We start from the raw sequence: 144,179 nt of genomic DNA on the forward strand, positions 1-144,179 counted from the left end.
GGTGTGGGGATTTCAAATCTGAAATTAGTTTTGCTTCTAAAGCTACAGATTCTTTTAATGATGTCTTTAATCGATTATTTGCTGAAATGTTTTTTATTTCCAATGAGCTGCACAATCGGTCTGACCGATGAGCAGACCTAGTGCGTTCTCCAGAGGTGGTATCCACTCTTTCAGGACCACCACAATGGGTGAAATACCGTTGGTCATGTTAATTTGGACGTCTAGTTTCTGCCACACTAGATGGCAGCACCGAGACTCTATTTGGATGCTAAAGTGCACTAGGAATTTAATTTTGCCGAAAATGCCAAGAGCCAATAAGGCACTTCAGAGATCTTTTACATGCCACATAATCATACGTCATGACCGCTGAGGATTATCTGCATCCCGAAAGTCCGGTGTCTGGGCCGGGGATCGAACCCGCAGACTTGGGCTCAGAAGGCCGACGACAAACCAACTGCGCCACCCAGCCACTATTTGCTGAAATGTACAAGTTTAAAAACGTCATATAAAACAGAGAATTGCTTAAACATTACAACAAACTTCCCGGAGGGTTAGGGTGCGTTATCTGGATTGCTGTAGTTGTTACATATGACCAAGGGAGCCGGCAGAATAATATAAAAGGGAGTGCAACCCTCTAACAAGCTACCCCCCCCCAAAAAAAACATTAAAATATTCTGTTATTACATTTTGTTTTGTTTTGTTACACATACTTTCATCTGTTGATTTTTTTCAGGATACATTTCTTCATTGTTAACAAGATATTTAAAAAAAAAATACGAATTTCTTGTAATTGCAAATTTTGCCACAAGAAAATGTATTGATATGCGATAGCATAGCAACTGAGTTTGAAACACAAATAACTACAAACAGGTTCGTATACTAACGTGTTTGTGCACGCTTAACATTGGTATTTATTGTGTTGATGAAGTTTTACGGTTGTGAAAAGTCAGTTTGTGTTATACACCTCTGTTAAACCAAATAACTAATAGAAAATATAATATTATTTATATTTTATTAAACGAAATTTAAAAATATAGCTTAGATATCTGCCAAGTTTGTGCTTGCTCAGTGTACATAAGAAAAGAATCAAAGATGACTCAGAATTCATTGAAAAAGTTATAAACAGATTTGGACAGCAAACAAGACGATTACAATTCTTGCTTGATTAAACAATTTTTTATTTGTTATGTATCAATAATTACTTAATTATTTGTTTTTGAATAAAAATATTTTTAATAAAAAATTTTTATAGCAAAATTGTTTTTCTGTCTCTTTTTAATTGTTTAAAAAAAAAGCCAGGGGGTGCAAGTGCGCCTCCTTGTACCCCGCTGTCGGCGCCTTTGCACGACACTCTTTTTTCATATTTTATAGCTGTTGCTGAACAGTGGACCCAGTTTTTGAGCTTACGACTACTAATGTTAAACTCCGTAGGCTTGTGAACCCANAATCAAAGATGACTCAGAATTCATTGAAAAAGTTATAAACAGATTTGGGACAGCAAACAAGACGATTACAATTCTTGCTTGATTAAACAATTTTTTATTTGTTATGTATCAATAATTACTTAATTATTTGTTTTTGAATAAAAATATTTTTAATAAAAAATTTTATAGCAAGATTGTTCTTCTGTCTCTTTTTAATTGTTTAAAAAAAAAGCCAGGGGGTGCAAGTGCACCTCCTTGCACCCCGCTGCCGGTGCCCTTGCATGACACTCTTTTTTCATATTTTATAGCTGTTGTTGAACGGTGTACCCAGTTTTTGAGTTTACGACTACTAATGTTCAACTCCGCAGCCTTGTAATTTTGAACCAATACAGAAGACAAAGAAACTCTTGGATCAGTAACCCCAGGGTTTTGATTTGTTATGTGAACTTTCGACTCTGCAGATTTAACGTGCATCAGTCACCATTTACTACACGGGGAGTTTTCGGCCTGCGTGAGATCGAACCTACGCACTCTTGGACATGGGCCCAATGCCCGACCTACCAGGATTACATATGACAATTGCCAACATCAGCATGCCTGTTTAAAAATCGAGAGAATTTTTAAGGCAGGGGATGTGCTTCTTTATAGTCAATGATTGGGGCATTGCATAGCAATCATTGGGGTCAGTGCAAGAAGTAAACAGGGGATAAAGCCTCCTACTACTATTTCAAAAAATTTCCTTAGTACGAAAGATTACTGCTACCAGGGCCTGACTTATACTAATTGGGGTCCGGGGCAAAAACTTCTTTGGGGGCCCCCTCTGCCTCAGTAATGAAGAACTGAACTTTATGGAGGTATGTTAATTTTTCACCTCATTATACATATATAACAAGAAAATTGACTAGAACCTAAAATAGCTATTAAGTCCCCCCCCCCCTCGTCTAATGGTCAAACGAAATATCGTTCTGTCCATTTCTTTGATTTTCTGACAATCCTATGTAAATCATACCGAATGCAGTTTTCTGATTGTTAACTTTGTCATCTAGTTGCGAAAAATTCATATCCTTGCTGACATTAGGGCGGTATTCAGCTAAATTTTCGCAATTACGATGACTCAATTGAGCCAATCAGAAGCCTGTATTTTTGTAAACATATTGTATTTTGCGATATGTAAAAATACAAGCTTTTAATTGGTCCAATTTGTCCATCGTAATTGCGAAAACATAGCTGTATTCCGCACTAAAAAGCCATGGATGTACGAAATTTAGATTTTTTTTTTTGTGTTCATATGATAGATTAATGAGGAAGCTAACATAAAACTGACGGATTTTACAGTGTACTGATATTTTGTTTAAAAAAAAGTTCATTGAAAAAGGAAGCCTAAAATAAACTTTCTATTCGATTTTGGGGCCCGGGGCAACTGCCCCATATGCTCCTGCCTTTATCAGGCTCTGACTGCTACTATCTCCTTTTAACACCAAATTAAAAATAACAAAAAAAAAAAATAAATAAATAAAAAGAATTATAAATTTTCTGTTTAAATTAAGATAAGCATTTAATTTGATTAACCATTTTAAAAAGGACTGTGTAATGAGAAATTTTCAAATTACAAAATAATTAAACAAATTGAAACATTGCATGCATAGGAATAATATGGCAATTTACATTTTTTTTTAAATTTCTGCAATGAAATTTTTTTTGTTGAAAAACAATTAACTACTATCAATATCAGAAACACGTGGTTTCATATAATGTTTAAAATACAAATTCGGTGACGTCATCAACATATTTCCCGAAATTATTGCGATAATTTTACTTTTGATAACCTAACATAGGAAACCAAAGATAAATTATAAGAACGTTTAATGAAAGTTATTTTTGATTGCTTTGAGCGGAAAGCTAACAATTTGCTCTTGTTATAAAATCTTTATCAAATCTTATAGAAAACTCTTTTTTTCGGACGTAGCATGTGATCCGGTGGTCGCTGAATTTTCATTAAACATATTTTTTATTCTTTTCCCATTATTTTGTATTAATTTAGATCAAAATAAATTAAAAATAATCATATATTAATAATTTATGGTTATGATACACATCATGGGACACCGGTGTTTCTAAGTTTAATGTAAAATCTTCCAAACACGGCTCACTTCCAAACAGAAATTTTTCTAAGTTGCACTTAAGAGAAACAATAATTCAGGATTGAAAATTTTTAATTAAAAAATTCAATTATAGATGAATGTTGGAATATGAATTTTAAAAAATTTCAAACTTCTTTTTTTTTCCTTCATATTTCAGTACAAATACAATTCCGATAATCTAAAATATTTTTAGTAACTATTAGACATCGTTTTATTATTAAAGAATACCAAAATATATTTTTACTTTAGCCTAATTAGAGAGCGAGAAAGATAGTTGTTGTAGTTGTAGTTAATTTACGTCGCACTAGAGCTGCACAATGGGCTATTGGCGACGGTCTGGGAAACATCCCTGAGGATGATCCGAAGACATGCCATCACAATTTTGATCCTCTGCGGAGGGGATGGCACCCCCGCTTCGGTAGCCCGACGACCTGCACGCGAAGTCGAGTACTTTACGGTAGAACATTTTAACGAGAACCAATACCGCACGCCCTCGGTCCCTACGCAGGCTGATCCAAGTGGTCACCCACCCGCACACTGACCGCAGTCAGTGTTGCTTGACTTCGGTGATCTGCTGGGAACCGTGTCTTAACAATCAGTCCTCTGCGGGACAGCGAGAAAGATATATAAAAGGGAAACCTGTGTCCCACCTGCGACAAATGGTCAAGAGCTGACATGTTCGCTGTGTCTTCGAACGTATGTACACCAAATTAGGTGTGGAACGGTAAGGAATTACAGATTTGTACAATGTACATACACATATACATATGAACATTCTGCTATGATAAAATACGAAGTAATACATGACAAGTAATTTGACTTATTAAAAGTCTATAATGTTAGCCTTAAATTGTATAACAGTTCATTGCTCGAGAAGAAGTGAAGTGATTATGTCTAATTATGTGATTTAACTCAGATTTAATTGGATACCTGCAAGTGGCGTCACACATGTGTCGATTCTGATTGGCTGTTGAATCGACAAAGGCCGCGATTTACCTACGATGACGTCACTTGCAGGTTCCAATTGGAAACAGTTTTTATCTCTCTGGAGACTTGACATTTTTTAAAAATTTGGATTTAAGTGTTTAAATTTTTATCTGGCAACATCTAATCTCCTTTCTCTTATTTTTTATTTTATCTAATCATTATTTTTTCTTCTGACATCAAGTCAAGTGCGAGCTATTAAAATGAAAATCTCAAGGGACATAAATTTTTCGACTACAATCGATAAATAATCATTATTTAAAACATAAAATTAAATAAAATTAATGAATTTTCAAAAAATTTTGAAAAACAAATTTTCTATGCTTTTGCACGTAAAAGCAAGTAAAATATTGCGTGTAAATCAAGTTGATATAGTCTAAGTTACTTTTCAAGATATTATGTTCATTTTATATAATGTTTTTCTTAAAATGTGTAACAAGAATTTCTCATAAAAGTTTTAAAAAAAGCAAACAAAAATTCGGCGGTTTACATGATGTTATTGTTATTCAAAAACTACCGACTTCTCATTTGCTTTCTTTAAAAATTTTATAATTTTTGAAACATTTATGAAATGATCTGCCTATGAAACGTCCTGTTGATGAAGTAAGTGACAGTCGCTGAAATGAACGCTGCCTAATTGGAGTTCTTCTTCTCTAAAATATAAGTTGACAGTGCCTAAGGTTTTCTGTTAAAATTAAAATAACGAATAGGAGCACAGAATAAGGAGATCACTGTGATCTTCCAAATATTTTTACTAATTAAGAATTTGTAAAACTTTGTCTCATTCGACAAATTTACATGACTGTCCGCGAACAAGAACTGTTGCTTAAAAAAACTAGAATTCTTTCTACAAAATTAAAATAGTAAAATATTACATTCGTTCAATTGTAAGAGCTGAAAAATTGAAGAGATAAACGTGATTTCCATACAAAAATAAATAAAATAAAATAAAACAATTATTATTTGATAATTTTGGAATTTCATATCAAAAATTAAGAATTTTTCTTTTTCCAAAAATATGATCTGGCATCGCCCCTAATAACGAAGCAGTAAAAAGGTTATTAAAACGATGATACTGATAAGCTTTACAGTAGAAAATGATGTTTTATAAGATTTGTTTCATAAAGTTATTTTTTAATTAAGAGTTATTTTCATATTTCAACCTCGCGAAATTTATATATCTTAGAACGAAAGGAAGGAAAAAACTTCTTTTTAACTCTTGCTTTAGATTTTTTTTTACAAAGTTAAAGTAATATATTATATTCGTTCAATTGTGAGAACTGAAAAACTGAAGAGAGAGACGTTGTTTACTTACAAACAAAAATAAAGTAAAATAGTTATTAATTGATAATTTTAGAATTTCATTTCAAAAATTAAGAACTTTTCCCCTTCCAAAAATATAATCTCGCACTGACCCTATTAACAAAGCAGTAAAAGGGTTAGCAATAAGATTATACTAATACGCTTTGCAGTAAAAAGTAACGGACAGAATTTAAGATTTTTTCTTTAAGTTGTTTTAATTATTCTATCTTACGAAGTTAAAATATCTCAGAATAAACGTAAGGGGGAAAAAAACTCATCTACGCCTACTTACGGAGTTGTCAAAAGAGGAAAATAACAAGCTGGATTATTACGTCATGTATTGCGTGTCAATATAGCTGAACACGAAGCAAGCACTTATAAAAAAAAATAATAAATACTTGATCATCGCTTCCTACTTTTTATGACGTCACAACAATAATCTGTGATACGGATTTGGCTTGAAAGACCTTGAAACGCAGCAATTTACAGATGGCCTTAGTCCTGTTTTGTTAAGTATCCTTTTTAACAAAACGTTTCAATATCAAATGTAACTCCGGCCGGTTGTAATTTTATTATTTTTATGACAAAATTGATTCCGGAGGTTCATATTGCCCCACATGTAGGACGAAAATCGATTTTGGTAATGTAATTAATGTTTTGGGAAAAATGAAGTCTGTTCTCAAATTTCTTTTAACAAGGATTTTTTTTTTTTTTTTTGTACTAAGTATGAAAATCTAAGGAATATGAAAGAGAACTTTCTTTTGCTTTTAAATAAATAATAAGCACTATAAAATTCAGATGAAGTCAAACTAAAAGAAAATACATTTTAAAACTGAGCTATGCTTATCTGATAAAATAAAAGTTAGTAATGAATATTTATATGAAAATTAAATAAAAAAATTTTACTACTGCTTTTTAGTATGGAAATGAAAAAGGGTTTTTTTTTTCATTATAAAATTTTGTAATTCTTTTTTTATTGGATTTTTTCACTGTTTTTTTTTTTTCTGCCATCATCCTATTCTATAATTTAGAAACTTTGGAACATGTTTATAAATTATAGAATCAAACCTTATCTTTTGGAAGAACTACAAAAAAAAGCCCCACATCGGCCAGTCGAATGAAAGTAATTTACATATTTTAGACATATGTATTAAGAGCAAAAACAATTAGTTGCTAATACTTACTAATTTGGCTAAAATATAAATTTTCATAATTTATACCAATTTTATGGGGAGCAATTTTTATTACTTTACATTTCATACAAGTGTCTATATTATTAGTAAAATTTACTAAAAAAGCTTATTCATTTTAAAACTAATATGTCATTAATATAAAATTTGCATTTAATTTTCTTAAAAAATTAATCGTAAACGTTTATTTTATTCTGATAAATATAGCTCAATTTACCAATATTTTTTTAGATTTACCTCATCTGTATTTTATGGCACTTATTATTTATTTAATAGCAAAATAAAATTCCCCATCATATTCCTCACATATTTTACTGCAAAAAAAAACATGTTAAAAATAACTCTTTAAAATATTTTTTTTCTATTTTTGTTTTTGACCTCGAAAATCGATTTTCGTCCGACTGTTTGCTCCAGAAAATTGCTAGATAAGGTGCACTTCTATTTTTGTTAATTAGATTTTTATGTTGCGAAACATATAAAAGAACATTTTGATGAAAATAAATCTTTAAAACAAAAATTTATTTTATTATTATTATTTAAATCTTTTTTAGTTGGTTTTTTTTTAACTTTTTTCGTTTACTTATAATTGTTTATTAATTTTAAATTTTTGAACTTGGTACAACTGTTATTAACGTTGTTATTAAAACTATTTTTGGGGAATAATGAAAATTCTATATTCTTCATGTTGCAGATGAAAATGGATAAGGAATGAGAGTTATTCTATTTTTAACCTGTGTTATAATGTTTCCTTAATAGTAAAACGTTCCGACAATTTTTATTGGTGGCTGGGATTCTATCAAATGATTTTTAGGTCTAGCTTGATAGATATGAATAATTATAGAAATTTGCTCATAAATAAGGTTATACAAACTGAACAAAAGAGAGAGAGAAGGAGCTATCATCTTGAATGTGTTTTACTGTAATTAGATTTTCTCGAACTTAGTGCCAGTCTTAATGGTTCAAACAGAGGACCTCTAAAATGTTAATTAATTAGTGCTAACTGTTAATTAGAGTAAGAACGTACTCTCTCCTAATAAGCACTTTTTTTTCTTTTTCGAAGAATTTGAACATTTGACAGTGATTATGATGGGGGGGGTGGAGATGGCTGCGCAATTTAGAAAATATTAGTTAAGTCAGGACAGCGGTTGAAAGTTTTAGCCCTTTAATGTAAATTTCTCTATTTGGTCATGTCTCTAAAACTAATTGAGCAATTCAAAACATTCCTGTAACCAATTATGAAAATCGTTTTCACGAAAAAAATCATCAATAATTATTTTTTAGTTTTTTTATTACCTAATTTATAATTACTCAAAAAAAGATTTAGAATGTAAAGCTTATAAATTTNGAATTGGTATTGAAAACGATCCAGTTTGAACTGTAGGTTAGAATTTCTGATTCTTATAAAATAAAATAAAATATGTTGTTGAGAATTTTAATAACTCTGCCAGTTAGTGCAGCTACAGTAGAACGTTCCTTTTCAACTTTTCGACGTCTCAAAACTTGGCTTAGAGCAACTCAAAATCAAGAACGATTAAATGGACTCGCATTATTAAACATTCATCGAGAAATTGATTTGGATGTTGAAAAAATCATTGACAGATTTGCCAAAGTTTTTAAAAAACGCATTACATTTATTATTTTAAGATTTTGAATACTTGAATTATTTTTGCATTGTTCTATTGTCATTGTGAAAAAAATAAATGAGAAGACTAGCTTTAAAAAACTAAGTTGTTTTTTTTTTTAGTATTTAAAATAAAAAAAATTTATAAAAAAATTTATTGTGGGGGAGGGGGGAATCTGAGTCTATGACCCCCCCCCCCCAGGAAAAATTTCTGGATCAGCCCCTACAGGGGGCAAGGAACTGACCTCCCGTGAGAGAGGTCCTGAGTTCGATTCCCGGAGAAGGACTGGGTGTTCCTTTATTCTCTGTACAATCTGTCCTTACTGGCAGCAACGTTGGCCCACCTAATATTATGGTGCCCCTGAAAGAGTGGCTAACAAATCTGACTACTGATACCTGAATGACGAGTCTAAATCGGGAGGGCATTGGAAGAAAAAAAAAATTTAAATGGCAAGATACAGAAATTGAACAAAATTTCAAAAGATTTTTCACTTACTAACTCGCCCATATTTTGATAATAAAATATCGAAATCCATCGATAAAAAGAATGTTTATTCAGAGAAAAAACATTTTTGTGCATAATTACTTAACTTAATTACTATTAAGCACTAATTAATTATCTTATTTGAAAATTATCCTTTAATATGTTATTAAGATTGAGTTTTCGTTTTAGTATTTGAAAATCCAATCATTGGGCAAAAAGTTATTCAGAGTGATATATTATTTTTCTTTCTTTTTTGCTTGCAGTTAACTTAAACTGTGAAATGTGCTTAGATAATGTCATAGTGCACAATTCTGTCATACTTCCTGTAAAAAATCATGCTGTCCTAGTAACCTACATTTGTTTTTTAAAGTGAAAAAGTAACTGGCAGTGAATGAAAATCCAGACATTTTCGTTAAGATTTCACCTTGAAACTTAAAACAACGTTTATATTTACAGATATACCACTTGGTTCTAATAAAAAGGAAAAAGAAGACGTTTAAAAGGTTTTAAAAGAAATAAAATATATTAGTGATAGCTGTAAATGCACTTCAACTTATAACCTTGAATATAAAAAAGGAAAAATAAAACATATTTATTGCGCATTCAAGTACCCTTGACAACTGATAGGCTAACAGTTACAACGCCATCTATCTTTGAAATTAATCAATTTTAATCATTAATGTAAAATCCCTTTTGTGAAACACAAAGGTTTTTAATCTGACTGTTGTGTTACAATATGAATAGTTTTAGATTATTTGCGATACTTCGTTTATGGTGTTAATCGGATTAAAATCATTGAATACACCTTTAAAAACAATTTTTATTATTAATTATTTGAGTATATCAATTAACAAACACTTTTAAATAAATAAATTATTATTTAAATGTGTTCTTTATTTTCTTTGAGTAGATATAATTTTGGTTCTTTTGGATATTTTTATGTGATTAAATGTATTTTTAATAAAAATTATAAATAATAACCTTAATATCTTGGCATACATGTTGAACTTATCGTTAAATCTAATGAAAGGTGGGCTAGTTTTGTACGCAAACGTATATCTAAACATTGATAATTTTTAACTGATAATTTTTGTAACTGATAAATTTAATTACTGATAATTTCTAAAGAAAATAGAAAAAAGTTGAGTGTAAATAATAATTTATTTATTTTTTTTTTTTTGATTGAGTGCGATATACCTACTGCATAAGGTAGTTAACTGATTGATTCTAAACAAAAATCCCTGAGACACTAGAGGTTTCAATGAAAAGATTGTAGTTTTTATTTGTGTTTGTTGTTCTTGTTGTTCATTAACGTCGCACTAGAGCTGCACGATGGGCTATTGGCGACGGTCTGAGAAACATCCCTGAGGATGATCCGAAGACATGCCATCACAATTTTGATCCTCTGCAGAGGGGATGGCACCCTCGCTTCGGTAGCCCGACGACCTGCACGCGAAGTCGAGCACTTTATGGTAGAACAGTTTAACGAGGACCAATACCTAAGCAGACTAATCCAAGTGGTCACCCACCCGCACACTGACCGCAACCAGTGATGCTTGACTTTGGTGGTGATCTGCTGGGAACCGTGTCTTAATGATCAGTCCACTGCGGGAGTTCTTATTTAAAAGCTCGATTATAAATGAAAACAGCATTCTTTGTAGCAGTACACCTGGATGTACCGCATCACGTGCAGGTCAGATTTGCAGGAGAATATTGTTGTTCCCTTCTGGGCAGCTCGAAAACTAAGGCTGAACAGCTCAAGATAGTCAGGATAAATTAATAAATAAAAAATAATGATCAATAAAATAAAAATAAATATATTAATTAAATGATTATTGTAAAGATTTTGCTGTTGAAAAAAATTCAAGAAATTTTTTTTTTTATGGGATTGGACTAGATTATTGATTCTTATTTGTCAGCAATGAAAAATTTACAGATTAAATTAATTTTAAGGCATGTATATTTAGAGGTCAAATGATACGATAGACAAAAGGACATTCAGTTTTCTTAAGCGTGGGCGTGTCTAATACATGTAGATATTCTAGATCCCCGGCTCTGTTTATTTTATAAAGTATTCTGTAATGGTCACCCTTATATTCATAATATACACCTTTAGAATTTTTATAAAGTAATTTTCAAAAGCTAAAACACGCATATTAGAGGTCAAAAATTATATTAAAGTAACAAAAACGTTTTCAAATTCTGAACAGTCCCTTTAAAGCTCAATAACAAAAATTTAATTAAATTCTTGTTATTGTTAGAAAAATTATTGATTAGAAAAATCAAAATAATTTAATTGATTTCTGTTGTTTTCAATCCCACCCTTGTATACTTGGAGTCTGCAAAATAATATTCCAACTATAAAATTTCAATTTTCAAAAAGTTTTTAAAAATGCATATTAAAGGTGTTTGTTAGGAAACACCCTGTAAAAATGAACATGAATTATGTGGAAATCATCTGTGAAAATTGAAATGGTAAGCAAGATGTAAGCAGGATATTAAATGTATAAGTTAAAATTGAAAAAATTAAATCAGAACTATATAAACGCACTTAAGGAAATAAAATGTTTAAAACCAGGATTTAAAAACAAATAACTGTTTTAACTCGGAATTCGCTCCCTTAAAATTATTCCTTTTTCTATTTCTCTGATGGTTGAGCTGTTTTCATTTAAAAGCAACATCTAGTACTCATATGACTTTAATACCAGACTTAAATATAGTATTACTTAATTTTGCTGATATTGAAAATGTCAAAAAAAGTTTTTCGTTTCTGTTATCTCTAGCTTATGAGCAGGAACCGATCAAGACAAATTCAGGTCCGAGGCCCAACAAATTTTCCGGGCCCCTTACAAAATATTTTGAAATTAAATTACTAAAGAGTAGTCCTAACAATAAAAAAGAATCCATTGAACTACATGATTGAAGAGAAACATTCTAAGAAATTTTGTAAGCAGACAATTGAAGATTATTTTTCTAAGATAAAGTTCACGAATCTATACATTAAAGCAAAATATAAAACAATAAAACAATGTTTAGTAAAAATAAAATTAGTTTGGTGACCACAAACAATTGATATCATTGATTTATGCTAAATGTCACTGATTAGCTCAATTATTTTTTATTGTAAGTAGTAATTATTTTTTATTTAGTACTTGAACCAATCTGAAAGTATATAAGAATAATAAGAGTTTTTTTTTTCTTCAGGAAAATTATGGAATGGAATGGGCTAGAAAAATTAATAATGTATTATATACTTTAAATATTATTTTAATTTGTTGTTGTGAAATTGAACAAAAAAGAATCGATTTTTATTTACAATATCTATTGTGAACTATATACAATAACAAAAAATTGAAGTTTTACTCAAAATAAATTTTTGAAAAAATTCAAGGGGTTCAGTAATTTTCGCTATGTATAAAATTGCAGGCATTAAATTTTTTATGTTTTGAAAATTTTAATCTTATTTTAATGTAACCCGAAAGAATTATTTGAATACTTAATGACGGATGAGCTTATAATAATACTTCATCATAAGGGATAAGTTTAATAACAGATGAGTTTCACCGTGGGCGCTGGGAGACATCTAGGAAATAAATTACAAAAGAAACATTTTTCAAATATTGGAATAAAAAATGAGAAATTTTAAATAAATAACACATTCTTAATCCAATTTTTTTCGATACAAATTTAAAGTTTCTGAAAACTTTTGCACTTTTTCTCTAAAACTATTAGATTTCTTATAGTTGGCATAAAAAATATAACTGCCAGACATTGAATACGGTGGTAAATATGTTCTGCACAACATTAACAGATTGCAGATTGCCCCAATTCCCTCATAGCTCACTTTTTTTTTCTTTTTTTTTTAATATAAAATATGTTTATAAAATATGTATATAAGTAAGTTATGAGGCTGATGAAGTTAGAATTGCATTGGTATAATCAGCAAACACTCAGCTTTGTATTGTCTATTTTCATTTTAAAAAAGGTTTTAATCATAAATTTATTGATTATGTGGTTAGTAGGAACTTTCAATATATTAATGGCATGAAGAACTGTAATGTTCTAGTGGCGCCATCTCTTAAAATCTTTATGAACTATAGCTGAATAGGAACACAAAATTTTTGCTCTAATGCTAATGAATTAATTATGCTAGATAAGCGTTATTAAATTCGTGATAAATGAGCGCGATAAGATAAATAGTTAAATTAGCATCAAAATTATTAACAAGAGTTTATAATGGTTATATTATATTTAATATAAAGTGCATTTTTGCAAAAAAATAATAATCATTTCATCCAAAAATTATTCAGTTTTAAGAAATCAAACTCAATCTAAATGTTAATAGTGTTTTTTCCTTGAGATTAATAGTAATAAATAAATATCAAATTTGTTACTTATTTTGAATGAATGACGCATTTCTTTAATTAATTTAAATAGAAAGCAGTACTTAAGTTTAATTAATCCGCTCTCTGAAACATACAGGATGAGGGCAGGAGTGCCAGAAGGCTCAGTTTTAAGCTCTCTCATCTTCTTCATTTTTATAAACATAGTCTACTTCTATTTCTTTAATAAGTTATCTTTAAGCGGTTTAGTTTTCTTAAATTATAGTCTATTTCTTTAATAAGCAATGTTCTCCTTTGTTTTCTAATTATTACTTGTTTTCTAATTAAGAGAGAAATTTGATTTTAATATCAAGTCAAAGGATAAGTGTCAAAATTTCTAAGAACGTTAAATCATATGCTAAGAAATATTTTAAATTTTTTTTTAAATTTATCTTTGTAACTCTATACAGTTAGTACAGGCGTCGCTACAATGAAGATGGAAATATGATATATGTGTCAAAATTAAAGTTAAAAAAATTTCTAAGTAGCTTCCATTTAATGTCTATTGTCTATTTCGGTTGTAGGAATTGCTTCCCTTTGTTTTCTAATAACTAAGAATAGCTACGCTTGAGGAGGTCATTTGGAGGACACTTTAATTATTTTTTATTAATTTTTTGTTATAAAAGAGAATTTTGCTTGTACTATCAAGTCAAAGGATAAGAGTCAAAATTTCTAAAAATAATATGGATGGTGTTTTCAAGATAAATGTAAACAATAACAATCTCAAGCTCAATACCTGCTTTAGTTCCAGTTAGAAAGTTTACAGCTGCTTTCTTCAGCTTATTCTGCGAGGCGATATTTTCAAACGGATAATTTTGTTTTCAATAAAGGAAGTAATTAGATAATTTCTGAGCTCAAATCTGGCCTTATTTTATGAGATGTTATTAGGTAATTCTGGTGAGTTTGAAGTGAAAATTTGTTTCAGGTATTTATTGATATGTGGAGGGAGGAGTTATCGACCATGACAACCTTCATCTATCAAAAAGTACCTCATGATTGAATCAAGTTACCAGTAATACAACATATACCAGTATACCAGTGAATTGATATTTAATAATCGTAGTGGTAGTTACGCCACAAAACTCCCCCACCATAATTTTATCAGGGATAGAATTCGATAAACGAATACCACTAGTTGCTGTACTTGTGAAAGACCGGGAGAGCTGTATTAAGGTCACCGGGTTTTTTGAGTGCTGAATGTGAGAGGGACGCCCGCTGGCTGAGTGGTAGCGCTTCGCTCTCCCGTGCCACAGGTCCTGGGTTCGATCCTTGGGTCGGACTAAGTTGACTCCGCCTTTCATCCCTTCAGTGGGTCGATAAATGAGTACTAATCATGCTTGGGAACTAAACACTGGGGGTTTCGCGTTCGGCTGACCACCTAACCGAAACAACTGCTCCTGCACCCCAGAGCCAAAGATCAAGAAAACTGAGATGGGCACAGTAAGCCTTGGACCTCTATGGGCTGTCGCGTCGCTGAGTTTAATTTAGTTTCTAAATGTGAGAGGTGTATTAACTTCACGGTCGTATTCGCTCCTGTGTTGCATTTAGCAATCGAGTGTTTGCAGGCTGACGTTGCGTATGATCGAGACGAGACTGAGTAGTAACAGCGTGAGGAGGCGGATAATGTCGCAGTCACAAGTAGCAAGTCAACTGTTCAATGTGGACCATCCAACGAAGTAGGCTTTACCAGATCGAAGTCGGTGTTCCTGTCAAGATAGGTGTGCTCGTATCACGTCCGGGTCACCAATGTGGGGGGGGAGGAGTTATCGACCATGTCAACCTTCATCCATCAAAAGGTACCTCATGAATGAATCAAGTTAGCATAACTTATATACCAGTGAATTGATGTTTATTAATTGTAGTGGTAGTTACGCCACAGATATATTGTTAAAAAAGGTGACATGGTCGCTAGATTTTGAATAACTCGCTTTTTAGTCAGTCCTGATTTGGCCTCTTTCCATTTGTTTATTACTGTTTAATCTTGTTGCGAGCTATGCACCATCTAACGTTAGTGTTAGCCCCTTAAGCATTGTAAACACAAGTATTGTTAGCATTGTAAACACAAGTAATAAGTAATCAAATACCACGTTTGCAAAAATCTCAAAACACAATGATCACGTTGTGAGCCAAATGGCTTTAAAATACAACGAAAACAGTAACCCGGAAGTATAGGCGGTATGGAGCTTGTAGCATTTCCTAGAGTAGAAAACACCATACATACATATCCTAAAAAAATTTACAAAACTTTTTATGAAAATTTTTATTTAGCCCTTGTCACTCCATATCGCTAAATTCGATGATGATGCAAAAATGATATGAGACGGGTAAAACAAATTCTGTGTAGCCAACAATTAATACTATTGTCTAGTTAATACTAATGTATGCTATTGTCTATTTCGGTTATGGGCTTTGTTTTCTCATTATTATCAACAACTGCGTTTGAGGAGGTCATTAGGCAGACATTTTTAATGAGTTTTTATATTTTTTTGATTCAAAAGAGAACTTTGATATTAATATCAAGTCAAAGTATAGGTGTCGCAATTTCTAAAAACATATACATATTCTAAAAAAAATATTAATAAAAATTTTTTTTAAGCGTTTTATACTGTCATTGTCACTTTTTATAGTTATCACAGGTGTCGCTAAAATCGAAGATAATGCAAATATGGCATGCTATGTGTTAAAAAATTCTGTGCAGTCTAGATTTAACATATACTACGGTCTATTTCGGTTATAGGCATTCTCTTTAGTTTTCTAATTATTATTAATAGCTGCGTTTGAGGGAGTCATTTCAAGACAATTTTCTGATTTTTCATAAATTTTGGTTCAAAATAGAAGTTTGATATTAATATCAATTCCAAGGGTAAGAGTCAAAATTTCTAAAAAATAATACATATAAAAATATTTACAAAACATTTTTATGAAATTTTTTATTTAATCCTTGTCACGCCATATAGCTAGCAAAGATATCACAAAATTCGATGACGATGCAAAAATGATATTAGACGGGTTAAACAAATTCTGTGCAACCTACAATTAATACTATTGTCTTACTTAATACTAATGTATACTATTGTCAATTTCGGTTTTGGGCTTTGCTCTCCTTTGTTTTCTAATTATTTCCTAAAGCTGCGCTTGAAGAGGTCATTTAGCAAGCACTTTAATGAGTTTTTATATTTTTTGATTTAAAAGAGAACTTTGATACTAATATCAAGTCAAAGTAAAGGTGTCACAATTTCTAAAAACATATACATGTGCTACAAAATTATTAATAAAATTTTTTTTAAATGTTTCATATTGTTATTGTCACTTTTTATAGTTATCACAGGTGGCGCTAATGCAAATATGACACGCAAATATGACACGCGATTGGTTAAAAAATTCTGTGTAGTTTAGATTTAATATGTACTACAGTCTATTTAGATTATAGGCCTTACTCTCTTTAGTTTCTTAATTACTATTAATAGCTGCTGTTGAGGGGGTAATTTCAAGACAATTTACTGATTTTTCATTAGTTTTTGGTTCAAAATTTCATGGTTCATTGGAATGATTCATTTGGTTCATTGGGATGAAGTAAGCAACGTGAACTTAAATAACTTCCCTTTAATTTATAAGGAATTGAAGATGAAACAAATATATTTTACCTTATTACACACAACTTTAACAGTATGCTCTCACGAAATCTAAAGTTATCGGTTGCAAGTTTGCTGGTAATGGAAAGGAAAAAAATTTTGAGAAATTGTTCTTCAAATTTTGGGAGCGTTCCGTTTTCGAATCATTTACCAATATTCTGGGTCATCCTTTCAAGTTCTTCTGCGTCTTTCTTAGGGAAATTTTGGTTCTGATTTAGTGCTGGAAAAAAACCCTCCTGTGATTCTGGTAGAACAAAATGAAAACTAAATGAGACATTATTATCAGGATTTTATTTACTAAGTTTTCATTTAGTTCTACCAGAATCCCCAGTACAACTGATGATCGTGCAGTTCTACTAGCACTCATTAGTCTCAAATAACAACGCCATCTATAAGTCTTTGCCTTCATGAATAAACGCCTCATGTTGATCGTCCTCATCTGAAATGAAGTGAATAGAAATAAATTTTCTTAACCAATCATCGAATTGCACTGATATTTAAAAACGTAACAATTAAATTTTTTGGGCTTTCAGTTTGTTTATAGACAATAATGAATTTAAGTGACGTTTTAATGAAATAATTTACAGAAGTTTGTGTCTATTATATTTCTTTCTATTATTGGGGTTACTCTATTTGCTGAAGGTAAACTAAGCAGTTTGAAATGTATATAAAGTTAATTTTTAACTTGTAATAATAATTTGACAATTAATGAATATATCTACAATTTGCTTACGTCGTTTCTTAGCTATAGTGTTTTCTTTGTTTGTAAGTCGCAGTGTTTATTGTGTAGGCAGTTCTTAAGCAAAATCCATTGAATTATATTTACATAGTTAATAATTAGTTGGTCTTTATTTACTGGTCTTTCATTTAATTATATTTAATATTTATCCTTTTTTTTGAGTACATGTTGAGTTTTTAATCAGGCTATTATGTTTTGACTAATTGGAGATATTACCGCATCGACATTTGTGGCAGAATAATCGCAAAGTGCTTGACAACTTGCGGCCCGCGAGAAACTAAAACATCACAGATAGGGTCCAACTCGAAGGATAAAATTCATAACCATCCCCTGGCAAACATCTATGTGTTTTTTTTTTTTTAAATTTCCAAGTTTCAAATCTATTTGGCACCTTGGAGATTATAGTTGGTGGGACAGATCACAATACGAAATATCCCTTTTAATATGCAAAAGGGATTAATTTTCAAGTGTTATTTTTCCACATTAGTTACACAACCTCTGGCTCTAGAACCAGAAAGATCCTTTAATTGACAATGTGTTACAATTTATATAATTTGCAATGTGTGTTATATGCAAATTATATCTTGAGTCCAATATATAATTTGCATATAAGAAACTCAAAAATTGTAGTATTGCAATTAGAAATGCAAAGATACAAACAAACAAAGATAAAATCTTTAGATTATTTTAAATTTTTTTTATATTGAATCACAGGGATTTTTATCACAACTACAGCAGTTATGATAATATATCCCGAATCACATATATGTAGTTTAAGGAAATGTTTAATATGGAGAGAGATGTATATATTTTAATATCCATAGAAACAAAAATTTGATTATTTTTAACAGGGAAAATTTAAGATATGCTGTAATGAAATTTATTAAAGACAAGAACATGCATTTTTTAAAATTTCCAAGATATGCTTTGAAAACTTTAGTAATCCTTTGTGCTTCCTTTTACTTTTTTAAAAAAATCAATATTGTTTCTAAAAACAATTATTTTAATTAATTCACATTAAAACTAAGTTCATGTTTATAAAAGTCCGCATATGTTTTTTTTTCTTGCTACCCTCTTTTAAAGAGAAAAGTTGTGCATATGTATTTCATATTCTGTTTATTTAAAGAAAATTTTGGGAAAACTTTCGTATTGTAATCTACGGCAGAATAATCTGTAAGTCTTAGCAACTTCCAGGCAGAGATCCACAAGAAACTAAAAAAAAAAAAACATAGAAAGGGACTAACTTAAAGGGCATACCCTGGGAAAACCTCTTCATCTTTTTTTTTTTAAATTGCAAGTTCAAAATTTATTCGGTGTCTTGGATTTGTAGTTGGCGCATAAAACAAGATATTTATAAGTTCCCAAATTTTTTTAGTTTCTCGAAAATTAAGGAGCACATTTATTGTAAAAGGATTTAGTTTCACAGTTAAATTTGAAAACTACGGATTCTAAGGACCCAGGAGTTCCAAATTTTGGTGTCCTTTTTACTAAAAGTTGGTCCCTTTGGAAAATAGTAAAAGTCTATGCTTTAAGGACATAAATAAATAATATTTAGGAAAAAGATGGGATTAGTAATTGATTCAGTCTAAAAAATAATACANAAGAACCATTTAAAAATGTATCTTTGAATTTTTGCTAACTTAGTAATTGATTAATTGCGTAATGTTATTTTAGAGTGAGTTAGTAGAAGTTTTCAACAAATAAATTTGAAGCGAGCGAATGATATTTGATGTGGCACAGAAAGAAATAGGCGACGTTTTTAATGAAAGAAATTCGAGCTTTGATGGAAATATCTCTGCAACCAAAATTAAAGAACTAAACAATTTATGTACAGTGCACGAAATGAAGCGAATACTCTGAATAACTTCTGATCTAATGATCATATTTTCACATTCTTAATAATGGTTTGAGGACTTATCCCAAAATGCGTAAATTAATTACTGCAGACGATATTTTGAGTTAGAAAATCCGACACTAAAGCACATTTTCTCTTAATAAACATACCTTTTTAAGATAGATTCGGATGCTGCACCCTTAAAATAAGAGGGACACTAATTTTAAGGGTGCAAAATATGATCAGAATAGTTTTTAAAGCTAGCTCTCGAAAGTGTGGATCGCATAATGTTAATTTCGCTATTTGTGAATTATCCCAAAACCTTTCTAAGAAACCATATCCCGAAAAATTTCTAATGGAATTAAAAAAAAATTTTCTCAGCCAATTATAAAATATGGCTATCATACCACGCAATAGTTAACTTTAATTAATTATTTATTATTTTTTTTAATAATAGACGATAAAGCCTGGAGTTGTAAGGTATGCAAATTTTTACATCATTTTGAAGAATGTAATTTTATATGGCAAAATACAAAATTGGTTTTTAAACTGTTTATAACTATAATCTAATTTAAATTATATTAATTTCCAAGCTATTTAATTCTTCCTTTCTAAATAGATGATAGTCAAAACAATTTCTAAATATAAAAAAATTAGTATTGTTGGTCCTTTTTTTTATATATATATATGTAAAAACTGGGTTTTGATGAGACATGTCAAAAACCTGTCGAAAACTGTCAAAATCTGACAAAACTGTCAGCAAGTTTCTTTTTTGTCATTGAGAACATGTTATTAGGCAAGATATTAAATCCTGCTCAATACTTGCATTATATACCACTATAATTAGGATTTATATTAGATGTCATGAATAAAAAAAATAGCCAAAATTATTGAAACCTTTTTTTTTTGTAAAATCATCGTACTCTTATTACTTTAAGCCCAATATTGCTATATTATATCTATCCAGTTTATATTACAGATAATAACTATGAGTTAATTATTTTCAATCTAAATATAGCTTGAATTTTAAGTTTTTGAATGAATTTTTTTTTATTTTATTAAGTAAGACTAAATTGGTCACCAATGATTGTCTGGTCTAAATTTTTAATGCTTTTCTTTTGATTCTCAATATTTATTGCTATTACTTGCGTGTAGGGAAGCTGAATATGTCAGATTGCAAGAACTAGGTTTTTGAGGGAATTCGGGCAGCCCTGTAAAAAAACTATAATATTTTTCTGATTAATAAACTGTATATAATTTATAAGAAATATAAATGTTTGTTTAAATAAGTTGTCAGTAATTTTGTCAGTTATAATTATTAGACTAAATTTCAAATTTACATGCTACTTTATGTTATAATAGTTTTAGTGTCTACTTTCTAATCCAGGCTGTTCAGTATTTGTCAAATAGTTTTGAATTTCGGTCTTATTCATACGAAAATGAAAAACTGATTTTTTTTTCTTTTTTCTAACAAATGCATAGGAGAAGAAATGAGTTAAAATGGGAGTAAATGAAAATTGATTTTACATATAATGAATGAGATGATTGTTAGTTTTTTAACAATTGTCAAAGGGATTTTTTAACATAGTGGCCAATTGTAGGAATATCTGTTTTTGCGAGCCATATTAATAGCAAGGTCAACAATTTTTTGCAATTGATGGTTTTAACTGTAAAGTAAAAAAAGGTATTTGACATGACTGTTAAAACTGTCAATTGTCAAAATCTAGTGATCCATTCCTAAAGTTGGGCAATTCCAAAGTTCAATGAAAGAAAATCAAAAATATTGAGTAAGCTGTATTCTGCTTGGGAAACCAGTCAAAATATTCATACTGAGTTTTGAAATAAGTTTTATACTTTGTTAATAAATGATATTGCTGACAGAACCATAAAACAATATTTTCTGTTGTTTACAGGCATCTGACAATTGTTTCTTGTCTCTGCGAATGGTGGTTGTTTTCAAAACACATTTATTTCTTTGTACTAAGAAGTGTTGTTAATGTGTTTAACTAGTTTTAAAACTTATTGCGAATAAATTTTCAGATTTTTTTTAAAAAATCTAATTACATTAAATCTAACAGTTCTGCTTTCATTTTTCTTTATTTGATTTTTTTACCATTAATTATTTTTTTGGACACTAGGTATGTTAGAAAATTTTGAACTAAGTTTAAATTTCTTTCTCCCCCTCTTCTTTTTTTTGAAACAAAGAAGCTCCAAAGTTTTGTAAGTGTTCAATATCTTTTTTATATGTTAATTATTCTATACAAAACAAGACTTTTTCATATCAAAATTGCTATGAACATATTTGATCAAAATAAGCGAACAACTGGAAAATTCCATCTGTTTGTAACTGATGTATTACTTATTTTAAAGAATCAATTGATACCATGTCTGTTATTTGATAATGTCAAACTATGTAGAATTTCATGTATTTTTGCCTTTACTTCGCAAATTAAATGTAGTTTAAATGCTATAATTCGCCATAATTTTTTTTTTTTTTTAGTTACAACAACTACAAAAAAGTTTGACAGATATTAAATTAATTGAAAAATCTATGGAAAAAGCAAAGTTGGGAAAAAGTTTTTCATTAGAAGTTCACAAGAGTAGACCATCAGATTTGATATCCTTTGATGAAAATTCTCCTAGATTTTGTGAAGACTTGACATTAGGCAAGGAAAATGATAAAAATGTGTTAAATGGTAAACTGAAACTTTACTTATATTATATAATTTCAAAATGTTTGATATACGTAAAAAAAAAAAAAAGACCACCCTGATTAACTATTTTTAACGTGAACTCTTTTTGATCTAAAGATTGGATTTTTAGGACTCAATGGTTCAAGGGGAATGACCACAAATATACTAATTAATAAGTGCAGACAATATTTTAAGTTGCAAAATCAGACACAAAAACATATTTTCTCTGAATAAACATACTTTTTTTCTCCGATTCGGATTTTTGACCCTCAAAATAACGGGGTTAGCCACAATCTGGGAAATATTGTTTCCATGGTTTGGTCAAGAGAGAGCTCCACAGTTTAAACCCTTTAATCCCAGTTTTACTTTTTGTGTTTTTCACTATATCTCAAACTGTTTAAGCTAATTGAAAATTTTTTACTCGCAATTATAAAATTTGTTTGTCCAAAGGTAATAATTTTTAGCAAATATTTAATTTAATTTAATAATGGTCGAAAAATTTTGAATTGCAAGGTATAAAATGTTTTGCATCATTTTAAAGAATATAATTTTATATGGCAAAATACAAAATTGGTCCAATAGTTTCTAAGAAATTATACACATTTTACAATTTTTAGTCTCCTTGACTAAACTATGGAGAACATATTTCCCAGATTGTAACTACCCCACATATTTTGGAAGATAGAAATCCAAATCAGTCAAAAAAAAGATATGTTTGTTCACAGAAAGTGCATTTTTTGTCTGATTTCATGCCTTCAAATATTGTCTGCACTTATTAATTAGCATATTTGAGGTCACCCCCTCAAACCATTAGGGTTGAGTCCTTAGAATATGAAGATGCGATCATTAGATTAAATGTTATTCAGGGTAGTCCTTTTTTTGCACTGTACATTTAACTTAATAAACTAAACTCAGTGGCGTGACAGCTCATCATGGGTGCAAGTCTTCCGTCCCCAGGAGGGATTTCCGTCTTTCGAAAATGTCCGCCGACGGAAACAAGACTGACTCAAAGATGGAAATCAGAATTTTTTTTTCTGTCCTAAAAATATTTTTTAGGTCTACGTTATTGGTCAATTTTCTTATGTCCTGTTGTTATTTTATCAAAAGACAGATGAATAAATATTTTTTGCATAGTATTTAAACTTGATGTATTATGGTAAAGCTTTCTTAGATAGTTTGCATATGTTGAGAGGGTATTGTGTATGTTAGGTATTTCAGTCAAAAAAATTTCAGTCTTGGCCTTTTTTCCAACTTGCACCCATGCAGCCCATAGAGGGCCAAGGCCTACTGTGCCCATCTCAGTTTTCTTGACCTTGGGCTCTGGGGTGCAGGAGCAGATGTTCCGGTCAGCCGAATACGGAACTCCCAGTGTTTAGTTCCCAAACATGCTTGGTACTCATTTATCGACCCACTGAAGGGATGAAAGGCTGAGACAACCTTGCCCGGCCCCAGGATCGAACCAGGGACCTGTGGCACGACAGCGCGAAACGCTACCGCTCAGCCACCGCATTTAACTTAATATGTAATATTAAATTTTACTAAAAACTAGAAACATTATTGCCTTTTTGCTCCGCTTACTTGAAATTACTCTTCCCAGTAGTCATTTACTTTGATCCATGTGAAATTTTTCGTTTCAAAATATCACCAAAACATAATTTTATAGTCTTCAAAACAATGTAGTTTAATTATATTTTTTTGCAGTTGGAAGCTTCAAAAGTAACATGCTTTGAATAAATTAAAATATTGTTAGTGTTCAATATGTGTATCTTTCTCTGCAAAATTTTCCATAAGTGATTGATTATTGATATATTATGTTATGATTGATTGTTATAATAACAAGGGTCCAGATAATTGCTGGTCTGTTAGTATGTGAGTTTTGGAATTTGACTCAAACCACCATTAAAATAATTATCGTATGTCCTCTGAACCAGCAATCAACGTAAACGGATGGTATATTGTTTTCGTATTTTTGTTTTTTGTTTTGGCCCATGTTAGCATATATCATTATAATTGTTAACACTACACCAGCAGCTAGATTTTCTTAATTTCTACTCCTTTATTAATGTAATTCATAATTCAAAGTATTAAAACTTAGTAAATCTGTGTGGATATATAAATATTTCATAAGAAATTAAGTATTTGTTTTTTCTTCTGTAAATGTTAATTTGTGTAAGAAGAGACTAGTTTAATTATTTTTTAGGCAAGTACATCCATCTATTCTTCCTGATTTAAGTTTTCTTTCAAGAAGATGAAGTCTACTTTGTTAATTTTCATTTGCATTGTTTTATCATCACTTGCTACCCACTTTTTTATCTGACTGTGTATATATTTTTTAAGACTTTCATTGTTTTGTTCCCACTGCTAAAAATCTAAAGCAAAGCAAAATATCTTAATCATTGATGTTTTAAACTGATTATTTTCTTTCGAGAAATTTTTTTTTAAAATCTCTAGTTTTAATAATTTAATTTAAATCATTGACGTAATTATACATGTTAGAATTTTTTTTTTTCATTGTTTACAATCTGTAAAAGTAATTTAATCTACTTTAATAATTATGTTAATTTTGTTTTTTATTAAACATGATTTACATTTTCATTAAATAAAAAAATCTAGAATTTTATGTAAATTGACTGGGAATATCAGGGAGAAATTTCTTCTTTTTAAATATGAACCTTGGAAAATATTGTCAATTATTTGGTATTGTAGATATTTTAGTTTAAAAAAAATATTTACTATAAATTATTTTTTATAAAGTTCACTTTTATTTCTTAACTTTTTAGAAAGTCTTTGCCATTCAAAAAGCTTAGAAGAAACACTGCAAGATAAAATAAAGAGCCAAGAAGCAATCATTAAAGATCTCAAATCAAAAGTGAATATTTAATACTTTGTTTTCTTTAAATTATAACATATTTTTATTTTAATAACATAAAAATTTTTTTCTTCCTTTTTTTAACCCCTAGCTTGAATTGCAATCTCACAGTGAAGATTATATGAATGTTAGTGCATTAGCTACTCCAGCTAAGACAAAGAAAGGTTTCTATTATTGTTTAATTCTTCCTTTTATTGATTACTGTTTTTTCTTTAAAGTTTTAAGACTTTATAATTAATTACTTCAAGAAATTATATTTTTCTAAATATGCTCTTAAAAAAAATTTATGTTTTAAAAATGATAAAAAATATTTTGAATGAGGGGTTTGGCAATACTGTAATAATTGCTGTAAAATTTTGAACTAAATTACCTTCATATTCAGATTTACAGTGACAATTATTGTCAAGTCAAGTTAGTCCTGAAGCTTAACATTTCTTTTAACTTTGTTTTGTAAAAAAATTGTCCATAGCAATATTAAACTCATATTATAAGATCAAAGACTTAATATCAGGACTACTTCCGGATTTTCAACACATCTTTTATGCAGCATGGGAAGTTTTATTTAGAACTTTTATAAATTGATCACTCATTCCGAGGATGTTTTTAATTATACTGTCATCCTCAATATTTAAAATGGTCATTTTTTAGGATCAAAATTCTGAACAGTCTTCATGAAGTTTATGCTGATTTATAAAATATGAATCTGTGTTGGGCTGCAGTGAATTAAAAAAGGGTGAAGTGGGTGGGAAAAGATTATGAAGACAAGTTTATCTGTTAAATGAAGACATTTTGATGTATTAAAACAAATTATGTGGATAAATTACTGCAAATTCTGAATTTTTCCACTTCTTTGCTCAATTTATATTGCCTTGTGTAAAATATTTGGTTGGGCTCCTTTGCATCATTTGTTTTCTCAGCTTAATTGTGATTGAATCTAGAGTTTAATGATGTAATAACTAGAAGTGGCTTTATGAACAAGATAAAATAGTGTTATAAATTAAGTCGAAGGCAAAAATGAAGGATAAATAATGATTGGAAGGAAAGAAAAAATAATTTGGTGTACTTCTAAATCTAGTTATTGTCAGTAGTTATTAATATAAATGTTTCTCAAGATTTTATTTTTAGCAATATATTTTATTTTTAATAATGTATTCTGTTTAGATACAAGCCTGTTCTCAGGAAGAGAAAACTTTAGCTTTTTTGACGGTTTTACCTCTACACCTGCTAAGAATAACAAAGAAAGAGTTTTGAAGCATCAAAGTGATGCTACAGTTGTCGATTCTGGGAATGACAAAGTAATTATGTCTTACCTTTAGTTTGTTACCTTTTTGCTTGTGCTCAGTCAAATTTGTGCAAAAAAATATATTCTTATTCAGTAATATTTCCTTTAAATAGCATGGAGAGAAATTGGTATGCTGTCTTAGAAAGAAAATATCTCTTGCCTTAAACTAAAATCAGTATTGAGATTTGTTGATGATTATTTTGTTAAATTGTACTGAAATGTAACTGGGTGTAAGCATTATGCAATTATGCCTCTTAATGTGACTGCTTTTAGCAATTTCATTCCTTCAAAATGTAGGAATTTTTGTATCATCTGCTTTGGTTTGACTCAAAAATTAAATCTTTACAAATATAATCAAATTAAAATTATTTGCATTTGATAACATTTTGAAGTCGATGGAGGTAACCCCTAAGAGCTACCAATCTCCAATAACGACCATTTTACTGTGGATCAGAGAGTGGTTGCGCTCGAAAGGTTTCACTGTATTGGAGCTATTAAATTTATAAAAGTACACTATTTAAAAATCTTTAACTATTATTATTTTTTGAACTTCGAAATCCTATTGAAAATATCATTGGGATTCTTTTTGCCATTTTAATTAAAGAATTTATTAATAGTAGTTGCCTCTGTGACAGAATCACTGCGACATTGTCGCAGAACATTACAGAGTTCTTCCAGATAAAATTTTCCTTTGAAACATAAAATTTTTTTGAAAAATAATAACGTAACATTTGAATAATGCATTAAGATAATCACTTTTTAACACGCTCAATTTACGCTGATAGTTTCCTAAATCGATGTAATGTTTCGATTGTATTTTCGGCAGATCGATTTTTAAGTACCTCGATATATTTCAAACAATATGGAAAATTCGAATCTTGCATTTGAGTATTTACTTTTCAGGCAATAATTCTATTGAATTTTTGGCAATTATTGCTTTTGATTTCTCCATAGTTTTTAATTCTATTTTTTATGCGACCTTATTTATTACAACAATTGAGAAGTCCGATTCGCGTAATTTCATTGTCTTTTTTCGGCAATACTAGTACAGATTTGGTAATTTTTAATTATTTTTTTATTGTGATTATTTGCAAAATGCGAAGGAAAGAATTTGTCCCCCTCCCCCGAACAAAATGTTAAAATATCACCTATAGAATAAAGAGTTATTACATGTTCAGTAAAAAAATTTGTAGTTTTCTTTTGTAAGCACAGCGCTTTTGTTATTTTAAATTAGTTACATATATTTTTGTTATTATTAAAAGTAACTTGCAGAAATATGTTAGTGCTTGAGAGTTTTTGTCGCTGATAGCTTGAAAAAATTCTGCTACAGGGGTAGTTACTTTGATTACATTATTTATTGCTAGAGTCTGTGCTAAATTTTTATTTTAATATGGTAGTTTGTTTCTTTTTCATTACTCTCAGATTCTGTGTTTTACAGTCCTTTGGTCAGGAACCAAGGAAAAGATTTAGTGAAAACCAAAAAGAAAAAAAAAAAAATTAATTGTTTTTCTTTCAGAACACTGCTTTAGAAAACCGTTTGAAACAACTTTGTCAGGAACTTGATTGTCAAAGGCACAATTTTGAAGCTACAAAAAATGCTATGGAATTGAAATTTAAAGAGAGTGAGAACATACTAAAAACAGATTTAAAGTTTCAAGTTCAAGGTATTTTTTTGCTTAAATTAAAAATTTAATAAGCTTGATACTTTGTTAATATATATTTGTAAAATATGTAGAAAAAGTTTTGTTTTATCGTAATGTCTTTTTTTTAAATTTATTTTTTATTTTTATTTTTTAAGCCTGTGCAAGTGTGGAGAAAGAACTTAATGAACTCAGAAATAAGTACCAACAAGAAACCTCACAGTCTTCAAAGAAATTGGATATGATTACACTACAACTAAATAAATCTGAACAGCTTAAAACGTGAGTATAATTTCTGAAAACTTTATGTTACTTACTTATAGTTTCTGAAAACTTACTTATACTTTAACTACCGCTGCTTAACTTTTAATGTAATGTCTTATGTTTGCCAGCTTGATTATAATAACAAAAATTGAAACTAGTACTTATTATTAGACTACCTTCATGTAATTATATATTACTCAATTTGTAAAAAGTTTCTGAGCCTCTAAAAGTCCCTGAGCATGTAACATTTCAGAGAAAGGAGAGCTTATATATCAATAAAATTTTATTATAACTATTCAAACAATATCTGAACAACATGTTAATGTTAATCTGTACATATAATAAAATATGGTGCTTATGTGTTGCTTTCTCTGTTTTGGGCTGTCAGAAACAGTAACATATTCAAAAGTAGAATCTTAAGTTTGCACCCACCAAATCCCAAGTGTTGAATATTTGATCAATTTTTTTAAAAATAATTATAAAATATTGCCTATTTTTATATTTCTGCACATCACAAATCATTATATTCCGATGAAATACTGTAAAAAAATACTTTCATTGCCTGTTATGCGTTTTTAGTATGATTAACAAAATATTTTTTGACATTACTTTCCGCTCTGTTTTTATATTACATATAAGAATCTATAACAGATATAAACTTGAAATTTTTATATGTATATTAGGATTCTTCCTTTCACGTTTAGTTACTATTTAATTTTTTGTTTAAGTAATAAGAATATAGTAAATACTATATTCTTATAACTTACTACATAGATGATTGTGCTCCGGATTTCCGGAATTTTCACTAACCGTGATCCGAAAGTTTCCTTAAATCCAGGGTCCAGAAGTTTCAAGAAATCATCCATCCCATTTATGCATAAAAATTCTTGAATATTTTATTTTAAAATATTAGAACTAAAATTTATATTTGGCATCTCTTTCATTTGTAACTATTTTTTCTGGTAGACTTAGTAAACTTATACATAATTAAATTATTCATTTAAATTATGCTGCTTAAATTTATTTAAATTTTCATGCTTTGAAAATATCAATGATTTAAATTTATAAAGACATTATTTTTTGAGATGCATCATTAAAGATTTTACTCAGGGAATTTTCAGGATTTTTGAATTGGGCTCACAATCACCCCTGTTATTAATATATATCTTATTATGCTATAATACAGTGCAGAACATCTTATCCGGAAATCAGAAAACCAGATAACCGGAATGAAATTCGGAACCAGAAATTAATTTTCTTCCGTTAAAAAATTTTTTTTCCCTGCAAGATTTTGAGCCCATTTTGTTATTTAGACCGTACAGCGTATCGAGTTGACGAAAGAACTGATTTAGAGGACGGATCAAAAGCCGTTTGTAGACGAATCTCACATAAGCACAAATAGCTTATGTATGTTATTAATGTTAATAATAACATATATAAGCCTCTATATAATTTTTATTTCATAATTTCTTTCCTTATTTAAAATTTAGTGTATTATTATTTATAATTTTTTATTTCTAAAACTATTTCAAAATAATTTTTTAGTTTCGTTTTATAAACATTAAAAAAACGGCATTTTGTAGTGATTCAGAAAACCGGAAAAATCCCGGAATCACGATGGTCCCGATCGTTCCGGATATTCGGTTCTCTACTGTATCTTATTATTTTTTATATCTTATTACTATAGTCTTATTTTGTTCTCCAATTACTTCTCAGAATATTTTGATGTTCAAGTGTGTTCTGTTTACAAATTTAGTCACATGTTTATTTCTGAAATACTTAATGTTAAAAGTTTTTTAAAGAAAAGTATTTTATCCTCTAAATAATAACTTTACCTGAATATTCATTATTTTTTAGAGCTTTACGATTTGCAGATTACCATTATTATATAACTTAGTTAAGTTAACATTAGAACTACTATAGTTAAAAAAAATAATTCTAAGAAACAGAAGTGGTAAGATATTTCCTGATTAAAACTTCATTTGTCTCAAAAATATACAGATAGAAAATAACAGTCGATATGTTTCAAGAGCTTCAAAAATAGGCCAGGTACGAATTTTCATATTTACGTTTGTTTCTTCACATAAACGTTTAGCAAGTTATGAAAATGAGTGCCAAGTTATATTAAGCTCTTGCTAAGTGTAAATGTATGATTCTCCAAAAGCATGACACTTTAATAAACTCTATAAGCTTATAAACATTTTTGAGTAGTAAATTTTTCTCTAGCACTTCTCAATTGTAGTGAAAGCATTGTTTTTCATTTCATATACGTTTTGTTTCATATATAGCAAGATAGAAAATACTTTTAAATATCCATTTATTAAAGTAATATTTTTTATATTTTGATGATTTTTGTTTCTGAATTACAATGTATTATAATTCTATTTCTGTATACATTAATTCTTTATTATGTAGAATATATCGATTTAGTTTAAAAAGAACTTGTTGCAAGAAAATAAATATATTGATCTGTCTATATTCTATTATTTTGATCTGTCTATTTCCGAAATCAAGAGAATTCAGGTTCTGAGATTTCTTACCATATGTATTCACAGAATCACTTAGTTTTTTTTTTTTTAAAATAATTTTGTATTGACTTGTTCTTGTCTTTAATTTTTTTTTTTTTTTAAATATTGAATGCCACACAAAAATAAATTTTCAAAGCAGTGAATGAAAATTTTTTTTTAGCCCATCACTTCCCTTACTTAAAAATAGTATGTGTTACATGAAATGTCCTGATTCTTTTGTAAAATGTTGTCCAGATTTTTTATTTTGTACAACTACAAAGCTTGATGTATAATAAAACAGTTGTTTGGAAAAATGATAGCAGAAACTGTTATACGCCTTAATTTCAAATTTCAAATAGGAGATAGAAACAGGTAAATTAGATATTCAAAGCTCTAAATCAACCAATAGAATGACGAAAATAAATAGTGTTGTTTGTGTGAGATTAAATGTTCTCTTTTTTCGTAAAATGAAATATTTCCTGGTTCAGGAGAGTGACTTGAATTCCTTTGGACAAACTTTCAAATAATTCACCTTGGTGAGTTAAGTAATTAAATTGAATTATAAGATATTATTTTACACATTCAAATATAGTTTGCTAATACTACTTTAAATATAAAATTTTAAATCCATGCATAGGCTAAGAGAGTGACTTTTAGGCAATTTTAAAAATAAAAAAATTAGGAATTTTAAGTAAATCATCTTTGTTATATCCATAGAAAAAACCATGCTTTAAAAGTAAAAACTCCGTCAGGCTAGTCTTTAAACGTTTTTGGAGAATCATCAAAATATGTTGTTTTTTTTTAATATTGTATCTATATTGACTTAATCAGTTTTATGACTATAATATAAATATATCTTTTAGTCAATATGAGCAAGAGATAAAGAGACTTGAAACAAAATTGAATGATTCAGAACAGATTTTGAGAAAAAAAGAAGAGGAATTTCAAGAACTACAGAAATTAAAAAATGTTGCTGATATGACATGTCAATCATTACAAGCACTGAAGTCTGATTTAGAAAAAAAATGCAACAGTTCTCTTAAAGAAAATATGATGTTGAATGATCAAATTAGTTCATCTAAGATTGAACTTGAAAAAAATGTTAATCTCTTGAAAGAAAAAGATTTATGCTTATGTAACATGAAAAAGGAGATGGATTCCATTTCACACTCTTGCAACAATTTGGAAGTAAGTAGTTTATTTTTTATTGTATGTCTTAAAGTTGTCATCTGCTAACTTAAATTTTTTCATTGTTAACACGTCGATAGTGAACACTTTTCTAAATAAGCAATTGATGTACTTGGTTAATTATTTTAATTTGTAATATTTAATGTGATAGAGACTAAAATTTTTTTAGTTATTTAGGAAATGTAGAAAATTACTACATATCGAACAATATTGGTGTCTATCTCTTGAGCTGCCAAATAACTGTTTTTTATTTTTTTTAATTCTCTTCTGTCTTCACATATTGTAACTGGGCCCTATATTTTCAATTCCATTTGATATTCTTTACTGAGTTTGAAGTATCAAACATACAGTAAAGTTTCAGATATTATTATTTTTTTTAAATTTTTATTTTTAATTTCTTAAATTAAATTGAAAAAAATTTTTTTTAAAGAAAGTTCAATTAAACATTAGCTACTATTGCAATCATAAAGTTTGTAAATGAAGGCATGCCTTGTTTTGCTAAATATAATTTTGTTGCTTCCTATATCTGATTTATTTACATTTTAGGGTAAAATAAAGGAATTAGATAACAAGTTAAGAGCTTCTGAGGCAGATTATGCTAATCTTACCAATAAATTTGAAAAGCTTGTGGACAGTGAGAATTCCTTAAAGTCTCTCTCTGAAAAGTTGGAGAAAGAAAGAGCTCAGCTCCAGAACAACTTGAAGGAAGAAAACAGTAAATCTCAACGACTCGAGTTAAATGCACAGAAACTAGAAAAAAATATTCAGACACTTCAAAATCAATTAGAAAATAAAGTTCTAGAATTAAATGGACTTAATGATGAGACGAAACTTGCAAAGGAGAAATATGAGGTAAGTTTGGATATTTTGCTTTCTTTGACGAATTTTCTGTTCTCTTTTGTGTAACATAAAGAGTTTCAGGTGTTAATTTTTTTTTTAATAATTATTTTTATGCGTAATTTCTTAAATTAATATAAATTTTTTTTTTTTTTTGAAAAAGAGTTAAATCAAACATTAGCTATTATTGCAAACATAAAGTTGATATATGAAGGAATTCCTTGTTTTGTTAAATATAATTTTGTTGATTCCTTTATCTGATTTATTCACATTTTAGGGTAAAATAAAGGAATTAGATAACAAGTTAAGAGCTTCTGTGACAGATTATGCTAATCTCACCAATAAATTCGATAAGCTCATGGCCAGTGAGAATTCCTTAAAGTCTCTCTCTGAAAAGTTGGAGAAGGAAAAAGCTCAGCTCCAGAACAACTTGAAGGAAGAAAACAGTAAGTCTCAACAACTCGAATTAAATGCACAGAAACTAGGAAAAGATATTCAGACACTTCAAAGTCAATTAGAAAATAAAGTTTTAGAATTAAATGGACTTAATGATGACACGAAACTTGCGAAGGAAAAATATGAGGTAAGTTTGCAAATTTTGATTTCTTTAAAAAAATTTCTGCTCTCTTTTGTATTACGTGAAGAGTTTAATGAAAGAAGATTCTGATACAGTAGAGTTTCGGGTATTAATTTTTTTAATAATTATTTTTATGCGTAATTTCTTCAATTAATATTAAGTTTTAAAAAAAAGTTAAATTAATCATTAGCTTCCATTACAAACATAAAGTTGGTATCCTTGTGGCAGAAATTTTTTGGACTTTCTGCGACATACCTCTCTAATACTAATATCTTTCTGCAAGATACATTTAAAAATAACAAATATACATGTTACTAAATTAAAGTAACAAAAGCATAAACTTCACAAAAAAAAATAAACTTTTTGGATCAAATAAAAAATTTTTTTTAATTAAATATGTAATATTTTTTATTCTAATATTATGGGCTATATTCTCGCATTTTGTTGGGGGGAAAACACACTAATTATTTTCGCATTTCGAAAAATCATTATCTAATTAAAAAGTATTTTTAAAAAGTCTTGAAATCCGTAGCAGTAAGTCGGACTCTTCAAAAAAGGGTTACTAAATGCACGTTTTCATTTCGATATTCAGTTGTTGTAATAAATAATATCATATTAAAAATATCGAATTTTAAAACTATGTGGAAATCAATAGTAATAACCGCATTAAAAAAAAAAAACGAAATTTTCTGCAGAAGAGAAACAAAATTTTTAGTACATTAATCTTTATCTTTGTTCTCAAATGAGAATAGATAAAGCATTTTTTTCACTCGGATGCTTGAAAAAGGCATCTTTTGAATATAATTCTGAAGAAAAATAAAATCTCTCTGCAACGTTCTGCGACAATGTCGCCGTGTCGCCACGATTCTGCCATGGGGGTTGGTATATGAAGAAATTCCTTGTTTTGTTAAATATAATTTTGTTGTTTCCTTTATCTGATTTATTCACATTTTAGGGTAAAATAAAGGAATTAGATAACAAGTTAAGAGCTTCTGAGACAGATTATGCTAATCTCACCAATAAATTCGATAAGCTTGTGACCAGTGAGAATTCCTTAAAGTCTCTCTCTGAAAAGTTGGAGAACGAAAAAGCTCAGCTCCAGAACAACTTGAAGGAAGAAAATAGTAAATCTCAACAACTCGAATTAAATGCACAGAAACTAGAAAAAGATATTCAGACACTTCAAAGTCAATTAGAAAATAAAGTTTTAGAATTAAATGGACTTAATGATGAGATGAAACTTACGAAGGAAAAGTATGATGTAAGTTTGCAATTTTGATTTCTTTAACAAAATTTCTGCTCTCCTTTGTATTACGTGAAGAGTTTTATGAAAGAAGATTGTAAGTAGTAGTTATGAAAATTTTATATTTTTCGAAAAATAATCTTATTTTTATTGAAACTATGCCTCATTAAATTATTCTTTCAAATCTTTATTTCACAGTTCTCCAGGTACTCAGAGATGCCAACTATTATTATTTATCCAGAATTATTATTCCATAGACAAGGTTATGGTTTTACGGTAGGCTAATAGAAATTATGGTTTTTCAGAACTTCTGCCATAATCTGTTTAAAATAAGTTTTATTCCTTTTACTACCTAAGTCATGAAATTTTATTGTGTATAACTAAATTATGATTTTTTTTTTGTGCTCCTTAACCACTTCTGTAAGCAATAAACAAAAGCAATTAGATACAAATAAGAAATATAATATAAACTGCTAGGAAATCTCATCTTTCCCTTTTCCAACAAACTTCTGAAATTTAATCTTCTCTCTTTATAAAAAAGCAAAAGAATACAAACTGAAATATGAAAGATTATCATCTTTGCAATAAGAGCTTGTTATAATTTAATCTAAATCAGATCATTGAGTCCAAATTATCAATTTGCTCTTCTTATAATGCAATTTAAAATTTCTGTGTTGTATAATTTTTAATTTAGCACCTTTATCTAAATCTTGATTTTTAAAAAAAAATTATTTGTAACTTCATGTCTATATTTTTTAAATATTGTATAGAATTAAGTAAAATAGTCACCTTAAAATTGAACTCATTTGAATTTTGTATCTGTTAACTGTATATATATTTCTGTGTTATTTCTGATTGTATAGCTAGTTTGGAAAGTTGTCTGTCAATTGGAAGATCACAAGCAAGAAATGAATGCAGGGCATAATATTTATTTTTAATTGTCAAAATATTATCTAAAAGTTAATTTATGCAAAATCACTAAAATGTCTCTTAAAAAATTTATCCACTCATGTCTTCATAAGTGATGTACCCTAACTACATCAATGGTTTTGTGATATGTATGAAATCTCTTCATGTGGTTATGGTCCACAAGTATCTTTTGGCTAATGCAAAATGAACAGGTATATCTTGCCATTTTTAGTGGCAATGAGGAATTATAGAATCTCTGTCAATATATAATAAAGCTATCATTATAAATATGTGCATAATTGCCTCAAAATATGCATAGTGCCAACTGCAAAACCTAGATTTTTTTGAAATTTAGTGCTTTTTTTATTAGTTAAATTCTGGCATTTTTATAAAATTCAAATATAGATTTTTTGTTAATGATAAAAAAGTTCCTTGAACACTTAATTTAATTAGTGTGCATAAATACTTTTGTACCTTTTTGTATAAATGCAGGTATCTGCAAGATAAAAAAAATATTTACACCTGACATACACAGCTGCATTTTCATTATATGTCATATCAGTCGAATGACATGCATGAAATGACCTCTACTCCAAAGAATCAAAGTTAAATAGTTGCAAGGGCGATTATTTTGATAAAAAAAATTATAGTTTATCTATGTTAAGAACTCCCCCTGCCATACAGCCTGAGACTGTCTGCTGCTATGAAAACAAGGATAGCGCATTTCAGGGAGGGCAGCTTCTCTTCACTTTAGGTCTAACACAGTGGTTCCCAACCTGGGGGCGATATAGATAATCCTTAGGGGGGGCGACGAGTATCAAAAGATAAAAATTGCTAATAATATTAATAATAAAAGCTATTTGAGATTGAAATAGAAAATATATATGAAACCTATGGTTCTGGCGTAGACAAAAAATTATGATAGTTAAAAATTAAAAAAAATTCAAGTGCAGCATCGTTTTCGTCATACGTTTCGGTATCGCAGGCGGAAATCTGATAAGTCACTCTGTTCCTCTGAGCAATAATACTATTTCCAGGCGTATTGATAAGATGGCCACCGACGTTGAATCAAAACTCATCAAATTTCTGAAAGAAGGTAAATTTGCGTTGCAGATTGATGAATCAACTGTGATAGATAACAAAGCTGCTTTAGCTTACTTGAGATTTATAAATGAGAGTGAGGAGCTTAACGAGGAAATGTTGTTTACAAGAAATTTGAACGCAGATACAAAAGGATCGACAATTTTTAAATTGGTCAAAGATTATTTTGAGGTAAAAGAAATTCCCCTCACAAATGTAAGTGCTTGTGCAACAGATGGTGCTCCAACTATGTCTGGTTGTCATACTGGATTTCTGGGTCACCTTAAAAAAGAAGTACCGGAAGTTATCTCACCATTCATTATGTCATTCATCGTCAACTTTTGGCGGTTAAAAATTGGTTATTTCCGGCATCAATAAAATAAAAGCTAATTCTCCTAATAACCGTTTGTTCCGAGAACTTTGCCATGAAAATGATGAGGATTTCGAATTCCTGCTCCTACATACAGCTGTGAGATGGCTTTCAAAAGGAAACTGAGCCGTTTCTTCGAATTACTGGATTCGGTTACTGAGTTTCTCGACGCCACTGATCCTGCTTTAAGTGAGAGTTTGAAGCAACTCAAGTTGGAAACTGCGTACCTCACTCATAGTTTTGAAAAAATGAAGGAAATCAACGTAAAATTTCAAGGAAATAAAATGAACATTATCAAGGCTTATCTTCATTCATCGCCAAGTTTGATACTACAAGTCAAACATTGGTCGCAAAGAGCTAATGCAATTTCCAACTCTTAAAAAGTGCTCAATGGCAGATATCGAGATTCTCGATAATAAAATCTTAATTTTTACTGATCACCTTGATCAGTTATGGAATCAATATTTAAAGATTTGATGAAATTAGAAATTCCGGATTGGATTTTCGATCCTTTCTCTTTTGAAGTTGTGGGTAAGCTCACTTCCTCTTTGTAGACTGAGATTTTAGATTTGAAGTATGACTGTGAGGCTAAAGTCGTCTTTAAAAAATACGGTTACGAGCTAGCTTTGGTAAAGCTTATGGACACTTATCCACAATTGTGGAAACAAACTGAGCTGCTTCTCATCTCGTTCCCGTCAACATATTTAGTGGAGAGAGGATTTAGTTCTGTCTTCCAGCTGCTCACAAAGCAAAGAGATAGGTTGGACATTTGCTTCAAAGAAGACCCGCGTTTAAATCTGACGAGCATAAAACCTGACATTCATGCTTTAACTTGTAATACATCAAGCACAGGACAGTCATTGAAGTGGTAAAAATGTACTTTCTCCCTCTTCATTTTTTTTTCTCAAATTTTAGTTGTTAACGTTTTAACTTTTTCTTGATTGCATTAAAATATGAATTTTAAAAAATGTACTTTTATTTTGATTATTCCGTTTTAAATATCATTTCTTTTTTAAAAATAAAAAAAAGATGCACAATTTTTTTTTAATTAATAAAAATGACAGGATAAATGTGCCTCCTTATTTGCATTACAATTTAAATTAAAATCAAATAACATAATTATATGNCTATACAAATGTACTCTACTTTGGTAGTTAATTGGATCAATCAATTGATAGAAAAGTAAGAATTGGTATTCTATATTCAAACTTGTAAAATAATTTCAAAATCACAAGTGGTATAGGGAAAACTAAGCTACATGAATAAAGCATAAAAATAAGCATACTTTAGTTTCTCTTCTATAAACAAAAACCTTTTATTGGTTTCGAAGTGCAAAATATAAATTCTTGTGTATGGAACTGATACTACAGTTTACCTTTTTTTGTGTTTTATTCACAAGTACCTCTAAGTATATCATTTGAATACTATAGATATACAGTGATCCCTCACTTATGTGCGCTCTCTTTTATACGCGTTTCTCACTTATGCGCGCTTTTCTAGCAGTCCTGGCCGGGGATATAGGAAAACAATGATAACTCTTTTTCATTTATGCACTGCTCTGAAGAACCACCTCTCACTTATGTGCGGCTCAAAAACTTTCTCACTTTGAAAAGCAGGGGTCTCAAAAGTGTAGCATATTGCTTATCATAAGAATTTCCATCCTTTTGACATGTTTTTCTTGGAATGCTCACGTTTTTCTTATCTTTGTGTGGTATCACATATTCAACCCTTGGATCTAAGCATCATCCGTTGTGTAAAAGTACACAGTAGAAAACTTTAACTCGTCGTCTTTTGGCTGCCATGGAAACAAAACTTCAGGCAAAAGACGAGCTAAAACAAATCACTGTCCTTGATGCAATGCACATGATGTGCTCATCATGGAGAAGCATCACAGACAAGTGTATTCAAAACTGCTTTAAAAAAGCGGGATTTCTGCTTCAAGAAGAATCTGAATGTGAAGAGCCAGAGCCCGAAAATGAAAACGGCATTAGTGAAGAGGATTGGAATACTGTGTCTGGTGGAATGGGTAATTGTACTTTTAAAGAATTCGTTGACGTAGATGAGCATTTAATTACGGCTCAAATACGAGATATTGGAGAAATTGCAGCTGAAATAAATGGTGGCGACAATGATGTAGAGATAGACGACATTGATGAAGAAGATATCACAAAAGTTCCCCCAACTCACACACCCGCTTTACACGCACTAGAAACTCTGCGTGATTATTTTCAATTTCATTCTGGAAGTGAAGGAACTTTTTCAAGTCTTGATGGACTTGAAAAGGCTCTTTTTGAAAACTCCCGAAAACAAAAACAAACCTCGATTGTAAATTATTTTGTGAAAAATTCATAATTGGAATAAAAAATTAAATTATGGTATGTAAGCATTTTAATTTTTTTTAACTTATTAATTTATAGTTAAATAGATTAAAATTTGAATCTCATCTTATTTAAATGTTCAGTCAAGTATACATAGTATTAATCCGAAATATAATGTTGTAAAATGTATTAATGTTCTATTTTTAAGATCTTTATTATGGCTTTTCACTTATACGCGTGTCTCACTTATATGCGCTTTTCGTGTGGCCCCTCGCTCCCTCGCATAAATGAGAGATCAATGTATATGGAAAAAGAAATTTTAAAATAAATGAAGCATTCTATTACTTCACAAATAAATATGTATATAATTATTTATTTGATGCAGATAATTTATAATTCAAGTTAATTAAAAAATATAGTTTTCAGAAAATTATTTTTTGTTTATTTACTATCAATGTTTAATTCTAAAGAAATTGTAGCATGAACTTTGATACTAAAGAGTTTCAAACTGATTAAAAAAGGTTTACTAGTTTTACACCAAATTATCAGTCCTTGTAGATTATTTGGATTTGGCTCAACCGAACTAACAATCAATAATGAGAAATATTAATTTCGCACTTAATCTGTTCCATTTTTTTCCTAATTATTTTGTTCTTAAATTGTTTTATATTCTAGGAAACTATAAAAGAAATGGAAGCTAAAATAGCAGATACTCAAGCTGAAGTATCAAATACATCAAAAGAAGTGGAGAGATTGACAAATGAAAAGTCATCACTTGAAAATTTGTTAGAGAATTTGGAAAAGAGAGAAAAGAATATTAATGATCAATTATTCACTGAAACTGAAAAAAATAAAGCTCTTTCCCTTGAAATTGATGAATTGAAGCGAAATGTTGAAGAGCTTAATAAAAATCTTACTATCAAACAGGAACAAACTCTAAAACTTAGTGAAAATTTAACTAAAGAATATGAGGTAATTGTTTTTTATCCTTAGATATATTTTTAATGTTTTATTCTTATTTTGTATTTGTTACTTTAATTCTAAACTTTTCTTTGGTTAGGCTTAGCATGGTTTGTAAAATAGTGTTTGACATCTATAAGATATAACTTTTTATAATGCAAGTTTAAAAATTGATTTTGTTCGTAGTTAAATACTCCTTTATTATAATTGCAGTGGTAATTTTATTCAATTTGAAATCTCACTAGAACTGCAATCTGGGAAACATCTCTGAGGATCATCTGAAAAAATGGCAGCAAAATTTTGGCTCTTTGCTGAGGGGAGGACTTCCCTACTTCGATAGTACAGCAACCCAGCAAAGGAGCATTTTGCATTAGAACTGTTTAACGAAGACAGTTGCTATGCACCCCTTTGAGGCAGATCAAAGTGATCACCCAATTGTAAAAGGACCGCATCGAATGATGCTTGATTTTGGTAATCTACTGGGAACAATATCTTATTAGTCCACTGTGGAACCAGTCATTTACATTCTAAATTTAATACTTAAAAGTAAAAATTATTTTATCCATAGAATTCCCTTCTTAAATCTTATGTAGGCTGCTTTAAGCTGTGTTTTATTTTTACTTCTGAATATTCTACCTATAAAATTAATTCTGACTCCCAATGGTAAACTTTGTAGCTTTGCAATTTTGAAGACTTGAATCAGTGAAAGTATTGAAACAATCTCTTACCCACATTTAGGAAAGATGTAAGCAGAGTAGAAACCTCTCTTGGTTAGCTTGACAAAATTAGTTACAACCAATTATACATCTTCCATATCTACTGGAGGCAGTATAGGTTTAAATACTAGCTCTGTTGAGTTTAAATTTGGTAGTGAATTATTCATACTTATATACCATGAATTGTGAGAATTCATTCCACTAGTTTGTTAGTGTTGAAGATAAAGCTATCTCCATTTTGAAAATATATATTTTTTTTTAAATTATGCGATGGTCTGGACTAGAGGTGCACAACCTTTTTGAATGAAGAGACCTTTGTACTATAAGTTGATTATACAGCTACATGTCCAAGTATTTAAACCTGTTGATTGCTTTTGTGGTACTAGTCAGCTTTATATTTGCTTAAAAAATTAAAATTCATTCAAAACTGATAAATGCCACATTTATTTTTTTAAATATTAGTTTTGATATTCATAAAATATTTTCTATATTAATTGTCAAAATTGCAAAAAAAAGTAGTTTTTGTGACATAATACAAGAGTTAATTTTAAGATAAAATCTAACGCTTAAGATTTTTATTGTTCATGGAGAAAAAAAAATGCTTTATTGAAATATAATTATAAATGAAATATTTTAATTTAAAAAAAATTGGGGATTAAAAGAATTTAAATTAAACAATTTTATTATAGCCCAAAATGAAATTCAACATTTTGTTGGAAAAATACTACAAATTCAGAACAATTATATTTAGTGAATTATCAGATGTTTTATTAATGTAAGATTATTAATGTATTAATGTTAATGTATTAATGTTTTATTAATGTAAGAACTGTTTATTGTAAAATACTGTAGTCTACAGAAAAAGTAAGGAGCAAAGTTACATGCAGGAAACCTTTAAAAATTCATGTATTCCCAAACTTACTGAATTTCGCTTTTCATAATAATATTGAGATTTTAAGTGGAACTGCTGTCGATAAAACTGACAAAAATCATTTAGATGTAGAATGAAAGGGACTGAAATACAGCGTATTAAAAAGCAACTTTTGAATTAGTAAGAAATTCATGTCTTGTTACATCTTATAAAAAAAAATATCTCATTTTTTCAAACCATGAAGAAATGTGTAACAATAACTGTCAAAAATATGATCGGAAAATTACCTTGAATAACACTGAAATCCGCACAGATGTAAAGTGATTGTTAAAATGAGGGATTCGAACGTCAGTCATAACATCGCGTTCAAAAGATTAGGAGTTTCTGTACCACCGGAAAATGCATTGCGGTCGCTGCCTAGGTTAAAAAAAAATGCTTCGGTTTATTTAACTTGGATCTATTTTAAACTCTGCTTTAATAAAATGTGTCAGTGATTATTTAAATGTGTATTTTAAAAACCGTAGGTTGTAATAATATATAAAAATATCAGTTTAAAAACTATTTAGAAATCTTTATAAAATAATTGCTGAAAAACTAATAGATTATAATGAAGTCAATGCAAATAAAGCGTTCTAAAATGTAATTACGGAAATTAAAAATTTGTGTTTTGTAATTGTATTAAAAATATTGAGATTTTTAAAATCTTGTTAAAATTTGTAGCAATAACCTCCAAAAAACCACTTGATTTATGATGGAATTGACGCAAGTGCTTTAGAAAGTCTTGACCCAAATGGGCGACTAAAAATATTATGATGATTTTTCTCACTATATTCAGGTTCTAGCTTAGGCTGCGCATCAGCTGCTAGTGTGCCACTTGTAGCCCACTAGTCTCTGCGTTTGCTCTCGTAGTCTATACAAATGCACTCTACTTCACAGTACTATTTTGCCACGGTAGAACATGTGTTTTGATTTCTCGAATATTTTACTTTTCATTTATGCAACTTTAAAGCAAATGAATGATTGCTTTATTTTTCAGATTGCTTCACAGGAGCTACAAAATAAAACCGAAGAATTGTCAGCAATGCAGAAAGAGATAAAAGATCTTGCTGAAATGCAATCATCCCTAGAGAAATCTTTAGCTTTGTTAGAGGCTGAGAAAACTGAGGTTTCTGAGAAACTTGCAGTAGAAGTTGAAAAAAATAAATCCATTTTAAGTGAAGGTGAAAATCTTCAGAGAAAGATTCTTAAACTAGAGGAAATCATTCTTCAAAAGACGAACAACATTCAGAAACTAGACGGGAATAATAAAAAATATGAGGTAACATTAATTCATTCATGTTTTTTTAAGCTTAACATTTTTTAGTTTTTTGGAATTTGTGTTTTCTGCTTTATTTTTAAAATATTAATTTTCTTTTTATATTTAGCTGCAAAGAAAGAAAAATCCTAACAATCTTGATTATTTTTGTTTTTACTATGTATTTATATAATGTACCTACCGATTTCAGAATATCATTCATTATACTTCTTTGAAATCTGTGAGGTTGTTCTATAATACATTTAGAGAAAAAAATTTGAAAAATACCATTTCTCTTTGGTGAGTTAACTTGCCACTTTATTTAATGAATTTACTTAAAAGCTATCTTTTTTTTAAATTATGCTAAATTGATTCATATTTACTGTTTATAATACATTTCGGTTTCTTACCTTCTCTTGTGCTCTTCATTTATATGATTGAACAAATAAGCCATATAAATAGATATATCTGATGCAATTAATGAGATAAATTCAGTAGGATTTGAGCTATTTATACTGAAATATCAAAAGTTATATTAATTGTAAAATTCTTGTTTAATTGAGACCTTTTATAAGAGAAAAATTTAAGGATAAAAGTGTTTCCTAGATTTTAAGTTGTAGTATACATCAAGTTATGATAAACCTCTTGTGTTGCTTGGTTTCTTTCTTCATTGCTTTTTAAATAAGCATATTTTAAAATAAGATAATTTTGTTAATAAAATCGAGGCTTTCACGAGTTAGGGATGGAATTATCAGCAAATTTTATTTTGTCTCTGAAAAACAGGGAAAATTGCAATTTTTTAAAAGAAAAACCCTGGAAAACTTCTACATTGTACCTGAAAAATAACCAGTCAGAATTTTCAGCAACAGTAATCAGTTATTGAGATTCAAGTTAAATAATTCTGACAACTGTAACAATTATCTATTGTAAATTTCACATTTTAATGAAACTTTCATGCTTCTATCCTCATTTAATGATATTTCTTTCACAAAATCTAATATTTGACATTAGAAGTAAAAGATCAATATTATCTGATGAAAAATTGCATGGAATAGATAAAATGTCTTTTTGATTTTCATAGAAATTTTCCTTATTATGCCTTGAAATGACATGAAATTTTTTTATTGAAATTGAGTGGGAACCTTATAAAATAAAATGGTTATAATTTTATGTAAGTACATTTTATTAAAATATTAATTGCAACAAAATGAGCAATTTTTCTAGATTTAGAAATAAATCAACTGCTCTTAAAAAATTATTTTATAAGGAAAACAAAATGTGTTACACAATACAGCTAAATAAATTAGACATTTTGCTCCTTAATGATATATTATACTTCATATCATGGCAGTTTAAATTGGAATTGGTCTTAATCTTTCTTGCTTCTATTGATATTTTTAATACATGTTTAACAATTAGCAATTTTAAAGCTATCAAATGATTTTTCTTCTTCCATTATACTTTTACATTTTTCTGTATACCTTTGTAATTTCAAGTTTATAAGTCTTAAAGTTTTCCTGCAACAAAACCAAAAGGAACAATAAGTTGAAAACCCAAAATAGCAGCACCTGTCACAAACCTAACACGAGGAAATCCTTAACAAAAAAATTTTTAAAAAAATTCGTTTTTGCAGTTTTGAGAGTTGTTACTAAAACTAAATGCAAAATTTATTATTTTCACAGGTAGAAATGGAAAATCTATCTGCTAAAAATTCAACTTTAGAAAAGAAAAATGAAGCATTATTTGAAAAGAATGAGCAACTTTCTTCTGATCTAGAAAGCCAGAAGAAAATAATTTCATCCCTTAATGAAGAAATACGAAATAAAGTGAATGAAATGAAAGACCTTGAAGAAAAATCCTCCACTGTCGATAAATATAAGGTATATAATCAATGATTCTATTTAAAATTGCTGTTATGAAAGTTTGAATATTGTTTGTTGGAAAGTTTTAAATTAATGATCTTTTTGATTCCACAGCATGAAGTTCAAAATCTTTCTGTGAAGTGTTCTACATTGGAGGAAGAGAAGAAAATGTTGTTAGAACAAAATGAAATGTTTTCAAATTCTCTAGAGGAACAGAGTAGCATAATTAGTTGCAAAGTGGATGAAATCAATGAATTAAAGGCTAAGAAATCTCTTGAGGAAAAATATGAAGTAGGGCTATTGTTGATAAAAATCAGTTGTTTTAATTATAGTTATTTTCTTCTATATTTTTAAGCAAATGTCTCTTATAAACTGTACATATTTTTAATAAAAAAATAGGTCTACTGATTTTTTCAAAATTTTTTTTTTTTTTGCAAGATTGAATGAGTTGTTACAGGTTACCTGTGATGTACTCTCAGAACTGTTTTTATATAAATTTGCTCATTTACCAAATTTTTAAACGGATTTCTATGTTTGCCATTTTCAAGGATATCCAAGATTTTTATTTAATCAGAAGTGTCATCTGTTACAATTTCTGTTATCATTACAATTTCGTTGTCAAGATTACGGTCTTAAATACAAAATGTGTAATAAAAATTTAATATTAAAAAATAGTAAAATTAATTTTAAACCTAATAATTTTACTTGGTTACCACTTACCTACATTCTATGGCCTAATTTTGAAATTCTTATTTACAAAAGTACATTCTTATTAAATAAAGTTTTAGCAAGAGTAGAAAAAGTTGTTTTCATGTCCACTTTCATTCTTAATATTGCTTTAGAATTTTATAAAGATATTTTGTATTCATTATTTCAATTGTCTGATTAATTAAAAGTTTTGCATTAAATTGCTTATAAAAGTAAATAAGTTTATTTGTAAAATTATAACTAGTAAATATTTTATCATTAAACTTTGCATAATAAGGTAATTTATAATGTAAGGACCAACGCTTAATTTTAAGCCTTTAATTTCTAGTAAAAATCTAATTAAAGCAAGTAATAAGATAATATTAAAATTAGGTCATTAAAAATATTAATTGTAAAAACTCTATAAATTTTAAGCCTTTAAAGTTCAGGGGTCTGTCCAGGCCGAATTTACTACCGTTTAGCGGTACCTTCACAAATTTAACTGTAGGAAAAACGGTAGTTTCACAAATTCAATTTTAGGAAAAACGGTNAGTAAATAAGTTTATTTGTAAAATTATAACTAGTAAATATTTTATCATTAAACTTTGCATAATAAGGTAATTTATAAAGTAAGGACCAACGCTTAATTTTAAGCCTTTAATTTCAAGTAAAAATCTAACTAAAGCAAGTAATAAGATAATATTAAAATTAGGTCATAAAAAATATTAATTGTGAAAACTCTATAAATTTTATGCCTTTAAAGTTCAAAAATGCAATAATTAAATAAAATTATATTTTGAATGAATGATAAATAGTTATTAAAGATAAATACCATTATAACTTTTAGAAATTTTTTGTAGGTGACAGACAAAGATAGCTAAATATTTTTTGTAAATTAAATATCATAGTTTTGATAATTCACTTAATTTCACTAAGATATTTTTCTAAATATTTCTACTTAATATCAAATCTGTTTAATAAAATATATTTTAATTTTTATTCATTGATAGCTTGATAATAAAAAACTTCAAGTTGAATTGTCCACCTTATCAGAAAGTATTGAAACCCTAAAGCTTCAAATTGAGAAGCAAACTTTAAAGGAAACTAGTTTGGGAGAACAACTGTCTCAAGTAATGAGTGAGAAGGAAGCCTTGGTCTTACAGTTACAACAGTTAAAAGAATCAAATATGTCTCTGAGCAATGAATTATCTTTTACAACTTTAAAGATTAATGATTTGAATGAAGGAAAGGAATCCTTGATTAATCAATATGAGGTATAGAAATTCTTTCATTAATTTATGTTCTATACAGAATTTATACCAAGTGCATCCAACATCCTATTAAAATGGTGATTCAAAAACTGAGATGCTTTTCACCCACTTTTTAGATGAAATGAAAAACTCGAACTACCACAATTTGTTACATGTAAATAAGCAGTGTTTTCATTACAGAAGAAAAACGGGAGAAAATTTCTCACCCTCTCTCAAAAACAGGGCGAGATTTCAAAAAGTTAAAAAAACACGAATGGACCTGGAAAAACATATCTTTAATTATAATACATTTTTAACATCTTCTAATTTCTGAACCATTGAATATTTTTGCAGCATCATCGCATGAAAAATGTTCTATATCTACTTTTTCATCAGTATTCTCATTAGGTCTCTCAAATGCTCATCAGTCAGTCTGTTACGATATTTTGTTTTAATTCGCTTTTGGGTGCTAAATATACTTGCAACAGATCCTGAACTATTCGGAATCGCAAATTAAATTTGTAGCATTGAGCACGCACTTTCCTATCCTTTACATCTGCCAGCATAGGCTTTTCAATTATTTCTGTTCTGGAATAGTTAAGTTTGTTGAAGTTATTTCCATGTTTATGCTTCTTGTTAGGTCTTCCAGCTTAGTTTTCCCAGACTTCAACTTTTACAAATTGCTGTAAATAGTCAATGAGGAAGTTTGGTAATTCATTAACAGCTAAAAATAGAGCTAACTTTAAACAACTTATTATAAAGGGGTTAATTTTTTTCTCAACGCTTGTTGTAGCTGTTTTCATTTTTTTTTTTTTTTTCCAAAATGGCGGAAGACTAAATTTTTTCCAAAATTCGAGAGATTTGTGCCTTTTAAAATTTATTAATAGAGTGCACGAACTTCTCGCGTTAATCATTTTTTAATGCGAGAAAGGAAAATAATATGCGAGATTCTCGTGCTGTAGTGAAAACACTGATATAAGTTATAATATTTAGTTCTTAAAATGGTAATGTTATTTTTAAATCAAAGTGAAATCTAAATATTAAATATTTTGTTTACCTTATATTGAATTAAAACTTGTATTTGTTTAAAGTAAATGGCTACCACATTTATATTTTTCATGGGACTCTTCCAACGAGTGTGAGTGTCCCAGAAATTACCGACAATTTAAAAGACCCATTAAAGAGAGGCAAAAGGAGATAGAAATGCATGGTTTGCTTCATTCTGCTTCAGAAACAATTTAATTTATTCCCCTCAAAATCAGTTACGCTATTGGTTAATAGATGATGCTAACCGGAAAAAAAATTCTGTAATACTATATTTTCTGTTATGTCTGACCATTCCAACTAGGCTATTTGAACTAGTTTTCTTTTTTTTTAGTTTTGCCCTCTGACAGCATGATGTTGCAACAAAGGGAGAGCTATTTTGAATTTTGCTTTGTTAGCAGTACTGTTTATGAAACTTAGTACAAATGAATTATCCAGTTTGTTTCCTATTTTCAAATTTTTAGTCCTTTTGATAATAACTTCCCATACGTATGCAGTGTAATCATTTATTTTTCTCAAATGATATGTTAAATGTTTTAAAAACAATCTCATTAGACTTGCTTATTTTCATAAACCTATATAATTTTTTTTTCCTTTTTAGACACGAATTCAAACCCTAGAGGCTGAATATGATAATGCCCAAAAAGAAATTAACAGTTTAAATTTTCAATTAAAAGAACTTGGTGATTCTGAATTATTACTGAAAGGTAGCATTGCTTCTCTTCAGCAAGAAAATTTATTGCTGTCTGAGACCCTGAACCAGAATGCTGGTGAAATTCAAAGCTTAATGTCTTTAAAAGAAGAAATTTCTAAGCAGTCTTCTGAAATTTGTCATCTAAAAGAGATTCTTATTGATGCTGAGAAAGATTACAAGGTAGTCTTATCAAAACATAAAAATTTATATTTTTAAGCAAAAAAAATATTGTCACAAGTACAAAATGTAAAATTGCTAAAGCCTAAGATCTAGCGAATTTAAATTGTCTTGTATTTGTACCCAACTTGTGCTAAAAGCTTAGGTTAAAAGTTTAATGTGCTCAAATTGAATGATCTTTTCAAAATAAAATATAACAAATTGTTTTTAAACTTGAATTATTTTGTTCACTAACTGGAAGAAATAAATTTTTTATCTCTCTCTTTTTTTTTTTTTATAAGGGAAAAAACTATCTAACTATAGTTTCATTTAAGATCTGTATCTTAAAATTTACATTAATTAACTACATTTAAATTAAAAGCCTATTAATTATTTTGAAATTAGCAATTTTTGTTTTTCAGTAATTTATAAGATAAATTTGGTATGAATGAATAGAAGTAAACAAACATTATTAAACCAGGGTACCTGCATTTAAAATCTTATTACTATGTAGTATGTATTTAAAAATTTCTTATACACAATTGGTGTTTTAATTACAAATCAATGAAATAGTACAAATTGTTTTGCAAGTTCGTTGAGTGTTTTATTACTAAGGAATAACCCAGTAAACTACCTAAACAAATTAGTATAATAATCCCACTGGAACTTGATGGGACAGTATTGAGAGATAGTGACATCTCTAAAAATTACTGAAGCTTAAAATAAAATAGGTCTTGGAGGTTAGTTTGTAAGAAAAGAAAAGTATACTTCTGCTACAGCCAAGAGTGTCAGTGTTGCTATCCAGATAGGCTGATACCTATCAATCTGATGCTGGGTGATCTTTGCACTGCATTAACCTCTCTGCCATAGTTGCTTGGTTTGTATTTATACTTTTTTACTGTTTTCATTCGCAACATAAGTTTGGCCCAACCTTATGATTTTAAACAGTTCAAATTTGTTCAAATTAATTTTAAAGTCTTTTCAAAAGATAATAAGATTAGTTACATTTAAAAAAAGATTTTTTTTTAGTGTAATGATTAAGAATTTTTTTTGTGTTTTAATTTAATATGTTTCTAATTTTAATAATTTAGTTCTTAGATTTTGTTGGTTAGTGCAAAGTTAATTGAAATACTGAATAATCCAACTTTTATTCCAAATGTTATTCAAAATTCACTGGTATAACTCATTTTAATTCTGTTATCTCTTTAGGCTAGTTTGGAAAATGCATTATCTGAAAAAATGTCTTTATCCTGCCAACTTGAAGAATCCTCTTTAATCATAAAAGAAAGTTTGGAGAAAAAAGGTTTCCTAGAGGAAGAGAAACTAACTTTGACTGATTTGTTAAAGAAAGAAGGCCAAAAGTGTGAAATGTTAGAAATAGAGGTAGCACAACTGAAACAGTCCATTTTCTGGATTGGAGAAGACTTGGCACAAATCAATATCAGTGCAGTTCAGGCTGAACTTCAATATCAAGTAATAGCTTTATTTCTTTCCTAGTGTATTTCAAAATTTAATTTTCTTTTTAATTATTGATTATCAAAAGAATTGTATTTCCTCAAAATTGTTTTTATTTTCAGAAGCACATAACATAAAATTAAATTAATATGTTCAAAAATTCCCTTTCTGCTAAAGTAACATCTCATTTCCTGATGCGTTTAATTTTTACTATGAAAAGTAAATTAATAATTTTTATTAATGACTTTGCAGTTTCCAAAAAATATTTACATTTATTTAGCATTTTCTTTAAATATGCTCTTCCTAGCTTTTTAAAATGTGGAGTATGTATTGAATAATGTTGTGACAAGAACTTTGAAAAGTGGTATTCATTTTCTGTTCTTCTCTGTCTCTGTTTCTAAATTTCAAATGTGTCTGTAATACTCCTGTGTCTAGTGGTAGTGCAAAAAGCTTAGGCTATCCTGACTTTTTTCATACCAGTTGAACACCAGCAGAATTAAATTTCTGTATTTAATATTTTTTTGTGTTTGTAACTAAACATAGATTTGTCAAGATCTTGTTTTTTAGAATTTATGTAAAATTTACTTACGATTATTTTAGGTTCAGAAAATTACAAGGTCTTTCTTTTAGTCAAGACTTTATTTTTGTAAATATGTAAAAATAAAATCTTGTTATTTTTTAAAGTCACAAAATTTTTTTAAACCCTTTGTCTTTAGGAAGTTATAATTTTTAAATTGTAAATTTATGAATGTACAATATCAGGGTTCTCACGGTACTTGAAAAACCGTGGAGTCCTTGAATTCTACGATAGGGTCCGTGAAAAGTTTTTGATTTTTTAAGAGTAATTTTTTAAATAGTTATAATTTTTCCTACTTAAAAGCGCAAAAAAAATTTCAAGCAAAATCATAGAGATTTTAATCGCTTCCTTTCCTTTTACTATTTTCTTTACTGTAAGAATAGTTCAAGGTCAGCAAAGTAGTCTTGGAATCTGATCCAAATTTAGAAAAAGACCCTGAGCCTTATTTACCTCTCTTGTGATTGGTTTACAAATTACAGACAGGGTGTAGGGAAACTAATAGCGAAAAGAAAATATTGAATGAAACCATATCTCGTATTAGCCTTGTTCTAACCATGTGTAGCATGCACTAATTATGGAACTTGCGGTTTTTTAAACTTTTTATTTTATTTGCTAACGTATGAAAATTAAAGCTTTATTCAAACTCGAAAAGAAGGAAAAGAGCATGCAAAAATTAAGATATTTTTTATTTTCCAATACTGAAAATCAGGTAATTTCTGATACATGCAATTTATAATGCTATCAAATATGAAATTTGATATTAATTTCTTAAAAATCATTGAAAAGTCCTTGATTTTTTTTTTTTTTTTTTTTTTTTTTTTTTTTTTTTTTTTTTTTTTTTTTTTTTNCTTTTTTTTTTTTTTTGTTTATTTATTTATTTTTTTTTGAAAATTGCGTGGGAACTCTGAATATCTAGCAATGAAAATTATGACATAAAACAAAAAATAAACATATTCAATACTTCCAAAAATAAATAACAATTGTTTCTATGCTAATTTAAAAGCATCAGTCAGTTAGAGAGCAGGGCTGCCAAATAAGTTTTCTGAGAAATATTTTTTTAGAGTTGTCAGGCATGAAAGTTTTCAGCTTTGAGAATTTTGGTTATTTTTGCCAACATTATAAAGGCCTCACGCACTAAAAACTGGAAGAATGTGCTTTTTGTATGAACTTTTGAATTATTCTTAATAACTTTAAATCAAATTTACTAATCAAAGGATCATTAATTAAAACAAAACTTTCTACGAGTCATAAAAATTTCCCTCAGTGCTTAGACAGCTGTCAGTCCTAAAAGACAGATCTTTAATAATTTCATTTAACATGATTTACAGTTCATTCTTTGTTCCTTTTACAAGCAGGTTATCCGCACACCTGGAAAGTCATGAAAAATCATGGAATGTCATGAATTTCGGTACTGAGCAAAATTTGTCATGAAATATCACGATTTTAACTATTTATTTAAGAAAATCATGGAAAGTCATGGATTTAGGTCGCTGAAAAATCTAATTTTTAAAATGGAATTTAAAAATTACCCCACCCCCCATTTCATGTTGTTCCAAATGTCTGAATTTGTAATAAAATCCCCACTCACAGTCATATTTTATTAAAATATAAAATGTTTTTATCATGTTCTTTAAAAGTTATGGTGTTCTTTCAAAAAATGAAAGAAAAAGCATCATTTCTGGAGCAAATTGTCTTTTAAACTTCTGTTATTTCAGAATTTTTGTTATTATTTTTATTTTATCAATTTAAAATTCTAGCTAAAGCAAGCCAGTCGTTGGCGAATTTTTTTTATTCCGAAATGAGGACATAAAAATCGGGAGTATTTCTTTCCTTTCGGATGAACAAGAATCTTTGGAATATAATTCTGCAGAAAAAAAAATTATATGCTTTTGTGTTTTTTTCAGCTCTTTTATTGCTTCAGCTCTTTCTTTACTCTGTTTCTTTAAATTTAAAATCTTTAAATATGAAGATACAGAGTATAACAGTTTTGGTTATACCTATCATTTCAATTTACATTATTATAATGCTTTTTTAAATTTCTTGTGTTTTTGTTAGAGAAAATAGTAACTGCGTTAAGTCATGAAAAATTCTAGGAATTAGTCATGGAAAGTCATGAATTTGAAAATCTAAAATGTAGCAGGTACCCTGTACAAGTAGAGCAACAAATCCTGTAATCGAGTTCCGTTTTTAAAATGAATTTTGTGCAAAATATATTTTTAAAACCAAAAATATTATAAAGTGCTCATTTTTACATTAAAATAAGTTTTGATGTGTCATTTGCTCAACCCTAATTTATTCTAAACAGATCCCTGACTAACATGGCTTTCCTTTTCTAGGATAAAATCAGAGGATTGGAAAGTTCTTTGCTTGAAACTCAAAATGATTTATCAATTCTGAGAACTGAATTGGAAAACAGTCAATTAAAAGAACTTCATTTGTCAAAGCTGCTTGATGAAGAAAGCAATAAAATTGAAAAATATTTGAAACTTGAAGAAAAATCAGAAGAATTGAAAAATAAAATCTCTTTGCATGAATCGAATCTGGCTGCAAAATCACAATCTCTTCATGAAGCTAATGAAAAGATTTCATTGATCACTTCTGAATATGAGGTAATCAAGGTTATATTTTTCAATATATTTACTAATTTGTTTCCTTTTGTTTGAACTTAAAATTCAGCAGTAGTAGTTCACAGAATTTTTATTATGTATTAACTGCATTTTAACTTCTCTGCCATAGTTGCTCGGTTTGTATTCATACTTATTTACTATTTTCTTACGCAGCATAAATGTGAACAAACCTTAGGATTTTAAACAGTTCTAATTTGTGAAAGTAATAAAGTCTTTTCAAAACATAACAAGCTTAGTAGCATTTCAAAAAAAAGAAAACAGGGAGAGATTTTTTTTTNCATTTTGGCTAATCTCATCCCTGGTTTTAACTAATTTGTTTCTAGTTTTAATAATTTAGTTCTTAGATTTTGTTAACTAGTGCAAAGTTAATTAAAATATTGACTAATCCAACTTTTATTTTAAATAGTATTAAAAAGTCACTCAAAATACTCATTTTATTTCTGTTAACTCTTTAGGCTAGTTTGGAAAATGCATTATCTGAAAAAATGTCTTTATCCTGTCAACTTGAAGAATCCTCTTTAATCATAAAAGAAAGTTTGGAGAAAGTAGGTATTCTAGAGGAAGAGAAACTAACTTTGACTGATTTGTTAAAGAAAGAGGGCCAAAAGTGTGAAATGTTAGAAATGGAGGTAGCACAACTAAAACAATCTATTTTCTGGATTGGAGAAGACTTGGCACAAATCAATATCAGTGCAGTTCAGGCCGAGCTTCAGTATCAAGTAATAGCTTTATTTTTTTTCCCTACAGTATTTCAAAATTTTATTTTATTTTCATTAATTGAGCACCAAAAGAATTCTATTTTCTCAAAATTGTTCTTATTTTCAAAAGCACATAACATAAAATTAAATTAGTGTGTTCAAAAATTCCCTTCCTGCTTATGTAACATCTTATTTCCTGATGTGTTTAAATTTTAGTATAAAAAGTAAATTAATGATTTTTACTAACCACTTTGCAGTTTCCAAAAATATTTAAATTTATTTAGTATTTTCTTTAAATATGCTCTTCCTAGCTTTTTAAAATGTGGAGTATCTATTGAATAATGTTGTGACAAGAACTTTGAAGAGTGATATTCATCTTGTCTCTGTTTCTAAGTTTCAAAAACGTCTGTAATGCTCCTGTGTCTAGTGGTAGTGCAAAAAGCTTACGCTATCCTGACTTTTTTCATATCAGTTGAACATACGCAGAATTAAATTTCTGTATTTAATATTTTTTTTGTTTGTAACTAAACACGCGTTTGCCAAGATCTTTTTTGTAAGATCTTGTTTTTTAGCATTTATGTAAAATTTACTTGTAATTTTGTGATCTAAAATAATCGTAAGATCTGTGTTTTAGTCAAGGCTTTATTTTTGTAAATATGTAAAAATAAAATAAACTCTGAACATCTGACACTAAAAATTATAAACTTAAAACACGAAAAAAACATGATCATTACTTCCAAAAATAAATAACAATTGTTTCTATGCTAATTTAGAAGCATCAGCAAGGCTACCAGCTAAGTTTTTTGAGAAATATTTTTTTTAGAGTTGTAGACGATCAAAAATTTAAGCTTTGAATATTTTGGTTGTTTTTGTCAACATTTTAAGAGCCTCACTCACTAAAAACTGGAAGAATGTGGCTTTATGAACTTTTGAATTATTCATAATAACTTTAATTCAAATTTACTAATCAAAAGATCATTAATTAAAATGCAAAATTTTCTACAAGTGAAAATTTCCCACAGTCCATAGACTGCTGTCAGCCCTAAAAGACAGCTCTTTAAGAATTTCATTTAACATAATTTACACGTTCTTTGCTCCTATTACATGTAGAGCAACAAATCCTATTATCGACTTACGTTTTAAAAATGAATTTTCTGCAAAATATATTTTTAAAACCAAAAATATTATCAAGTGCTCATTTATTTACATTAAAATAACTTTTGATGAGTCTGTTGCTCAACCCTAATTTATTCTAAACAGATCCCTGACTAACATGGATTTCCTTTTTAGGATAAAATCAGAGGATTGGAAACTTCTTTGCTTGAAACTCAAAATGACTTAACAGTTCTGAGAACTGAATTGGAAAATAGTCAATTAAAAGAACTTCATTTGTCAAAGCTGCTTGATGAAGAAAGCAATAAAAGTGAAAAATGTTTGAAACTTGAGGAAAAATCAGAAGAATTGAAAAATAAAATCTCTTTGCAGGAATCGAATCTGGTTGCAAAATCACAATCTCTTCATGAAGCTAATGAAAAGATTTCACTGATCACTTCTGAATATGAGGTAATCATATTTATATTTTTTCAATACATTTACAAATTTGTTTCTTTTTGTTTGAACTAAAAATTCAACAGTAGTAGTTGAAAATTTTTTTATTATGTCACATTATAATAAATGTTTAGATAGATGAACAGAAACAGTTTTTGTTTCATTGTCCATTCACTCTACTGATTCTCATGTCATAGCTGTCAACTTTACTGAATAGTCTGTTTTTCCTATTTTCCCAAATTCATCAAAACTTTTACTAGTTTTTGTTTTTCCTATTGATTGTTTACTAACTACTCAATCTCATGTTATAGCACATGTTGCGTAGCATTTTTAAAAAGTGCTTAAAGGTGCTTATTTTCCATTTTGGTTTCTTAAAAGCCCTTAAAAGAGCTTTTTCCACTGGGTGTGTTTAAAAAGTGTCTAAATTTTCCCTTTCCAAAAATGAGGTTTTTTTCCCTTTTTCATGTCAATTTTCGCCACATATTATGGAAAAGTGTACTTTTCACATTGTTTTATTCAACATTTTCACAATTCATTCAACCACTATCTATTTCAGCTTACCATCAGTCCATAGCGTATGAAAGCGCCAATCATTTTACATGTTTGATAAAATACTTGCGAGTCCGTATGTGTGTCTACTGAGCTGGATTCGGTTAGATTCTTGCACTCTCATGTGAAACTCTACTGCATTTTCCAAGATATTATCAATTTCTGTCTTCATTTTCCACCCTCTGGTATCGAACCAAAAAAAATCTTGATAATTTTATAATGGCTAATATAATCAAGAAAATTTTTTTGTCAGAACCTAGTTATTTTATTGTGATAATGTAAATTCTTTGAAAATTAATTTGCATTTTGTTAATGTATATAGTGCTTAGAAATAATTTTTGAGTTCTTAAAAAGTGCTTATTTTTTGTTGAAAGATTTGGCTACGCACCCTGTAGCAATCAACTTCGCTGAATTGCCTCTGTTTCTTCTGCTCTACCAATTTAATCAAAAATTCTGCTACTTGTTGTATATTTTAACAAATCTCCTGAAATTAAAATTTTTTATTAAAATTCAATGTCCAAGTTCTATTGAAATAAATTTTTTACTTTGCTTTACTCTATTGGGAATTTACTAATTTAGAAGTTTAAAACTTTTCTTGAATTTCATTATTTTTTTATTCAAAACTTTCCATTTTATAGTAATGAAATTTTTAAAAAATGTTGTTGACATGAAATTTTTTTTATTAATTGTTTCTTTTTACAATCTAATGCTTGCTTTGCAAACTATTCAATAGAACCCAATTATCTGACTTAAACCGAAATTTGTATTTTTCGCAATCTTGCTGTAAAATCTTACTCTCCCCCCTTCTAATTATCCAATTTTTTGTCTATTTGTAAACCTAATATTGTTTTAGTTTGCTCTGTCTGATAGATATATTTTATGGTTTAGGAAAAGATTGAGGCTTGTAAAAATAAACTCTCCTTGACTTTAGAGGAATACCAAGTTATGAAGAGTCTTTTAGAAGAATCATTGCTGAATGAAGATGCATTAAAAGAAAAAATAATAATTTTCCAGAATGAGAAAGCAGATCTTGAGAATAAGATTCTAGCTGAAGTTGAAAAAAATATTTCTCTTGAAGCAGAAGAAAAGAAAAACGCAGAAAAAATAGCTGAACTTGAAAACAAATTATATATTATTTCAATTGATTTAGAAAAAGAGAGAAAAGCACTACTTGAAAAAGAGGTAATGAATTTTTGAACTATTACTTTTATAATTACAAATCTATGTTTCTTTTTTTATCATGCTTTGATAGAACATTTAATTTATGTCAAGGTATTTTATTTAATTTTTTTTTCAACGAACATTCAAAATCCTAAATTATTAGCTAAGTACTTAAACACCTGCATGGTTCATTTTTCTATTTTTCTTGCATTTTTATTCACCACAGTGGGTGAATAGTTGTACTTTTTGTATTGTGAATTCTTACTTTATTTAGTCTATACATTGCTACAAAATGCAACACTTTGGCTGCTGATCCTAACAAAATGCTACACTTTTGCTGCTCACAACGTCACCAAGCCAAATGGATAAAATTTCTTGTTATACAAGTCTTAAAAGTTTTCATTGCATAAACCTCAATTATATATTCAAAAACTGAAAAAATATTTTTAAAATATCAAAATGAAAAGAATTATTTCAGGATTTTGTCCCATTAGTTTAATACTGAGTAATCCGGCCATAATTTGTTTTGAACAGTGTAAATTGATTATTTTGAAGAAAAAAATCAGCATATGAAATTTTATGGTTTACTCTAGATCTACTTGAACTAACTATTTCTGTCTTTTAAATTTCTTATGATGATATAGAATTTGCCATTAAGGGTTTTTCTAGCGGTATAAAGCATTTGAAGACTTTATACTTTTATTTATAGCAATAATAAATTAAAATTTTTTAATTGTTTAGGATAATTTTTTTAAAGAACAGTATTTTTGTAGCTTGAAATTTCTGAACTTGAAAGCAAGTTGGAGTCAACACAGTCAGAGCTTCAACAGTCTTTTGATCAGCTGCAAGAAACTATTTGCAATGAAAAAACTCTGAAAGAAAAGTTGTGTTTGGTTGAAAATGAACACTCTGAACTTGCTAAAAGCCTGGAGGCTCAATCCGATAAAATTAAAATGTTAGAAACTACCCTTTTAGAAATAAAAGAAAAGATGATGTTGCTTGATAATGACCTAATGGTTAAATCTTTGGAACTAGAAAAATGTCAAAAGCAGTTGACTACATCAGTTTGCAATGAGGTATTGAATAATTTAAAATTGTACTGCGTTTATATTTAAAAATATTTTTCTTATATATTTAAATATGTAGGTTATTTTATGTAAGTGAAAAAATTTTTGTGTTTTTTATAATTTATGTTTATATTCATGCAATATGAAATTTAGAGATATGATGAATAGTGATTTGACCGTATACTGAATATTTGGCAGTCAAAGAGGAAAAAAAAATTGAAAAAAATCATTTACAAATGTTATTTTTTATATGGAAATAAGTTCAGTCATTATTGAAAAATAATCAATCAAAACTTGGCTGTATTATTGGTATGGGGTAAAGAGAAAAAATTTTTAGGCTAATAAAGATAGTTAGAAATATTTAATATAAAAAATCTGACTAATAGCTATTTAAAAAAATTGAAGTTATAAGTTTGAAATAGAAAAAGGTGTACTCCTAATTCTTAAAACAAAGCTTTGATGCTAAAAATAATAATTAAATAAAAATAATCATGCATAAAAGACATAACGTTAATTCTGAAATGCTTTTATAAATGCAGCTCTATCATAAAAACGCCTATAAAAAACAAGGATTGTATACAAAGTAAAAACAGAAAAAATATAAATTGATCTAAAGCTTTGAAGGAATATTTTGAAATGAAATATTTCAGTATTTCAATTACTGTATTTTCTCAAGAAAAAGGTGAAGATTACACTGTAATAAAAATCCTCTTAATTGACGTGTTGTGTTAAAAACTTCTGTAAAGCATAAGCTTTTTAATTAGGAAAAAAGCTAGATAGAAACCAAAGCAAAAATAATTCTTAGTTTTTAAATAAAAGATTTAATGACAAAAATCTTAATTTAACTTTTTCCCAATGCTGTATTTTTAGAAAAAAAGTGACCATAAAAGAATAACGTTCATTAGAAATGCTCATTGAAAAATGCTGTCGTAATAAAAACGCTACTAAAAAGTAAAGTTAATTTTAGAAAACCAAAAGCAAAGCAGAAAAAAAATCTTAGTTCTGAAATATAACTTTAACTAGGAGGCTTCGCCCCCTGCTCGCTGGCCCTCACCAACCCCCGGAACTGCTTTCACAGTTCATTTCGGATTGCTTCGCAATCCAATGCTCGCTTTGCTCGCTCATTGGATACGTTCTTATCGTCTAGTTTTTGTATACTTTTTTGAATGCTGAAGCTCCGAAAACTTTTCACTGTGGAAAATTCTAAACCTGTGCATTTCAATATTAATTTGAAATTGAAAACAGTTCACATATTTTTCTTAATCACACTATTCTAAATTTCAGTTGTTGAGAAAAGTAACTGTTGTAAGTTTTGTTTTAAAGTCTTTCCCAACAGAGGGCTAAAGCCATGTGTTGTAAAACAATATGAAATAGTAGTCTGCCACTGAACGCCGGATGTAAAGCATCGGCTTTGATGAAGATAATTTTGTATTTTTAATTCTCTGAAGAGCGCCACTCTAATAATATGGAATTTGTAAAATAAATGTATATATTTTTGATTGTTGATGAAGCCCATCATTTTGTGTTTTCATCAGTGTTCANAAGCTAGATAGAAACCAAAGCAAAAATAATTCTTAGTTTTTAAATAAAAGATTTAATGACAAAAATCTTAATTTAACTTTTTCCCAATGCTGTATTTTTAGAAAAAAAGTGACCATAAAAGAATAACGTTCATTAGAAATGCTCTTTGAAAAATGCTGTCGTAATAAAAACGCTACTAAAAAGTAAAGTTAATTTTAAAAAACCAAAAGCAAAGCAGAAAAAAAAATCTTAGTTCTGAATGATAACTTTAATGTTGAGAATCACTATATTCTATGTTACTAGTTATCTATCTTACCATGTGAGAAAGAGTGACAATAAAAGAATAAAATCTATTAGAAATGTTCCATTAACATGCTTTGCTTTAGTTAAAACTGGAAAGCAAACACAAACAACAACTTATGTTAAGTGTTGAAAAAAACTATGAAATTGACTTGCCTGAATAAAATAAAAAATCAGCATTGCAAATCTCCTGGTTCAGTATTAAATAGTCTAGTTTCAATTATTCAAGTTTCGCTTTTCATATATCTTTCAGAACATAAATGAACAAGCTTTAGAACTTAACAAACATGTGTAAAAACTATTTCTAATAATGTATAGTAAAAAATATGAATTTAAATCATTCTTTATAAAATCTATTAATATTTCCCTCAAAAAAAACCTTTGTTGGAAACTAATGTTCCAAACAATATTTTGCCGAATATTCGGCAAAAGGGCCGAATGGTAGCCAAATATACAAATTTAATTTCTTAAATCTTGGCTGTTGTCCTTATTCTTGGAAATTGGCCTTTTTAGGTAACAATAAGTCTAGCTACTTTCAGGTATGCCAGTTGTCTTTTCGCTATTTCTTTCTTTAACAGTTGCTACATAGTTTGTTTAGCTTACCTAGTCGATCTTGTTTGTTACTGATTGATACTCTAAAATAACATTTAATAAAAAAACATTTTTATAAAAAAAGGCTAAAAAGAATAAAACCTGCTCAAACATTTTTTACAAAACTGGTTTCAGGCCGACTTAAATAAGGGGAAATACGTTTTGCAAACAAAGTTTCAATTAAAAAAAGCTTTATGCAAGCAATTTTTGGACTCTTTGTTATTACCTAATAACCCTATCATTATCACCTAATTTTGACAAAATTTATTTGAAATTCACAATTTTTTTTTTAAATATAAGTTTTTTAAAACTCTATATTGATCATTATGCATGCCAATATATCTCTTTAAATGTGTAACAGTTTTTTGAATATATACAAGTAGTTATTGACTTACCTTGTGTTACTTTATGCTTGGCTTTTTATATCAAAAGTCTAAGTCATTCAGAAAGATTTCATTGCTAATATTTGATAAATATTTCTATAAAAAATTATTCACTTCTACACTTAAATACTTTTACTATGTATAATGGTATAAAAATATTGATTGTTGGATAAAATAGGAAAGAATATAGACTGAAAAAGAATTTTTCTTTATTTTATTAAGTGATAATAAAAAGTTTTCCTTAATTGGATGAAAAATTTTCTGTAAACGGTGTTCCCAAATTTGTGCATATTATGCATATCTGGGTTCAGTTCATTTATTTCTACAATAAAAAATTAGAATTGATAATTTTTTAAAATCTCGTATTGATTAATTTTTTTATAATCTCGTATTGATTAATTTTCAATTCTGCGGAGAGAGAGAAAAAAATTCTAATTACAATTTTAGGTTTAAAAAATTGAGTTCCAAGCAACTAAAAAGTATACAACTGTCATTCCTAAAATACTAAGTTGCTACTCCAATAAAATTTACTCGTAAAACCTAATTATTACACTTACAAGTGAATGTTCTTAAAGTGTTTAAGTAAATTTTTGCTCTGATTAGTTCATTACTTCACTACCATTTAAAAAAAAAATTATTTGCAGGAAAATGAAGTAAGTTAAGTAAAGTAATGGTTATTTTACTTAAATATTGTTTTTCCCCCTTTGATATATTTAGACTTTAAGGAAAACTCCTAGACCTAAAATCTGAGGCTGTTTGCTGAATTGTTTTTTACAAAATGTAAATTTCATTTTTTTTTCTCTGTTAATCATACTTATTATTATTTGTACTAAACATACTATTTCCTTCAATTATAATATACACTCTTGGACAAAAAAAATTTGAGCACAAAGAAGGAGTCGTCATAATGAAACGAAGTTTTACTTATGTAATGGCTACTTTGATGTAAGTAAATGATTAGAAAATCAAAGATTATCGTTTTTCTTTGATTTTCTAATCATTTACTTAATTATTCAAAGTAGTCATTACGTATGTAAAATTTCGTTTCATTTTGACGACTCCTTCTTGGTGCACTGACTGTTTTGTGCATGAGTGTATTTTATTCCCCTTTCCTTGTAAAATGAGATTAAAATGTATGTTAATGTTTTCTGAACTTATTTAGGATTTAATTTTGGAAATGACAGACAAGTTGAAAGATTCTAGAGTACTTTATGAAACAATTCAAAATCGATTAAGTGAATCTTTGTCAAATGAAGCGTTTTACAAAACTGAGTTTGCATTGCTTGGTGATGAAAAAAATAAATTAACTTCTGCATTGGAGGATCAATTGGAAAAAGTCAGTGTTCTTGAGAAACACATTAAAGAATTAAAAGAGGATTTAACTGCAAAATCTTCAGAATTAGAGAACTATAAAGAACAACTTCTTTCGTCTCACTGGGAGGTAAAAACATTTTGTTAATTTATAAAGTCCTTTGTTTATTTTGTTTTTCAGTTGATACACCCATTGAATAACATTAAACAATAAATGTTTATTTATCTATCTGAATATCCGTTCTTCATAAGGAATGAAAAAGTAAATAACTAATTAATCGGTATTGATCAATCCAACGAATTCCTCTTCAAAACAGAACATATATGGACATAATTAATAAAGTTTGTTAAATTACATTTTTTATTTATTGTAATTCGTCATCCTTCCTGGTTGTTTTGTGTAACAAGCTTAAGCAAAACACTTTTTAGTAGTTCATTCCATCAAAAGAAATTTTCTGTGTTATGCTGTTGTTTAAGACCAACTCCAGATACCTAAAACAGCACCTATTACCATATTACAAGTTGGACATATTACCAAACTTGAGTATCATTTGCATCAATAATAGTATTGATCAATAATATTTTAAGTTCTCCTAAATAAATAAGTGCTTAATTATACTGAGTGACAATAGAACTGAAAATCAGAGAAATGTCAGGTAATCTAATTGACTAAAAAATCAGGGAGTATGAATCAATGAGTTACATTAAAGTTAAGATTTTTTTTCTAGATAGATAATGTACTTTTTTTTTACGTACTGCAGTTGTAATAACAAGTATAAATATTTTGTAATATATTTTATGTTTAAGAGCAATATATTTTATGAAAAATTAATGAGAAATTTTTTCACCTATTACAAAAATTAGGGAAATTCAATTAAATTATTCTGGAAAAGTAAAGAAATTTTGTCATTAGTTGAAATATTTTAAATCTCTAAGTATTTGAGGTCACCCTGTTATATTGTAAGAATAATACTTTTTTATTTCAGTTATTGTTTATTTTACTTAGTTTTATAGAAATGCATTTTCAAAGTCAAACTATAAACAAAATAAATGCATTTCAGTTAACTTTAGAAATACTAATTCAGTGATGTAGCCCACAAGCCATCCACATTGATCATAGAGCTTATCCGATATAATGAATAAAAGATAATTAAACATTGAGGAACTATGAGAAAAAGTAATTATTGCATTATTTGTTTTGAGCTATTTATTTAGTTATTTGCTAAGAGCTTGAAACTCAGAAGCAAAGTTATCCGAAAATGATTAATTTGTGACTAGTTCCTATGCAGCAAAAAAATTTAAAAAATTTCTGTAAATAATAAATACAAAAGTGTATTTTTAAGTATTTGTATCTAAAAATTATTTTAAAGCATTGTAAGATTGTTTTGTTCCAGACTAATATTGCCATATTTAGTAGGTAATTTTAAAGATATGTAAAATGATCTATGAACAAAAAAAATTTCATAAAATCAAAGCCCCTGGTTTCACGGTTTACGTTATAAAAATCTTATACTGCAATTTAAATTTTTAAACAGAATTTAGAATCACTGATTAATTTTTTTCTTGCTCCTGCTGAACAAATTTCAGGGCAACAACGCTTATGGTTCTGTAATAATAATAGACACTCATCTTATTCCCTCTTATCATTTCACTTTGCTTTTTTATTTTTCCAATTAAATCTGTGGAGTTGGTTAGCAACTTTTCTGAGAAATTTATACTTCCAATATATTAACATTTTCACTAAATCCTAGAAGACACAGAGTAACTATTTCAACTTCTAGTTTTAACAGATAGTCTTGATGAAATTATCGAACCAACATTTTTTTCTTTTTGCAATAGTTTGAAAGCTCAAGTGGTCAATAGTTGCAATTATTTTCTGTGTTCTTTATTAATTCACGCGAACTTAAACTCGAAAACGTTCAAATGAAATAAATATTGGGGATAAGTTAGGTTAAATAGATGTCATTATTTTCATAAGATCGGATACTTTTTTTTTTCTTTTCAAGTATAGGATATAATTTTTTTATAAAAATTAAAGTCAAGCAAGTCTTTCAGGCTCAAATTCCTGTAAATTTGTTTCTGACTTCACAGCAAAAGCTTTTAGACCTCTGATACTTTTAATCTCAATATATGGCTTCCTTACTGATTTTTCAAATTATTTATGTCTGAACTGTTATATTTCATTTGAAATATAACAGTATAGTTGGAAGCTCTATCCTGAACTTAGCTGTTATGGAAAAATTCTCTCATGGTTCATTATAGTTTTCTTATATTGTTTTGCTGATATACTTTAGCCTAGCATCCAACCTAGTAAATAATTATTTCAAAATAAGTAAAAATTTTAATTTTTCACAAAAACAACTAGCATGAAAAGAATTAAATGTCTCAGAATTTCTGTAAGAAATGTAGAAATTTTTTTTCTTTTGCTTACGACTTAATTGTTCTTTTTTTCTTTCAAGCAAGCCTTCCAGATTAAAGAAATGGTTGTAAGTTTCATAAACTGATTTTATAGTAATGATTAAAGTAATTTTCTTTAAACACCTTGTGTTGCCATTATATGCAGTATTTTCATATTTTATTAACCTTACAAAGAGTATGCCAGAATTTAATAAATTTAAATACTTGTGTATATCTTTAATATGTATATTTTGTTTAACTGTAATGTGTTCCCTTTCTTAAACGATAAAAAGTCATATCCTTTAAAAAATTTTAATCATAATTCATTTTTAAAAAAACTGAAGATGAAGAATTTTTTCTCCTTCTATTCTATTTTTAGGATAAAATGTCTAATCTAGAGATGAAGTTAGAATCTGTTCAGTTGCAGCTTGATCAAACTCTACTCCAGCTACAGGACTCAATTAACAATGAATGCACTTTAAAAGAAAGCCTGTCTTTGATGGAGGTTGAGAAAACAGATCTTACTTTAAGCCTGAAGACGCAATGTGAGAAAACAAAAGCTTTAGAAACCACTCTTAATGAAATGACTGAAAAAGTTAATTTAGTTAATGAGGAACAAATAGTTAAAGCTTCAGAGTTGGAAGAATGTAAAAAGCAGCTGACTCTCTCAATTCACAATGAGGTATTGAAACTTCTGGAGTTACGTTACAATTTATTTACATATTTATTATTCCTTTCTAAAACCCATTTCTTTTGATTCTCACTCTACTTCAATCTTATTACTCAGTGAGTATTATTTAATGTTATTTAGTTTATTTCACAGGGTTGCTATGCCACTTGAAAAACTGAAAAACACAGAAAATCTTATTGTAAAATTGGCTTAAAACATCAGGAAAACTCAATAAAATTTCATAAATTTTGGGAAAATATTTTATCTCTATAATTATTATTTTTACCTTCAATGTTCATAATTGCGGGGATAAAATTTCCTGTCTTATTTGTCCCCTTTTTGATCTGCATTTATTGATAGGTCATGATTACCTCCAGCAGCATCTCAATATAATCTGTATTGCAGCTTCCTCCCCTCTGTGTGTGTGGGGAGGGGAGGATTTCCAAAAATAGACATCTCATTGTATGCATCAAATTGAAACATATAGGCACTATGAATTTATTTTTTAAAATGTTCTTTAAAATTGCTTTCTAGTTTTTTAGGATATTATTTTACATTGATAATTTTCTTTTTTGAAATTTTGTGAATTCCAAGGGAATTTTTTTTTAATTAATCATTTTTCATTTAATGTGCAAATTCTAATTCATTATGTTAATGTTTGTAAATTATGTTGTTTGAAGTCTAGTTGACTAATTCTAAAAAAATTATACAAATACGCTCTTTTACCTGAGACAAAATGCCTTTTTAGCTAAGATTTTGATGGCTCGTTTCTATTTTTTGAGATGTACCAAAATTTCTTTAAATACTTGTCTGTCTTTATCATGTGTATTTTATAATGTATGTTGTAAAAATAATTTAGTACCATTTTTAGATGTTCTTAAAATTACAATAAACATCTGTACATTCATGCACAGCTAGAAGAGATTGTTCAGTTTTCATATCTAGAGGGTATTAAATAACATCCTAAGTATTTAAAATGCTAAGTCATGTTTAATTTCATCTATTAATTTGAACATTAGTAAATATTTATATTTGAATTTAAAAAATTTCTTTAATTTGTTTTGATTTTTTATTACTTAATTTAGGATTGTCTGAATACCAAACTACAATCATTAACTTCTTTATGTGAATCAACTCAATGTAAGCTGAGTGATTTGATTAAAAATGAGATAACGTTCAAAACTAAGATATCTTTGCTAGAAGAAGAAAAAATAAACCTTATTTCACAGTCCAACATTGAAACAGAAAAGGTATTGAATCTGGAAGGAGAAACGGCAGAACTAAAAGATCATATTACTACACTTAAGGAAGAGTTGAAGCTTAAAACTACTGAAATTGAGAAATTTGGAAATGAACATTTCATCATCCAACGACCTAAGGTACTATAAATCTATGTGTTTAAGTTTAAAATTAGTGGTCCTTTTTGAAAAAATTCTGAATAAATAAGTGTTTACAGTAATTTAGTTTCTGTACACTAATGCATCAAATATGCCAAAAGCCAGAAAACTAAGAAAAATATAAGTTATTGCAAGTCCACCGGGACACGTTAAGACCAGTGCAAAAAAAATGCTCTATTGGAAAAATTAATAACCAAATTTTGAGTATCTCACTAAAAAATTAATTTTTAATAATAACTAAACGAGAAAATAAGCATAATTTTGGACATCATATTGCATTGTTGCTTTTCCTTAATAATATGCAGGTGTTTGATAAGTCCTAATTAAAAGCATTGATTGTTCTAATATTCCTATTGAAAATTTTTAATGTTTAGCTGAATAACTGTATTTATATATCCTTTAAGAAAGTATGTGAACCTAAACAAACTTAGGCATTGATCAGACAATTGTTGTAAATGTTTACAATATTGTGTCTGAAAATCAGTTGTAAGAATTTAAGTTTAATTATCAGTTGTAAGTCTTAAAAGATAATACTTATATCTTGTAGTCACTATGAGAAATTGTTTATTGTTAAATGGTTTGAAAAAACTATCATATTTTACTATAGATATCTTGAGTGTCTCAACTATTTTAGAAAAGAAATATGAATGAGCTTCACCATATATATTTCTAATAGAATTTTAAGTTTCATTTTAATGGATGTTGTAAAATGGGAAATCCAATAATGGAATAATCCAAACCAATTCTGGATTATTCTATTTGGATGAATGAAAGTTGTCAAATATTTTTACTTAATGGAAGAAATAAAATTTGTTTTTGACATTTTAATTTATTCAGATTGAAATTTTGTCTGGAAGAAATCTATTTCAACTCTGGAAAAAACTTAAATTAAAATTGACCAATACATTTGCTNTGAGGTTCAGTACCACTGCCCGGGATACCCTACAACGATGTTTTTGTGAGGTTCAGTAAAACTGCCCGGTATACTCTACAACGATGTTTTTGTGAGGTTCAGTACCACTGTCCGGTATACTCTACAACGATGTTTTTGTGAGGTTCAGTACCACTGTCCGGTATGCCCTGCAATTTTTTTTAAGGTCAAGTGCCACTGATCAGTATGCATTTAACCGGTATTCCGAACACTGGTGTTTCTCTTAATCTCTCCTCAATAGATATTAAAATGTCGAATAAATATAATATCAGGGAATAAATTAATATCACTTTGGATATAACAAATATTTTGGACGTTCACCAAAGCGACTTTGTGATTATTGACATTCACTGGTGAAAGTCGACATTCTCTTGATTTTGGCCATTCATAATACAGTGAAACCCCGATTTTACGTTTTCGGTCGGACTAGCGATAAAAAACGCTTGAAGCGGAATAACGTAAAATCGGGATTAAGAAAAATCTATGCATATTTTTAAAAATTGACACCTACTAGTTAAATTAATGGAAAAGATTAGTAATCTTCACTTCCTCTTTGTTTTTAGCTACAATTTCATCTACAACTCGTTCAATACTAACATTTTATTGCAAATTTGCTTCTTGATTTACATTTGCAAATAAAAATTGTTTTAGAGTTTTTATGTTTGTTACCTACCCCCCTATTGACAAATGGAACAGAAAGAATGCAAGAATTGCTCCATACAGCTGAAAAGCAAGTTTTTCTTGTTCAAAAAATTAGAAAAAAGTTTGTGTGAGAGTTGTAGAATAAAAAAAAATTAATTTGACTTGCTGGTAGAAAAACGCATCAAGCAGGTTTTCATAAAAGGGATAACGCAAAATCCGGGATTTTTTAACATTATCGGTATAGGCAATTTTCACGGATCAGCAGAAAATGACGCAAGAAGCGGGATAATGTACGAAATGGACAACGTAAAATCGGGGTTCCACTGTACTTTTATGTTTTTTATTACAGAATATGTTTTGTACAGAATTTTAAAATCTATATAACTTAAAATAATTTATTTTCCTGAATAAATATGTATACTTGTATCTAGATGAAATATATGTACTTATTATTTTCATTTTACTGAATATTCTGTTTAAAGATAGGATTATCCAATTAGTTTATAAAATATTCAAAATTTATTCCTTTGCAAAAAAATTTTTGAATTAAATATTTTTTTAATTCTGTTTTTTTGCTTTATTTAGCAATTAAATATCTAGTTTTTCACTCCATAAATTTATAATTCCTAAATTACTAAGCTATCAATATATATATTTATAAACCTTAGCTATACCATTTATTTTTAAACTTGCAAGTTTTGATTTTTAGAAGGTAACTTGTCAGTTTGGATTTTATTTTCAGCTCAAAAAAAAAAAAAAAAATACTTTGAAACTGTTTACCACTTAATAAAATTTTTTAAAATTTTATAATATTAATCATTGATTTCAAAATGAAAACTCAGTTATTAGTAAATAAAAATATACAGTTTAAAATTCTTAATTTTTTTTATAAATTGATTTTATGATTAGTTAAGTAAAAATACAATTTGTATTAAAAAATATTTATTGATAAATGCCTTTAGCGTACTATGTTAGAATTGTTTCGTACATTCCTAACATTATTTGATTATGTAATTTAACGTGCTGTTTTGTAATTACATTGCATTGTATATTTTTGTTGTTACAATGTGTGATTTGTAGTATAATACAATAATTTGTTTTAAAATATTTTAAGATAGTTATATAATTATAAAGTTTACAGTGATTATGCTAGATTTTAGAAACTACAGGTCCTTAGGATGCAGGACATTCAAAACTGAAAAGTGGGTCCCTGTTTAAAATAGTATAAATCTCTCATTTATATTCATCAGTGGCAGTAATCTAACATATTCTTTTTAACTAATTTTAATATAGCGCCTTCCTCTGAATGTAACTTTTTTTTAAATTAAATGCTATTTTTTAATTGTAAATTGACGCATAATTTTATAAATATTTTATACCTTTATAAAATTAGGTAGTATATATTCCTTAAAATTGCACTCATTTAAATTTCCTAAATGCTAACTGAATATATTTCTGTGTCATTGTACTTCTGATTATTGATTGCTAGTTTGGTATGTTGGTCCCTCTAACTTTTAAACAACAAAGGAATCTTAACTTTCAGATTTATTAAATTAATAACCTTGAGAAATTTGTCTGCTTCTGGTAAATATATTTCCCATTACTCTAAAATATGTCGGTAATCTTTACTCTTTTTTCAATTAAAAATGTAGGGATTCTTCCCTTTTGCGTAGGAAACTAGGTATTTTATTTCCCAAATTTTAAAATTATAGCAAAGTTTATCAACAGATAGTGATGTCAATGGGAGAAACTATAAAACTATGTTTTCTGTTATCTGTCAAACCATTTTAATTAAAATATATGTCCAGGCATCTATTAATCTTTTACTTTCAGAATACTGTTTCTGAAAATAAGTTATTTTGAAAACAGTGTTTTATGTTCTCAACAGCATCATCTCTTGATAAACTAGTAACTAATTAATAAAGTTCAAAAGAATAAATATGTAGTTTCCTTAGCAGAGTGTAGAAACCATACATTTTTATCTCCTTCCGCTTTTATCTATTTAGATTTTCAAATTATCAGCTATTTTTAGGACACCCAGTATCTTGAGTCTGTAATATTTACATTTGGTACAGTCTAGCCAGTTCAGGAATTTTACTTTTACACCCTATATTTAACTCTTTAAATTGTTCCCTTTTTTTTTAAGGCCAACGAATTTGCTAATGGAGAACTGGTTGATGTTAAAATTTGGGCACTTAGTGATCTGAACTGCGTTCACTCATTGGAAAATAGTGTGATGACTAGTTTCAACAAGTATAAGGTAAATTTCAAATAATTTTATTTTAATTATTAACTTACTTACATATTTTTAAATGTCCTACTACTGGAAGAAAATATTTTTTGTTATAAATTTAATTGTTTTTAAGTGCTATTTTTAATCTTTCCATTGTATTTTAATGAGTTTGATCTTTATTCTTTGTAAATAAACAAAATGTAGAAAGCATGGTGATAAATTTAACAAATATTATAATTAAAATTTTAGACATGTAAACAGAATCCAAACTTTTAAAAGATGTTTATAAGTCCCTATTTAGCAACAAAAAAAAAAAGGAATTCTTTCATGTATACTTTTTGAACTATTATAATAAGAATTTTTATTTAGTAACTAATTTTTTGTTTTTACCTTTTATTACATTAAAAAGTGTTCTTTTGAACCTAGATACCCAATCTTAAGTCAGTATTTTTCAAAGAACTTTTTCAAATATCATGATAAAAAAAAGACAATTTCAATGGTCCTATTTAATGATAATGATCATTACATTCAACAAAACGCATTTAAATGCAATAAAAAGAAATCAGAAATATTAGTTACAAAATAAAGAAATCAGGGAAATTAAGTCAGAGTAAATATTTTCTGGTACATTCATTTAAAAACTTGTTACCTAAATTTTAAGCAGTTAGAGAATTGATTGAAAAGTTAAACTTATTTATTTTTCAATCATTAAATACATAGTTTATTTGAGCTTATCACTCCAAGATACTTGTGTGTTTTTATTTAGTGCTTTGGCATGTTATTGTTTAGTACAAGGCATGTACAGAAAGTAATTATTTTTGCTTGAAAGAACATTTTGGAAACTTTTTCTGCATATTTGCCACAACTTCACAAAAAGATTCTGCCACTAGAGACAGCTGCTGCTGAACATAATCTTTGTCATTGACTTGTGATAATCTTGTGCAAAACCAAAACTTTGTGGAAACCCATCACAAAGCATTAGTGTGAACTGTCTGCTTTCACGAATTTCTCATTCACTCTTGCAACTTAACCATTCTTAACTACAGAACCTTTGCCTACTCGGTGCTTTGTCATGAATATCGCTCCATTCATTGTAGAATTATCGAAACTAATTTCTCACTCTTCCATTACTCATTACATTTTCACCATAAATCTGTTATAAAGTTGATAATATATTTTTGGTGGCCCAACATTCTTTGTGTTCAGTAACCATCTTTGAGAAGGCACTTCATCTTCTACAATCATCTTAAAAAACTTTGAAGGCTCACTAATGAAGCATGTAAACAGGGGCAGATCCAGAAATTTTTCCTGGGGAGGGTGTCACGGACTCTGGTCCCCACACACACACACAACTGTTTTTTGTTTTGTTTTTTAAACTGGGGTTTTTAATGCTAGTCTTCTCATTTATTTTTTTCATAATGAACAATAGAACAATACATAAGTAATTCAAGTATTCAAAATCTTTAAGTAATAAATGTAATGTATTTTTTAGCTTTGGTTAAACCTGTTGAAGCATTACCTGAAACCTGTTAATCTTTTGGATTATGATTCTTGAAACAGTGAAGAACATTAGATACGGAAAAAATCGATTTTTTCGACCTACCTAGGTGTACATGCCCTCTTAAATAATTTTAAAATATTTTATTTCTTTTGTAAACTATTAAAAAATATTTTTTGTTTCAATTGGGGGGGGTGTCATGACCCCTATGACCCCCCTGCTGGATCTGCCACTGCATGTAAAAGCTACACAACCTGGCTGTAATGTCGTCAGTGGGTAGACAATCTGAGGTGTGTGTGCATGCAGGGAACTGTGATATAGTCCAGTGGCGTACGCAAGGGAGGGGTTTAGGGGTTTAAACACCCCCTTGAGCTCGGACAAAATGGCAAAAATAAAAATTTTAGTAGAAATTATGCGAGCTATTATTTTGTAAGACTATATATTTTTATGTGCCTTATGCCTACTTTTTTTTCTCATGGTATTTCTCAGAATACAGAAAAAACATTTACTGTAATAGGGTTGTACTTTTGAAACCAAAATCACGTGATATATATATATTTGCTGTTCTTGGATCTTTAGGATGTCAAAAGGCAAGAATTTAACAATTTTTAATTACTTTGAGAAAAAATCACGACCTGAACTTAGTGAGGTGACAGCATCTAGTACCAATGTAAGTTTTTCTGTTGTACAGAAATGTGATACTTCCGTTGAAGAAAACGTTTCTAGCATAACAAAATCTGATGAATGTGAAAGTGGCCCTCAAAGTGTTACTTCCCACCCATATGACATTGGACTTTTTTCAGAAGATATTACATTATGTTCTTAAACTTAAAAAATCAAATCAAAATTTAACTTAACAATGTTGGTTAAATGTTGTCAAAAAGTCGAAATTGTCCAGCTGTCCAAATTAGGGAAATAATAGTGCTTTATTACAGACTCAAATTTCTTTTAGTAGTTTCAAAAAATTATGAACACCCCCCTTGAAAAAAATTATGTGTACGCCCCTGATACAGTCCTTATGGGAGCAGCAGAGTAAAACAGTTTTTACTTTTAGAATGTGCCTCGTGATTTAGGAAATTTCCAAACATGCTGTTTGTTGTAAATCGAGATTTAAAATAAGTCAATATTGCAGATCTAGAATGTTCTGATTTATTTTTAAGTGATATTTTTTGTTTCTTCTACATAATTTGCTTTTCCAACGAACCTAAGAATATTTTCTTGTTTTCATATAATGATCTTTTTTGTAGGAGTGAGAATCAAAACAAAAAATTGAAAAATTCTGCATAGTTCTTCAGTTTTTATTTGGTGACTCATCAACTATATTTATGAAAGAGATAGAATCATTTTTCTTTCATTTTTAATGTTTTTTTTAACATTGTTATTTTATAAGTATTCTATTATGTGTTGTTTTTTTTTAAAACAAAATATTTTCTTTTCAGTTTTTATGGGCTTATCATCTCTTAAATGGCGAGGATTTAGAAAAATCTGAAATGAATGTCTCATCCTTAAATAGAATATTCCTTCTGCTGCAGGAGCAAAAAGCTATCTTGAATTTTATTCTCAGCATTTCAAAAATGAAATCAGTATCAGAGCAACTGAATTTCCTTTCCATTTCCTCACAGTCTAATTGCATTTCTGATATTCAGTTAGAAAGTATTGTTACTGATAATTTATTTAACAATATTTTAAAGATGTTGTGCGTAAATAGTGTACATATTTTGGAGTGCACAACCCAGAAAATTCAGAAATGTTTGCAAAATTTGGAACAGCCTGTCTCATTCTTAGAAAGCCAAGGTAACATAAACTCCAGTAATCATCACATTGCGATTACTTTCGATACAAAATATATTCTGTATGAATATAAAATTAGCAGCTATTTCTCAAAGAGAAACTCTAGTCCCACTTATCAAGAAAATCAATATTTCATGTGGGATTCAACTGATGAAAAGCAAATTAAAGATGTCTTACAAAAACTAAGTCTTAAAGAAGTTTCAAAAATTTTGGACTTTTATGCTATTTCAAATGATGATGCAGTTAATTTTTTTGACTCTGAGAACTTTAATCCTGAAGTTTTGCAATCAGTTACATTTTTACTTTTTCATAAATACAATCAAACTAGAGGAGTTGAAATTTTAAATGAACTCAAGCAATGGGCAAGCTTTAGAGATTTCCTAAATCATTGTCTCAAATCCTTATCTTGTATAAACATTAAAGAAAATCCTTGCCTTATAGGAATTGATTCAAAAAATTTTTGTATGAAACAGGTGGAAGTGGAAAATAATGCAAGTAAAAGCAAAGCATGCGTAAATACTTCGATTATTGAGAAAGAAAAAGATTCATTGGATCTGAAAGTAGAAAATACTGCATGTAAAAATGAATCATGCTTAAATTGTTCAGTTCTTAAAAAGGAAAAATCAGCTTTAGAGCTTGTTATAAGTAAAGAAAAAGAAAAACAAAAGTCATTAAATTCTACAATTGAAGAAATTGAGCAGGATCTAAGTGATACTTTCGTGCATAAATGTCAATTGCAGGATGCAATTATTGAAGTAGGAAAAATGTTTGATCATTTTATAAAAAAATCTATTGATTCAAGTTCTGAAAGGGTATTCAGTTCTGAATTTTTTTCGAAAACTTGCTTGTGTGAAAATTGTATTAAGCAGGATGGGGAAATTGCCCATTCAAATGATACAATACTTTCAGCTGAAACTTTTGCTTCATGGATTAATAAACTTATTGAGCAGTACGGTAAGATGAAGAATGAAAAACAAGAACTAATAAAGATAGTATTTCAAGAAACTGCTGGTTATAGTTCTGAAACTTCTTATCAAACAAATGATGAATTTCAGAAACTTGAAGCAGATGAGACTGAGTTTGCTGTTTTTGTTGAGCAGTATAAAGAAAAAGTGCAAGCTTTTGAAGTGCTTAAACTAGAGATAGCCTCCAAAGAAGAAAATATCAAAACATTACAGGAAACAATAAAAAGTCAAAAAGAAATTTTAGAAGACGCTCGTTTGCAATCTAAAGTTTATGAAAATGAAGTTGCAAAACTGGAAAGTAAAATAAGAAAGTATGAAATAACTGAATCCCATGAGCCTGTTTTAATTGGTGAAAAGGAAAAACTAATAATTGATTTGCAACAAAAATTAAAAGCTCTTGAAAAATCTAATGATGCTTTAAATTTAGATATTGAGAAAACAGAACAGCAGATCCAGACTCTTTCTGTTTCAAAACAAAAACTTGAGGATGAAGTTAACAAATTATCGTTAGAGTTGTCGAAGAAAAATCTGGATATAGAAACCTGGAAACATATGTATGAAACTGAAAAAATGTCCAAATCAGAACTTATGAGTAAAATACAGCAACTTGAACTTGAAAAAGTAGAATTAAAAGAAAAGTTTGTCCAATTTGAAATTCTAAACGATGATGCGGAACAGAATGAGACTGTTCTAAAAATTCAGCAAGAACTTCAGACTTGTCAACTTGCTGAATCAAACTGGAAAAATATGTATGAAGCTGAAAAAAAGCATACATCCGAAGTTTTGAGTAAGATCGAGCAACTTGAAATTGAAAAATTAGAATTGGAAGAAAAGTTAGTACAAATTGAGATCTTAAACAGTGATATGGAAGATGATTTGATTAATTTGAAGAAACTTCAGCAAGAACACCAAACTTGTCAATCGACTATATCAAACTGGAAAAATAAGTATGAAGCTGAGAAAAAATCTGCCTCGGAGCTTACAAGCAAGGTACAACAACTTGAAGTAGATTTAGAAGAAAAAGTTCAACAACTTCAGATTGTAAATGATGATTTAAAACAAGAGGTAAACAATCTGATAGCTTTACAACAAGAGCATGAAACTCAGAAGTTAAATGCATCAACATGGAAAGATATGTATGAAATTGAGAAAAAGTCCCTATCCGAGCTTATGAGCAATGTAGAACAACTTGAAATAGAAAAAATGGAACTGGAACAAAATTTTAAAAATCTCCAGATTGTAAATGAAGGTTTAGAACAAGACTTAGCCACTTTTAAAAATTTGCAGCAAGATCATGAAGTTCAAAAGTCAGATGCAATAACATATAAGGATTTGTATGAAAATGAGAAAAAATCCTCTTCACAGTTATCAAGTAAACTACTGCAGTTGGAAAAAGAGAAAACAGAATTTGAGGAGAAGCTGAAACAACTCCAGGTTGTAAATGATGCTTTGAAAAACGATGTGAATACGCTGAAAATCTTGCAACGAGAGCATGAGGACACACTTCTTGCAAAGAATCATAGTTTGAAAGAAAAAGATCATATTATACAGGTGCTTCAAGAAAGAAATAATGAAATTGAATCTAATAATGTGCATGATTCTGAAGAATTAAATGAGTTGCAGAACTTAAGGTCACATTCAAAAATAATGTCAGAAAATGTATCTTGCTTAGAAAAAAAAGTCCAGGATACTGCAAGTGAAAATATATTGCTACAAGACGCATTGAAAGAAGTAGGAAATGAAAGAGATGAATTGAAAAATAAAATTGATTCTCTAAAACTAGATGTTGTTAAACTAACTGAAGATTTAGAATTGCAAAACCAGGCCAATTCGGAATTGAATAAACAGTTAGAAATAAAAAAAATTGCATTGCTGAATGAGTCAGAGTTGCACAGATCTGCTGAAAATGCAATTCAAGTTCAAAAAGAAACAATTAGCAGCTTAAATTCATCTTTAGAAGAAAAAATATCTCAAATGGAACATCAAATGCAAATAATGAAAAATCAAACACAAGTAATGAAAAATCAAAATACGAAATTGCTAGAAAATGAATCAGTTAGTAAACAAGCAATTTTGGATTTGAAAGATCATATTCGCACTGCAACTTGTTCATTGAAAGAACTAGAATCAAAATATTCTAAATTATCTACTGAAAACAGTGCTCTTTTAGAAAAGAGGAGAGGAATGTCAATTATTTCTGAAAATGAAGAAATGAAACAAGTTTCACATAAAGTTAAATTTACCGAAAATATTTTCAATTTAATTGAAGAAATAGTTAAAGATTTTTCTGGTTCTAAATCAATTGAACAGATTGAAAATGACTTAAACTCTATAAAAAAACTCTTCAGTCAAAGTTCTGATTCTTCTAATATTGAAGAACTCTCTAAAAGTTTTTGTGATAATTTAAAATCATTCTTCAAAAATTATCTTTTGAACATAGAAGAGGTAAAACTCAAGATTTGCGCTATCTCTAATTCTGTTAACTATATGGGTCAATTTGTTGACTCTTTCTCCGACAGTGATAGTCCTAAAACCCTTCATTTTGCAGACAATATTGTCGATGTTACCTTCAATGAAACATTGAGGGAAAATCTAATAGAAAGAGCTGGAGTTTCACATGAGCAAGTTATTAAAGATCTGCAACAAACTCAAGAACTTTTAGAAAATTACTTCTCTGCTCTGAAAACAATTATTCTGAAGCAAGCAGATAATTGCAAGGATCTTAAATCCAAGTTGGATCAGGCATTATCAAAAGCATCTACCAGTGAATCTCAAGGGGTATATTTATTGATTTTATTAAAGCCATTGTTTTTCTTTTTATTACTTTTCGCTTTTAAACTTATGATGCTTTTAGAATGTTTCAGTTTACATTAGCAATTTTGGGATTTTAAATATTTATAAATTATATTTTCTTATTGAAAAAAAAAACTGCTTTTAGGACAAAATGTTTAAACATTGTTGTGGGATATTTAAGATGCCGTTTTGTATAGCCTCAAGGAATGATTTTCAAGCTTATGAGCAAATAAGAAGTTTGTAGAATTTGTATGACAATGTTTGCAACAAATTTAATTTTCTTATAAAATTACTATGATGTGAATATCCCTTAGTGCAATGGTCATCAAATTTTTGAAGTTTTTGAGCTACCATGCCGTTTTTAGTCCTTAATGTAGGCTATCAATAATGAAAAAATTTTATTTTTTTTAAAAAATTCTCTTTATCACTGAAACAATGATTTAAAGAATATTATATTTTACATTACTTTCTCATGCACTAAAGCATTTATCAGGTAATTAATTTATCTGAAATAAATGTTTTAAATTCTTAGTTTAGATTTAGTTTATTATATCTCTGTAATTAATATAAGATTTTGTCAAGGTTATTTGCTTTTTGCGCGCATAGATAAATTCTAATTTTTAAAGATTTCATTAAAGCTAATCAAAAAGCAATGTATGTGTCTCAAACAAGTTATTATTTTAAGCTTAAAATTGCAGCTTTAAGTGAATTAGAAAGTATATATATGTATATCGAGGCTCATATGCCCCTGGAAATACGTGAGAAATTGAAATTTGAACCAAAGGTCGAGGGGAAACGTAATTTTTCCTCAAAATCTAAACTATCCACAAAGTATGTTTTTTTTNTTTTTTTTTTTTTTTTTTTTTTTTTTTTTTTTTTTTTTTTTTTTTTTTTTTTTTTTTTGCAAAAAAATTTCTTAATTATTTGATAAACAAATATTGATCCCATTCACTAATAAATATTTAATTTTGAATTGGATGGGATATTTTTTAATCCAAATTTTTTTTTTTTTTTTTTTTNTTTTTTTTTTTTAATTTTTTTTTTTTTTTTTTTTTGTACTTAATGAATTTTCCAGATTTGTAATTTTTACATATTTTAGTCTATGTGATGATTGTATTGAATTAACAGTTCGAAACAAACTAAGTTTCCCTAAGTTTAAATTTTAAATGTAGTATTCTAAGAAAATATATCTACTTTTACAAACATCGTGTGTGCATTCTTATTAATATTAAATCATAATTTTTTTTGTAAATAAATAACTCTTTAAGTTTACTTAATGCGTAACACAATAAAAGTGATATATTACTAAGTTGTGTTATTTAAAATAAGCCATTGAAATTATTAAAAATGTGAGTGATTTTGTTTCCATTATTCTTTCGAAATGAATATTTGTATGTTGCATCTCTAATTTAATAGTAGCTATTGTTGAGCAGAATCTTGTATCTATTTACAATTAAAAAAACTCCTTGAAAAGGTTTTTAGCAATTTTTGCAATAACAGGACCCTATTTACACAAATTCACAAAAGCGGGACCCTGGTTGAAAGAATGTGACTTAATGCTTATTATTTTTTTATTCACAAAATGTATATATTTGTGTCCATAGTTAATGTACTAGTTAAGTTAATTTTTAATTAAATACTTAATCAAACTTTTTATTCTAGAATTTAACAATAATTTTTATTTTAGAACAGTGAAGATTTTGTTCCGAAATGGAAATTTAAGCTGGTAAGAGTTTCTGCTCATCGTTGGGAACAAGAAGCAATCAAAATACAGAAGTCCTTACAAGAGATTATTGATAATTTAGAAAAAAAACTCAAAGTTCATGCTGAAAAAATCGATTCATTAGAAAAAGAAAAAGTAAAATCAGAATTAGAACTCAATCAAAGAATCAGAACTCTTGAAGAGGAAAACAAAATGCTTGATGAAGAGGTATGATGACTCTTTATTTATAAATATTTTATTGCAATTGCACAAATCAATCAAGTGTACCTAACCAGATAGCTTTGTTAAGACAGCACAACAAAATTACGACAGTTGTAATAAATTGAAATTTATTATAGGTTTTTTTCAATACTTTTAAAGATAGGTTATTTGTCTGTAGATGGCNTTCATCCGAAATGAATATTCTGTGTTGAGCAGTATAGGCTAAATACCAAATATTTGTATGTTGCATCTCTAATTTAATAGTAGCAATTGTTGAGCAGAATCTTGTATCTATTTACAATTGAAAAACTCCTTGAAAAGATTTTTAGCAATTTTTGCAATAACAGGACCCTATTTACACAAATTCACAAAAGCAGGACCCTGGTTGGAAGAATGTGACTTAAGGCTTATTTTATATTCACAAAATATGACTAGTTTTTTCACAATTTTACAAAAACATGACCTTTCACAAAATGTCTGGACAGACCCCTGTATATATTTGTGTCCATAGTTAATGTACTAGTTAAGTTAATTTTTAATTAAATATTTTATCAACCTTTTTTATTCTAGAATTTATTTAACTATAATAGTTTCTATTTTATTTTATTTTAGAACAGTGAAGATTTTGTTCCGAAATGGAAATTTAAGCTTGTGAGAGTTTCTGCTCATCGTTGGGAACAAGAAGCAATCAAAATACAAAAGTCCTTACAAGAGATTATTGATGATTTAGAAAAAAAACTCAAAGTTCAAGCTGAAAAAATCAATTCATTAGAAAAAGAAAAAGTAAAATCAGAATTAGAACTCAATCAAAGAATCAGAACTCTTGAAGAGGAAAACAAAATGCTTGATGAAGAGGTATGATGATTCTTTATTTATAAATATTTTATTGCAATTGCACAAATCAATCAAGTGTACCTTCCCAGATAGCTTTGTTAACACAGCACAACAAAATTGCGACAGTCACATATACTCATTTGTGAAATCACATATAGTTTTTGAAGCATCAATGTGCAAGTCACAAAAGCTATGTTTGCCTTTGGGTACGTCACATATATGGTAATTTTTAATGGGAACACTTGACTTATTCTATTATTAATCTATGCATTTTGGAAAATGCATTGTTCAACATGCACCATTGAAGAGAGCATACCCCAGCCTCGCGTTTAAATTAGTCCACTTAATATATAAAACAAAAATAATCATTAGAACATTTTTTCAAACCAATACTAATCTTGTAAAAAAGAACAAAAATTATTTGTTAACCAATTTATTCTGGTTTCTTCTATAATTTAAATTTTATCCCCAACTAAAATGTTTTGTCATCTTAAGTAACTTTTAAGCTACTTCAAAACCATTCACAACCTTTTGCTAAAGAAAAAAAGGCAGTTGCTATTAACCAAATTCCAAAGATCAAAACTTCTTAAGAGTTCAAATGCTGTGACACTTCTCAAAATGTTCTATTTTCGGTGATATTGTTACTGCAACTATCATACGAGTTTTTCGTTTATTTATTCAAATGAACAATGTCAAAGAAGACCACTGTTTTTAAAGCTGTTGTATAGGTTAGTGACTAGTGCTTCGACTTTTTTTACCAAATAATACATTACAAATAAATAATTAAATATCACCAAAATCAACTAATGAAATTTAATGAAGAATTGCTAGAATAAAGCTTTTATAGAACAAAGCTATTCAACGCATTTAACAAATCAAAGAATTTTAATCTTTATACAGGAAACTATAAGTTCAATTTTAAGTGATAGCATCAATTCTGATTTTGAGCTACACCTTGAAAAGAATATGCTAGCTATTGTAAAATAAAAACTAAAAAAAACTTCCACTGCGTAAATTTTTTCCTTATTATAGGGATTAATTATTTTGAGTTTTCAAATTTAATAAGTTCATAATTTAAAATTCTTATATTTCTCCCTATTTCTTTATAAACATTACCTCCATGCATTTTGTTTTAGTTAAGTATTTTTACTTTCGTTTGTGTCAGTATTTCTGTGCATGAAACTTTAACTTTATTCCTATTCCTTTTTAATAAAAACACAAATTTTTAATGTCACTGATTGTTATTATGCCAGTTATAAAATTAGAAACCTAATACAAAAAAAAAAAATTATAGTTATTAGCACATAAACTTATGTTTTTACTGGGTAGCCCAAATATGTCAAGATAGAAACATAAGTTTCTGTGTTCAGCTTAAATCAGGATATTTGTCTCATCAAATTTAAAAAATTAGTTACAAAGTCAACTGAGCACACTGCTGATTGAAAAATAGTACAAAACAATGTTTCCACTGGCATTTTAATTTTGTCCTCCTCAAGTTTCAATATGTTGCAGCAAATCATGGTTTATTGTTTTGAGAACATTATTTAGTGAGTATGTTCAGTGACAATCTCTGGTGACAAGTTTTGTAATGATTTTTCGAACCATTGTTCATTTTTGGAACTCCTGGTGTTTCAAAGTTTTACTTGTATTAAAAAAGTTCTTTTTTTTTCAGGCTGAGGAGCTCAGTGAAGATTTTAAGAAGCTAGAGCTCTCCGAAAATAGAGATAAACTGAAGCTTTATGAAACTATAGATGCTTTGAAGGAAAAACTAGAGAAGACTGTAAAAGAATGCAATGAGTTGAAGGCTTGTGAGTTCCATTCTTATGAAATTCTATTATTCAGGGATGTTTTTCTGATTTTTTTTATTTTTCAAAAAAAGTTCCGTTTTTTTTTCGAATTCCTGAAAAAATTAATTTTTTATGCTTTTTCTTATTAATGTAAATTACATTCTTGCTATTTAAAATTAGACCGAGATTTGTATTAACGCGATTTTAAATCGCACATTGCGATTCATATTCTTACAATTTAAAATCGCACATAGTGATCTGTATGGGATTTAAAATTACTCATAGCTATTCATATTCACGTTATTTAAAAGTCATACATCGAGGATCGCATTTGCATGACATTCAAATCACTCATTAAGGTCAGCATTCATACAATATTGAAAAATTTGTACATTAAAATTTTTTACTGAAACGTTATATTATAAGGATATATGCTTCCTACTTACATTTGCTTTCTTGCTCAAATTTCAAGTATTTTTAGTGAAAGTGTATTTTGCACTTAACTTTTTAGATTTTATTATTTTTAGCATTAAAGTTTTGTTTTAAGAATTAAGATGATATTTTTTTGATAGCTGTTAGTCAATTTTTTATTTTTATATCTTAAATGTTTTTAAGTATCTTAATATCTAATTATCTTTATTATTCTAAATATTTTTGTTAAAGTTCTTTTCTCATTACCCTTTACCAACAATACAGCTAAGTTTTGTTTTTCAATAATGACTTAACTTATTTCTATTTAAAAAAATATTTATTGATTTTTTAAAAAAAAGAAAAAAATATTGCTATTCAGCTGTAAAATATTCAGTATTCAGACTTTTTTTTTTTTTTTTTTTTTTNTTTTTTTTTTTTTTTTTTTTTTTTTTTGCCAAATTACTATTCGTTGCATCCCTAATTATAATAAATAGTATAGATTTTAAAATTCAGCATAAAACTAAAATAGAACTATAAAAAGTTCAAATCAATCAAATATCTACCTTTTATCACAAGAAAAGTAATCATTGCTATTGTTGACAGATTCTTTCCACCTTATTAAACTAAACTAAGTTAATCATTTGTATAGAATGTTAAGTTGTGCAATTCTGTGATAAAAATACAATTTTTTTTATACATCTGTTGAATTATGCATTTTTACTTTAAAATGAGTATTTTTAAATTGGTATTTCTTAAAAGTATATATGGGAGTAACTTAAGCAATTATTTATTCACTAGGAAATTTTTCGTTTACTGTATTACTTCATGTTACCTTTTTGTATTTTCTTTTTTTCAGCAAGCATAGGCAAATAAATATGACGGCAGATGGTGAATAGAAGAAAGGCATATTTTAAGATATTGTGTGACTTGAAATATTTTGATACCTATTTCATGTAAAATAATTTTAACCGTGTGTCCAATCTGTTATTCTGAACGTGTAAATTTTTATTTTAAATTTTTTGTGTGTATATTAAGTATTTTTATATTTTGAACTCATCTTTTTAGATTTTTGTAATCTAGTTTGTTGTCTAGTTTGTAAATTTGCAACGTTTATTTTTATAAAATTGAATTTTTAAATTTGTGTAAAGAATTTTCATTTCTGAATCCATCTTATTAGAGTTGTTACAATATAGTACAACAAGAGTGCCCATACTTGAGGCCCCAGAATAGACAGTTTGTAACTCCCTATCCTCCTACTGAAAGATAATTGTTCATAACAAGCATTAAAAAAAAATTTGAACATTTTCAAACTAATTTCAATACATGTTATAATAATAATAAAAAGTCAAATGATTATCTTTTTGAATATTTTTACGAAAAAATTCCTTAAGCCAAGCATTATTAAAACAAATGTAGTTGTTAACTTTGTTTAAAATTCATAAAGTATACAGTTTATATACAGTAAAAAATATATTTTCTCTGAGAAAATTAAAAACAAGTCATTAAATAATAAGACTCGCTCTAATAAACTTCAGATGTTTTTTAATTTGCTGTATTAGTCTTTTATTATTTAAAACGAGGCCATATTTTCTTATTATACTAAGGCAGAATTTTCGACCGGGGGTTGGGGTGTTCCCCTTAACGGGAATTTCATAGTTTCAAGGTCAATCAGATTACTCTTAATTTCGACACCAACTTTTTTGCATCATCAGAAAATGAATAAGGGTAATGTGATCTTAAACTCTCAAAGAAGCTAAATTTAGTAAAAAATCCCTTTAGTTTGTCTTGATGTTTTGCAACATAAATTTCTTGAATTCAATGATAATTTTCAGCAAGAAACAAGTTTTTTAAAAAAAAAGAAATCCATCACATAATTTTTTTTCTGTGTTGGAAGATAGTTTATCAGAGCACTGTTTCCATTTCAGTTGACTTATCTTTGCAAGTGAGGCTTGTCAATTAAATTACAGATGAAAACTATTTAGAGAAATAGATTGAAAGGGGCATGTGTCTTTTCTTTGCACGGAACTCTCCTTGTATCCCATAATTAACGGAGAGGAAAAAAACATTACAGGCATCCTATTTAACAAAAAGTGACAACACAAAGGTTTGCTATACTAGTACTTTTAATATTTAAAGTATTGTAGGAAACGTTAAAGCTAGTCTTGAAGAGAATTCGTGGCAAACAAAAAAGAACCGTCATGACAACTGTGAAAAATTTGTTTCAAGAACAGAAGCTCTAACTCATATTCACTAGAAAATTTGTACAATGCTGAAGTAAGGAGTGTAATGAAAGCAGGGTGCTTGGAACGACCCAAAATGTTTTCACNCCTAATATTTCTTTTATTACTGCGTAATGTAATCCTAGTAGCTACTAATTCATTGTGTAATTTATATAAATGTTTGTAATAAATAAGAAAAAATAATATTTTTATTTAGAAGCGACGGGTTAGTTTCAAAGGAGGATGGGTACATTGTTGGACATTCCGTCCTCGGGGACGGGTAAAATTTCTGAGTTTTTTCGAGCCCTGCCTTGGAGCGACCCAAAATTTTTCACTATTTGACAAACTTTGCTTATCTATTCGACATATTTACGAAAATTCATTTTCCCTTATTTAACTTAAAAAAACACACATTTAATCATGATCAACGCGTTTTACTTTCTTTAAATTTCTAATTCATTTGGAGTAATTAAATTGTAAAGCTCTGTGGATTGGGGAGCAATGAATAGCTGAGGGCGTATCTTGTAATGTAATTATAAAATGTAAAAAACTATCAAGATACAAAGCATTGGGTTACTAGATAAAATTAAGAAGAAAAGAATGAGATGCTTGCTCCGAAGTAACTGCGTCAGAAATTTTGGGGAATAGTGAGCAAGAAGCCTTGGAATTAAAATGTCTTAAGTGATAATCCCTCTAGTGACTATAAAAGAAAATATATATGTGTCCATTAAATTGGGACGAGGCTTTTATAAAATCCCTTCGAATCTATGATGAAAAAAATTTATATAAATTATCAAGAGTAATTTTAAAAATAATAATTTTTATTTAATCTGTTTATATGATGGTTTTATTAATTAAATTATTATTAATTATGTAGATTAACTTGAAAAATTAAACTTAGTCATGTGTCATGTCTTTTTTATTATTGTTCTTTTAAATACAACAAATATATTTTAAATAACTTCAGCACACTTTTTTTTTTGTAATTGTTTTTTTCTTTGTTTTTCTTAACTATTTAAAATATATTTTCATTTTAAATCAAGATTCTCTTTCTATCTATTTTATTTCTGTCTAACATTTGAGGAGATTACTAAATTATTTGATTCATAGGATAGTAAAAAAGTTATACCCTCAACTAAACTGTGAATCAGTTTATTTAACAAATGGTTCATCATTTATTGATTAGAATAAAAGTAAGGCATTCAGCCCTTTGTGTGTCATAAGTTTCACGGAAAATGTGGCAATCGCCGATTATGACAATGTGGTCTGTGCATTACGCACAGGAAGACTTTGCTTCCAATACAAACTGGTACCCATCGATCTGAAGCTGAGTAGACTTCAAGCCGTAAATGGGAATTGAACCCCCGTTTTTCACAACTGCTCAATACCTTACCTATTAAACAATCACAGCTCATTGATTAGAATAATTAAGTATAAAGTCATTATTGGTGGGAAAATAACATATAGTGAAAATATTAGCAGCAAAATATTTCTTTTTATTGAGACTAAAAAATTACATACTTTCTAAATTTCAATCAGAAAAATAGGAATTTCCGCCCGCCCAAAAATATAAGTTTGCAGCGTCACTGTGAATCAACAATCGTCTTGAACATGGAGTGCAATACCTTTCCAATGATTTTAAAAAGCATAATGACTTCAAACAATTTATAAATGAACTGCTGAGGAAAAAGTGTAGACAATTAGTGATTTTTTTTTAAATTATGTATAATTTTTTATATTTTAAAGGACTTATGCAGTACATTAATATAAAGCTAGTTTTTTTTACGCATTTTATTTTCAAACTGAAACTGTGTGGCTTAAATTGGTGAATTTATCTTTTCTTTTTTTTATTTATTTATTCCTTTATCATTACCAATCTGTTAATGTTATCAAAATCATTGTGATTAAATTAAGCGGAGACTTTCGTATTTAGATTTTTATAAATAAAATATTTTAAAGTGAAAAAAAAAATTGTCTAAAAATAATACTTTTATAAATTATTCTTTTATAAATGCATATTGTGGTAACAAGTCTATGCCAACAGAGCTCAAAAAATGTTTTTGCTATAGATTTGCTTGGACTCAACTTTTGCTGAACAATATTGTAATTTTAAGAAATGCTATTGATAAAATTAAATAAAAAGAAAACTCTCAAGTACACTAAGTTGAAAATAAAAATTAAAATGATATTGGTTAGTTCTATATAATTGATTTGGTTTCGATGCATTAATTTTTAAGCATTAACAAAAACTTCAACCTTTACAAAACATCAACAATTTCATTTTTTTTAAAAAATGCTTCGTTGTAGAAATTCTAATCTGGACAGAACGTAGCTCCGCTTTTGTTATTAGCGAAGATATAATAGAGCTGGACGATTTTCAAATCTTAATATGACCATTTATCATTAAAACCGTCCTGAATTTTCGATATGTAATGATATATCGCGATGCTTTTCCATTTTGCATTATTTTTACGTTTGGCAACAATTTTGTTCCCCCAATAATTTATTTCACAAAATTGTGTTGTTGCATTGCATTATTTTTATTTCCCCTTCAAAACAGTAATGAATATTTTTTACCGAAACTTCAAAAAAGAAAGAATAGTAATTGCTTGCGCTGAAACTAGTACTTTTAATGCAAGTTATCATTCATGTTAATATCGTATTCTCATGTATCAGTTTATTATCGGTAATGATTGCGATATACGTTTCGTATATTTACGATATTTATATTTTTTCGATTTTATATTACGATATTTATATTTTTTCGATCGAAAAAAATTATTTTTCGAAATGATAATTTATGATGTATCGCCCTAACTTATAAATTTTGCTTTTAATTTCATAAATAATATAACTGTTGCGATATAAGGGATATGTTTAATAAGCCTCCAAAATATCAGGAAAGCAGTGGCATAATAAATAACACTCCCTCGGTGCTGGGAGTGAACGATCCAGAAATAATACTCTATATGTAAGGGTGCGCAATCTGCGAATCGAAACCATTCCTGATTGAGACGCCTTCTGTAACACGTGCTTTGCTGGTTCGCCGGGCCATCTAACGAAAGAAGTATACAGAATTCCGTGTACCAGTCGTCGGGCCACTCAACGTTCAGTCACTGTGACGATTCCTGCCTCCTTCGTGAGCATTTGATGCAAGATAGCGGGCTGCAGAACTTCTGCGATGTCGTTCACGGATCAATGTTTTAATGACAGAACATCGACCTGTAGTAGTTTCCAGATCCAGTCAACGTGTAAGCTGGCAGTAGTAAATTGTTGTAGCATTGACCAAAGAGCGTGATTTTGTATCGACCTCTCGGTAGTGGCATTTACGTCCGTTCGCGCAAATGTAATGGCTGCCATTTGCGTTTGAACCCGTTTGGTTGAAGCATTTATCGCGAAGATAAACTCTACTGTCGGCCGATAGGTTCTTTAAGGTTAAATTAGTATCGGAGTCTGGTGATGCCTATTGCTTCACTGAAATAAGTAATCATGCACACAGCAAGATATCTACATCAAGCTAAAGCGCAGCGAACTACTTAATTGCTGATCATTCTCAACTGCTTTTCCTATAACATTCACGTTTTTCCTGTTCCCACAGTGGGCTGATAGTTAAGACACGGTTTCCAGCAGATCACCGAAGTCAAGCATCACTGGCTGCTGTGAGTGTGCAGGTGGGTGACTACTTGGATCAGTCTGCGTAGGGACCGAGGGTGTGAGGTTATTGATCCTCGTTCAACTGCTCTACCGTAAACAGGTCGACTTCGCGTGCAGGTCGTCGGACTACCAAAGAGGGGGTGCCATCCTTAAGGATTTTTCCCAGACCGTCGCCAATAGCCCATTGTGCAGCCTAGTGCGACGTAACTACAACAACAACGTTTTTCTACACCCACACTTCATTTTTTGTAGCACGATGGCAAAGTGCCATTTTTCTCACTACTCCAATTTGAATTTCTCCCCTTAATGCAACCAGTTTCTACGTATGCATCCTTTACTACATGATCAAGGGAGCCGGCAGAATAATATAAAAAGGGGTGCAACCCTCTAACAAACTACCCCCCCCCNACATTAATAAGATAACTCTCCCCCCCCCCCCCAAAAAAAAAAAAACTTTTTTTTTTAAAAACTATCCTGTTATTACATATACTTTCATCGTTAATTTTTTTCATCATACATTTCTTCATTGTTAATAAGATATTTAAAAAAAGTACGAATTTCTTGTACTTTCTTGTTCTTGTTAATTTCTTGTACAAATTTTGCCACGAAACTGTATTGATGGCGCTGGCTTAGCTACTAACTTTGAAACACAAATAACTACAAACAGTAGTTTCGTATACTAAGGTGTTTGTGCACGTTTAACTTTGGTATTTATTGTGCTGATGAAGTTTTACAGTTGTGAGAAGTCAGTTTGTGTTATACTCCTTTGTTAAAGTAAATAACTAATAAAAAATATAATATTATTTATATTTTATTAAATGAAATTTAAATATATAGCTCAGATATCTGCCAAATTTGTGCATGCTCAGTGTGCATAAGAAAAGAATCAAAGATGACTCAGAATTCATTGAAAAAGTTATAAGCAGATTTGGACAGCAAACAAGACGATTACAATACTTGTTTGATTAAACAATATTTTAATTATTATGTTTCAACAATTACTTAAGTATTTGTTTTTAAATAAAAATATTTTTACTAAAATTTTTTTATAATGTTTTTCTGTATCTCTATAATTGTTTGAAAAAATAGCCAGGGGGGTGCAAGTGCACCCCGCTGGCGGCGCCCTTGTACATGATGAATGGGAAAAGGGCCTGTATGGCCTAAGATGCCCAACTCCAGCGTAAAGAAGAAGCGAACCGAAAGCTCTTGATAGGCGGATTTCGGTATTGAACAAAATTTGTCATGATTTTAACTGTTTTTTGAAAAAAGTCATGGATTTAGGTCGTCAAAAAATCTCATTTTTAAAATGGAATTTACCTCCCCAGTTTCACAGTCGCATTTTATTAAAATATAAAGTGTTCTTTCAAAAAATGAACAAAAGAAAATTTCTAGAGCGAATTTACTATGTTTTAAACTTCAGTATTTCGGAATTTTTTATTTATTTATTATTTTTTTATTTTATCAATTTAAAATTCTAGCTAAACCAAGCCATTCATTTGCGATTTTTTTTTGTTATTCCCGAATGAGAACAGAAAAATCAGGAGCATTTCTTACATGGTCTTAAAAACCCCGATATTTTTAATATGCTCACTCGAGTCGTACATATTTGCTCCGATTTCATCGCAAATCTAGTTTATCTTTCTGTCAATAGTTATTGCTATACTTTTCCACGGGGTTTCAACAATACTGATATTTTTTAATCCGGTGCTATAACGATTTTCGAATCAGACATTTAAATCATCTTTGGCGTGCTTTATTTGTGGTTATTTTTATTTATTTATTTTTTTTAATTCTCGATATTTTTAATATTGTATTATTACAAAACGTAAAATTGTGAGCTTTGAAACTGCTTACTGTTTTTGAAATTGGTTTCGAATTTTTTGCTGCTTAGAAAACGGTTTTAAGATTCATAAAATCTCTTATAATTCTCAAAAAATTAAGATCCTTATGTTAAAAGTATACTAAACTGAATTTAAAATTTTATTTCGAGCTATAATCCTTTCGTTTTAAAAAAAATTTAAACCTCATACAATTTCTTTAATTAAAATATTTAATTTATGCTCAATGAAATATTAATTTTTTTCCTTAATTCAAGCACATTTCAGTTAATTTTTTTTAATGCATTTTTGAGTTACGTGCAAATATACTGCTGAGTTGACTAATAAAAAAGAAAACTAAGGATTAATGAAAAGAATTAAGGTAATAAAAAGAAAACTATAAGTATTTAAAATAATTTAATTTCAAGCACTGATGTTGTAATAAAAAATTATTGTATTTACCGTCAACATGTTTAAATACGATACAAATTACAATAAAAAATAACTTTTCCTATTTAGTACTTTTTCTAAATTCTGCCTTACAGCGCAATTAATTCCTTATTAATCAATATTAAAATGTATAAATTAAAATAAAATGAATGATTATAAATGCCTGAATGTCTCTTCGTTGCGTTCCTTTTCATATTATAATTTTAAAAAAGTTTGCGTTCAAGTCTATGATAAGGCACATTTTTTAATCTTGCAGGGGGGCGTACATAAGTCTATGTGCTCCTCTGCTAGAAAGAACTAAAAAAAAAAAATTAAATGGGACACGTTGATGCAAAACCGGCATATGGTAATCATTACCTCTTACAGACCATTGATTCCTTGCCATAGTGGATTTTTTTCTCTCTATTCTGAAGAGATGTTGTTCTAAAAATAAGAGCACTCAGCAACATGACGCTTTTTAGAAATATCCAGTTACATTCATGAGTGTTTTTCTTTTTTTAATCAAGTAAGTAATTTTCAAATGTAGTGTAAAAAAGACTAAGAATGACTGCTTTGACGTCAGTTATTACACTGGGAAACAAATTTTTTTTTCTTATTTTCTGTTGCTTGAGATTTTTTTTTAACAAACCTTAGTATCGTATCGTTAATTTCAAAACTGCAATTGCTTTCTCTTTCCCAGTTACACTTTTTTTTCCAACTGCATTTTTAATCTATTTTATTTTGTCGAAATGTACAAGTTTGAAAGCGTTATGTATAACAGGAAGTCGCATAAATGACGCGACAAACTTCTAGAAAGTTAATGCACACCGTTAGCTTAGTTGATGCGTTCTAATTCCTCTAGGAACCCATGCCGAGAAATTTCGTCATACACCTCTAGGGACGTTTAGAGAAGCGTAGAAGACATTTCTGGGCATGGGGGGGGGGTGACTGTACAATTTTAGTCCTGATGGTGTGCCCTAACTAACATTATTTTATATATAACGCTTTTGAGAAGAAAAAAAATATCGCGTCAATCGCAACTTATTGACTTATTGGTCACATAAATAAACAGCTTAAGAAGAACTTTTTTTTTTTTTTAATTTTAAGAAGGTTTTTCTAATAAAAATCCCAATATTTAAGTAAATTTTGGGTAATTTTGTGACTTTTTCTAAGATTTTTCACCTCGAAAAATAAAAAAGGCCACGAAAATAGTAAGAATAAAAGTAATTTTATATTATATAAACTGGCTTGCTGAGCAGTTTAAGCTTTAAAACAGCTTCACTATTTAAAGAATCATCTGACTTTTTAAGCAACTTTAATTTTGCGAAGCTTTTCCACCCAGATAAAAGAAGAAAAAAAATCCTTAAAAGAAATTAAAACAATTCTCGATTTTCGCTTAGTTTTATGATCAGCCCAAACAATTCAGTATTGAAATAACTCTTTCAAATATTTTTTATTTTTCGCAAACTCTTGCTTTTCTTCTTATTTAGCGCGTTTTAACATTTTTATTGAGTACAATACAGAAGAAAAGGAAAAAAGAAGTAAAGTTGCATTTTCGGTGATTCTTGTCCCAATTTTATTTTTTGAATAAAAGATGTTATAAGAGAACTGAACATAATTACTCTAAACCAACATTTTTGTTTAAAAATATATTTCATTTTGAAAATTTGATTTGAGTAAAGAATTATATGCAGGCAAGAATAGAAAGAAACTTTAATAAGTTTCGATATTCATGACGTCCGATAACTGATGGAAATGCCTGGAAAGAACAGAGTTACAATTTTTCATATGAAGAACCTATCTAACAGATAATCAAAAGGCTTAAAGAGGACCTCCCATTTTTTTAACAAATGATAAGCGTAGAACATCATGCTTAGTACACAAAAAAATGATCGTTGCAGTCCTGAGCGATTTTCGCACTATGGAAAGACTTTACCTTGGCGGTTTTCTGTAACAGTAATACAATGCCAGCCCTCACACACACATCTCAAGACGAACCACAAATTAGCTCGAATGAAAATGAGGTCTTAATTTCTATTTTTATTTACTTAAATAAAGCATTTTTTAAAAATCTCAACTTTTTTTTTTCCATCATAAAACGACAGAACTTTCAAAGCACAGTCTTTACTATTCTGACTAACTATCGGGATCATATTTAGAGGATCAAAAATTCGAATCCGTGGGGGGGGGGGAAAAGGTTATGTTGTTTATTCAAAGAAAGTCCGGCCTCGTATCTGATTTTGTAACTTAGAATGTCGTCAGCACAAATTAAATTTGCATATTTGGAGAACTTAATGGAAGAACAAGTGTCATTTAAATGTATGAAATTTAAAAGTTTCTCGTCTTTGTTACTTCGCTCAACTTTTATGTTAAGTATATTTATGAAGACACAATTCATGAAATGCTTGGAGGTATATTTATTTGACCCTAACTGTTATAAGGAAGGATTTTTAATAATTTTTTTTTATCTAGAATATATTTGTTTTTATGGAGAATTTTTAATGCTTTTCAACGAAATAAAAAAAAATGAGCTACCTCAATTTGGGACAGATTGGCTTTCTATTTTTTGTAGCCTTAGTACGAAAACAGTCGAAAAGTATCTCAGAAGCAGCGTGAGCTAAACATTACCCGTGTTTATATCGTTTTAATTGGCGAGAATTTGTTAATTTCGATTTAAAAAAGAATTCTTTTAATTAGCGCAGATTTTAATCAAAATGTTATGTCATTTCGTTACATCTAAAAGCATGTTGAAGACTGAATAAAAGTATTTTTCTTAGTTTTGACGAAAAATTTCTATAGTTGTTGAATCACAAAAATTATTTTAAAAGTTTTAAAAGAAAAAAAATGGCATTTCTTTCATTTATTTGAATTTAGAAGACAAGAGAACTCCTGTTTAAAGATCCAGGTCATATAGTCATCTTTGTGAATATTTTAAGCGAAGTTAATCAGTATTTGTGCAAAATGAAGGTAAAAACCACGAAATAAACCTTTTATGGTTATCTCGATGGAGCTCTGATCTGTCTTTACCAAAGTATAACTTACATCAGGTACGCAATCTCTGTTTGCAGGGAGAAAAATTACATTTAACTATCTATTTCTGTGATTTGTTCATATGTAGGCTTAATTTCCTATAAATAAACCATGTTAATTTCTATGAAGAAGTTGCTATTAATTTTGTCAAATATCTAAGATTTACGCTTGATATTTTAAGTGTGCGCACACATCTCATAGATTGTTGTTGATTCCCTTGTTATTTTCAATTTAAAAATAATATTCCGAAAAAAAAATTTTCGGTTGTAAAATATTACTTTTATTTTATATTATTTGAACAGCAGACCCACTTTGGGTTTACGACTACCAATGTTTTAACTACGTAGCCTTGTAATTTTGAACCCAATCCAGAAGACACGGAAACTCCTGGATCAAATATTGGGAGAAATTGGGGGACTTTTTAATGGAACTAACCCGTATGAAAAACTCCCACTGTTAGCCTGACAGCAAGGGGACTCTAACCCATGATCCGTCTGCAACTGAGGATATTTTACATCGGCACTGTGGTCGGTGCGAGCCGTGTGCGGAATTCGTATCGACCAGTCATCGCTGGGATTCGACCCCGGTTCACCTCATTGGAAGGCGAACGCTCTATCCCTTGAGCCATCAGGGCTCATATTGCTAATAAAGTTAATTGATGCTGTTTTAAAACTATAAAGCAAATGTTTTTGTTCACGAACTGGTGCCATGATGGATGAACTAAAAATATTCCGCACGAGTAAAATTTCCAACTAAGTTTTCGGTTTTAAAAATAAACATGGAAAAAGTTAGAGCTTAGAAAACAATAACCATACGAATAGTTACTTTGTTTTTTGTTGATTCAGTTTTTTTATTCAGTGTTTAATTCCCTATATTTAATTCAATCGGGTGAGTTGTTTTTATTAAATCAGTTCAACCGGTTTGAAAATGTTTGATTCAAGTTTTTCCTAATCTCGTTCGCGTATTTAAATTGCGTTACGCTAGTTTACATTACTATTTCTTAATTAATTTTTTGAAAATAAGTTTAATATTTAGGAAAAAAAATTCTCGAAATCTTAAACTATTGGTTTCATAAATAAAAAATAATCCATTTTTTATTTTTGCACTCTTTAACACCATCGTTACGCATTTATTTTCAAAACATTCTATTTACAAAAATGATCGCTTTCCAAAATGTATTGCGTTATCTTTGATGTATGATTGTAACTCCAAACGATTATTTAACCGAAATTATTTTAGCATTTTCCATGTTTTTCGAACAATTCGAAAACTAAAAGCTTCGTCTCAATTTCATAGTCCTAGAAAATATGATGGAAAGGATATTGTCTCGCAACATGACCACTGCAGTATATTTTACAATCTCAAACATTTTGACATGTTTACGATTCTGCAGTTAGTTTATTGTGAACCTTCGCTTCGAATTAGCTCATCAATTTTGCATCCTCCATAAATTGGAAAAATTATGTTTCTATTATTTTGTCACTTCCTGTAACGATGCAATACGGTTCAAATCAATATATAAGAATTTATGACAATGCATCCTATTCGTAAATTTCAAAAACCGAAAAATAAAAGTTATAAAAATGTAACTATTAGTTTTAAGGCTGTTTCGAATCATGGTTGAAGTAATGGAAAATTCTAGAATCACATTGTTCGTGTTCGAAGTAAAAAAAAAGTAACGGTCAATTAAATAAAATGAAATATTATTCCTGAATAAATAAAATATTAATAATTTTATATGGTTTTCAAATTTATATGTATTTTAATTTGTATTACGCCGCTGTCTAGCAAACGATTCGTAATTAACATGGGCTGCATTCATCATCAATCGTTTTATAGCAAAATTAAAAGAATAACGTTTTCTTTAAAAAAAATTGTTTCATGTTTATACTATCGACATTCTCTCGAAATAAAAAAAAAGTAACGGTCAATTAAATAAAATGAAATATTATTCATTAATAAATTAAATATTAATAATTTTATATGGTTTTCAAATTTATATGTATTTCAGTTTGTATTACGCCGCTGTCTAACAAACGATTCGTAATTAACATGGGCTGCATTCATCATCAATCGTTTTATAGCAAAATTAAAAGATTAACGTTTTCTTTTAAAAAAATTGTTTCATGTTTATACTATCGACATTCTCTCGAAATAAAAAAAAAAGTAACGGTCAATTAAATAAAATGAAATATTATTCCTGAATAAATAAAATATTAATAATTTTATATGATTTTCAAATTTATCTGTATTTTAGTTTGTATTACGCAGCTGTCTAACAAATGATTCGTAATTAACATGGGCTGCATTCATCATCAATCGTTTTATAGCAAAATTAAAAGAATAACGTTTTCTTTAAAAAAATTGTTTCATGTTTATACTATCGACATTCTCTCGAAATAAAAAAAAAAGTAACGGTCAATTAAATAAAATGAAATATTATTCATGAATAAATAAAATATTAATCATTTTATATGGTTTTCAAATTTATGTGTATTTTTGCGTTTGTGTTACATCGCGTTCTAACAAACGATTCGTAATTAACATAGGCTGCATTCATCATCAATCATTTTATAACAAAATTTAAAAATATCGTTCTCTTTAAAAAAAATTGCTTTATGCTCAAAATGTTTATACTATAGACATTCTACCAAATCTTCTTTACAATTTAATTAAAGCGAAATACAATTTACCAAAAAACAACTTTACAACAGAAGCGTTTGTGGTAAATCTGCATTATTTTCATGGTAATCGTGTCCTTCATTTTTATAGTATTCGTTATTTTAATGGTAGTAAAATGTGCGCTATTTTTAGAGTAATAATTGTTCAAGTACGAAAGAAAAGATAACGATCACTAAGATAAAATGAAATATTAATGATGAATAAATAAAACAAAATATTTATCGCAAATAGTGGGGCCGTAGACACAATTTTAATAATGAGGCTGTTCAAATTTATATGTATTTTTTGCATGCAATAATAAAGCTTTGCTCACTAATAAACAATTATAAATTTGTAACTAACATTCATCATCATTCATTTTATGACAAAATAGACCAAAAATATTTTTTAACTATTGGAAAAAATCACTAAGGAGCGAAAAATATTTCAACGCCCCCTTTGTGAAAATCCAGTTATTTAGAGGGAGGTGTGCTGAATTATAAGAGATAACATTAAACAATTTTTAAGCGAATTAATTAAGCTATTATTTTTTAAGCAATTTTTCAGTGAGTTAAATTTGTTTGGTTTTTTAAAAAAGTAATGTGTACATTAACTCAATACTTTTCTCACGGCTGATAATTGCAGTCTATTTTTAGTAATTAAAATAAATGCGTTTAATGAAAAAAAATACAACAAAGAAACCTATGCTTAAAAAGAATCATTTATTCTGAATTAAATGATTGAAAAAACATCCAAAATAATTTTTTACACTAAAAAGTAATATCAACGACACATTTAAATAACTACGACAGTGATATGATTGCACTCAAGGGTTCCGAGCCAGTTTCTTAACGTTCGTTTCAATACTTTATGTGAGGCTGAATCCACGTTCGACAAGGTAGGAGGAAGGGAAGGCATTTAAAAATGTTTTAACGATAGTTCAGGTTAGGGGCGAATCATGTTACCTTGAAGCCAAATTTCTGTGAGACTATCACCATTTCAAAGTTTCCTTAATTGAAAGTTCGACTAATTCCTCATAAATCTGAACCTCTGCTGTTTCAATAATCACAAAAGGGTTCATAACCCAATATCCCATTGAGGGACTTCCATGGAACAAAACAGCTTTAAAACGGTCAGAATAGTCTATGTGCAAGGAGTTAAAGTGTTCACAATATTCCTGTGCACCATCAGAGCGAATTTCGCCTGCTTGGCTGAACTCATTCCAACCAAAATTCTGCTTCCACAAAATTAGTTTTTTTAGAAAGTCAGAAATAACTGATTTTGTAGGGATCAAATTGAGCTCATCGCCTTGAAGTTGTAAATTAATGGCATTAAATTTTACAAATAAATCCGCCAAAGTCTTCCTTAAATTCTAGCAATCTGTCTCTCAGAGCTACATCTCTGTTTTCGAGGAATTCAAGCACAGAGTCGAAAAGATTCCAAAACCTATTGAGACAGGCGTCTTTGGAAAGTCAGAGAATCTCGGTGTGCAGTAGCAAGCGATTGAATTCTTCATCATACCCAACGGTCTGAATAATCAATCGTTGAGAACATTACTGTGAATTTTGTTCACAGCAGATATGACACATTGCAATGACTGATGCAAACGGTCGCTGAGATTTTTTCCTTCTAAATGCTGTCTGTGAAGCACGCAGTAAACAGCTAAAATATCTGGTATTTCCCTTTTCAAAAGGGCTATAAACACACGATGTCGACCCATTGCATTAGCTCCATCAGTGGCAATCGACATAATATTTGCTGGAGGAATGTTTTTCTCTGTAAAATAATCTTTGGCAGTATCAAAAATAGATTTACCTTTGGTATCTACAATCAAGTTTCTTGCAAAAAGCATATCTTGAATGATTTTTTCTACCTTTACAAACCGGACCTACGCTCACAGTAAAACCTACATTACATGGCAAGGTTGATTCATCAACTTGAAGGGAAAATTCGTTGGATATCAAAAGTTTGCATAAGGAAACTTCAACGTCTTCAGCCATCTCATCATTTCGTCGCCGCACTGTATCGTTGCTTAATGGAATATTTGATTACATTGGATGCTGCAAAACAGTTTCTAAAACTTCCTTGACAACCGTTAGTATCAACTCGATGGTATGAGCTTTCCCAGGTTTAGCAATAAATTTTGATATATTATAAAAAGATATCAAACCATTTTTGCGATGAGGTTGCTAGTAACCCTGAGACTGAAGGTGCCTTCAGAAACTTGTCCTTGATGTTCGTGAAAAATGGCAAAACTTTATTTTGTTTGTCACAATAAGTTTTTTGCAAATGCTCCTACTAACGGGAAGATTTCATTGTCTCATTAGGTAAAACTTTGTCAGAAAGTAAACACATGGGCAGTTGAGAGTTCAACAGCGATTGAACAAATCCAAACTTCAAGTACGTGGTACGGTATTGATGTACGGTATTGTACACCCCCGTTGAGAAAAAATGCTGTAACTGAAACGTATTTGAGAAAATAAATTAATAATAAAGAGTTATAAGCATATTTTTGTTTTTGATTAGACGCGGCAGTGAATTAATGAGTCTACATTTGAATTGAAATAAACAGTTAGCCGTTACATTGATCGATAAGAAAAGAATAAAACATTTTATGTTCGCTTTAAAAGATTAACTCTTTGATTTAATTGAAATTTAATTCGATTAATAAAATAAGTTTAAGTAATTAAAGATATTTTAAAAGGTAGGAAATATATGTAATGCCAATTGTGACATCACAGGTTCTTTTCATAAATGTTTATTTGATACCATCTTTTTCGTAAGAGTTTAAGCAGAATTCGGAATCAGATATGCCCGCAACTGTCAATTCTAATGAGTTTGACATGGATTGACATGATTGGAGCATAAGTGATGTTTCTGTATTTGAATGCGGTTTATTGAAATTCTGGAAAAAAAATAACATGCTACTTTCATTTTTTTTTTCCTTTGAGAAAATAATTCATGAAACGCGATGAGGCAATTTTTAACACGAATTTCTCGATAAATATAAATGAAGTTTGATTCATTTCATATTATTTTAAAGTAATTAACTCATTTAGATGTGTAATCAGCTTCTGTGATACAGTTGATATTGAGGGTAAGTGATAATTTTACTAAAAATTTTTGTTAATATAGTCGGATCCCGCTATAGTGAACCATCCACAAGCCCAGCAATAAATCCAATATAAACGACAGTTCACTATATCCAACTCATATACTGCACTGAATACTGAAAAAATGTTTGTGACTCATATACCAAGGCCGTAGCCAGGATATTTTTTCGGGGGGGGGGTATGGTAAGAAGCAAGGACGGTTTCAGACATGCAAAGTAGGGGGAAAACATTGTAACAAATATTGTTTATTCTGTTGTTTGCAAAAGTTAAACTAGTAATTAAAAAATATTACATAATAATTATTTTTCAATTAATATTACATAATAATTGCAATTAATATTACATAATAATTATGTAATATTACATATTAATCAATTTGCAAACAAAGTTTACAAAGACATGCGACGGGGATTTGAAGAAACTTTTTCAATTACTTTTTTAGGGCAAACCAGAATATCCCGAAATATGCTTAATAAAGTTAGCCCTGTTAGCCTTTCTTCTTTAGTAGCATTTCTTGTTGCTGTTTTTACTCGTTTAAGAGTAGAAAAAGTTCTTTCTGCATTTGCTGTGGTGATTGGAAACGTAGCTAATATTGATAACAAGCAATAAATGTTTGGGAAAAAGATACTGTCACATTCTTCCATTGCTGAAAGTGCCGTATCTGGTCTACTAAGGGATTCACGCATGTTCCACTTTGATGCCCATACTTCCATTTCTCCCATGAGGTTTTCGATGTCAATGAAATCTGCGTAGATTCGGAAATTGCATAAATTAATATCAAACGTTCACACAATACTTAGGTAACACTTTATTGAGAGATGGAAGAGTATCTTCGTGTTTTGAAAATCTTTCAATCAGTTGGGCAGTGAAATAATCTAAAAAAGGGATGTATATATTTTGACGGAAGTACTGCTCTGGGTCTGTGTTCTGATTTTTTATATTGCCACGATTATTTTGATAGGATGCCAATGTAGGAAGTTTTACATCTAGATCCAAACTTGTGAAAGTATTAAGGAGTTTCGAATATAGCTTTTGAAATTCATACTCGGCATTTTTTCTTTTGTTTAGAACTGTGTTGTTTATTGATTTTACATGTATTAAAGCTCCATTCAAATCTAGATGAATTTGTTGGAGTGCTTTGCTCAGTGGGAGAGTCACAGAAAAAATATCTCTACAAACAAGTAAAGTAATGTAAAACTCACTTTTAGTGATAGTAGAAATAAAAATTGTCCGCTTTAGAAGAAGCATCGCAGTTTCCAGAAGCCTTTACTTCTTCGAGAAGTTGAATTATTTCTGGATAAAGTTCTTTAAATCTAATGATTGCATCATGGTTTTCTATCCATCTTGTTTCGTAAAAAGATATTATTTTTTTGAATTTTTCGTTCGGCAAGTTCGTTTTGATGATGTCCTCTAAAATTTGTGCTCTTTTGGCAGACGATTCGATGAATTTTGTTATTGTTTTAACTGTGCCGACACAGTTTCTAATAGCTTGAATTCTACAAGAGTGACTAATTGCTAAATTCAAAGAGTGTGAGGAGCAATGTACATATATAGCTGTTGGGTGTAATTCTTTGATGGCTGCTTGAACACCGTTGAAGTCCCCTCGCATTGCAGATGCTCCGTCGTAGCCTTATCCGACAATTTTTGAAACATTAACTCCTAAATTTCTTAATGATTTTAAAATAACACTAGCTATTCCGCGTCCAGATGAGTCAAAAATTGGAACAAATTGGAGAAAGTCTTCTCTGACAATTGGCACATCACCTCTCACATCGATGTACCTTGCACAAAATGTCAACTGCTCAGTTTGAGTTATGTCCATAGTTTCGTCTGCAAGAATAGCAAAACAGCTTGCTTTATTGATTCTATCAACAATTGTCTCTTGGATAATGCTACCACAAATCTCTATTAATTCATTTTGAATGGATGGACTGATGTACATTGCATTACCACCACATTGGTTAATATGATTTTTCAAAGTTTCATCCCCAGATTTAGCTCTCAATCTCAGTTATGCCCGGAAATTTCCATCATTTATTATGGGCTCATCACTATCTAAGTTTAAGGGTCCACTGTCTTTAGTTCCTCTTAAAGCCAATTCCTGCCTCCCACAAAATATTAAGGTTTCGACAATTGGGACAAGTCTCTCTCTATTTTCTTCTGCTTTATTTTTGGCACATGAATTTATTTGCAGTTCAATACTTTCAGTTTTTCCTTCGAAAATGTTTACAAAATTTTCCGCCTTAACGGTGCTCATCTTGTGGTATTCTGCTATAGTATGGGACCTAAAAATTTCGTGTGCGTCTTTCCACCGCCGAAAACCAGAATTCGCTAGAGCAGACAATTTTTGATGGCCCCCTTTGCCACAGGTAGAAGAACCAAACAAAACGCAATATTTACATAGAGCCGCTTCTAACTTTTCAGAATACGTTAACCACTTGTATTCATTCAGCCATTTACGTTGAAAACGTAACTTTCTTTTTCCTTCAGAGGTAGGGAAAATATAGTTAGCTTCAGGAGCATTAGACTTCTTAATCAAATTGTAGACTAGTGTTCGATTCATGTCACTGACATCATTTACGTATAGTCCAAGATCTAAAATATTTGACACCGTTTCAGATGCAGTTTCATTGCGTATTGTATCGCAATTGAGTGAATTGCTAACTGTAAATGAACTAGAGGTGGACTGTTCATTTTCACAATTTCGTTTGGAAGGTAAATAACTTAAAAGCGATGTTTGTTTTGCTCTTTTCATAACGAAGGTAAACGGTGAGTCAGGAACCCAGGGACTTGTATATATCGTCCAAATGGACTTAGCCTGCCAGATAAAGAATAAAAACTTTTACTTTTTACAAGCATTACATGTTGTCTTAGATTTTGAAGTTATTTCTCATCAACTACAGTTCAATGAAATTAAGTTAAAAACATCATACTTATCGTAACAGTTAAATTTTTTTCAATAGCTAATTATATGCCAAGTGTAAAAATAGTAAAACAAGATAGATGTTTATTTCACTAGGCATAGGTAATAAACTAATTGAGCATAAAACATACTATTTTGTTCTCGTACATAATTTTCTTAGGCAAATTAATTACAAAAAGTGAAATTTTAAAGTTTTATTTCATGAAATGTCTTCCTTGAGATATATTTAAATTAAATAAATAAAAATTTTGCTAAATGTTGACATTAAATTTTAATATCACGATTGCTTTATCAAGAATTTGATGCATTCTAATAAGAAGTGTAACAAAAATTTCATACGATTTTGAAAATAGCGAAATAAAGTAAGTCATATGACTTATGGCCTTATTTTGCATGGATTGAATGAAATACTAAAATTTCAGTTGTTTCAAGTGCAATGCAACACGTTTTTTTAAAAAATACAAATTTTTTTGAAAATGTTACTTTATAAAAATGAAACTAATGAATTTAATTTTACCTAAATCAAAAAAATTGGTTATTTATAAAAAAGTTTATTCGAATTCATATTTGCATTGTATGTCTTCTTTTAAAGTTCTGCATAAGAAATCTACAAAATGTTGACTCATCATGGAAACATATTACGTCTATTATATCTAACTCTTAATGAAGTGTACATTGGAGAATTTTTAACTCTTTTTATTCATTAAAATATTTTATTCGTAATAATAGTCATCGCCATTGTAATGGATAAAAATAGAAGACATATGCACAAAAATCTAGGAATTTGTCCTTATAACTTATTTATGAGACAGTTAGTGGTTTTTCTTTAAAATGTAATAAAAATTAAATTTTTTAAATTAAAAACTATTCACATTAACTTTATTTTTACAATGCATCGAAAATAAATAAAACAAAACAAATATTTTTCTTAGCAATTCTGCTATTTCATTTTTTGTGGAATATCATTTATTATCTCATTAAACGAATTTGTTATTTTTGTTACAGTTATAATATACCAATACATTGGTTTGACAAGGTTGAAACTCTTTAAGAACAAATGTTTTTTAATAAGTCAACGGAACAAGAGATACAAGAAATGTCAAAATTGGCTTATGAGCATGTTATTTAAAATGAAATTAGAAGTATTAAGAAATTTTATTTCTATATGATTTCTACAAATTGCTAATGGATGCGAGCCTAATTTCAAAAATCATTTTATCGAAACGAGCCGCATTTAAAACTCTTGTCAAATCAATGTAATGGTAACATTCCTGCTCAAAAAATACTTTGAAATACCCACAAAAATATATCTAGAAATCAACCACATACCTGATTAAATACTCTTAAGTATGGATGAGCTCATATTCGTATGTCAAAAAGATCACCACTATCCTAAAAACAAACGTTCCAGACTGCTATTGCGAAGCTCTATTGTCAATGAGTCAGCATTTGCCTACTCACTGGACGATACCAAATGCTGAAAAACAATTGATTTCGGGGGATTCGAGTCTAACCGAAGGAAAGATGAGCCACAAGGCCAGGTGAAGATGAGGTACTAGCGAAGGTGGTGTACTGGGAAAAGGTTTGATTCTACAGTTTTTGTTTTTCTTTTTACTGAGAGGCTCAAAGAAAGACTAAAAAGTTTGAATCCCAGAATTTCGGGGGGGGGGGATTTGTCCCGACGGTCCCCCCCCCTTGGCTACGGGCCTGTCATATACTGAAAAACTGTTCTTTTTAGTTTGTAGCTGTAGTGTTATCAGAGGCACACGGCACAGCACCCGGGTTTGAGGTAAACAGCGCCCGATAATTAACTCGATTTTTGCGCTCCCTTGCAATGTGATGTAGGACATAAGGCTTTTCGGAAAAGGCCTAAGTTTCAGTTAAAGTTAAACTTAAATCTACAGCACTATTCTATGTTTTTCCTTTCCTTTTTTATTGAATAATATTTTATAGCTTTACATAATGTTAAAACAACGTAACTTGATAACTTTTAAATTTTTTCTCGATTCGGTTTAAAATTTAATAGTGAATGTTACTAATGTAGTTTCGCCAATCATATATCATATACGTCACCAATTTNGACAACCAATATATATTTAAAGAGAGAGAGAGAGAGGGAGACATCCTATTTAATTTTTCGGTAAATGTAATAAAAATATGAAGGAAATATAAAACCAGCAATTCAATTCGAAAATTAAATTGAGCTATTTAATAGAGAAAAAAAATAATTTTACCATGCCCCCGGGGATAGATGTCTCCCCTTGCCCCCCGTTAGATACGCCACTGAGTATTGTTAGAAATAATGACTGTAATAGTACACAACATACTTTAAGAATTATTAAATATACACAGCCTCTCAAAAACATAGTTTCATCATATTTCTTCCTATAACGAAATTTTTAATCGGAATATTCAAAAGTGGTTGTCTCCCAATAACAAATTATTTAGGTATTTGTCTTTTCAGTTTTCGTCATTTTTTTTGAAATCTGTCTTTTTTATTTTCGTCATTTTTGAATGAAGTTGCGTTTAAAAATTGCCTTCGCGGAGGTCTTTTTTCATGGAGTTAAACCGCCTTTGCGTTACATGGAGAGGAAAACCACCAAAACATCCCTCGGTTAGCCTGACTGCAAGGGGACTCTAACCCACAATCCGTCTACCACTGAGAATATTCTACATCAGTACTGTGGTCGGTGCAAACATGGTATTGTTTTGAAACTATAAAGCAAATTTTTTTGTTTACGAACTGGTGCCATCATAGGTGAACTAAAAAAATAACTCACGAGTACAAATGGTCGGTGCCTGAAAATGCCGAAAGTAATGTTAAAAGCCAATAATGTAATTTTTCCTTTTTTCTGTTTTCATAACTTTCTGCAAATTTTACAGCTAATATCTTCCTATTTTCTCACGGATCCAGGTTTTTAACTATTAAAATATCACGGATTTCCGCAATGGGAAAAATATAACTCAAATAAGATTAGTTTAAAAAAAAAAAGCGCTGTTAAGAACAAAAAGACAGCATAATCAAAAAAATGAGCATCTACGCTAAAATGTGAAAATAAGTCATTACAATTATTTGAGGCATGTAAGTAGTAATTAAAATGGACTTTAGACCAGTTTTCTTTTTCTTTTTTTAAGATAAGACGAAAGATTTTTTTATTAAGAACTTTTACTAAAAAAAAGCCTTTAAAACCTTGAAATTGAAATGTCGTTTGAATGAATAAATATCGTTTGAATTTATGTCTAACATTACCATCTGTGTTACGTTACCATTAACATTACCATGTGTGTTATGTTTAACATCACCATTATGTTCTACTGGGAACTGTGTCTTCATGATCAGATCAGTCCACTGCGGGACTCTAAGTTAATTAAAGGACATAGACCAGAAGGGATTATATTTTAATGAATTCGATGTGCGGCACGCCATTGTATTTAATTAATTTTGCGTTAATTAACATTCGAAATTTTGTGGAGAAACTTATCTCGAAATTAACACGCCGTCTTGTTTACAAGCCATCAGATGGCGCTGAAGTCACAGCAGGTCTCATTTCCGTGTAGCAGCGATTATTTTTTTCACGTGTTGCTAGTACCCAAATGTTTTCATCAATGAAATTTTGCATTTTCGATATTCTTTTTAACCACAAAATGCCAGATGTGATTGTTCATAAACCATCCTTTAAAAATGTGTAAACTGCAACAAAAATAATAATAACAATAATAATGATAATAATAATCAAATCGGTATCTCCCGCTCTCGAGTCATAGCGAACATACATCCAGACAGACTTTTGCTTTTATATGTAAAGACATATATTTAGAAGTTCTGTCTTGTATTATTCTCTTTGTAGTCAGCATTTTTATTTTATAGACAACCAACCTATTCCATACATTTATCCACAATTCTTTTTTTCATTTAGAAAGTTGGTAAGATTTTGATAATTAATGATGTTAATTTTAAAAAGATGCTTAGCTGATGCCTGATTTGATGACTGTTAAAAAAACGCTTCGAAGCCTTTAATTATCATGTTGACTGTCACGCCAGTCATCACTAAAAGCAAAAAAAAGAAACAAAGAAATGGCAATACATAGACGTTGGAAAGAAATCTAATGAAAAAGTATTTTCATTTTCCATGCCTATTATTTGAGCATCTGGTTATTTCAGTAAGAAAAGTTATGGAATATGCTCTAGCAGGTGTTATTCTATATAATTTAAGTTTTCTTTTTAAAATTCAAATCCTCTTCTTTCTTTTATTAATTTCTTCTGAAATCGGTGCTTTTATTTCTCTAACAGTTACCACATCTGTTTAAGGCATGTGATATCAAAGGAAAATACGTCTAAAATGTTTTAAAAAGTGGCAATAATATTTACAGTTAATACTTTTCTTGGAAAGAAATCTAAAGAAAAAGTATTCTCATTTTTCTGTTTCTATTATTTGAACATCTGGTACTTGTTTTCATTTAAAAGAAAAAAATGAACATGCGTTAGTGGGTGTTACTCTAAATCATTTCAGGTTTCTTTTTAGATTCATTCCTCTTTTTTTTATTTTATTGACTTCTTCTGAAATCGTTTTTATTTCGCAAACAGATACCACCAAAATAACAATTCAATACAACGAATCTGCCAGCGTGGAAATCACGAAAAATGGTCTCTTGAGCGATTTGAGCGCGTGGCTTATCATTATATTAATTAATATTCTATTTATAATACAATTCTATTTATAATACATACATCCTATTAATTAATAGATTAATGACTACTGTTCGGCAAATAAGAAATGAGCTCTGGATCTCCACCTTATTTAGAGCTTATTAATATGGCAGCCCGTATCAAAGTTCTTTTAACGTTAATTGCACAAAGATAATGATATTTATTAAAAATATAAAAAACAGTCAATTGTATACTATTTAAATAACTCTCTAAAACTGCTGATTAATTGTATTGGTATCATTTTGACATAAAATATTAATACAAAATTTAAAGTACTGAGCCCTTTATATCGCCAATGTTAGCATATTATATCGCCAAAATCGTACGAAGATGGCTTTTTAAGTAAGGAGCGTTTGAAAATAAAACCAAACGAAAGAAAATTTTCAAGAAGCAATTTTATTGTCAAATTCTACATACGTTTATCTTTTTTTTTTTTTAGCATAGTTGTAAGTTTGTTTAAACACTTATCATACCTTACGACTAGATTTAGAATACCCTCTTCATACAAACTTGCCAGCTGTTCCGTTAACCAAGAGGTGAAGCCCGTTTTCACGTATTCATCATCGTTGGTGTTATTGCTGCCAAAATGATGTTCGAAATATCGGAAAAGATGAAAATAGCTCTGCAGAATCTCTCAAGATCTGGGCTGTAGGAAGGGGTGGTCCAAAACTTCCCGACCAAAAAATTCCAATAAAGCTGGGATCTGAGCTGCAGAGAGAGTCATTGTCATAGAGTAGCAAAACTCCCTGTCAGCATGTCAAGGAATTTTACTACTTCGCAAATCGTAACTTCACAAATATGCCAGTGAATGTATGCAGCAGACAGGTAAAATATCGACTAAAAACGCTTCACTGACCATATCTCGTGTGGCGGGCGATTTGTCAAATTTGAACATTTTAAAGACACAGAACTGACCGTACAGTTTGCCTACACAGTTGCAACTGAGCACAGTTGTTTCCAAGAAGTGTCTGGACAAGACACAAGCATTCGTTGCGACGCACGCGTCACCTATTGGTGTACAAACGCGTCATCTATTAGTGTACAAACAATCCTCGTATTTTACTTGCATTGAAAAGTACTGCCAAATACAATAAATATCCACAGACAGCATATTTGAGAAAATTAATTAGAGAAAATTAAAAGTACAACATTAATAATATTTTAATATATAAAATTGCAGGAATACCTTTTTTTATAAATCTCACTTAATATTAATTTTAATTATTTAATTAATTAATTTATCTTTTTAAATTTTTCAATGAGACTTAAATTTTTTTAACTTTTTTTTCTTTTTGCTGTTTCAAAAAAAAAGTTCTAGGTTCGAATTTTTTATGTAATTTTTTATTTTATTTCACTACATTTAAAAAGGCTCATCCTCAATCCATTTGTATATTAAGCTAGAGCTTGTCGAGAGTTATAGAGCTTGTCGAGATTTCAGTGCAAAAACAACTTTAAACTTTGTTTGTTGGGAATAAAAAAAAAAAAATTTCTATGGGGATTAAATCACTATTTGGAATTTAAATTTCCAATTTAATATTGGCAAAAAAATCCTTCTCATGTAGTATTTTTTTTATTTATATTTTTGATATTTACATTTATTATGTCTGTTTCCATTATATTTAAAACGTGAAAATAACTGCACAATAAGCCTATATCTCATTATAGTTGTTTTTTTAACGTTTGAAATTTTAATAAACTCTTGGAATTATGAATCACCGTTAAACTACAATGAAAATTATAACTTAACGTAAATGTATTTTTTAAAAATGTTTAATAACATATTATTAAAAAGTCATCATTGTTGGGCAATGATTATAAATAATTTTATTCAGAAATTGCTCTCGACAGAAGTAACTTAGCGTGTATGATTTTCAATGACAGTTTTGAAACATCACAAGAAGAATCGTGACTTCTGAGAATTTAGGCTTAACTTGTGGGTTTTTTTGTCGATTGCGTCAATTTAAAAACATTGATTAGTTAGATGAATAGTATTTTTGTACAACAATCGTAATTAGCTACAGCAGAGCTTAAAACAGAGAATAGAAAATATATTTCATTTTTATTTTGTAAAAAATTTGTTTTTACCTATTTTTCCATCGTTAAAACAATTTAAACTTTAAACTTCCGCATTGGTTTTTAATGATCGAAATAAAAACGGAAATATTTCGTCTTTCCTTGATTGTAAATTGTGCGTTTTAAATCTTGAAAAAGAGGAAAAGAAGAAAAAAAGCAAAAAGGAAGAAAATCACGCTTTTCAAAATCTCTAATAAGATGCACAGAAAAATCTCTAAGAAACTAAGGCTTTTTATCAACTATATATGCTAATACCAGATGCATAAACAAGCATTTTTAAGAAAATGAAATGAAAACAATTAAAAAAAAGTCTTCTTTCAATGTTTGTTGATTTTATAGAAATAAAAAGAAAAAAAACTTAAAAACAACGTAAAGTTTAAAACAGGCTAAATTATCAATGGAACCAAGGCGTACAAATATTTGCATGCCATAAATCAGGGCTGTCCAACTGGAAAGATCCCACGGGCCAGAATTCCGGTCACTGATCACCTGGTGGGCCACAGTTTGAAAAAGTTGAACAATAACCTCTTACAATACAATAACAATTAATAGTTGAATTATTAATTATAAAACAATGGAACAGAAGTATTATAAAACAATTTGTTTACATTTTAACGGGAAAACAGAGACCGATCAGCCTGAATAAGAAGTTGGCGGGCCACACAATGTGTGTTGGAGGGCTACATGCGGCCCGTAGGCCGTCAGTTGGGCAGCCCTGCCGTAAATGGAACTATCTCCGCTCTTTAACCAGCTTTAATCTCTCCTCTTTGTTAGTATAACGTTTATAAACAAATTTAAATGATTTTTTTCTATTTTATGTAATTAATCTTGCTTTTTCATCATAACTAGAGTTCAAAAGCCAATCCAATTTTAAACTTAAAACTACCAATGATCAACTCCGTAGCCTTGTAATATTGAACCAAACTCAGAAGACAAGAGAATTCTTGGATCAAGCATTGGGACAAACTAGCCTTCGTGGAGTACTTTTTGATTGAACCATTCCACCTTTGAGTTACATGATGAGAACCTTTCATGGTTAGCCCGACGCCAAGTGGATTCTAACCCATGATCCGTCTGTAAATGAGAATATTTTATGCCAGCACTATGTTCGGGGGGGGGGGCTACGAGCAGAATTTGTATCTACCAGGGACTTCATTGGGAGACGAGCGTACGGCGAGTCACCACGTCTCGTAATCAATTTGTTGTAAAAATTACCATTTGCAAATATAATATTTATTATTACTCTTAAATATTACTAGGGGTCAATCAGCCTTGCTCGCCGAAACCCGGAACAGCTTTCGCGATGCAAGCTTTCACCAGATATTAAGACATACCAGCCTATAGCGCGGCTTTGAGGAGATCTCCTCCAGACTAAAAGTCTGGGGATGTCTGCTGCTATGATAACAAGCGAGAGCACATTTCTAATTTGGGTGCAGTGGAAGAATGAAGGAGTCGATTGGTTTACTCATGCTGTCCTATTCGAAGTGACTGTTTCTCGTAACCATGGTACCCGCCACGACGCGAGACTAAGGTCTGGAGGAGTTCTCCTGAAAGCCGCACTTTAATATCCTTGTAATGAACTGAAAAAGTAATACATACAATAGTTAAAATCTTAAAATAAATATCGATATTTCACTTTTAAAAGTTTTGAAACTCGAATATCTAGTATGCAAGTTTATGAATGAACATAGCAAGCCGTAATGAATCTGTATTTGTTTCTTGGATTGCACATATTTCAATCATTTATATTTTATTGGTAGTTATTTTTTAAATGAAAGAAAAGGATTGTAATTCTGCAAGCATTGCAGTTTGGAGAATTTACCCAAATTTCGCTTCGTTCAGGACTGTGTTATAGATCTTAATTTTATAATTTATTTAAATTTTCGTTTTTTTAATGCAATATAGACAATGCTGTCACTAGGAAGAAGCAAATTTTTTTTTTCGGGTCATGTTAGAATATTATAATTTGAATATTGTTTTGTCTGTATTATATATTTTAGGTTCGAATATATTTTATTACTCCTATAACGAATACTAAACAAAGACTTCTAAAGATTCAATTTATATCAACAAGGAATCTTACCTTGTTTCGGCTTCTTGTTCTGCCTTCACCTAGTATTCTCTTCCAAAGGTCTTGGGCTGTAGATAACTAATACACTTAGGCTGAAAAATACTTCGCACAAAACGTTTAAGAATTAAATTTAATAATTAAGCATGATAAAAAAGGGAAAGCTATATACAGATGAAAAGAGTTGTACGTTGCATGACAAATTCTAAGCTATACCACGCTCGTGGAGAAAAAGTTCGTAATTGAATGTTTCTGTATTTGTCCGCTAGGGGGGATCGAGGCATTCTCAACACTCCCCTCCTTGAGTTCAGTAGAGTGACTAACTGAACTCAAAAAAAAAAGTCACAGCATCAGGGTTGAAATCGATCAGGAACACGCACTTGTCTTCCAGCACGAGTTTGCAGAGGCACACACTGAGGTGGAGCTTGCTTCTTTAGTTGTTCAGTCAATTTTTCTTCAGTTGTTTTGTTGACTTCAAGAGGACAAAGTTTTTTCAAAGGACGGATTATGATTCCGGATTTGGTTTGCAACTTAGCAGTTCGGGCATGTCCATCTTTACTTGGCAAAATCTTTAAAATACGCCCGAGAGGCCACTGAATTCTGCTTACATTGTCATTCCAAATTATCACAATGTCCCCAACTTGCAGAGCTTCTGAAGTTTTGGTCTTTGAAGAAGTTTCTCGAAGTTGACCAAGATATTCCGTTCTGAATCTCTTTCGAAGATTTTGACAGATTTCATTTCTGTATGCAAGTCGTTTTTTGAATTTTTCTTGATCTAAAATATCGAAATCTGCAACACCCACCTGTCTTATTTCTTGTAGGAACATCATAGGTGTTATTGGTGATAGCTCCTCCGCATCATCGGACACATAAGTCAGGGGGCGTGAATTCATTACACTCTCACAGTCACAGAGAACTGTTACCATTNGTTACTTTAGAATATTATAATTTGAATATTGTTTTGTCTGTATTATATATTTTAGGTTCGAATATATTTTATTACTCCCATGGTATTTCAACACTGATTTTGTGGAAAGTATAAACTCAAATATTCTGAAATTATTTTTCCATAAATTTAAATTAATGAACATTGTTGCTCTATAAATATTTTCGTCATATTTAAATTTCAAAAAAATCCAAAAATTAATGAAGTAAAAAATCACGATCAGCAATGATCGTTCTACTGCAAATATAAACAAAAATACTTAATAAAACATAAAGTTTCTTGGAAAAATCTTTTTAAGGCCATTATTTTTAATAAACCAGGCTTTTAATTCCAATTTTTGCACATCAATGTTAACCTCGGGTACTTGTGAATTTTCTGTACAATATCTTAGGGATTTTTGAGGTTTAAGTATTACCTTGCATTCTCTATTTTTGTAAGATGAATATTAACATCGAAGAGAACAATTGAGGAATGATTTGCTGTAGAGTTTTTGTAAATTTTGTTGACATATTAATTTTCCTTATCTTCATGTCAATCTCTTATACGAAGGAAAAGAATAGCCTAGCTTTTTTAGAAATACTCCAAAGGAATTTAAATAAATGTTTGCATATAATTAAGAAAAAGTTTTGAAATACTGTGTTGCAACAAATACCTTTCCCTTAGCAATTTACTGAGACTTTGTGGTTAATGAAGTGAACTATGATAACCATTAAGAATTAATAAGTAAAAAAGTCAATAGTTGTGGTTTTCAGAAATCTTTATTCTTCAAAAACTTACACGTGTTTTACTTTTGTTTTAGAAATGACATATAATAACCTTCGAGACGAAGAAAATGTTAAAGTTCATTAGTAGAATAAAACAATATTTGTTTAATTACTTTTACTGCTTTTTTTATTAACTCGCTTTCGTGTGTGTGCTATAGACAAGACAGACTCGAGTTTATTAGCTGAAGGCATTAATCTGACTGGTTCACTGGAAGAAGTCCTTGGTTTCTGTAGCTGGAAGAACTCTTCGGGTTCACAAGCTGGAATAATTTTATGTGCTCATAGGCAGAAAGAGTTCTTCTGTAAGCTGGAAGAATACGTTTAACTCGAGCTCAATAGCTGGGAGAACTCTTCGGCCTCAGCCAGAATAGCTGGAAAAAGTCTTCGATTTTAGTTCAATAGCTGGAACAGCACAGAATCTTCGGGGTTAGGCTTCTAGTTCGGGTTCATTAGCAGGGAGAACTCTTGGATCAGAATAGCTGGAAAATTTCTTTGGGCTTGCTTTGGGCTTCTTTCGATTTATTAAAATTTTCTAACAAAACGAGAATACAAAAAAATTGGTTCAGTAAAATTGTAAAAGTTATAAAGAATAAAAAATTAAGATTTTTATTATTTCTATTGGATCCGTAAATAAAAAAATCTCAATATTTTTTATTTGGTCTTCTTCCTTTGGTTTCTCTTTGGTTCTTTTTTCAAATTTTGGTTCTACCTTCGTAAATGTTGCCTTTATCTAACATATTAAATCTCGTACTCAGGCGCATAATAATCTAATCGATCTGGGGCGGATTCGGATTTAGTCTCCGGACTCTACAAATGAGCCAAAGCTCTAGTCTGTGACAAATGATATAGCGATCAAAATTTTGACTACTTCCCGACTAACTAGTTAGCTCCAACTAAAATTTTTTGCAGTATGAAAATTAAATTTTCAAAGTTTCCTCAGCTCTAAAAAAAAATAAGTACAAGAATTTTTTTTCTTTTTTGCCATATTTTCGATAAAGAAAATTCTCGTCAATCGAAGAAAATGCTCAGATTTCAAGACTTTAATTTCAACTCTGTTTTTGATGTCAATAAAAGTTATAATTGTTTCCTAAAGGGTACTAGCAAATTTTATTTCGAATTCGTAACGTTTAAAAAGTTAAGATATGTTATATCTCTTGCATCGTAAATTAAATATTGCAATCCTATTACTTTGGTCACTTCTCAACTAGATGGGGCACTTAAATTTATGCTAATATTTCGCAAATTGCAAGCTTCAGTCATTTTTTGATAAGCAGAATGAGTGTTTCATTTTGTTTCATCGTCAATAAAAATTTCTGCCACTTTTTAACTAAATTTTATTTCTTTTTATTATTTTTTATTTTCGCTAGAACTCTATGTGTGGAGAAAATTCAAGTCTCAATAGTTTCCTGATCATTACAAACCGAGTTAGTCGCTATAGTATTTCATGTTATCCCCAAACAGAAAAATTATAATATTACTACTTTTCGCTTAGCTAGTGTGATTGAATTTCAGCTGGAGCTCTATGTTGCATAACAAGAAAAACGAAAATAAAAAACAATCGTTTTCTGATCGATCGAAGATTTTTTCCAGCCATATTATCGACTAATGGAATTTATCGTGAGTCGAAAGTTTGCCTACTTTCCGCCGAATCATAATACTCGAATTTCAAATGATATCTATTTGATGATCAATAAAAGTTTCATCTTATTTTTTAAATAGTACAAACAAAGTATGTCACAATTTTAGTGATAATCAAAATTTCTAGCATTTTTCGACGAAAAATTAGACACAAAACTAAAAAGAAGAAAAAAATTTTTAATATTACTTTTTTTCAATTAAACTAAAAAGGAGAATATTATCTCAGACTTTAAACGAAAAACGTTTACAAACGTTAAAAACCCAAACATTTGCTGTCTCCTCAATGATCTTCAATGTAAAGAGAAAAGTTTTTGCATTTCGGCCAGATTATTGAACTAATTAAGCACTAAGCTGTAGATATTGTTCTTCAATACATATTTTTTGTCGTTCTTAAAAGTTAATTTTCTTTTAACTAGTTGAATAAACTATTATAAAACAGACAAGCTGTGTTTCGTGTTTTTCAATCCATAATATTTTATTTGGCATTGAAAAACTCAAATGTCCTAGGATTCTACATCACGAAACGATAAGGTCACGCTATCCACATAAAATAATTCTTTCCTAAAAATACTATATATGTCAAATCCATAAAAAAATCTAGACAAAATGTATGTTTTGGTGAAATTTTCTCTTATAATGACACTCTATAGAATTTTCTACGATATTTCTGTATCGAATGGGTTTTTAAAATATGTTTGTTTTGTACAGGAGTCGGTATATGGGTTATATGATGTTGTAATTCGTGACAATTCGTTAAATAATGAATTGGAATGTGTTTTTGTAAATCAGAGATTTCCAAATAATTTCGTCAACATATAATAAATAAATAAATAATAAATATATAAATAAATATAAATAAATAATAAATATATAAATAGATAAAAGGAATGAATAAAAAATAGGAGATACACGTAGTATCCAAAAAGTTTCCAACGATTTGAAAAAGAAGTTAGAAAAGAAAAACAGAAAACGTTTAAGTTTGCAGCACTCTACTTAAGAATCGTGATTTTATTCTTACTTAGCAAACCGCACTAGCATTTTATTATTATGTTCTGTATATTTTATAACCGTTGTTGAACAGCCGACCCAATTTTTAGGTTTGCGACTACTAATGTTCAACTCCGTAGCCTTGTAATTTTGAACCCAATCCAGAAGACAAGGAAACTCCTGGATCAGTACCCCCAGAGGTTTTGATTTGTTATGAGAACATGGAGGACTTTGCGACTCGACAGATTTAACGTGCATCAGTCACCATTTACTACACGGGGAGTCTTCGGCCGGCGGGGATCGAACCCACGAACTCAGCGCCCTACCGTCCAGACTATTTTATTTTTATAACCGTCTTTGAACAGCCGACCCAATTTTTGGGTTTACGACTACTAATGTTCAACTCCGCTGCCTTGTAATTTTGAACCCAATCCAAAAGACAAGCGAACTCCTGGATCAAGTGCATCGACCACAGTGCTGACGTGAAATATCCTCAGTGGAAGACGGATGATGGGTTAGAGTCCCCTTGCCGTCAGGCTAACCGTGGGAGGTTCGCGTGGTCTTCCTCTCCATGTAACGCAAATGTGAGTTAGTTCCATCAAAACGTCCTCCGCGAAGGCAAATTTCTTCCAATACTAGATCCAGGAGTTCTGGATTGGGTTCAAAATTACAAGGCTACGAAGTTGAACATTAGTAGTCGTAAACCCAAAAATTGGGTTGGTTGTTCAACGACGGTAATAAAAAAAAATCCCCATTTCCACTATATAATCACACTATATACATAAAAAAACAATTGTCTATATGGAAACAATGATTTTTTTAAAGAAAAAGTTTTTTTTATGCCGTTTAATTTTATTTTTTTACGACGCTACATTTATTTTTGAAAATAAATAAAAGATGAATTTTATCGAAGAGTCAGAAAATAACACTTATTATATACATAGAAAAACTAAATTAATAATTAAAAATCAAGCTTTGATAACAAGATTTCAGCATTTAAAAACTATGCGCATAACTAAGTGAACGCAGAAACTGAAGTCTAAGAAAAAGAATTTTCGGTACATTTTTGAGAAAAAAAAAATTAGGGAGAAAATTAGTTATATTGCTGTCCACAAACCCCGGGGCTCGAATTTACTCTTAGTGGTCATGGTCTTGGGTCATTAAAGGACTTTATTTTTAAAATTGCTTGTTTTTAAAATCATTCAGCCATGCCTGAACTATTTTTTTCGTGAGAGAAGACTCGAAAATAATTTATCTTGTATTTTTTTCTCCCTTCCTTAGCAGTCGAATCCAAGAATTCATTTCATGCCACAGAAAGGTTTGAGGGTGTCAGAGCAACAAAGAACTGTTGTCATGCCAACGTGACGTCACTGACATATCTTCTCTTCTGTAGAAAGAGAGGATGCCGGTTTTCGATCAGAACTGCTTGTTGTTGAATTTACACTCTTTATTCCTGATTGTTCCGTTCTTAATCTCCGATAGTTCAACTATATTAATTGGCACTTGTTATAAACAAATTTTAATTTTAAGTGTAATGAACAATTTTGGAAAAATGTTGTGGTAAATATTCTTCTTAAAAGGTAAGCTGTATTGATGACTTTTTTCTATTGATCGATTTTATTTTGTTGATTTGGGTATATAAGTTAATACTGTATTTAATAATTAGAATTATAACTAAATAAACTGTAACATGAAACTTTTGAAGAATAAACTAGTGTTTAACATTATATGAGAGATTTTAATATTATTTTAAGCAATAACATTTTTGCACGTTAATTATTTTTAGTTTGAATATTTCATTAATATTTCTATTGTCAGTCTTATGTATTTCCTAGAATTACAAAAACTCATGACTTAAAATAATTTAATGTAATAGTTTCCGACTATGTAAATTCAGCCACTTTTAAATCAATATAATTTGTATGTTAATTGTTTTTATTTAAAAGTATTTCATCATTATTTCTATAGTCGTTGTTCAATTTACTTATTTCTTAAAATTAATGATCTCTATGGTCGATATAATCGCTACTAATTATAATTCGATATAGTAGTTGGCTATCACATAATTATTAAGTAAATATATATTGTAAGTTAATTTGTATATACATTTTATGTAAATAAGCTGAAATATTTCATACCATTTCTGGAATGAATATTTAATTTATTTCCTAGAATTATTAGACTCGATGGACTTTGAAGAAAGGATTAATTATAGTTTAAAAAAGTTTTTGACCACATGAATTAGGTTGTTAAATTTAGCGTTGTTTAAATTCTTGGGTTCATTCAATTTATCTCCAAAAATAATGAACCATGCATATCGTTCTTTTGAAAACATTAATTCGCAATTCAAGTTACTTTTAAAAATATTCATTTTGCGATTGAGATTGCAAGTTAAACTTCGTTGGAATTTAAAAAATGTTTTTTTAATTGCTGTATACATAGATCTAACTAATACGGTATCTTTTTATGTTATTATTTTATTTATTTTTACCAGAAAAGATAAAAAACAATATTAAATAGAGTTGTTTATGTAACTGTTTCTAGAAAATTTATATGTTAGTAACTCTAAGCCAGAACTTGCGACGTATAATGTTTTATTTTATTAAATTAGTTTTCGGAATGCCTCGGATAAATTTGGTTTCTAAGATTTCCGTTGAGTTTAATCTTAAGCTAAAGCTAGCTTTATAATATAAAAGGCACCGAAAAAAATTTTGCATCAATATTTTATGATCATAATATGTGTTCGTGAAAAAGTATTATTTTATAAACTATTTTCGTAATAAAAGTGTATCTGTTTATTTTCGGGATTTACGATTGCTGTTATGCCAATTTATAAAAAGCTAAATTCGGATATAAAAGTTTTGTTATTAAAAATGGATTTTAACTTAAATGAATTCAAGAGTCATATGACAAAACTTGCTAACCTTTCTCATATGTTACAGCAGCGGTTCCCAATTTCTTTCAGATCCGAAACCCTAAGCAATCGAACTTCTTTTGGCGGAAGCTTGTCAATTAACGAAAGTAAAATCAGAAGTCAGGTGTAAATATGCTAACAAAAAAAAATTAAACTCTTAAATTAATTTAGAGAAATAAAATGGGAAGAATGAATTTTTTTTTCATTGTTTCATCAATAACAATCTTAAAATTAAGTATTATGCTAGGCAGTTGAATTCGCAAATCTACAACAACTTTTAGTTTATTGTTTTTTGGCGAATACATGATATCAAATTGAATAAAACAACTGAATAATGTTTTTTTTTTTTTTTTAAAAAACTTATAAAATGCGAAAATGGTTATTGGAAAAGTAATAAGTAATTCTTGAAGTTGGCTATTTTATTTTCAATTTTAAAATTCTATGAGACAAAGTGATACAATTATTTGTTAATATGTATCCTTTTAGTAATTTTTTTTTATTAGAAAAAAATGTAATTTGGAAAATTTTTGAGAAAATAACCCTAAATATTCATTTTAAAATTTGCTTTATTTTTTTAATGGCATTTTACTTGAATGATTTCATAATAACAACCAAATTATTAAATAAGTAATCGATTATGTTTTAAAACGAACTTATTACAGGTTACAAAAACCATTACTTGCCAAAAATAAAGTAGTAGCTCACGGAACCTTCTAACATTTCCACGGAACCCTAAAGTTCCGCTGAACGTCTTTTGGGAACCGCTGTGCGGGAGGTTCCTTCAACATTCAGATTGCGTTGGATTATAGTTTTGGTAATCAATTAGGTAATATTATAACACCTAAGTTAAGAAAAAACTTTGAACAAATTATTTACTTCTTTTAAAAAATTTTTAATGTTTGAAAAATAAAATTAAAAAGATGTTTTCATAACAGAACAAAACTATGGTTATCAATTAAGTAATTTTCATGAGAAAAAGAAAAGTTTAAAAATCATTATCTTTTTTCTTAGTCCAGAATTTTTAATGAATACATTAAAAATTGAGGGGGCATCGCAATTTTAAACATGGAATTAATGAAGGTATATAGTAGAACAAACTTTTAGTACTTTTGCGCTAAATCATTTAAGTAGCATAATCTATTAACTCTTGAGCTCCAAAATGACATTTTTTTTTTACAATTATTTCTCCAAACAGTTTGGCCTAAGATTAATTAATGAGTTCAATACGTTTCCATCCTTTTTAAACGCTAAATTAGCCTGATCTTTACGATACAACATTACCAAATGAATTTTTATCGACTTTTGAAAATTTTATGAAAGACACACACAAAAAAAGTTTTTAATTTTAAAATTTTCATGTGAATGCAGTTTTTATAAGATGGCTTTCTGACTACTCCCCATAAAGGCCTTGCCTAAATACACCTCTACCCTCAGGCATTCTCATAATCTTTTAACTTTAGAATTGATTTGTGACTCATTTTCATGTCTTTACCTTTGGAGGCCTCTTTCCTCAAATCCGTACTCTGTGTGGACGGAAAATGAATAAAGTAAAATATGCATTTAAAAATTGATATTTTATTTTCACAAATACATTGATAATTGCTTATTTAATCCAGTTCGGAGTATCTTTTTAAACATGTAAAGAAATTGATATTTTATTTTCACAAATAAGTTGAGAATTATTCTTTACTCCACTAGGAGGTATTTTTCGAAACATGTAAAAAATTGGTATTTTATTTTCACAAATAAATTGACAAGTATTTATTTACTCTACTCGGGAGTATCTTTCGAAACATGAGAAAAATTGATAGTATATTTTTACAAATTGATAAATTTAATTTACTCCACAGGGAGTATCTTTCGAAACATGAAAAGAAATTGACATTTTATTTTCACAAATTGAGAACTATTCATTTACTCCACTAGGAGGTATCTTTGGAAACATGCAAAAAATTTGTATTTTATTTTCACAAATAAATTGATAATTGTTGATTTACTCCAGTTGGGAGCATCTTTTTAAACATGTAAAGACATTTATATTTTATTTTTACAAATAAATTGAGAATTATTCTTTACACCAGGAGGTATCTTTCGAAACATGTGAGAAAAATTGATTGTTTATTTTTACAAATTGATAAATTTAGTTTACTCCACAGGGGAGTATCTTTCGAAACATGGAAAGAAATTGACATTTTATTTTTACAAATTGAGAATTATTCATTTACTCCACTAGGAGGTATATTTCGAAACATGTAAAAAATTGTTATTTTATTTTCACAAATAAATTGACAAGTATTTATTTACTCTACTCGGGAGTATCTTTCGAAACATGAGAAAAATTGATCGCTTATTTTTACAAATTGATAAATTTAATTTACTCCACAGGGGAGTGTCTTTCGAAACATGGAAAGAAATTGAATTTTATTTTTACAAATTGAGAATTATTCATTTACTCCACTAGGAGGTATCTTTCGAAACATGTAAAAAATTGGTATTTTATTTTCACAAATAAATTGACAAGAATTTATTTACTCTACTCGGGAGTATCTTTCGAAACATGAGAAAAATTGATCGTTTATTTTTACAAATTGATAAATTTAATTTACTCCTCATCTTTCGAAACATGAAAAGAAATTGACATTTTATTTTTACAAATTGAGACTTATTCATTTACTCCACTAGGAGGTATCTTTCGAAACATGTAAAAAATTGGTATTTTATTTTCACAAATAAATTGATAAATTTAATTTACTCTACTGGGGTGTATCTTTCGAAACATGAGAAAAATTGATCGTTTATTTTTACAAATTGATAAACTTAATTTACTCCACAGGGGAGAGTCTTTCGAAACATGGAAAGAAATTGACATTTTATTTTTACAAATTGAGAATTATTCATTTACTTCACTAGGAGGTATCTTTCGAAACATGTAAAAAATTGGTATTTTATTTTCACAAATAAATTGATAAATTTAATTTACTCTACTGGGGTGCATCTTTCGAAACATGAGAAAAATTGATAGTTTATTTTTACAAATTGATAAATTTAATTTACTCCACTGGGGAGTATCTTTCGAAACATGTGAAAAAATTGACATTTAATTTCCACGCATAAATTGATGATTGTTCATTGATAATATATATATTTTTTATTGATAATTGAAAGATACACGGGAGCATCTTTCGAAACATATAAAACAAAATTATAAGTAGTCGTACAATGAGAATCTGAAAAATATTGCACGCCGTATTTAATAATTTCGATCACTATAGAAATTTTTTTCTTTTTAAGAATTTTAGCCTACAAATTTATACAAAAGCAATTTTTAATCAGCATTTTTAAAAAGGTAGTCTAGTTTTATACTGTTACGCAGTAGAAAAATCAACGTAAGCGACAGAAAATTCTAAATACAGATATTTAAATATTTGGCTTATTTGAATAATAAGCTACACCCTTGCGAATAAAACTAAAAAAAAAAAAAAAAAAGCTTTCAAAAATAATATTTTAGCATTACTAACAAAAAAAGAAGGGGGGGGGAGAGAATATGGATGTGAAATCGCCTTATTCGAAGTACTTAAGTTGTTTTTTGCAATTTCACTGCAATATAAATTTTTGTCGGTTTTTCGATTTTTTAAAAAAAATCTTTCTTTTAATGTAATTTACGTTATAAGAATTTTTCAACTTCATTCAAACTGGTCTTTGTTAGTTCTAACAAAAAATGAAAGTAAATCTTAAAAAACCTTAACAGAGGCAAATGTACAAAATATTACTTTCTGATATAGTGCTGTTAGTGTAAATGTTACACCTAAACGATTGTCTTTTTTAAAAGATAAATTTAAGAAAATCTTTAGAGGAAACAGTTGAATTGTTAAGTTTATTGTTGTACAACTGCCACAAAAGCAGTAAATTTTTCTTAGCACAATAGAGTAAACCATACTTTGTTTATTAATCTTAGTTCCTTTTTAAAAAATAGGCCAGTTATTGTAGTTTGCGATGAGAATAGACCGATGCGAAGACTTAAATAATATTTAAGTCATTGTACAGTATATACTATAAAAAGTTTATAATTATTAAACAAAAACTACACAGAAAAATATTGCTATTTAATGCAAACATTAATGTATTAAAGTTTAATTCTATATTTTGATGTGTCTAAAAAGTTTTTGAAACCNTTATTTTAAAGTATTTCATCATTATTTCTGTAGTCAGTGTTCAATTTATTTCTTAAAATTATTGATTCCTCTGGACAAAATATTCGCTACTAATTATAATTCAATATAGTTGTTGGTTACCACATAGTTATTAAGTAAATATATATTGTACGCTAAATTGTATACATATCTTATGTAAATAAATTAAAGTATTTCATAGCATTTCTGGAATGAATATTTAATTTATTTCCTAGAATTATTAGACTCGGTGGACTTTGAAGAAAGGATTAATTATAGTTTAAAAAAGTTTTCGACCACATGAATTAGTTAAATTTAGCGTTGTTTAAATTTTTAGGTCCATTCATTTTACCTGATATAATCAATTTATCTCCAAAAATAATGAACCATGCATATCGTTCTTTAAATAACTTCGCGATTCAATTTACTTCTAAAAATATTCATTATGCGATTGAGCTTGCAAGTTAAACTTCGTTGAAATTTAAAAACTGTTTTTTTTTTAATTGCTGTATACATAGATCTAACTAATACGGTATATTTTTATTTTATTTATTTTTATTAGAAAAGATAAAAAACAATATTAATTAGAAAAGATAAAAAACAATATTAATTAGAAAAGACAAAAAACAATATTAAAAGATAAAAAACAATAATAAAGATAAAAAACAATATTAAAAACAATAATATATAATTTAAATTGTCTATGGAACTGTTTCTAGAAAATTTATATGTTAGTAACTCTAAGCCAAAACTTGCGACGTATAATGTTTTATTTTATTAAATTAGTTTTCGGAATGCCTTAGATAAATTTGGTTTCTGAGATTTCCGTTGAGTTTAATCTTAAGCTAAAGCTAGCTCTATAATATAAAAGACATCGAAAAAAAGTTTGCATCAATATTTTATGATCATAATAGCTATCTTGCTTAATCCAATGTGTTCGTGAAAAAGTATTATTTTATAAACTATTTTCGTAATAAAAGTGTGTTTATTTTCGGGATTTACGATTGCTGTTATGCCAATTTATAAAAAGCTAAATTCGGATATAAAAGTTTTGTTATTGAAAATGGATTTTAACTTAAATGAATTCAAGAGTCATATGACAAAACTTGCTAACCTTTCTCATATGTTACAGCAGCGGTTCCCAATTTCTTTCAGATCCGAAACCCTAAACAATCGAACTTCTTTTGGAGGAAGCTTGTCAATTAACGAAAGTAAAATCAGAAGTCAGGTGTAAATATGCTAACAAAAAAAAAATGAAACTCTTAAACTAATTTAGAGAAATAAAATGGGAAGAATGATTTTTTTTTTCATTGTTTCATCAATAACAATTTTAAAATTAAGTATTATGTTAGGCAGTTGAATTCGCAAGTCTACAACAACTTTTAGTTTATTATTTTTTGGCAAATACATGAAATCAAATTGAATAAAACAACTAAATAATGTTTTTTTTCTTTTTTTAAAAAAAAGAACTTATAAAATGTGAAAATGATTATTGGAGAAAAGCAATAAAGTAATTCTTGAAGTTGATTATTTTATTTTGAATTTTAAAATTCTATGAGACAAAGTGATACAATTATTTGTTAATATTTATCCTTTTAGTAATTTTTTTATTAGAAAAAAATGTAATTTGGAAAATTATTGAGAAAATAACCTCTGAATATTCATCTTAAAATTTGCTTTTTTTTTAATGGCATTTTACTTAAATGATTTCATAATAACAACCAAATTATTAAATAGATAATCGATTATGTTTTAAAACGAACTTATTACAAAAATCATTACTGGTTGAAAATAAAGTAGTAGCTCACGGAACCCTGTAATATTTCCACGGAACCCTAAAGTTCCGCACAACACCTTTTGGGAACCGCTATGCTGGAGTTTCCTTCAACATTCAGATAGCGTTGGATTATGGTTTTGGTAATTAATTAGGTAATATTATAAAACCTTAGTTAAAAAAAAACTTTGAACAAAATATTTACTTCTTTTAAAAAATTTTTAATCTTTGAAAAATAAAAAGATATTTTAATTTCGGAACAAAACTATGGTTATCAATTAATTTTTATGAGAAAAAATAAAAGTTTAAAATCATTATCTTTTTTCTTATTTCAGAATTTTATTGAATACATTAAAAATTGAGTGGGATCGCTATTTTAAACATGGAATAAGTGAAGGTATATAGTAGAACAAACTTTCAGTACATTTGATTTTGCGCTAAATCCTTTAAGTAGCGTAATCAACACACTCTTGAGCTCCAAAATGAGATTTTTTTTTACAATTATTTCTCCAAACAGTTTGGCCTTAGAGTACTCAATGAGTTCAATACTTTTCCATCCTTTTTAAACGTTAAATTAGTCTGATCTTTACGATACAACGTTACCAAATATACTTTTATCGACTTTTGAAAATTTTTATGAAAGACTCACAAAAAAAGTTTTTAATTTTAAAGTTTTCATGTAAATGCAGTTTTTTAAGACTGCTTTTTGACTACAACCCATGGAGGCCTTGCCTAAATACACCTCTACCCTCTGGCATTCTCATAATCTTTTAACTTTTTTTTCCTTTGGAATTGATTTGTGACTCCTTTTCATGTCTTTACCTTTAGAGGCCTCTTTCCTTAAATCCGTACTCTGTGGGGACGGAAAATGAATAAAGTTAAACATGCATTAAAAAATTGATATTTTATTTTCACAAATAAATTGATAATTGTTTATTTACTCCAGTTGGGAGTATCTTTTTAAACATGTAAAGAAATCGATATTTTATTTTTACAAATAAGTTGAGAATTATTCTTTACTCCACTAGGAGGTATCTTTCGAAACGTGTAAAAAATTGGTATTTTATTTTCACAAATAAATTGATAAGCATTAATTTACTCTACTCTGGAGTATCTTTCGAAACACGGAAAAAAAATTGATCGTTTATTTTTTACAAATTGATAAATTTAATTTACTCCACTGGGGAGTACCTTTCGAAACATGTGAAAAAATCCACATTTTATTTCCACGCATAAATCGATAATTGTTCATTGATAATATATTTTTTTTTATTGATAGTTGAAAGATACTCGGGAATATCTTTCGAAACACGTGAAAAAAATGATCGTTTATTTTTACAAATTGATAAATTTAATTTACTCCACTGGGAAGTATCTTTCGAAACATGCGAAAAAATTGACATTTTATTTTTACAAATTGAGAATTATTCATTTACTCCACTAGGAGGTATCTTTCGAAACATGTGAAAAAATTGACATTTAATTTCCACGCATAATTTGATAATTCTTCATTGATAATATATTTTTTTTATTGATAATTGAAAGATACTCGGGAGTATCTTTCGAAACATGTAAAACAAAATTGTAACTAGTCCTACAATGAGAATCTGAAAAATATTGCACGCGGTATTTAATAATTTCGATCACTAGAGAATTTTTTTTTTCTTTTTAAGAATTTTAATCAACAAAAATATACAAATGCAATTTTTTAATCAGCATTTTTAAAAAGGTATAGTCTAGTTTTATACTATTACGCAATAGAAAAATCAACGTAAGCGACAAAAAATTCTAAATTGAGATTTTTAAATATTTGGTATACTTGAATAATAACCCTACGAAAAAAATTAAAAAAAAATTAGTTTTCTGGAATAATATTTCAGCTTTACTAGTAAAAAAAGAAGAGGGGGGGGGGAAGAAATTGGAAGTGAAGTGGTTTTTTTCGATGCACTTACGTTGTTTTTTGCAATAGCACGGTAATATACGGTTTTTGTCGGTTTTTCGATTTTTTAAAAAAAATCTTTCTTTCAATGTAATTTACGTTATAAGAATTTTTCAACTTCATTCAAACTGGTCTTTGTTAGTTCTAACAAAAAATGAAAGTAAATCTTAAAAAACCTTAACAGAGGCAAATGTACAAAATATTACTTTCTGATATTAGTGCTGTTAGTGTAAATGTTACACCTAAACGATTGTCTTTTTTAAAAGATAAATTTAAGAAAATCTTTAGAGGAAACAGTTGAACTGTTAAGTTTATCGTTGTACAACTGCCGCAAAAGCAGTAAATTTTTCTTAGCACAATAGAGTAAACCATACTTTGTTAATTAATCTTAGTTCCTTTTTAAAAAATAGGCCAGTTATTGTAGTTTGTGATGAGAATAGACTGATGCGAAGACTTAAATAATATTTAAGTCATTGTACAGTATATACTATAAAAAGTTTATAATTATTAAACAAAAACTACACAGAAAAATATTGCTATTTAATGCAAACATTAATGTATTAAAGTTTAATTCTATATTTTGATGTGTCTAAAAAGTTTTTGAAACCATCCGGATATCCTTATCTTAGGAACGGCATTTATATCCGGCACTTGGAAAAACTATGAATTTTTTTTTTTTATCGAGGAAATACTATACTTTCTTCTGGCAATCCTTTTGGATGGATCATTATCCCTGGTGCAAATATTATAAAAATTTGTACTTGGACGAAAATTTGCATCAGAAAACTCCATGAAAATATCTGGAAAAAAAAAGGTAGCTAGTTTTTACGGTTTATTATTAAATACGACAATAAGTTTTTAAGTTTTCAAACACTTATAACTTGGCATTTTTTTTTATTGCTGAAATATGCAAGTGTCTCTATTTTATTTTTATTTTTAGCGACTAGTGTCAAAAAATTGCCAAGGTAATACACAAATTTTTTATAATGGAAATTTGTCACTTTGATGTATTTACGGAAATTTATTTTCTGTTTGAAAAATGAAAAGAAATTAAAACTTTTTTATATCTACATCCTACTAACCGTATAATATCTCATTAATTAAGTAATGTATAATTTCGGGGATGGTTTTGCCCTCAAAACTACGTCACTGAGTGAGTAGGAGCCTTTAATGTATCTTGAACTAAGTACAGAATAAATTAAAGTATAAAAGCTGACGTATCACGCAAGATTTACGTGAAATGATCACGCACTGCCTGTGGCTGGAGGCCTCTAGTTTCAATGAGCAAAAAAAAAAAAAAAANTTTGACTGTCTCAAAAAAAAAATATATATATATATATCTTACAAATGAAAAATTAATTATATTTCTTACAAAAATTACTAAAATATACTAAATGTTTTGTACAAACGTTTATGCCGGTCTTTTTTGTAGTACCGCTAATTTATAAAGTCAATAGAATTCAATTGGATTTTTTTAACAAAATGAAATTACACGCTACTGAGTATTTTAAATAACTAAAAGCAAGAAGGATTGGTAAAAAAAAACTTTGAGAGTGAATTTTAGTTACAAACGGAAGGATTTATAAAGTTGTATATTATTTTGCTTTATTATACAATCTAATTACTATAATAAAGTACGCGTGTTAAATTGATTGCCTATAAAACTTGTAGGCTTAAAGATTTGTGATTGTTTGATTTAATTTATTGAATTTTAAGAGCACGACTTTTTTTTTTAATATTATATTTCTCAGGAATTATTTTATCGATTTCGCGTTTTTTATTTTTGCCATTGCAACATTACATTCTTTTAAATGAAGTAAAAAATTATCTACCTTATAATGAATTTTTTTTACTAATATTAAATGAAATAATAGAAAATAATAGATATTTACTAAAAGTTATTTTTTGCATTTTTGGATAAATGAATTTTAGAATTGTGTGCAAAAATATTTCAATTCGCTTGCAAAGTTCTCGAGATATAGCGAAATACGCAAAAAGGTAAAATTAACGAAGGGGTTCAAACTTTTGGCATTCTCCTGACCTAATTAGGATCACACTTCCCAGATTGCTGTTACCCCTATGACGGCCAATAATCCGAATCCGACGAAAAAAAGGTACGTTTATTCAGAGAAAGTATATTTTTGCGTCTGGTTTCACATTTCAAAATATCATCTGAACTAATTAGTATATTTGAGGTCAACCCTTTGAAACTATTAAGATTGAGTGTCTCATAACATGAAGATCAATCATTAGATCAAAAGTTATTCAGTGTGGTGCTTTTTTTTGGATGACTACAACTTTTTTTTAAAACCCGTAGAAATGAAATTAATTCAGTTATGACTTAAATTTAAAAATTAATTATACTTTTTTCAAACCTCCGACTCAAAATTTTGTGAGGAACTACTGTTTTTGTTATTAAATTTAAATTTCTTTTTTGCAAAATTCAAAGTTATAATATCATTTCAATTTGAATTATTGAAGGTAAATATTGTGTTCTATTTACAGGAATGATTGATACTCCCTTGCTGCTAATTCAACAGCATAACAGTGAAAAGAACATCCAGAGCAAGAAAAAAGAAACTGGGTGAAAATAGTTTCAGAATCATTCTCGCCAAAAACCTCCCAACCTTGGCATCGAAATATCATTTCTTCACAAATGGGATGAATTAAAATACTTTCCTCCAATTTTAGACGTTTTACCATTTACCCATCTATTGAATATGGAAGGTCCAGATACTGGTTACAGTTGGGTCGTTGTTGTTTGCTGTGCTTTTATACATTTTGCAATTTTCGGTATCTTCAGATCAGCTGGTGTAATATATGTGGCCATTCTCCAGAACTATGACGTAACTCGTGAGGAAGCTTCTTGGCCATTCGCCTTGGCTGCTGCCGTCTTTCAAATTACAAGTAAGACAATCAGTCTGAATTCAACTGTGGAAATCGAGTTTTGGTTACAAGTTCAAGGTTGAGTTGATACTGTAATTGCAACGAATTGCTTGATGATTCTCAATCCAATCTTGTTTTTCGTTAATTCCGATTAGCGTAACCTTGAACTTGATACTAATTCTTTGTTTTCACGAAAATTCCTTTCGTTTCATGAATAAATTTTCCAGGTATTGTCCTTAATGATGATTCTTTATCATTTTTCTTTTTTTTTTCCGTAATGAGGATAATACGTTTTCAGAAAAACTCATTTGCTATTCGTATTTTTCATTTTATTTCTTCGCATTCCAAAAAAAAAAAAAAAAAGTATTTGAACGATGATAAAATGCAGTGGGAAATGAGAGTTAAGTTTGAATTTTAAAAAAGACTTAAAATCTATTTTATTCTAAAAATTATTTTTAGAACTGTTTAATAAGATATATCATTTNTACTTGTTTAACAGTTGCAATCATTCTTGCTATGAGCATAATACTTGCAGTTTCAGGTGGATAGTGCATTTCTCTACAAAAATGAACAAAATTAAAAACATAGTACACCAAAAATTACATTATCATAAAACTTTTCTTTAATTTGAAATAAAATACTTTTGATATTTTCTCACGATAGCAGAATGACCACAAATATTCAGAAATTTTTTTTCCCTGATTTTCCAAATTGATTTTATCAAATTTTCCTGATTTTTGCACCTGGTGGCACAAATCTTCTTTTTATTTTCATTAATTATGCCTCATTCTGAAACATGAAAAAGCATTACAAAATATTTATATGTGCCAGTAGAGTTAAACTAAAGAAATTGTTACGAGAGATAATTTTTTTAGAAAAAACATTTGCTCAACATAAATGATTCATTTTCTTGATCTTCTTTTATGAAATAATTTAAATGACAAAGGTCAAGTTATCTGGAATGTCAATTTATCCCAGGGTACTGCGTTTCTTTAAATGAATCAAATATGACGTTTACCGGTTCCACTTGCAAGATAACAAAAATTGAAAATGTATCATGAACATTAACGGGAAAATAGCCGTCCGTGCGGACGTCGGATTCGAGAAATTCGTTGTCCGCAGGGAATTTTTGACCGCCGAGGACGGACGGACTGGCGGTTTTTCGAGCCCTGTAAGATATATCATTTTTGTAAAATTCTCCATTTTATTCTATAATTATCTTAAAACCTTTTTTATTACAAAGATTATTTTTATAACTGTTTAATAAGACATATCATTTTTGTATAATTCTCCATTTTAATCTATAATTAACTTAAAATCTTTTTTATTACAAAGATTTATAACTGTTTAATAAGATATATCATTTTTGTATAATTCTCCATTTTATTCTATAATTAACTTAAAATCTTTTTTATTATAAAGACTATTTTTATAACTGTTTAATAAGATATATCATTTTCGTATAATTCTCCATTTTATTCTATAATTAACTGAATCATGAAAAAAAAGGAGGAATAAATTTTTAGTTGTATACTCAATTTTATTACAACATTATTGTACATGTATAAACTGTACAAACAGTGAATGTTAAATATGAGGTTTAAACTGGTCCCAAATTATTTATTTTTTAGTGCATCAATAGTAAATAATTAATGGTATATACGCATTAAATTTCATTATTTTTATAACTGTTTAATAAGATTTATCATTTTTGTATAATTCTTCATTTTATTCTATAATTAACTGAATCATGAAAAGAAAGGAGGAGTGAATTTTCAGTTGTTAAAACTATTACATTATTTTGTACGTGTAAAAACTGTACAAACAGTGAATGTTAAATATGAGGTTTAAATTGGTCCCAAATTATTTATTTTTTAGTGCATCAATAGTAAATAATTAATAGTATATACGCATTAAATTTCATTCATTCATATACATTAAGTTTTATTCATATATATGTTAAGTTTCCATGTAAAATAAATAATTATCTACGATCATTTTAATCTTAAACGATATCAGCTATAGAACCAGTAAAATATTACGTAAATATTTTTGTGTTGACTTTGGACCCAATTTGTCAGCAAGTCGCTCTCCTTACCTATGATTGCGCATGATTTTTTGCGGAAGAGGTATTTAATTATTAATTATTTTAGAGATATTCTTTCTGATGCAGAGAATTCAATGTTGTGATTTACGTAACAATTAATCATTCTCTTCATTTGCAAAAATAGCTCTCCCTTTTTTCCCCCCATGCTATATTTGAATGAACATTATTCATAAGATTTTGTAAATTCATCGCATATATTTCTTCCGAAAAATATTTTTAAAAAAAATGCATTTTATGATTTAATGTGATTTCAAAATTAAGATCATTTCAAAAATTATTTCCCTAAATGTAAATATTTTTTTCGAATTAAGAACATCCTCGAACTCTTAATAACACAGATTTAAAATACTGCTTTGCCATCTGTACCAACGGAGTATAAATTAACGCATTACAATCGCATTCCTGATAAATTGATTCAGAGTAATTTTTTTGTATACATTTCTTTATAACATGTATCCAGCTGTAATTACAAATGCCATTTGCACAGGCTCCATAGAAAAAAAATGCACTCATGCAACGCGCTAGGCGCATGTGAATGCAATACGACGCATTTTAAGTAAAACTCAGCAAACGTTCATGTTGTTGTTGAAAAACTAGGACAAATAGTTCTTCAAATAGACGTTAAAAAATTTCTATTAAAACGATGGAAGAATACACTTATCCTATGGGTATTATTTATTTCAAGGAGGAAAAGTAAATAATAAGTAACTAAAAAAAAAAAAAAATCCAAAAAGCTCACGACTTAAGTACCTTGGGAATGAAGCCAACATATACTAACTTTCCAGCGAACATGCTCCAATTTATATTTGTAAACAACAGGCAACACTATTTCTCTTCAATTTATTTTTTCAGCAATGAAGCCAAGATTGGTTGAAAAAAGTTGAAAATATTAGGCGTAAGATAATTCTGCATTCATTTCCAAACATGAAAAGCATATCTATGATTTATTTTAAAGTAATTAGTAAAGTTTGATAAGTTTTGTTTTTAAGGTTGAGTAGCAAGCGTTGCTATTTCGGGAACTTCGCCACACATTAACACTATATTGCTTATGCAACCGAATTTTCAAATAAACATGAATACTTATACCTGTAGCCCATTTACAAATTTTTTAAGTGATTAACTTCGGCCTCGACGCAGAGTTGTAAAGTGTCACAAAATTTTCTGCTACAGGCCACAGTTAATCTATAATAAATTGTAAGCGTATTCATTGCGCAAGTATTGTTTTTTTTAAGGTTGTCAAAGTTTCATGCGGTTTAGCTCAAATCCTTGTCTCAAAGATGAACTTAATGAAGAAAAATCCATTGGATTCAAGTTTGATGTGGTAGCGTTGTGATTTTATTTTTGTTCCGTAAGAAAGTCACTAAAATGTGCTTTCAGCTAATGTGTGCGTGATCAGTTGAGTCTGGTTTTTGCTTCCAAGAGCTTTTACGTTCGAAAAAACATAACAATCATCAGAATAAATTTGAGATAAAAATATTTGGTTTAAATTTTGTCCAATTTGTTTTTCGCCGAATTTCACATTTAGCACCCATGTCAAATTAGTAAATTGTTGCGCATGGCTTGCATTAACTCATTTAGCAATAGATGAGAAAGAAATTCTTCTTTCAGTATTAGAGGGGGAAAAAATGATCTATACGTACATATTTCGTGGGTTGGCTAAGTTGGATTTTAACGGATAGAATTTTTCTCATTACAATAATTTACTTCATCAATGTATGGAAAAAAGAAAGAAAAATACATTAAAAGAAAAGGAAAATAAGTAAGGAGATTTTAATTAATCCAAGACTGGTTGGCTTGTATAATTCGTTGGTCTCCCTGGGACGACATAATATAGCCAAACTAATGAACTAATAATGAATTGCTGCTAGGCGTACTCAGAAATATTTTTGAGATTTTCAATTCTGAGTAACGTAAATGATTATTTGTTTCGCTCAAAGAAGCTCTATACTGTGATAGTAAAAATCTAATATAACAACTGAATCTCGTATCATCCATTTGTTTTAAATTACTTCTATTATAATCGCAGATGTTTACCTCCATAGTCTTCTTATAAAATGACTCAGACAAGAAATTTTTTAAATTCTCTATTCCGAGGATAACTAATATTCCATGTACTAAAAAATGAGTACATAACAGGGAATGTCTTACTAATCAAATTTATTATTTATAGATTTTTCTTTTAAGAGATGGGACTCTCAAGGTATGTTAAGGTTATGCAAAAATGAAGGTAGCGTTTTTAGCTAACGCTAAATTTTGCGAGGCAAAAAGCCATAAGTTCCCGACATTTTTAGGCTCAATGTAAGAAACAGTATGTTACACAAACTAAGCAAGCCAAACGTTTTTCAACTCCCCTATAATTGTTTTTTTTTTTTTAAAAAAAAAGTTTAAACAATTTCTTTTTGAAAAAACTATTTTACATTCTTTATTTTCGATTACACTTTAAATTATAGCGTTAATTTATTGAAAATTCCTTCTAATCAATTCTATAGCTTTATAACTGAACTTTTATTTGTTTTCCTTATTAATGTATAGCTTTTACGTAAATGAGAATTATTCGCGACAAAGCTCTTAGTAAAGCTTGAAGTAACTTTTAAACAAATCATTTTAAAATTTCCAAACTATTGTAACATACTAATTATGATATTAAGTTAATGAAGAATTTAAAAAAAAATTAAAATAATTTGTTAAAAATTTAACAAAAAAATAATAGTTTGAATTTAAAAAAGCGAAAAAAAAAATCACCTTAAACTTCCAAGTATAAAAACTTTTTTTCTGTAGAACTTTGCTCAGCTTTATTTTGATTATAAAATTTGTTAGTAAAAGTTTTCTCACTAAAGTTTTTAATTTATAATTGTTTTATTAAATGTAATTAATGCTAACTTTATTATGCAACGGGCTTTTACACAGCCTCTAGAAAATCCTAAAGCAACCCTACAGATCTACAACGCTCACTATGTGTGTGTGGGGGGGGATATCGTTCACGTTGGGGACCTAAGCATCAGGCGAAATATTTTGAGGAATCTGTTAAAATATTCTCTTTTTGTAGGGCCCCTAAGAAAATGATAACTTAAAATCCCGTTTAATTTTGTCTAATTTTATTAAAATGGCAGGACAAAAACCAGTTTAGGGTAACCTTTTCGTCTACTTGCGGCAGACACTGGTTATAGCCGTTAATTATATCCATCTAAGACTGTTGAAACGGATAAAAAAGTTTCCGAATTTTGAAAATAAATTTAGAAAATAATAAAATTTATGATTATTAAAAAAAAAAATTCTTTCTGATATTACTCGTGCACCCTCCCCCCTGGGGCCCAGGACAGTCACCTCGCTTGTCTTACTCTTCCGACGCAATGGTTTTGCTCAATTGCTCAGTAAAGGAAAAACGTCTTCCGCTAAATTCTGTAGTCTGTACTCAAGAGAGTTAATTTCAGTTAAACTTCAGCTAAAAATGATGAATTCTTATTCGTTTGAGCTTTAAACCTATCACAAGATACCACAGCGAGTATAATTTATCTATTAAACTATAATTACAACCCAAGAATTTGAAATCACATTGCTCTGAATTCCTTTAAAAGAAAAACAAAATCAAAACTCTTGCAAATGATTCTTTAAATGACAGCAACATCTCAAACCTCCAAATTGTTACTAATTCCCACCTGTGGAGTGACGCCCCTGTTAATTGCCTTCATTTGGAACTTCCTTTCAAAAAGCACCTGCTTCGAGTTAATAAGAAATACAAGAATGTTCTAAGAATTCGAGGAAAAATAACGTTGACCTCTTTGTATATTGGAATGCTTCCATTTATTCCCCAACTTCTTATCTGGTTTTAGAACAATATTTCTTCTAAAATATAGAAATGGCATTTCATTGATTGTGCTATGGTTATGGATATTTTTTCTGTAACTATTCATAATCTATTTAGGCTTTATGTACAAATTATACTCATTTTGAACATTCGATAGGTTAATGATACTGAATTATCATCATAAAATGCCTATTTCTGTGTTATGCAATATCTTAACAAGAAAACATATTCGATTGATTGATGGAGAGTTGACATAGTTTGAAAAGTTTATTTTTCTAAAAGTTGTGATAGAATTAAAAGAGACACAATGTATTAAGAATTCGGGGAATTAGAACAGGCTCCCAGCCTATAAAATAGGTGAATATATAATTCTGTATGTAAAAAGTAACTAGTCTCTAAATCAAATCCAACAAATTATTAAAGTATTGACGTTTTTATGTCAGGCTTTGCTTTCTTTTTCAAAAGCTTTATATTGGATAACGGGAAATAATGATAGTGGAGTTGATAAATGGCGAAAAGGTCTGTTATAATTAAGAAAGCTATATTTTTAATTTTAATGATATATATATCCTCAAGCAAGTTAACTAGGCAGTTTGTTTAAAGGTTATTCAAATGTTACTAAAAAAAAACTTTTTAGCTGTAATTTTTTGTTTTTCAAATTCATAAACATCAAACTACTGCGTCCCACTTTTTCATCACTCTAAAAAAACAAGATTTTTATTATTACTGAACAGTTTGAAGAAATAAACGCAACTTTAAATTAAAACGTAGAGTATTTAAGAACATATTTTAATGATGATTGCTCTAATATAACAGCTAAGAATATAATTTGATAAGAAAAATTTTAATGAAATAAAATTGCAAGAAGATACCTTAGAAAAAATATGAATATTTTGTTAAATAGTGTAAATTTATAATCAACAAATATTTTATCTGCAATTTTTGTAATTTTAATTACAGAAAATAGTGCTGAAATGTTTGCTTTTATTTTTTATCCCACGAAATCAATGTTTAAAGAAGTGAAAAAATTTGTTTCATATTTTCTGAAAACGAAAATCAATGAAAATTTCTATAATTTTTATTAACTTTCGGTATCCTTTATAAAAAGAAATTTTTATGCAAAACTTAGTCTATAATAACAATAAAAAAAATTGTATTTCTTAGTAATTTTCAATTAAAATTACTAAAAATAGAATAGAAATTGCTTTGTTTTATCAACCAAGTCTGGGCCCTCCGGTATAACTGGTCCCTATGCAATGACAAAAATGCTGTGTCCCCACATGTAACTAGTTCTGAAAGTAACAAGTACTGTAACAACCCTTGTAAACAAGTACTGAAATTAGATGACCAAGACTAAGAAACTGATGTTGAACTTATGCTTAAAAGCATTCTAAAAAGTAAAGTATTGGTAAACGTTCATTATTTCTGAAGGAACTTAAATGACGATCAAAAATTACCTCTCTCAGTAGAATTATTATACTTTTTTTTTAACATTATAGTCCTTTTTGCTATCGAAATTGTAATTGTAGTTTCAGAATTCCAATTAAAAAAACATTTTGTACGCGTGTATTTCAATTAAACTTATATTTTAAACTTTTTTTAACAAGCTAGAAAGTAACACTAGATAGGAATTTTTTTAAAATTTCTTTTTGGGGTAATTTCCTTAATAACAACGGTGTTATGCTAATTTTTGAAGAAAACAACAAATAGACTGGGGAATACATAAATACACTCTAGTTCCTAACAAACAGAGAAAATAAAATTTAAATCGAAACAAAATATAATATTTTGAATCTTTTATTTTCAGTATGGTAGGCATTACACACTTCTTCGCCTATATTAAACTGAGCTAAGTTCAAGATCAGAGCAGAAAATTTTCAGAAAACTTGCTTTTCTACGTTATGTTAAAGATACTGATATTCTACATCTTAAACACAATTTCCGAAAACCTGCTGTTAAAACAAAACAGCATATTTTTAAAATTCAGTTATTCAACAAAATATTTTACTTACTATGGAGAACATATAAAATATTTAATGCAGAAAGTTTTAATGTTTAATTAAAAGTAGTGTTTATATAATTCTAATAGAAAAAATATTTTTTTGGAAAAATCTAAAAAGGACAAACATAATGTTTTTAATACTACGCTTATATTTTAAGCAGTTTAGTTTTTTTGAAAAAAAAAATGCTAATAATATTTTAATATACATCTCATTTTCAAGTTTATTTCAATAAATTCTTAGTAGACCTAAACTAGAAAATGACCTTACAAAACGCTATCATTTATTGGCCATGTAAACACAGAAATTTCTTGTTCGCGAAAATGTCGTGAATAAAATAAAAATAGTTAACAAGGTAACGTAATAATAAGCCACATTTTCACATTGAGTAAATTCTCTGAAATATGAATTTTTTTAGTTCAACCAGTTCCCAAGCCCTAATTAAAATTCCGCCCCAGTACAAGAAAAATGCTTTAGATTCAACACAGAATTTTATTATCAATATCTCATTTAAAGAGTTAAGATGTTCTTTTTTAAATTTTTTTCTTTGAAATTAGTTATTTTTTCTATTTTATCCTGACCGCCACAATTTGCATACAACATGCTTATAAAATGAAAATAACTTCCTGTTTTTTTTTTTTTCTACTTTAAATTTTTAATCTATTAAAGTAGCAGTGATTTAAGAAGTGCCTCGATAAAAGTAGCATTAGTAAATTTGCGTTTCAACTAATTGGATATTTTCTTCCCTCTGATGCTACTTTAGTTTCAAATGATCACATTTGTATGAACCCTCCATAAATTTTAATACTTGCTTTTTTCGAGATGAATCTGATAATGAAATTCATCTGTTTTGGGTAAAGGTTTTTAACCTTTTGCTCATGAGAACCACTCTAATAAGTTCGGAAAATTCTGCGAGTCTAGATAATATAGAATTTAGAGAAAGAAATTAATAAGGAGAAGAAAGATAAGAATATTTTAACTTAAAATTATTATTTTTTTCATGTTATTTTGCTAAAGATTGAAAGAAAATTAGAATAAAATAAATTTCTTTTATCTATTATTGTTTTATGAAATAGACTAAATTAGATTATACTTATATTATTTAATCCGTCATCACTTTGCGATGCACAAAATAATTACCAACATTACAAAAATGATGAACTTTAAAATAATAGGTTGGATATTCTTTTTGCTCTACTTATTTCTGTCTAGCATTCTTTTAAAAGATTGGTTACTTTTTTCTCTCTCGAAATTAGAAAAAAAAAGTTATGCAGTTGAAGCGAAATCTTTTAGCAGTAGAATTGTAATTTCTTGCAGCAGAAGAATTGTAACTTCTTGCAGCAATGTATTTCTACGTTTGAAGAGGAATTAACTTATAAATTTCTAGCTATTAATAAAATCAAGTCTCGTTTTTTATTATGAACGAATATCAATCCACTCCAATGTCACGATTCTTTGTCACTTGATCGGTAATCTATTCTAGAACGCAAACAGTAAGAACTGCACAGTTTTAAGGATTGATAAGTAAAAGCAAGTGGGAGGCGTAGTCTCTAATCTAAATAATATAACTAAGTGGCAGATCTCAAGAAAAATTACATTCAAAGAGGTGGGGGGGGGAGAAATTATTTAAACAAAGCATCTTAACTTTTATTAAAGAAAAGGAACTTAAAATATGGATTTATTTTCGTTTAGTATATTTTTACAGAAATTTTCTTTATAGTATCTACCGATACTATTAAAAAAAATAATAAATCTATATGTTAAATTCCTTTCCTTTACAAAAAAAGTTTCTAAAAGTTTAAATGTGTTTTGTAAACAATAGCTTGTTTTTTTTTATCTCCATTAAAAGGTAATTTTTCTTGAAATATACAGCACAAATTAAAAAAAAAAATTTATTTTTGGTTTTATTCCATTTATTATACAAATTTATTCAAATTCTTTTAGCCAATTTTCTTAATGTGAATAAAAAAAGTCTATATTTCGCTAACACAAAATCTTCTAAATTTCAATGACAAAAATAGAATTTTCTGAATTTATTAAAAACCATCCTTTAAGAAATTCGGTACCACAATTCCTTTCAAATAAACTTCAAACTTGTCAGTTTTGTGAAGTTGGGATGTTACCTTAATACTTAAACATCTTCAAAAATTGCAAACGTTAATTTTCACTTTTTTATTAAAAAAAAATTAAGAGTATTTCCTTTAAGCTACGCTAATTTGCTTGACTTAAATATATAGGTATATACATAAAAAAAATTCCTTTTTTAAGTTATCTAGACTATTCAAAACGAATAGAGGAGTTAAACAGAATAAAGTTTGTGAAAATAGATTAAGTAGTTTATATCACAAAACTACCTCAAAATTGGACATTTTAGCAAAGTTTTGTAGTACAATGCTGATGATTTATATTATAAGTGTATTTAATTATTATTATACATACTTTAGATTTTTTTTAATATAAAGATTTAATATCTATACAATATTTTATACATGCTTCTTATATTAGGTCCTGTTACCAGTATAATCACGCATTATATTTCTCAACGAAAAGCTTGTATGATAGGGGGAATAATATGTACAGTAGGTGTTGCAGGTTGCTATTTTGCAGACAGCATAATGTGGATAAACATATTTTATGGGGTAATTCATGGTGAGTAAACTTTTTATATATATCACTAATAAACTTTGTTAGATAAAGTTTTGTCAGGAATAGTTTTTTCTTTTCTTTTTGTCATGTATAGTTTTTAATCTATCGTCAATGAGTTTTTTATCCCGAACATAAGAGGTGAGCTCAGGCTCGCTTTTGAATGGAGGTCCGATCCCAAGATGCACTGGATTACTTAGAGCTCAAAATATAAGTCGATTATTAAATTACAAATTTAGGCAATCTCGTCACTTGGCCTTTGATGTGAAAATAAAAACTGGATAATCTGAAATTCAAGACGATTAAAACAAACATTAAAAAAAGAAAACAATAGAGCTAGCCTCACAAAGCAAAAGCATAAAACAGAAATAGCGGTTAGCTGTAAATTTTTATACACAATAACTAAACCAAACGTTTGTTTAAAAAGAGTAAAAAAGTTGATGAAAATTTTATCATGAATTTGAGCCTGCCAGAAACCTTTTTTCAGTAAACGAGCCGAGCTGAGCTCTTCTGATCTCTACCGGAAAACGCGTGTTTAAGAAAATGAAAACAGCACAAAATTCCTGTTTAAAACGATAGACAGCAAAAAAAAAAAAAAAACTTTTTAATATTTAACTTCAGTTTAACAACTAAATGAGGAATTTCATTCTCACATTTTTAAACATTAGCATAATCATCATGGGGCTGGTATATTACAGATGTATTTTTAACAGGCGATCTCTTGGTATTCAGATTACTAAACGATAAAGTGGATTTTAAAGATCTTGTGCAAAGTAAATTTAATATTATTATTATATAATTATAGAACCCGTGACAACCATGTAAAAACAATTGTTAACTTTAAAAATATTTTCAAAAGACAAATTAAAAAAAATGCATTACATGATTTAGTCATCACATTGCAAATTTATTTGGATCCATTAGTTTATTCTTTAAAAAGATTAATTTAATATTCATTTAGAGAAGAAGATGAATATTAATTTCAAAAAATTAATATTCATTTAGATAAGTTCGAAAATCGGAATAATGTTATGTCCATTTTCTTAATCACCCATTTTGAGCTGCTTTCATTTTCTTAATCACCCATTTTGAGTTGTGTTCATTTTCTTAATCACCCATTTTAAGCTGTGTTCATTTTCTTAATCACCCATTTTGAGTTGTGTTCATTTTCTTAATCACCCATTTTGAGCTGTGTTCATTTTCGTAAGCACACATTTTGAGCAGTCTCCAAAATAAAAAGATCATCAATGATATATTTATATCATCATGGTAACAGCATGCAAATGATTTGGCTTATAATAAGAATTATATTAGAGAAACAGCTAAACATTAAAAAAATTATATAATAGAATATTGCTTAGAATTTTTGTATCTATTGTCAATAGATACGTAATTTTTTTATTGGGTCTCAGCCACACAAGACTTATGATTAAAGCTCTAAATACATTTTATATCACAGCATGCAAGTAGTTCAATACTTTATATGAAAAAAATCTTTCTAACTATATCTTGAAGATATATTTATCAAGAATTCATGTTTATTTTAAGTTTTTATTATTCTTTGTTTATCACGTTTTTAGCACAACATATGTTTATACGTTTAATATGCTTAAAAACCATTTACTCAAATAACATGACATATTGGTAAAATTTTAATTAATCATGTTAAATGTGAATATTATCAATTCTAATTTTACCAAGATTTTTTTTATTCATGTTCAAAAGAAAGTTGCACCGTTTATTTGTAAAGTTTAACAATAAAGATACAAAAATGATTAAAAAATGTTTTTGGTTTACAACTATGTAGCAGACACAAGAATATTTTTCCTTATGCGTGAAAATTAGAGAGCTATTCTGACTGTCTGTACATTTTAATTTCATCACCCTCAAAAATTGGTCCCCTGAGACGCCAATGGACTTACTGTCAAAAAAAAAAAAAAAAATTGAATTAAAAAAAAATTTCACTGTGGAAAATATAAGTATTAGTGGGCACCCTGAATACTGTGTATCATTGTTTCTCGCCAAAACCCATGAACCTTGCACTTTGACGATTGACAGACTCTTGCTTTTGGCGTGGTTTAATGATATGTATAGCATGTTGAATTCCATAATAAAGTTTTTATCTTTATCCTTTTTTTGTTGCAGGTTTTGGATTTGGGATGCTTACTACCTTATTAATTGTGATACTCAACCAATATTTCGTGAAATNCGGGATAGCCTGGTCGGTAGGGCGCTGGGCCCATATCCAAGAGGTCGTGGGTTCGATCCTCGCCGGCCGAAGACTCCCCGTGTCGTAAATGGTGACTGATGCACGTTAAATCTGCCGAATCACAAAGTCCTCCATGTTCCCATAACAAATCAATACCTCTGGGGGTACTGATCCAGGAGTTTCCTTGTCTTCTGGATTGATTCAAAATTACGAGGCTACGGAGTTGAACATTAATGGTTGTAAACCCAAAAATTGGGTCGGCTGTTCAACGACGGATCTAAAAAAAACAACGCATTTTGAGCCGCGATGGTTCAGGGGATAGAGCATTCGCCTTCCAATGAGGCGAACCGGGTTCGTATCCCAGTTGATACGAATTCCGCATTTGGCTTGCACCAACCATAGCGCTGACGTAAAATATCCTCAGTGGTAGACGGATCATGGTTTGGTGTCCCCTTGCCGTCAGGCTAACCGTGGGAGGATCTCGTGGTCTTCCCCATGTAACGCAAATACGGGTTAGCTCCATCAAAAAAAGTAATCCACGAAGGCAAATTTCTCCCAATACTGGATCCAGGAGTTCCCTTGCCTTCTGGATTAGGTTCCAAATTACAAGACTACAGAGTTGAATATTAGTAGTCGTAAACCCATAAAATTGGGTTGGCCGTTCAACGACGGTTATAAAATAATAATAATAATAAAAAAAAAACGCATTTTAACTTTTATTAAAGAAAAGAAACTTAAAATATGGATTTATTTTTGTTTAGTATATTTTCACAGAAGCTTTCTTTATATCGATACTATAAAAAAAATAAATCTATATTTTAAATTCCTTTTCTTTAAAAAAAAGTTTAAATGTGTTTTGTAAACAATTGCTTGTTTTTTTTTTTTTTAACCCCCATTGAAAGATAATTTTTCTTGAAATCTACAGCACAAATAAAAAAAAAAAAGTTTTATTTTTGGTTTTATTCCATTTATTATACAAATTTATTCAAATTCTTTTAGCCAATTTTCTTAATGTGAATAAAAAGTCTATACTTCGTTAAAACAAAATCTTTTAAATTTTAGGGTCAAAAGTAGAAATTTCCGAATTTATTGAAAACCATCATTTAAGAAATTCGGTACCACAATTCCTTTGATAACTAAATATTCGTCAAATAAACTTCAAACTTGTCAGTTTTGCGAAGTTTGGATGTTTCCTTAATACTTAAACATCTTCAAAGATTTCAAACTTTAATTTTCACTATTTTATTTAAAAATAAATAAATAAGAGTATTTCCTTTAACCCTTTGTTTACGGTGCTTTGTATGATGAAGCCCGCCTTTCTGGTCCACCTGTTATACTAGCCGTAAGAAAAAGGTTAAGCTACGCTAATTTGTTTGACTTAAATATAAGAAAAAGAGTACTTTTTTTAAATCATAATCTATGCGTTGATTAATTAGCTAAGGACTAACATTGAAGTTATCTAGAGTATTCAAAACGAAGAGTAGTTAAGCAGAACAAAAATTTCTGAAAATCGATTAAGTAGTTTATCGCAAAACTACCTCAAAATTGGCCATTTTAACAAAGGTTTTGTAGTACAATGCTGATGATTTATATAACAA

The 144,179-nt window shown here is 28.9% G+C and overlaps 5 protein-coding genes and 1 long non-coding RNA gene across 13 annotated transcripts in view; 3 read left to right on the top strand and 3 right to left on the bottom strand.

Moving 5' to 3' along the window:
* The first annotated feature begins 21,397 nt into the window (after window positions 1-21,397).
* LOC107455372 (uncharacterized) lies at window positions 21,398-80,100 on the top strand. Of its 6 annotated transcripts, none has more exons than XM_043045409.2 (28): window positions 21,398-22,429; window positions 25,207-25,295; window positions 25,387-25,459; window positions 26,457-26,590; window positions 28,094-28,241; window positions 28,376-28,499; window positions 31,852-32,176; window positions 32,723-33,028; window positions 33,291-33,596; window positions 34,546-34,851; window positions 40,186-40,482; window positions 43,094-43,375; window positions 45,034-45,231; window positions 45,328-45,504; window positions 46,911-47,174; window positions 48,796-49,068; window positions 50,254-50,517; window positions 53,413-53,685; window positions 54,159-54,422; window positions 55,692-55,964; window positions 57,387-57,680; window positions 58,433-58,735; window positions 62,684-62,962; window positions 65,609-65,911; window positions 66,985-67,278; window positions 71,016-71,129; window positions 74,040-78,134; window positions 79,837-80,100. In XM_043045409.2, exons 1-28 carry the CDS (start codon window positions 22,285-22,287, stop codon window positions 80,083-80,085), a joined length of 10,452 nt encoding a protein of 3,483 aa, XP_042901343.2. In that variant the 5' UTR covers window positions 21,398-22,284; the 3' UTR covers window positions 80,086-80,100. The 6 variants fall into 6 exon arrangements, with proteins under 6 accessions (XP_042901343.2, XP_042901349.2, XP_042901367.2 ...); XM_043045415.2 differs by having other exon boundaries at window positions 65,651-65,911; XM_043045433.2 differs by lacking the exon at window positions 58,433-58,735.
* Window positions 80,101-80,546: 446 nt separating this feature from the next.
* Window positions 80,547-84,246, top strand: LOC139424847 (moesin-like). The gene is made up of 4 exons (XM_071188456.1): window positions 80,547-80,564; window positions 80,686-80,928; window positions 82,580-82,715; window positions 83,962-84,246. Exons 1-4 carry the CDS (start codon window positions 80,547-80,549, stop codon window positions 83,976-83,978), a joined length of 414 nt encoding a protein of 137 aa, XP_071044557.1. The 3' UTR covers window positions 83,979-84,246.
* Window positions 84,247-98,452: 14,206 nt separating this feature from the next.
* On the bottom strand, window positions 98,453-98,915 carry LOC107455368 (protein FAM200C-like). Its single transcript, XM_071188460.1, has 2 exons — window positions 98,831-98,915; window positions 98,453-98,739 (listed from the first exon to the last, which is right to left on the bottom strand). The coding sequence occupies exons 1-2, from the start codon at window positions 98,913-98,915 to the stop codon at window positions 98,453-98,455; spliced, it is 372 nt and encodes a 123-aa protein (XP_071044561.1).
* Window positions 98,916-99,951: 1,036 nt separating this feature from the next.
* The window catches only part of LOC107455374 (monocarboxylate transporter 13), a 50,980-nt gene continuing 6,752 nt past the window's right edge, over window positions 99,952-144,179 (top strand). For 2 of the 3 annotated variants that reach the window (XM_043045384.2, XM_043045370.2), the window contains exons 1-2: window positions 117,505-117,715; window positions 129,437-129,838. In XM_043045384.2, coding sequence (XP_042901318.1) covers window positions 129,652-129,838 — 187 coding nt within the window. In that variant the 5' untranslated portion in view covers window positions 117,505-117,715; window positions 129,437-129,651. Of the gene's footprint in view, window positions 100,013-117,504; window positions 117,716-129,436; window positions 129,839-144,179 lie in introns of those variants that run through there. The other variant, XM_071177672.1, reaches the window with a different exon arrangement.
* LOC122269951 (uncharacterized) lies at window positions 100,819-104,398 on the bottom strand. The gene is made up of 2 exons (XR_011636166.1): window positions 104,281-104,398; window positions 100,819-102,846 (listed from the first exon to the last, which is right to left on the bottom strand). It is a non-coding gene; the product is annotated as an uncharacterized lncRNA (long non-coding RNA).
* LOC122269971 (uncharacterized) lies at window positions 112,151-112,726 on the bottom strand. The gene has a single exon (XM_043045522.1). It carries the CDS (start codon window positions 112,724-112,726, stop codon window positions 112,151-112,153), a length of 576 nt encoding a protein of 191 aa, XP_042901456.1.

Source organism: Parasteatoda tepidariorum, chromosome 2 (genome assembly GCF_043381705.1).
Source record: "Parasteatoda tepidariorum isolate YZ-2023 chromosome 2, CAS_Ptep_4.0, whole genome shotgun sequence".
NCBI lineage: Eukaryota > Metazoa > Arthropoda > Arachnida > Araneae > Theridiidae > Parasteatoda > Parasteatoda tepidariorum.

What these genes read in the sequence shown, in the direction of transcription:
- LOC122269971 (XM_043045522.1), bottom strand. Translation starts at nt 112,726, where the DNA reads ATGGTAACAGTTCTCTGTGACTGTGAGAGTGTAATGAATTCACGCCCC.
- LOC139424847 (XM_071188456.1), top strand. An exon ending in ACAAAATGCTTGATGAAGAG is followed by an intron (nt 80,929 to 82,579) that starts GTATGATGATTC and finishes TTTTTTTTTCAG; the next exon opens with GCTGAGGAGCTCAGTGAAGA.
- LOC107455368 (XM_071188460.1), bottom strand. Translation starts at nt 98,915, where the DNA reads ATGGCTGAAGACGTTGAAGTTTCCTTATGCAAACTTTTGATATCCAAC. An exon ending in TGATGAATCAACCTTGCCAT is followed by an intron (nt 98,740 to 98,830) that starts GTAATGTAGGTT and finishes ACTTGATTGTAG; the next exon opens with ATACCAAAGGTAAATCTATT.
- LOC107455372 (XM_043045409.2), top strand. Translation starts at nt 22,285, where the DNA reads ATGGAAAAAGCAAAGTTGGGAAAAAGTTTTTCATTAGAAGTTCACAAG. An exon ending in AAATCTGAACAGCTTAAAAC is followed by an intron (nt 28,500 to 31,851) that starts GTGAGTATAATT and finishes TATATCTTTTAG; the next exon opens with TCAATATGAGCAAGAGATAA. An exon ending in ATTTAACTAAAGAATATGAG is followed by an intron (nt 40,483 to 43,093) that starts GTAATTGTTTTT and finishes TTTATTTTTCAG; the next exon opens with ATTGCTTCACAGGAGCTACA.